General features: G+C 46.4%; 4 long non-coding RNA genes across 4 annotated transcripts in view; 3 read left to right on the forward strand and 1 right to left on the reverse strand.

Annotated features, from left to right (window-relative positions):
* LOC108589423 (uncharacterized) overlaps positions 1–14,788 on the forward strand; it is a 19,635-nt gene extending 4,847 nt beyond the window's left edge. Inside the window, exons 2-3 of the long non-coding RNA XR_001908660.3 lie at positions 8,457–8,547; positions 10,992–14,788. This is a non-coding gene — a long non-coding RNA (uncharacterized LOC108589423). The remainder of the gene's footprint in view (positions 1–8,456; positions 8,548–10,991) is intronic.
* A 10,011-nt stretch (positions 14,789–24,799) lies between these two features.
* Positions 24,800–38,110, forward strand: LOC144581555 (uncharacterized). The gene is made up of 3 exons (XR_013532514.1): positions 24,800–24,971; positions 37,478–37,594; positions 37,923–38,110. It is a non-coding gene; the product is annotated as an uncharacterized LOC144581555 (long non-coding RNA).
* A 2,512-nt stretch (positions 38,111–40,622) lies between these two features.
* Positions 40,623–56,785, forward strand: LOC144581556 (uncharacterized). Its single transcript, XR_013532515.1, has 3 exons — positions 40,623–40,717; positions 52,602–52,759; positions 56,541–56,785. It is a non-coding gene; the product is annotated as an uncharacterized LOC144581556 (long non-coding RNA).
* A 1,767-nt stretch (positions 56,786–58,552) lies between these two features.
* On the reverse strand, positions 58,553–96,537 carry LOC144581500 (uncharacterized). The gene is made up of 3 exons (XR_013532382.1): positions 96,352–96,537; positions 63,079–63,181; positions 58,553–58,841 (listed from the first exon to the last, which is right to left on the reverse strand). It is a non-coding gene; the product is annotated as an uncharacterized LOC144581500 (long non-coding RNA).
* Positions 96,538–101,556: the final 5,019 nt, after the last annotated feature.

Genomic DNA, 101,556 nt, shown 5'->3' on the forward strand with positions numbered 1-101,556 from the left:
ACTTCTTTTTTCTTTCTAAACCTCAATTTCCTCACAGATAGAATAATAAAAATGATAGCAATTCTGTTGTAAGATTGTTGTAAAATTCAAATGAGATTATCCAGGTGAGGTAAATAACAATACGGCGTACAGAGTAATTCTTAATAAAAGGCAGTCTTTTAAATAATACCGATGATAGTACAAACAATCACCATTTCTGTGATCTTTTCTAGCTTGAAGGGTCAGGGCAAGTTATGCAGTGCTCCTGAGCCTGTTCCTCTGCTGTAGAGTTATGCCTGCTCTCAGGGGGTGATTGTAAGAATGTTTATAAACCATGTGGAAGGAAACTAGCAGAGTATCTAGACGTAGGAGGTACACACGCAGCACGCCCCACCCTACTTTCCACTTCTGTATTCATTTAGCTGGAAAAGTCACCTCAGAGTATTTATCCTGTGGGGAGAGTCACATCAAAACATCAGTGGTGTCCACAGCCAGGGAAGACTTTCCAATCTAGATGATGTGGGGAAAAAAACCATTCCCATGGGTGTGGCTCCTGGGTTCAGGAAGGGCCCCTGAGAGACTGTGCTCATGTTCAAAAATTTCCCGTGGTCCTTGTGAGGGAGGATTCTACTCTGTTCCATTAACTTCAGGCTTTGCCATGTGACTTGTTATGGCTAATGAAATGAGAGGAAAGTGAAGAGCGATACTTCTAGGAGAAGCTTTAGGAATCACCTTGTGGCTTCCTATATTCTTTTCCCCTTTGCCACAAAATTAGCACTGTTCCAGATAAAGGTTGCCCCATTCTCCTGGGTCCCCAAGTAAGGCAGATGTGGGGCGGAGCCACAGTCAACTCACAATGGACATGTAGCATGGGTGAGAAATTAACCATCATTTTTGTAAACTGCTGGGAATTTGGAGTTGTTTCTTATTGCAGCCTAGCCTAGCCTAGCCTAACTAACCCAGGCCAGATAGACCAAACAATCTTTTCCCACCCTACCACCTGTGGTCTGATTCTTTGCTTTTAGTCAGGAATCGGAGTGTTTTCTCATTCTGCCTTAGAGAAGGACAAGGTGGCTGTATGCAGTGAGGCCACCATCTCAGTGTGTAGAATTGTGCTCAAAGTTGTGTATGAACGGGGACCTGCTCTCAGCTGGTCACACCAGCAGCAATGTTGAAGTGCACTGTAATGAACTGTAGGTTGCCTACCCAACTTCCTTTCTGCCTTTGTGTCTTGCCAACATATCCCTGATTTTCTAAGGTCTCTACCTCAGCTTCACGTGTGTCAGGGAGCTGACTCCCTCCATCCTTGGTGTAGGAGGAGATTCTGAGTAGTCTAAGCCAGTGTTGCTCAAAGTGTGGTCAAGGCTAAGTGTGGTGGCTCACACTTGTAATTTCAGCACTTTGGGAGGCTGCAGCAGGTGGATCACGAGGTCAGGAACTCGAGACCAACTTGGCCAAGATGGTGAAACCCCATCTCTACTAAAAATAGAAAAATTAGCCGGGCACAGTGGCAGGTGCCTGTAATTCCAGCTACTCGGGAGGCTTAGGCAGGAGAACTTGGAAGGCGGAGGTTGCAGTGAGTTGTGATTATGCCACTGCAATCTGGCGCAACAGAACAAGACTGTCTCAAAAAAAAAAAAAAGGAAACAAAGTGTGGTCCATTCAGCTGTGCTGTTCTGCAGCAAACTATTTGCTACTGATACGTAATAAGTATAGAAATGGAGAGTATTTAGAAGTTTTATAGCTATTGACTTTGCTATGGCATCCAAACATGTGAACAGTGGTCTTCTCTGTTGAACAGAGTATAGGTGCTATCAAATTACCTGGTAAATTCCATGTGATAAAACTGCATGGTAATCATGTGTAGATAGGACCACATATGGATCCGTAGATGGTCTAGGCCAATCATGCTAATCCTATTTCGTGAACTGGTGATTGGTCTCGGTTTTAGCATGTGGCCCAAATCCAGGCAATGAGACATGAGAGGAGTCTGATGGGGCTACTGGAAAGTTTCCAAAGCTGTCTCTTTTTAAAATTAATCAATTTTTTGTAAATGAACAACTTCTTTAGCGGTGACTTCTGAGACTTTGGTGCACCCATCTCCCCAGCAGTATGCACTACCCAGTGTGTAGTCTTTTATCCCTCACCCCCTCCAACTCTTTCCCTTGTGTCCCCAAAGTCCATTGTATCATTCTTTTTTTTTGAGACAGATTCTCACTCAGTTGCCCAGGCTGGAGTGCAGTGGTATGATCTCGGCTCACTGCAACCTCCACCTCCTAGGTTCAAGCAATTCTCCTGCCTCAGCCTCCTGAGTAGCTGGGATTACAGGTGCACACCACCATGCCAGGCTAATTTTTTGGATTTTTATTAAAGATGGGGCTTTGCCATGTTGGCCAGGCTGGTCTCGAACTCCTGACCTCATGATCTGCTCACCTTGGCCTCCCAAAGTGTTGGGATTACAGGCATAAGCCACTGTGTGGGGCTCTGTTGTATCATTCTTAGGCCTTTGTGTCCTCATAGCTTGGCTCACACATACGGTTGAGAACATACGAGATTTAGTTTTCCATTCCTGAGTTACTTCACTTAGAATAACTCTCACTTGGGAGGCTGAGGCAGGAGAATCGCTTTAACCTGGGAGGCAGAGGTTGCAGTGAGCCAAGATCATACCACTGCATTCCACCCTGGGTAACAGAGAGAGACACAATCTCAAAAAACAAAAGAGAAAGAAAGAAAGAAGAAAGAAGGAAAGAAAGAAAGAAAGAAAGAAAGAAAGAAAGAAAGAAAGAAAGAAAGAAGGAAGGAAGGAAGGAAGGAAGGAAGGAAGGAAGGAAGGAAGGAAGGAAGGAAGGGAGGAAGGGAGGAAGGAAGAAAGAAAGATCATCTCCAATTCCATCTGGGTTGCTGTGACTGCCATTATTTCATTCCTTTTTTATGGCTAAGTAGTATTTCATTTTATATATATATCACATTTTCTTTATCCACTTGTTGACTGATGGGCATTTGGGCTTGTTCCATATTCTTACAGTTATGAATTGTGTTTCTATAAACATATGTGTACAAGTATCATTTTCATATAATGACTTCTTTTCCTCCAGGTAGATACCTAGTAGTGGGATTGTCAGATTAAACAGTAGATCTACTTTTAGTTCTTTAAGGGACTCTCCACAGTGTTTTCCTTCGAGGTTGTACTAGTTTACATTCCTACCAACAGTGTAAAAGTGTTCCCTTTTCACTACATCCTAGCCAACACATATTATTTTTTGATTTTTTGATTATGCCATTCTTGCAGGAGTAAGGTAGTGTTGCATTGTGGTTTTGATTTGCATTTCCCTGATAATTAGTGATATTGAGCATTTTTCTATATGCTTCTTAGCCATGTGTAGATCTTCTTTTGAGAATTGTCTATTTATGTCTTTATTCCACTTTTTGACAGGATTGTTTATTTTTTTTTCTTGCTGAATTGTTTGAGTTCTTTATAGGTTCTGGATATTAGTCCTTTGCTGGATGTATAAATGGGATACTGAATTTTGTCACATGCTTTTTCTGCATCTATTGAGATAATCATATGATGTTTTGTTTTTAATTCTGTTTTTGTGGTGTGTCACATTTATTGACTTGTGTATGTTAAACCGTCTCTGCATCCCCGGTATGAAACACATTTGATCATGGTGGATTATCTTTTTGACATGCTGTTGGATTTAGTTAGGTAGTATTTTGTTGAAGACTTTTGTGTCTATGTTCATCAGGAATATTGGTCTGTAGTTTTCTTTTTCTTTTTTTTTTTTTCTTTTTTTTGGTTATGTCCTTTCCTGGTTTTGATATTAGGGTGATACTGGTTTCATAGAATGATTTAGGGCCAGTTTCCTCTTTATCTTTTGAAATAGTGTCAATAGGATGGATACCGATTCTCCTTTGAATGTCTGATAGACTCCACCTGTGAATCTGTCTGGTCCTGAACTTTTTTTTGTTGGTAACTTTTTATAACCATTTTAATCTTGCTGCATGTTATTGGTCTGTTCAGAGTTTCTATATCTTCATGGTTTAATCTAGGAGGGTGGTATGTTTCCAGGAATTTATCTATCTCTTCTAGGTTTTTTAGTTTATACAACCGAAGGTGCTCACAGTAGCCTTGAATGATCTTTTGTATTTCTGTGATATCAGTTATAATATCTCCCATTTCATTTCTAATTGAGCTTATTTGGATCTTCTATCTTCTTTTCTTAGTTAATCTCACTAATAATTTGTCAATTTTATTAATCTTTTCAAAGAACATGCTTTTTGTTTCATTTATTTTTTCATTTTGAATTTATTTAATTCTGCTCTGATCTTGGTTATTTAACTTCTTCTGCTGGGTTTGGGTTTGGTTTATTTTTCTTTCTCTTGCTCCTTGGGGTGTGACCTTAGATTGCCTATTTATGCACTTTCAGACTTTCTGATGTAGGCATTTAATGCTATGAACTTTCTTCTTAGCACTGCTTTTACTGTATTCCAGAAGTTTTGCTAGGTTGTGTTACTATCATTGTTCAGTTCAAAGAATTTTTTAATTTCCATCTTGATTTGATTGTTGACCCAATGATTTGTCAGGAGCAAGTTATTTAATTTCCATGTATTTGCACAGTTTTGAGGGCTCCTTTTGGAGTTGAATTTCAATTTTATTACACTGTGGGCTGAGAGCGCACTTGATATAATTTCAATTTTCTTAGGTTTGTTGAGACTTGTTTTGGGCCTGTCATCTAGTCTACCTTGGAGAATGTTCCATGTGCTGATGAATAGAATGTATATTCTGCAGTTGTTGGGTAGAATGTTCTGTAAATATCTGTTAAGTCCATTTGTTCTAGGGTATAGTTTAAGTCCATTGTTTCTTTGTTGACTTCCTGTCTTGATTAGCTGCCTAGTGCTGTCAGTGGAGTTCTGAAGTCCCCCACTATTACTGTGTTGCATCCATCTCATTTCTTAGGTCTAGTCATTGCTTTACAAATTTGGGAGCTCTACTGTTAGATGCATATATATTTAGGATTGTGGTGTTTTCCTGTTGCACTAGTTCTTTTATCATTATATATGTTCCTCTTTGTCCTTTTTTAACTGTTAAAGTCTGTTTTGTCTAATATAAGAATAGCTCCTGCTGCTCACTTTGGTGTCTATTTGCATGAAATATCTTTTTTCACCCCTTTGCCCTAAGTTTATACAAGTCCTTATGGTAAATTCTTATCCATTCTGCCATTCTGTATCTTTTAAGTGGAGCATCTAAGCCATTTAAGTGGAGCATGTAGGACAACACTACAATCAATGTTAGTACTGAGATGTGAGGTACTATTCTATTCACTGTACCATTTGCTACTTGAATGCCTTGTGTGTTTTTTTTCCATTGTCTTTTTTGTAATAGATCCTGTGAGATTTATGCCTTAAGGGCATTCTATTGTTGTGTACTTTGAGGATTTGTTTCAAGATTTAGAGCTCATTTTAGCATTCCTTGTAGTGCTGGCCTGGTAGTGGCAAATTCTCTCAGCACTTGTTTGTCTGAAAAAGACTGTTGTATCTTTCCTTCATTTATGAAGCCTGGTTTTGCTGGATACAAAATGCTTGGCTGATAATTGTTTGGTTTAAGAAGAGTAAATATAGGACCCTAACCCCTTCCTGCTTATAGGGTTTCTGCTGTGAAATCTGCTGTTAATCTGATGGTTTTTCTTTATAGTTTACCTGATGCTTTTGCCTCATAGCTCTTAAGATTCTTTAGTTTGTCTTTACTTTAGATAATGTGATGACTATGTGCCAAGGTAATGACCTTTTTGCAATGAATTTCCCAGGTGTTATTTGAGCTTCTTTTATTTGGATGTCTACATCTGTAGCAGGGCTGGGAAAATTTTCCTCAATATTCCCTCTAATACATTTTCTAAACTTTTCGATTTGTCTTCTTCCTTGGGAACACCAATTATTCTTAGGTTTTGTCATTTAAACATAATCCCAAACTTTTTGGAGTCTTTTTTGATGTTTTAAATTCTTTTTTCTTTGTTGGATTGGGTTAATTCAAAAGCCTTGTCTTCAAGCTCTGAAGTTCTTTCTTCTACTTGTTCAATTCTATTGCTGAGACATTCCAGTGCATTTTGCATTTCTCTAAGTGTGTCCTTCATTTCCAAAGGTTGTGAATTTTTAAAATTTATGCTACCTATTTCACTGGAGATTTTTCCATTCATATTCTGTATGTTTTGTTTATTATTATTTCTTTAAGTTGGACTTCACCTTTCTCTGGTGCCTCCTTGATTAGCTTAATAGTAGACCTGAATTCTTTTTCTGGCAAATCAGAGATTTTGTCTTGGTTTGGATCCTTTGCTGGTGAGCTAGTATGTTCTTTATATGATCAGCATTGTTTTTTCTGCTTCCTTCTCATATGGGTAGACTATGTCGGAGGACAGATCTGGGACTCAAGGGTTGCTGCTCAGATTTTTTTGTCCCATAAAGTGCTCCCTTTACATGGTGCTCTCCCCTTCCCCCAGGATGGAGCTTCCTGAGAGCTGAAATGCAATGAGTGTTATTTCTCTTCTGGATCTAGCCACCCAGCAGAGCTTACCAGGCTCTGGGCTGGTACTGGGGGTGTTTGCACAAAGTCCTGTGATGTGAATCGTCTTCAGGTCTCTCAGCTGTGGATAGCAGAACTTGCTCCAGTGGAGGTAGTAGGGGAGTGAAGTAAACTCTGTGAGGGTCCTTGGTTGTATTTTTGTTAAGTGCACTGGTTTTGTGTTGATTGGCCTCTAGCCAGGAGGTGGCACTTTCAAGATCACATTAGCTGCAGTAGTATAGGAAGATGCAAGATTGCCCTTGGGTCAGGTAGTGTGCAGGGCCATAGAGCTTCCAAGGGATTACGTCCTTTGTTTTTAGCTACCAGGGCAGGTAGAGAAAGACCACCAAGTGAGGGAAGGGTTAGGCATGTCTGAGCTCAGCCTTTCCTTGGGCCAGGCTTGCTGCAGCTGCTGTGGGGGATGGGGGTGTGGTTCCCAGGAAAATGAATTTATGCTCCCAGGGGATTATGTCTGTCTCTTCTGGGTCACACAGGTTGCCAGGGCAATGGAGGAAAGCCAGCAGCCACAGGCCTCACCCAGCTCCCACGCAACCCACAGCCCGAAAGGCCACTCTCATTCCCACCTTGCCCCCCACCGCCAACAGCACAGAATTTATTTCCAGGCAATTGGTGAGCAGGGCTGAGAACTTGCCCCAGGCTACAAGCCTCCCAGATGAGAAAGCAAGCAGACTCACAGTTCCCTTACTGTCCCATGGAGCCCACAGCACAATCCACTTCCTTCAAACTGTGTGTGGATTCTCATTCTCTCAGCTTTCCTGGTATGTTCCTGCAGTAGTTCTTGGAGCGAAAGTTAACAATGTGAGTTTCCACGTGCTACTCTGTCCATCCGAATCGGAGCTGCAAATTAGTCTTGACTCCTATCTGCCATTTTTCTATGAGTCTCCACCAGGTTTCCATGTTTCTAAGAAAATAACATGGAAAGAAACTGTTTCTCATCTTCTCTGGGGTACTTTGAATCTGGGTGAGTTGCTGGGAACTGCAGCTCCCCTGCCTCTGGACATCAGGCTATGTGAGAAAATGTATTCCCTCACTGCTTAAGAAGCTGGTGAGAGTCTGGCTCTGTTGTCATTTGCTGTGCCCTGACCAATGCACTCATTCCAGGCTCTTTAGGAGATGGAATAGGCTACCTCCTGGAGATCTCTCCCAGTCAACTGCCATCAGAGTGAGGCTTTCTTTCCCCTTTCATCTAAGAAACATTTATTGATCACCTATTATGAACAAGGCACTTTGAAGATACCCAGTTATGTAAGGTACCAATTTGTACCCTTAAATACCTTATAGTCAAATAACAAAATATAAAAACATATACAAATAAAGCCAGTTAGGAAGTGCTGCATATTATAAAAAATACCAACAAATAAATATGCAAATATAGAACCGAGAGAAATTATTTTTAATATGTTGTTGGCATAAAAATCACAAGCTACTATGGCACATATCTGAGAGTGTAATTTTTCCCCCTGCTCTTTATTATAAAAACTACTAAATAAAGAAAATTCAAGCTCAGAACTGTCTACTATCCCATCATCTTTCATTTGTCTGTTTCCCTTCGGTGTTCATATTCAAGTTGTGCTTCTTGATAGTAGTACTTAGTAGTGGTGTATTTATATTTATGGACCATCTATTTGTTTTTATTTAATGCCATGTACATTTTCCATTTTGCTACAGTGCTTTTCCCCCATGTCTCCTTTCCCTCTTTGTTCCCACTGTTAGCCCCTGCGGTAGCCATGACAAGTCTGGCACGTATCCTTCTAGATCATTCTCCGTGTTGTCTTACTAACATGTACAGATATGTTGGTTTTGTTTTTCTACAATTGGGTCATACCATGTGAATTTCTCTGTAGCTACTTTTCTTTCTTAACAGCAGAGTGAAAGCTCTCTTTATTTTTAACCTCTATTATAGAGAGTTGCTGAATTCCCAAGTGCTCTGCATTCCTCTGATGCTCCTGGACAGCCAAGGTGCTGACAAGCTTTGGCCAGTAGGCTGCTTTCTGGTATGTTTACAACCTTCTGCTCCTGCCAGGTGACTTCTGGGCTCATCAGAGTCAGGTTGTATTGGTCCTTAAGCCTGTTTATACCACTGTATTTGTAACTGTAATTCTTTACTTTCATCAAATACTTTGTACATCATTGCAATTAGAGCAGAAAAGGAAGAACATCATGTTTCTATGAAGATCAAGTTAAATGCGCAGGAAAGATTTGCTCAATGTAGCTTTCTAAAAACATTTGCTACTCAGATGACAATAAAGATCTGGGGTATGTCAGTTACCTTTTGCTGTATAACAAACCACCCCAAAACACAGTGGCTTGGAACAGTAATGGTCTATCATTTCTCATGATTTCGTGGACTGCTGCTTTTGCCTGGACTCTCTCACAGGGCTGCATTCAGCTGGAACTGACTGGGCTGGAAAGTCCGAGATGACCTTCTCCATCTGTCTGGCAGTTGGAGCTGGCCGTCCACTGAGCCCTCACATTGCCTTTTATCCTGAACTAAATGGGCTTCCTCACATAGTGGCCTCAGGGCAGCAATCCAATAGAGCCCAAACCAGAAAGGGGCAAGGTCTCTTAAACTTTAACCTAACATCACTTTCTGTTGGCCAGAGCAAGTCCCAAGGTCATCCTCACTTCAAGGGATGGGGAATAGACTTCACCTCTTGATAGGAGGAGCAGCAACACCACATTACAGAAGCTTATGCCTCCTGGCATGGGAGGAAATTGTGGCAATATTTCACAATTTAACACGAGGGGGGATATCATAAAAACCCAGTGGTGTTCTATACTCAGATTGCTTTACCACTGCCTTTAAATTCTTACTCCATTTTAAAGAAAACAGAATTGAAAATTGTAGATTACCTATTACAGAAATGGTTTATGCAAGAAAAGTAGCATGGAATTCCACTTAGCAGACAAGGTCCAGTAAAGAGACTTGGGCCTCAGATCCAAAGAATGGCAAAGAATTCAGAGGTTTTAAGCTTTCAAGCAGTGTATCATTTTTATGACTTTTAATTGACTCTTATTCCCATTATGTTGAAAAAGAGAACTTCCATGGTGTACCAGACTTATTCTTATAGACCAGTGGCTAGAGAGACCTCTCTCTCAGACTATTTAATAGCTCCATGGAATTCCAAGATACGAATATGCCACACTTTATTTAACCAATCCCTTGCCAGCAGCTCTTCAGGTGGTTTCTTTTTTATCCTCCCACAATGAACAATGCTACAGTAAATATCAGCTTAAGTATAATATAAGCTTTTGATACTAGTGCTTTTTGTTTTTGTTTTTAGTATCTATAGGCATGAGCTCCAAAGGTGGAATTTCTGGGCTGCCTTGGGAGCTCAAGCCTACAGGTAGCTTGAGAGCAGTGGCTCATACCTGTAATCCTAACACTTTGGGAGGCCAAGACGGACAGATCACTTGAGGTCAGGAGTTCAAGACCAGTCTGGTCAACATGGTGAAACCCCGTCTCTACTAAAAATACAAAAAAAATAGCTGGGTCTGGTGGCAAGCACCTGTAATCCCAACTACTTGGGAGGCAGAGGCAGGAGGATTGCTTGAACCCAGGAGGCAGAGGTTGCAGTGAGCCGAAATCACACCACTGCACTCCAGCTTGGGCGACAGAGCGAGACTCTGACTGAAAAAAAAACAAAAGTGGAATTTCTGGGTTAAATGTCATGTGTATTTTAAATGTGAATGGATATCGACAAATTGCTTTCCAAAAAGCTCCATAGTAAATTCCCACCTCTGGTAGCAATGTATGAGAGTATATTTTTCCATTCTTTCCAGCGCTTACATTTGTCTTCTGTCACATTTACTCTGCATCTTCCAGTAATAGCATCTCTGCATCTTCCAATAATAGCATCTCGGCATCTCTACACTTTTGTATATCGTATACCCTTTGCCACACCTAGATGTCATATTTCTTCTCTCCTGCCTGGACAGCTTCTACTTGACTTTCAGAACCAAATAAAAATGCCCCCTAATTTGAGAAGCTTCCCTAACACCCCAGAGAATTACCTTGCTTTCATCTCCACTGCCTCTGTTCTCTTCATGGTCCTCTCTGCCAGCCCCGTCATTGGGCACTAATAGGATTTGGGTGTGTAGAAACCTCTCCTGCAAGACTTTAAGCTGGTAGAGGACAAGGGACATACTACAATCTTCTTGGAGTCCCCTGTGCCAGAAAATGCTCATTTATTAAGTAACATTACAATGAAGCTTTTCTACAAATATCTGGTGGATAAGGGAAGGGATTTTTTTTATTTTTAAGAGACTAATGATTGTAACTGTTCGGGCAGGGTGAGGCGAGAGGAATGTATAGTTACAGAATCTGTGGGCAAAGCATCTCGGGGCCAGAAGCGAGCCCTAGGGCACTGTGTAGACCTTGATCAGTTTAGCAATTTCTGCGATTCTGACATCCTCTCTCTGTTCTTTCCGGACTCAGGCATCCAAGGTCACCTCATTATGGCTCTGTGTGAAGACAGCACCCCAAAGGGGCCATTGATTTGGAACATCTGATCGGCTTTCTGAGTCAGAACCACTAGCTCGTAAAATCCAATAAATGTCAAAGATATGTCAGGCCCATTAACCTCTGGAGGTCTATTAAAAGACTCTGCTTCTGCTTAGGAGATTCTGTTACTGTCACATGGACACCAGGACAGCCAATTCTAAACCCCTGAATTTAGAAAGTTAGGAAGGAGATACGATTTCACATGGGATCGCCTGGTCTCTACTGGTTTTGTCATAAGACTCTGCCCTTTCTTCCACTCAGACATACAGAGTATCTGTTGGCGTGACCAGCTCTGTGACAAGTATGCTGGGGAAACATTCTAGAACGTCTTTTCCTGCCTCCAAGAAAATGAACCCAAACCCTCTTCATAATACTGCATGTACATTTCTTCTGTACAGTCTCATACAGCACTGAAGCGTTATTGTTTGCTTGCACCTGAGTCCTCTCTATTAGACTTTGACTTCCTTCAGAACTGAGTGTCATGATTTCCTGGTACGAATCAAGAGAAACCCTAATATAAATTATTACAGGAAAAAATAAACCTGCTTAACACATAAAATCAAAAAGTCTAAAGGTAAAGTTGGACTCAGGGACCCCAAAGGTGTTATCAGGAGTCTCACCTCCATCTTGTGGCTCTGCATTCCTCTGCGTTGGTTTCATCTGCAGGCAAGCCCTCCCCAGCCATGGCAAGATGGGAACTGTAGATCCACATGATGGCAAGCCTACCTTCAGCAGCTCCAGGCATCCTGCTGCCAGCCTAACACCCCTGTGAGAAAGCGTTTTTATTTTCCAATAGGGCCAGTGGATCTCCCAGGCTAATTCTTGCTGGCCCAGCATGGATCCAGTTGCCAGTTCCAGGGCATTCTTTTTGCAAAACAGTTACCATATTGTGTTGTAATTCCTGCTTTACTTGCTAGTTTTCCATTCAGAACTGTAAGTTGAATGATGGTTAAAACCAATTCCATCTTCCTAGAGCCTAGTGTAAGACCTGGCACCCAATAGGTGCAAAAGGCAGCCACTCCCAAGGCCCTGCCGAGGGCTGCCAGGGCTGTAGGTTGACACAAGGCTACCAGATCCTTCAATATTGCAAAAGCACCAAGTATTCTAAGTCCCCAGTTTTGGGAAGAAGGCAGGTGGGGAAGACACTTGCATGCCAAATCTGACCTGTGTGGGGGAGGAATTAATGAAACTAACACTGTCAAAGGTCTCCTGTGCATTATGCACTGTGGAAGTCCATTTGTACAACATCATGTTTCCAAAGTGGTTGCAAAAACATCCCCAGCCTCACATGTTCTTTTGTGAGGAGACTCCTCTGCCATGGCTATATCAGGAGGTAGAGTCCATTATGTCCTCTTCTGGAATCCTTAAGGATTCCAAGGATTGTGAGTGCTCATACAGCACTCACACCTGTTACAAGCAATAGACTATGATAGAGGTGACACTGGGTAACTTCTAAAGGTGAGCCTTTGGAGAGATGCAGCTTCCATCTTTGCCTCTTGGAATACCCCTCAGTGCCATGTCATGAGGAAGCACAAGCAGCCATGTGGAGAGGCAAGGAGGAGAAGTCAGGCTCCTAAGTGACAGCTCCAGCTGAGCTCCCAACTGGCAACCAGAGCCAACCGCCAGCCAAGTGATCAAGGACATTTGGACTTTCCAGCTTTTCCAAGGCCCCCATTGGCACCATGTGATACAAACCCAGGCAACTGACAAAACCACAAAACATCATAATTATTAACTATAATAATAATTTTAAAAATATCATTTTCTTGTCAATTCTATGGAAACAGAGACTGCGAGATGGTAAGTAGCTTTCTTCAACTCACAATTTTGATACAGTAGAGCCCCTCAGACATCCAGCCAGGATGCACTCAGGACACTTGTTTGCCAGCAGTAATGGTAGAATGGAGGAACAGAAAGGCAGACCTATTACTGCTTTAGCAAAGCCACCAAAATGCATTTCAGAGGCAGGCACTGGGTGTGTATTGAATTTTTTTGTGCTAGAACAGTAGCCTGAGCATGAGAGACACAGTCTGCACATGGTGCAATTGGGGAGGGGGTCTCTGGCAAACAGGAGAGATCTACCCCTTCTAGAAAGGCAGCTGCTACCAAGGCCTTACCTAGGGCTGCCGGGGCTGTAGGCTGGCCTAAGGCTTACAGATGCTTCAATATTTCAAAAGCACCCAGTATTATAAGTCCCTAGTTAGTTTGAATTAGGAGAAAGGGGATTGGGGAAGACATCCGGGTGCTAAATCTGACCCAAAGAACCTCACTTCTTCACTTTCAAGAGAATCATCCCAGTTTAGGGCTCTAACAGCGAAACATACCCAATGTCTTTGTTCTAATAGGACAAAAGCAATTTTTGTTTCACTATAAACTGCATAAGTGGTTGCAAAATGTTCCAATTTTTGTCCATAGTTAAGATAATTCACTGGGGACTCCGGGCCCATCTTCCACCTCCCAACAGGCTTTTGCTCCTCTTCCTTTTGCTTTTGTCATCGCTGCTTCCCAGGGAAGGCCAGTCAGGGGAAAGTCTGTCTTGAGAGGCAGGCAGCTCCTCTTTTCCCAGAACTGGCCAGCCATGGGAAGATGCACCCAGTTCCAGTCCCACCTGGAGCTTGGGCCGGCCCTGCCTGCCAGGCCCCTGAGACAATCTGGAGGGAAGTCACATTCTCTCCCCACAAGGAACCTGATGGTGCCATTGCAAGCCATGGTGAGAGAGCTGAAAACATCCCATGGAATGACTTCACTCACCAGGTCCAGGCCCCAAGGCAGAGACCTCCCTAGGGAGACAGAGCCAGGCTTATAGCAGCTACAGAGGCCCCTGGAGAGGCCTCGTCCCTGATGTTTGCTTTATGGCCATCTTCAAGCTGGCCTTTGTTTCTCTGCGTTCTGCCCATTTGCACAATGGGAAAACCCTTGCCATCTTCTCTGCCTCAGGCTGTAACTGGCGTGGCTTTTGAGAATTCTGTCCAGTATCTCACCTCCATTCACTCATTCATTTGTTGGGACCCCCTGAAAGTCATAGCAGCCCCCAGCTGAGGTTGAGAGACTGTGCGCAACTTGCTCAAGATCAAAAGGTTAGAGAACGAGCTAGACCCAGCGATTCCATTTGTTATTTATAGACTTTATGCAGCAGGCTTTTTTTTTAAAGGTAATAATGTCTACGTTCATCGTGGAAAAGTCTTCTTCCTTACCCCAATTCCCACGTGCCCAGTTCTTCTCCCCAGAGGTGGCCACTCCTACTGACCTCTTGTGTGTTATCAAAAGCAATAAAACTGCATGAAGTGGGATGGGACATGATTGGCCAGGCTCCAGGGCCACTTGGCTAATGATCATGGTTCCTTGGCAGGAGCCAGGCACACATGTAGGAGCACTGGTAGTGACCACACAGAACCTTCTCCAGGTGCTGCCATGGTCTCTGCTGGACCTGGGAGTCGGGAGCCTTGCACAGTCCACTCAGCTTTGCAGGACACACACTTCTCTTTCACTAGATGAGCTCAAGACGTTCTGATTCCATTGGCCTAGTGTGACGCCCAGGAATCTGAAATTTGAAAGCCACCTGCACAGTTCAGATGGGCCCCCATGCCTGGGCATCATACCAGGCCAATGGAATCAGAATGTCTTGAGAGAGCACAAGAATTTGTCATCTTTAGCCTCCCTACTCTAATATCCTTTAGCACACATAAAATATCACAAAAGTTTGCACATAAAGGAATGCATGTACTAGGAAACTTACTGCTGTCTTGTTTGACTTAGCATATATATTAGTCCGTTTTCATGGTGCTGATAAAGACATACCTGAATATGGACAAATTATAAAGAAAAAGAGGTTTAATGGACTCACAGTTGCACGTGGCTGGGGAAGCCTCACAATCATGGTGGAAGGTGAAAGGCACATCTTACATGGCAGCAGGAAAGAGAGAGAATGAGAGACAAGTAAAAAGGGTTGCCCCTTGTAAAACCATCAGATCTCATAAGATGTATTCACTACCATGAGAACAGTATGGGGGAACCTGTCCCCATGGTTCAATTATCTCCCAGCAGGTCCCTCCTACAACATGGTGGAACTATGGGAGCTACAATTCAAGAAGAGATTTGGGTGGGGACACAGCCAAACCATATCAGCACAGAATTGGGAAGTCCATTCACGTCCATCAATGAGGGACCAATGGCATGCAAAGGAATACTGCACAGCATTAAAAAGAAACTAGTTGGATCTTCATGTTCTGATATATTGATATATACATCCAAGACACACCAAAAGTAAGAACAGAGAACAGAATGGCATGTGCAGTGGCTGTCCCTGCTTGCATAGAATGCATTCCCCTACACATACATGGATTGCTCTCTGGACAGTAAGAAAAAAATCAGTGGCTGTTTCTGGGGTAGACACTGGGGGACTACTTACTGAATCCTATTTGGTACAGCTGGAAAGTTCTACAGTGTACACGCAAAAGAAAACTGTTCTCACGTTAGTGTCTAAAAAGCTCCCAGGTAAATCTGGTGTGCACCCAGGCTTGGTAACCACTAGCTAAGCTGATTCATTTCCACCCTTCCTCACCCCAGGATCTTTCAGCTCTAAAGCTCATGCCCTAGGATTAGTGAACAAACATATGTGATAGTAGTGGGTAAACTGTAGGGACCACCAGGAATGAGGTGTCACCAATTAGTGGCTCAGTCTGGAAAGGTCACACTGATGGAAATAAGTGCTGGGGTCATTATGTACATTTCATAATTCCTAGCCCCGGCCAGAGGATACCAAGCAAGGGCTATAACTGACTCTATGGAATAGTCAACCCCTGCTTTTTCAGAAGAAGGAAGGGGATGTATAATGGGACACACCAGCAAGCCAGATCAGAGAATACCTGCGGGACGGGTCCTGCCCAGGCGTCTGTGCCCTTTTACACATGCTGCCTTCAAGCTTCCATTTAGTGACTGCTAACTCTCAGCCAGCACTGAACCAGGCATCTTCATGGGCACTGGTCCTCTGAATCTCATACCACCATATCGTTCCCACTGAACAGACAGGAAAACTGAGGCTCAGGGGTCGCATCACTCACCTTTGAACCTAGGTCTTTCTGACTACAGAGCCTGCCTGCATCCCGCTATATGAATGACCTGAGTGAGCTCTGCGGCAATGGGGCCTGTTGCTCTGGGGTCCTGTGTTTCCAGTACTCTTTTCCAAGTTCAGCTCTCTCCGAGTCCTCAGGGATCCAGCACCATGAGGTTTACTTTCCCAGGTTCTTTCTGCCCCAAGTTCACTCACTCCAGCCCAGTGTGGGGGCAGAGATGTGGCAGAATAATGAAGGCACCTCATGGCCCCTTGATTCAAACGGACTCAGTTTGCAACCTTGGCAAGTGCCTGATCCTCCTTGGGCCTCGGTTTTTCCATGAATGCAAAGGGAATGAGAATAGTGTCTGCCGCAGGGGTCTTGTGGAGGATCAGGTGGAGGGTGAACTGCATTTGCCGGCACCAAGGGTGGCGCTGAGTAAAGGCTCATGGGTGTTTGCAGTAAGTCCTGGAATTAGTGTTCAGATTGTAAGTTTGCTGTAACACCAGTTAACCCTTCACTCTTTACCCTACTGGTAGAATAATGCCTGGTACATAGTGGGCACTTAGTAAATATTTTTTCACTGAATGAACAAATGAACCATTGACCTGCTGACTGCAGATACTGCTGACATACTGGGTGACTTTGGGCTGGTCCCGACCTCTCACTGAGCTTCGATTTCCCCATCTCCCAGTGGGTGGGACCCTTCTGCCAGGCCTCAACCCACCTAGCCTAGTTCTCTTCTGTGCCAGCCTTCAGGGATTCATGAGCATCTCACAGAAAGTTGCCCTTCTGTTTCCCTGATTATTAACCTGCAAATTAGACAAATCCATTTTTGAGTGTTCAGCGTTGCCATGGTATCATGAAGGCTTCTGCTCCCTCTACCAGGCAGCAGAGAAGTCTCTTCCTCTTCCCTGCCCCCTCCATCCACCCCTCCAGGAGGCAGCCCATTGGCCTTAAAGGGCCAGTTCTGCAAGCCCCAGAGAAAGATGCTTGCTGAAATCACAGGATGGGTGTTGCCTCCTGAAAATGTATTCATTTGGTTTTACCCTTTGGGGAGGCAAATTGTAGCTAGGAGCTGTGGAGTCAGGGTTCCCCAAGGAAGTGGAGGCTCTTTCCGATTGCAAATAATGACTAGCCCTACACCTGGCAGGCTGAACCTCATGCCACCTATACCATCCTCGTAACAAGATGACCCTAGAAACAGGCCTGGTGGGAAATGGAGTGAGCTCCAAATGGGCCCATTGACCAGAGAAACCTGCTTCTGCAAAAAGCCAGAGCATCACAGCCATTTGGCCCCTCCTGTGGGACGTCACTGAATGTTGTTTAAAATTAAGTCATGGTTGCCCTCAGAGGCCACTGCCGTGAGCTTTAGGGATGGAAATTCTTAAAGGCACTGCCATGGTAAGAGGGAAGGGCCAAAAGTTTGTATAAGTAACAAAGTTTCTGGCAAAGGTTAGTATATAATCATTGAGTGCCAGGTATCAGCTGGGTCCTGCACCAAGCATTCACACCCCCATTACGTGGATGAGGAAACTGAGGCTCAGAAGGGCACCACTTGGCTGTGGTGGTTTGTGCCATGTGGATGTGGACAGGTTAGAGCTGTGTTGAACAGAATCCCATTCCCCATTATAGCTCTGGGTCCGAGCTGGCCAAAAAAGGCATGAGAATCTAGAGGAGGGGGAGCAGCAGCCTCCACTTTGAGGCCAGCCTCACTGGATGTGGTGGCAGCGGGATGCAGAGACGCCAGTGGGTTTCCATGGGCCTTTGCCTCCTTCTGCTCTATGTCCAGCCCAGATGCCTAGTGGCAGAAGCTTCCTGGATTCTCCTCCATCAACTTCCCCACGTGGCTTCCAGATCCACTGGCCCTTGTCCCCTCAGACCATCCACTCCGTAATTCAGACCTTCCTTCTCCCAGACTGTGTAAGGTCAAATTCCAATAACAAGTCCCTTAATCCACTCATTCTTGTGGCCTCTTCCCTCATTCATCCTTCACTGATACCTTGCCTAAGGCACAGCTATTAAGAGACAAAACCTACATTTTTTTTTTTAACCACAATTTCCACTCAGTCTGTCTTACCGGTAAGTCTACACTCTTTCCACGGCATTCTCTAAGAGTAAATGAACCCAGAGCTGTCGGGCAGCCAGGTGCTTAGTGCTGTGGCAGAGTGCAGGTGACACTGAATGAAAAGAAGCCAGCCTTGCCCTCAGGGAGCTTTTGTCTGTTTAGAGACAGAAGATGAACAGACCCCACACTTGGAGAACATACATATGTCAGGGTCTCTCCTAGCAAAGACAATGCCAATTAAGACAGTTTAATTTCGGAAGCTTTTGTGTAAGGCACAATGCTCTTATTTAAATCTGTAGTTTTAAACGACATTAAGTCATGCCATATAGGAGTGGCCTGTTGTCTGCAGTGCTCTGGGGTTGCAGAGCTGAGGTAGGCATGAGCACCTGCAGAGTAAAGGAAGCAATTGTAGACGTGTACTCCTGGGCGGGGTGCGGTGGCTCCCGCCTGTAATCCCAGTACTTTGGAGGCTGAGGCAAGCAGATCACAAGGTCAGGAATTAAAGCCCAGCCTGACCAATATGGTGAAACCCCATCCCTATTAAGAAAAAAAAGACATGTACTCCAAAGGGGCCAATGGACATCAATTGGTTGTGCCTGGCCAGCAGCCAAACACTCGTGTTCTAGAAACTTGTTCCTGTGGGAAGCACTCCTCCTCCAGTTCACTCTACGTGGTCTGCGTGGGGCTGGCTCTTTTCCAGGCCACAGTGGTTCTGGAGTGAACACATGACTCAAATCAGCATTTGAGGCCCAAGGTCAGTTGAAGAACTTCCCTGAAGGAGGGAAAGAAGAAGGGCTTCTCTTCCCTGGGGTTGGCCACACTGGCAGGCTGTGGGCCTGCAGCTTCCGGGGCTGCCACCAGGGGAGAGATGGCCCTGGGATAGACAGGGAGAGAGGCAGCTCCCTGTCCTTACACCAGCATGGGGAGGGAGCTCAACCCTGTTAGGCCAGCAGGTGAGGAGCCCTCACTGTGGTTCCCCAAGCTCTCAGGGCTTTCCCTCCACATCCTCCAGCTCAGATGTGATCGTCCAGTTTGAAAACGGTCTGCCTGTTGCAGATGCTGACCAGGGGTCTTAAGGTGCCAGGGAGACATGGAAATGAGTGTAAGTCAACAGAGTGGTGAATGGTACGCACTGAGCAGGGCTGCGGGCTCACATCCCACCTCACGAGGCAACAGTGCCCACTCTAGGCAACTGATGCCATGTGGGAAGGGATCTACCAGTTTTTATTTTTGTGCCTTTTCTTTTTAAAAATTTGTTATTTCCATGAGTTTTTGGGAAACAGTGGCATTTGGTGGTGGTGATTTGTGAGATTTTGGTGTACCGATAGCCCGAGCAGTATACACTGAACCCAATTTGTAGTCTTTTATCCCTCACCTGCTTCCCACCCTTTCCCACTGAGTCCCCAAAGTCTATTGAGTCATTACACCTTTGCATCCTCATAGCTTAGCTCCCACTTATAAGTGAGACCATATAAGGTTTAATGTTTGGTTTTCCCTCTGGAGTTACTTCACTTGGAATAACAGTCTCCAATCCCATCCAGGTTGCTGTGAATGCCATTATTTCATTCCACCATATATATTTACCACAGTTTCTTTATCCACTTGTTGATGAGCATTTGGGTTAGTTTCACATTTTTACGATTGTGAATTGTGCTGCTATATACATACATGTGCAAGTATCTTTTTGTATAATGACTTCTTTTCCTCTGGGTAGATACCCAGTAGTGGGATTGCTGAATCAAATGGTAATTCTACTTTTAGTTTTTTAAGGAATCTCCACACTGTTTTCTGTAGTGGTTGTACTAGTTTGCATTCCCACCAGCAGTGTAGAAGTGTTCCCTTTCCTCCGCACCCACACTAACATGAATTATGTTTTTGATTATGGCCATTCTTGCAGGAGTAAACTGGTATTGTGGTTTTGATTTGCATTTCCCTCATCATTAGTGATGTTCTACATTTGTTGGCCATTTGTGTATCTTCTATTGAGAATTGTCTATTCATGTCCTTAGCCCACTTCTTGATGGGATTGTTTGTTTTATCCTTGCTAATTTGTTTGAGTTTATTGTAGATTCTAGACAAATCCAGCATCCCTTTATGATTAAAACTTTTACCAAAATCTGCATACAAGGGACATACTATAATGAAATAAAAACCATCTAACCTACAGCCAACATAATTCTGAATGGGGAAAAGCTGAAAGCATTCCATCTGAGAACTGGAACAAGACAAGGATGTCCACTCTCATCACTTCTATTCAACACAGTAGTGGAAGCTCTAGCCAAAGCAGTCAGACAAGAGAAAGAAAGAAAGGGTATCCAAATTACAAACACAAAGTCAAACTGTCGCTGTTGCTGGTGATATGATTGTATACCTAGAAAACTCTAGAGCCTCCTCCAAAAAGCTCCTAGAACAGATAAAGTAATTCAGCAAAGTTTTAGGACACAAATCAGTAGCTCTCCTATAAACCAACTGTTGAGAATCTGGTTTGAGAATAAAATCAAGAACTCAACTCCTTTTACAATAGCTGCAAAATAAAATAAAATACTGAGAAATATACCTAACCAAGGAGGTTGGAAGACCTCTAGAAAAAAAAAACTACAAAACATTGTTGAAAAAACTCATAGATGACACAAACAAATGAAAACATATCCCATGTTCATGTACGGGTAGGATCAATATTGCAAAAATGACTATACTGCCGAAAGCAATCTACAAATTCAATGCAATTCCCATCAAAATACCATCACCATTCTTTACAGAACTAGAAACATTTCTAAAACACTTTTCTTTTCTTGAGACAGAGTCTTGCTCTGTTGCCCAGGATGAGTACAGTGGCACCATCATGGCTCACTGCAGCCATGACCCACCTGCCTCGGCCTCCCAAATAGTTGAAACCACAGGTGTATGCCCCCACGCTTAGCTAATTTTTGTATTTTTTGTAGACATAGGGTTTTACCATGTTTCCCAGGCTGGTGCTGAACTCCTAGGCTTAAGTGATCCGCCCACCTCAGCCACCCAAAGTGCTGGTATTATAGGTGTGAGCCACCACACCTGGCTGGAATCTAGTTTTTCAAAAGAAGCCAGAAATTTAGACTTTTCTGTGATGTTCTGATTTTTGAATGTTAGGTACCAACATTGCACTTCTGTGGTGGCTGCAGAAATGCTGTGGGTGCTGTTCAGTGCTGTTTACCATCTATTCCACGCCTGGAAAGATTGTCCCTCTCTGAGGCATCTTCTCTAGCTGTCTCTCTGGGCCTTCCAGAGACCCTGGAAAGTGCTGGCCCCCTTACCAGTGTCCAGGACTCCTCTGAGCCTTGATCATCCTTGGGCAGCCCAGCACTTGGGCAACACAGAGGTACTGCCTGGTAGCAGATGTCAGCACCTCTGAAATACCATACCTTCTCTTGACTGGCTTATTTCACTGCAACTCAAACCTGCTGGAGAGAGAGGGGACTTGTAGTGAGCCCAAAGCCAGCTGGCTGTGTTCAGGGAAGGGCAGGTCACCTGTCCCAGGTGCCAATGCGATCCTCATGTCCCCCCTTTCTTCCCATGCCTCAGCACAGTGATGGAGACTCCCCAGGAATCTGTCTCTTCCCCCTCCACCTGCTCCAGGCCCCATCTCCACCACACCTCCAAGGGTGTCAGCATCCATTCACACACTCACAAAGACTTTTAGCAAGCCTGATATGTGCAGGGAACTCAGGAAAGGGTGGAGGCAGTGTCTGCCCTCCTGTAGCTCCAAGTCTCAAATCAAATAATCACAGACATAAGTGCTTAGGTGAGAACAGTGCCGAGCATTAGAGAGGAAAAGAACCAGACATGGAGAATAAACCAGGGCATCTGACCTAGTCCAGGGGAAGAGGGGTTGTGAGGGCAGCTGTTGGAACTCAGCCCTGGTAGGAGTTTTAGACAAGGGGCCCTGCAGTTGAATTTGCAGAATGGAAGGCCACCCTGGCTTCTCTATGACAGCATGTTGGAGGGTGATGCGTGTGCCTGGTAGGGGAACTGTTAGGAGGCTGACAGTCACCTAGGGGGAGAGGGTAGGTGCTGGAAGAAGGGGATGGCAGAGACATGGGCAGACTCAGACTGTGTCTAGGAGGAGTTGGTGACAGTCTGGATAGTAAGTGAGCAGCTGCCAGGGGGCTGCCCATGTCTGTGGTTTGTGTGCAGTGGGGTAGCTGGTGGTGCCTCTGCTGAAGTGGGGAACCCGCAGGGAAAGCAGCTATTGAGGGGGTGCTGTGAGGGCAGGGGTGCATCTGAGCCAGGCCAGACGGCATCCGTGCCTCCCAGACTCTTTTCTATGGGCAGCATTCTCTGCCTGGAAAGCCATTCTTCTCAGCTTTCTGGCCAATCTGTTCATGCACCAAGGTCTGGGTCGGTTACCCCTCCTCTGGGTTACTCAGCTGTATTCCTGGTGGGAGCCCACACCTCACTTTGCTTGCAGCCTGAACCACACTAGGCTGGAAGGAGTATTGCCATTGGGAGTGAAGGAGGTGGTGAGCCTTACAGCAGGCTTAGGGCAGTCACCTTGGCTCCTGGGCACAAGAGGGCGGGAAGTGTGTGTGAGAGAGAAAGAGTGTGTGAATTTGAGAGTGTATGAGTGTGACAGTGTAAGTGATTGGGAGTATTGTGAGTGTGAGCGTGAGGGTTTGTGAAAAAGTGTGTATGAGCATATGTAAGTGTGAGTGTGTGCATGTGTGTGTTTGCCTGAGAGATGAGGAGGCAACGGCAGGGGGTTTCGGGAATGGAAGGCTGGCCTTGCTGTGCCCACCCCTCCTGGGAAGGCAGTGTGTACTGTGGTGGTCAGAGCCCTGGGCTCTGAGACAGGACTGCCTGTCTTTGAGTCTGAGTCCTTTCATGTAACCAGTTCTGTGACCTCAGGCAAGCAATATTACCTCTTTGAGCCTAAGGTACTCATGTTTAATGGGGTTATAACCGCATTGGTCCCACTGGGCTAATGTGAGGAGTGAATAAGATGATGATTATAAAATACTTAGCCAGGACCTGGCATAGGAAAACACTCAAATGTAATGAAATGTTTGACTCCAGCCTCCCTGTGCCCCAGAGATGCTATCTTGACCACCACACCTGGTCTTATCTCCTGGTTAGTCCTGTGCACAGAACCACATGGTCATGCACTCTCTGACAGCACTCAGCAAGGTGACCACCTTACAATTATTTGTGTGTCTGCCTAGTGTCTTTGTTTAGTGTTGCTATAACAAAATATCTGAGGCTGGATAATTTATAAAGAAAAGAAGTTTACTTGGCACATGATTCTGGTGGCTGGAGAGTCCAAGAGCATGGTACTGCTATATACTCCACTTCTAGTGAGGGCCTCATGCTGGATCACAAGGTGGTGGAGAAGCAGAAAGGTAAGAAGCCATGTGCAAAAAGACATGCATGGCAGTCTGGGCTCACTTAAAAAAAAACAAAAACTCTCTTTTAGTCTTGGCGCAGTGGCTCATGCTTGTAATCCCAGCACTTTGGGAGGCTGAGGCAGGTGAATCATTTGAGGTCGGGAGTTCGAGACCAGCCTGACCAACATGGAGAAACCCCATCTCTACTAAAAATACAAAATTAGCCAGGTGTGAGTAGCCTGTAATCCCAGCTACTCAGGAGGCCAAGGCAGGAGAATCACTTGAACCCGGGAGGTGGAGGTTGCGGTGAGCTGAGATCACACCATTGCACTCCAACCTGGACAAAAAGAGTGAAACTCCATCTCAGAAAAAAAAAACAAACCCTTCCTTTTGGGAACCAGTTCATTCCTACAAGAGTCAGAATTCCCTCCTGAGAGATGGCATTAATCTATTCACGACGGTGGTGTCCCATGACTGAAATGCCTCCCACTAGGGCTTCTCTCCCAACACTGCCATATTGGGGATCAGATTTCAACATGAGTTTCAGAGGGGACACACTCAAACCATAGCATATGATTAAAGTCATCTTCTCCATGAGCTCCAAAAGGGCTGAGCTAGATAGAGTCTTGCTTTGCTCACCATTGTTTCCTGGCCCCTGGCCTGAGCTGGCACATAGTGGGCATATAATAAGCATTTCTAAAACTGAATCAACCAATGAGTAGAATTGAATCAATCAAAGAGTAGTTTCTTCCTTCCCTTCTCCTTCCCTCCCTCTTTCGTCTTTCTCTGACCCCACCCCCAGCCCCACTCTCAGGGCTGATCCTCATGCTGGGCCTGTGCTGGGCTCACTGCCTTCTCTTGGTGCAATGAAGCTGGAAGCCAGAACCTGCAAGAGAAGTGAAATGGCTAAGACAGGTCTGAGGTACCCCTGAGACTGTGTGCTATGGTTGATGTCTGTCAAATCACTGGTGCTTCTTTATTTAACTGATGGCTGCTGTCACTTTTCACACCTCTGAGCACACTTGAGAAACTACCCTTTTCTTTCTTTTTTGTAATCCCAAAGCACATTATTATTTTCATTACTTTTAAGATCTCATTCTTTGTTTTAAGCATTCTAAATGAACCTGCCAATTTATATTCCACTATAATGGTGATATTTTCTAATTTCTTTGTCATTGTTGAACTTTCACCTGCTAGGAGATTTCATCAGAAGGTAGCAGTTTGCCTGGAGAATCCTTGAAATTGTCAAAGAATTTGTTCCTCCTCGTGAGTCCTGCCAAATAAAACAAATGCAGGAAAACCTGGCTGCCTCTTAGAGAGCCCTAAACATCCCACTGTTCTCTGAAAGATTGATATTCATCCTCTAAAATCAAGTCGTTTCTTTCCCATTATCTTCAGGAGATTCAGCTAAGGATGTGAATATGGAAAACAAGGAGAGGTAAGCGGTTTGATTTTCCCCCCTTTTTCTCTTCAGGAAATTGCTTTCTTATGCAAGAGAAATGCAAGTTCACCCACAGAGGATCAGTCATATGATAAGAACTGTGTTTGCAAGAGAGGGAAGCTCATTTCCCTGTTGAGAAGCTGCATTTGTTTGAAGGAGACAAGGAGAGAGAAAGCATTTTCGTTGGGGCACAGGGAAGGGATTAAGGCATCATGACAAGCCCATTGCTTAGAAATGAGCCCAATTAAAAAAACATGAACCCATCTGACCCTTGTGTGAAAACCCAGGGCTGTCACCGTCCACTCCTTGATTTGTGAGACCAGCACAATTATTCTAGAGATCATTAAGATTCTGGGGGAATGAGTTTTCTGGTTTTGCTTGTGATTTCCATTTTCTCATTACTGACGGAAGCCGCATGTATGGATCTTTCTCTTTTAAACAGGAGATTCTCGGGCGGGTTTTATTTTGAACCGGCCTCCCCAAAAGGCATAATGTCAAAAGCTTAAATGGGCTTATCTGGGCTGATTCTGTGAGAACCCCAACCCTTCCCCCAACTTTTAAAAAATTTGCTTTTTTTGTTCCTCCTGGCCTTTGGAGATGAGATTCACGACTGTGGGCAGGCAATTAGATTTTAAAGCAGGAGAATGCCGTTGCACTTGCCAGGAACCGCTGAAGCAAGCAGGAGAGCCCGTGGGCTTCGAATCCTGGCACGGAGGCAGGCGCTCCCAGCCCAGCTCTCCTAGGATGGACTAGAGAAGTGTGTTTGTCTTTGTTCTGAAGAGAGAAATTTAATTTCATCCCCCGAGCATTATCTGCATGGTAATTCCATAGCTAGGAGATACTGGCTTTCAAAAGGCTGGGCCATTGCCTGGTTTGGGAAATGTCAAGAGTTGGCATGGTCTAGCAGAGGGTCAGCTTCCAGTAGTGGGCCAGTCCACGGGCTTCATGCTCAGCCTTCATCTGTGGCCCTGTTCCCAGGAAGGCTGCTATCTCTCTAAAGACCAGAGGACCTTGTGTCCCCAAGCTAGCCTTCTCACATGCTGCCAGCTGAGTCACGAGGTTGGGAGCTGACATCAGATTTCCAAAGCCACTGAGAAAGAAATGCCAACACTTGTTCAAGAAGCTGGCTGGTGCTGTGCCTAGAACTCTGGACTGGAAGCCACCTGGAGATGAATCTGGGCTTGGAAGATCCTGTCTATGGGACCCCAGACATGGAGCTTATCTTCTCACGGCGGCAGGTGGTAGGGGAAGTACATGGCGAAATGAACAGAAAGATATTGGGTAGTGCTAAGTGTGATGTGATGAAAATGAGACTGAGTGATGAGAGGAGAAGACCAGAGGGCTTCTCGGAAGAGGTGAGACCTGATGAGAAGGAGCCAGCCATGCAGTTGCAGAGATCTGAGGGAAGAGTACCCTAGGCAGAGGAAACAGCAATTGCAACCCCATTGAGCAGAAAGTGAGCTTGGCATGTCTTTGGAACAGTGAGGAAGACACTGTGGTTCAAGCGTGACAAGTGACGGGGAGAAGATGCTGTGAGATGAAGTCAGACTGATAGGCACTGTCGTAGGAAGGAGTTTGGCTGAGACGCTAAATATTTTGCAGCATTTTTGGATTCAGGGGAGAGACAGCTGACCTGATTTGTATTTTAAGAGGATCACTCTGCTTTCTGCATGGAGAATCCATTTAAGGGTGCACAAGGCAGGAAGCAGCGTTGATCATCAGAGAGCTACCTCGGCAAACGGGGAAATGAAGCCATTTTATCTTCTAATGACAAGGCAACTTGTCACAAAAGGCATAGGACATCCTTCTCCAAGACAACGTTTCTTGGGTTTCACTTATTCTGAGTATGTTGGAGGCTATGGCGGTTTACTTGAAGGTATGGTTTACTCACCAGGCCCGAGAAACTTGCCTGTGTATAAGAGTCTGATTTCATGAGCATTCATAGCCCTGCCATAACAAGCCAGTGAGAATGGCCTTGAGCACAGTGTCTAATCAGAGCAGGCCCCCACTGGAGGACCAAAAAGGCTGTGGGGAGCACCTGTGACAGTCTGAGGTGAACAGCAAGACAAAGTAATACAATCCATGTCTGATTTTCAAGATGCGTTCCAGACCAAAGGTCAGATGACTCACTGGCTATAGAAATCAGCATACATCTGATAATGTTACATACTGATGTCCTATGTATTTCATAGCATTCCAAAGTGATCAGCAGTTACATGGTATAAAAGGGAGACAAATTGTGTCCATTTTATTGCACATGGTGCTGTTTTTATACACTCCTCTTAAATTCTTTCTGATTTCCAATATTTCACAAGCTGAAAAAGATTAAAATCTCACCAAGGTTAAATATGAGAAGAGGCAAAAAAAATGCAGAAAATTTATTTGAGAATATTTGGCAGTTGTTCTTCCAATTGTTATGGTGGCAGAGGCAGGGGAGCTGGAGGAAAAGTCTAAAGAAGAATAGAAGAGCTGGGCGCAGTGGCTCATTTCTGTAATCCCAGCACTTTGGGAGGTCAAGGTGGGTGGATCAGCTGAGGTTGGGAGTTCGAGAGCAGCCTGACCAACATGGAGAAATCCTGTTTCTACTAAAAATACAAAATTAGCCAGGAGTGGTGGCAGGAGCCTGTAATCTCAGCTACTCGGGAGGCTGAGGCAGGAGAATCGCTTGAACCTGGGAGGCAGAGGTTGTGGTGAGCCAAGATCATGTCATTGCACTCCAGCCTGGGCAACAAGAGCAAGAATCTGTCTCAAATAATAATAATAATAATAATAATAATAAAAGAATAGAAGAGGGTTGAGTGAGGAGCAGGAGAGTTTGCAGAAAAGTCTAGACAAGAATGAAGACAAAGTGACCTCGAGGGGCTTGGGGAGAGGCTGCTTGAAGATGTCGATGTGGGAGACGCTTCCTGCTGGTGAGAACCAGCAGAGGTTTGAGGCCCTCCCTGTGCCCAGTGCCAACCCCCACATTGGAAAAACAATAGAAGGAAGGGAAAAGGAGCCGCAGACCGGTGTAACAGGCCTGGTTCATCTTGGGCCATGTGACGCGAAGGTTCCTGTTTCAGGTGCTGACTTCCTAATGAGGCCCTGTGTGGAAAGGCCGTCTCGCGGTGCTATCTATCACACAGCGATAAACAAGGCAGCGACTGTTTCCTGTCCTTTTCTGCTACAGAATCCAGCCTCATCCATCCTCCTAAGTGATGACCCATGGTCAACATCCCACTTTTCCCTTTCATGGTTGGAGGATAATGATGCCGGTTTTCACTGTGCTTTCAGACCTTGGGACACTGAGGGATAGGCTTTCTTTCCTGCCAGAGATAGGGAAAGACTGGATGGGAGGGCTTTCCAACAAATGCTTCACCTTCCTCCAGTTGAATAGGAGTGGGGAGAGCCGAGGGAAATGCAGAGAGGCAGCCCTGAAGCTCCTGAAATGAGGCCAAGAGGTTCATTCAATCAGAGAGTGACATTTGTCCATTGACCTCTTATCAGAGTTGCTAAGTCACTGGGGCCTTTGTGCTGTAGAATTGGAAAGGAAGGGTTCACCCAGCCTGGCCAATCCTGTGCGGGCTCTCTGACCAGGAGCCAGCTATTAGCATTTACCTGACATCTGACTGATATCTTCATTTCACTTTGGTAAACAGGCCACCTCAGGGCCAAGGTGACAGTGACCTCTGGCGCCACACCGCACAGGATTCTCCCTGGGGACCCTGGCGAAGCACTTTCGCGTCGGCAAGAGCTCCTATTTCTCCTCCCCACCCTCTGATTAGTGCTGACAATAAATAAATATCCATCCAACAGAGTAGGCAGTGGGTGGGCAAGCTGGACAGAGAAAGAGAAGTGGGGAAGGGCATGAGGGAGGGTTGGGAGAGGCAGAGGGGGAGTCAGACTTAGAAGGTTGCTTCTGCTATTCTGCCATTAAGAACAATGCAGCTGCCCAGGAAACACGCGAGCTATGAATAGGCTTGAGCACACAGGGCTAAGCTGCCGCATTTCTGGCGTTTGAAAGGATCTCTAGTGTGAAGTTGCTTGGAGGCTCTGATTTTGCAAACACAATTAAATATAGATTTCTTTGGGGTGATGGTTGGGAAGGATGTGGGTGGAATGTATGTCTGTGCTGCAATGCAATTTCATCCTGGATGTTTCAGCGAACCTATTCACGTACTCCACAGACATTTCTGAGCACCTACTGTGTGCCAAGTGCAAGGCACATCCAGCTGAAGCACACTTTGCCTCCCCAAAGTCCCATGGTCCAATGGAGTTGCACTGGCTACTACCTACAGGGGCTAGGCAGGCAACATGAATGAATGAATTAGGCAGGGCATGGGACATTAGAGGGTGGTGGGGACTGTGAGAACAGAGAACATATGCCTTCTGTACAGGGATTAGGGAGCTACTCAGTCTCAGCTGACTGTCCAGTATTGTTGTGTCTTATGATTTTTAAGGGGAAGCGATACGTTTGGAATCGCATGCATGTATGTGTGCGTGTGTGTCTGTGTGTGTGTGGTTTTTTTCAATCTGTTTTTTCTTTAAACACTGTGTGGGCCAAACAAACCATGTCGGTAGGCCTATTGGGACCAGGAAGGATCTTATAATGACATATGATAAGAGTGACATAGAAGGCATCCCAGGGGCTAATGGAAGCCTTAAGGCAGACATTTAACCCAGCCAGGGGTGGCGTTGGGAATATCTTCCTAGTGCAGGTGAACTGAATCTTGGATAATGTTAGCCTAAATCATGGCCTGGTAAATCTTGAATGATGGTATAAATGATTGGGGGAGTCAATCCAGGCAGAGTAGTAATTTAACTGGGTACTTTGCACATGCCTGCCCAGCTAAAGGCTACATCTCTCAGCCACCCTGGAAACCAGGTGTGGCCACCTGACTCATGGTATCTGTCTCAGTCCTTAAAGGGAAGGAGGGATCCATTTCTGTGCTCTACCCCTTCCTTTTGGTTAGCTGGCATGGGTGTTGCCAGCTTAGATTGTGGAGCTGGCAACTCTACTTCTTTGGCTTCATTTTCTATAAAAATAGGACATTATCTACTCTGGGAGATTTTGAGGGTTAAAGGCTTGATATTTATAAAGTATTGAGAATGGTGCCTGGCACATACAGAGGCTGCCAGGGCATCATCTCATCAATATTTTTCTGCTGATGGTATTCTTCTGTAGCACTCTGGGGAGGGCAGAGCAACAAGAGGGCAGGAGCCTGGGTCCCAGTCCCAGACCTGCACCTGCACTAATATGCGAGAAGAAAGCAACTGCACTATCACCTAAGGCCCAGTGTTTTGAATCTCTGATGCAGCAGCCAGGCTTACAATGAGTAACTCAGAGGTGGAGTGGAATTCTTCCTGGCCCATGAGAACCAGAGGAAATGGACTCAAATTGCCCCAAACTGCATGGCCTGTGAAGTTCAGAGTAGCACTTATTCCCAGGCATGTGTGGCTCCAAGAGCCTCTGCCTCATGAGCTCAGCTTTCTCCTGTGCCAACCCGGCCATGACATATGAATGGGTCTAGGTCTCAAGTGACCTAGCCCCTTCTCCGGTTTCCATTTGTCAGCAATGATGGCCATTGCCCATGTGAAGAATTGGTGGTCTGAGCTGACTTCGCTGAAAGAGGTTTACTGAGTGAGTGCCTGAAGGGAGCAGAGTGTGACCATCACAGACATGACCCCTTGTGGGGGTGTCTCCCATGCTGTGTCTCCTTCCCTGCTGCCCCAGGACCCTATTGTTTCCAGCTGTGAGGCCACGCCTCCCACAGGGTGCTCCTACCCAAGACTGACTGGCAGGAGTTTAAGGAGGTCTATCACTGGCAGACACAGAACACCTCTATTACTAGACCTTGGCTCAAGGAAGGCTCTGCCAGACCTATCAAGTCAGCACGACTGCTTAGAATGCTTCCACCCCATCTTCCTTCCCTCTCTCCTCCACTTGCATGGACTGACTGCTTTCTCTACCCTCCCTCTCACCCATTTTCTCTCACAGGCATTTGCCTTAATAAAACTCCTGTGCATTACTTCCCATCTCGGCATCTGTTTCTCCTGTAATAACAGACTGCTAAAGTTTCTTGGAAGAAGAAAGAGATACAATTAGTTCTTTCACACTTAGGGGACTTAATCTACTCCAGGACTATTTGCGCATCTATAGGGAACAATACCTCACTAAGAGTGGTATTTCAGGCACCAGGAATACCTGTGAGTCTTGGTGGAACTCCCTCAGCTGCCCTCAGACACAAGGGTCTACTCTTCCCTTACACAACTGGGAGAGTGAGGGTGCAATGCCTCGGAGTTGGGAAAGGCCTGGAGCTTTGACTAGGCCTGTTTCAGTCTCTAGGAAGAAATGGGAGGGATCTCATATACCAGTTGGAATGCTCTGGGTAGCAGGTAGTAGAAACCCTAATGCAAAATAGATTAAACAAGAAGAAAGATCTGTGACCCAAGGCAGGGTGTCTCCTGGTTAACTTCCTGGTTTTCCACATTTCCAAGCACCCAGGTTTCTTCTATTGTCCTTCCTTTCTGGGGTCCTGGGCCTGTCAGTTCTGCCTTAAATTGTTCTCCTCATGGTGCCAACATGGTTGCCATAGCCCAGTCATCACACTCAAATGCAACAATGTCCAGAGGCAAAAAGAGACTGGATTTTTTTGTGTGTGCTTTTCATTTTAAGAGTGAGCAGTTTCCCCCAGAGTCCTGTAGCAGGACTGTGGTCAGAATCAGGTCACACGCAGTTTTGTATTCATCATTGTGAGAGGGAATGAGACTGCATGTTTGGCTTGGACAACTGGGGTTTAGTCTTGAGTTAGGGATCGTTACCTTGCCTGAGGGGTGGAGATCAGAATATGACTGGGTTTCTGTTAGCAGAGATAAAAGTGGAGGGTGGCACTTGGGAGGAAGGCCATAGTGTCTTCTGCAGCCTGCACGGGTTTGAAAAACGTGTTGATCCGCCCTCACTTTTCACCGTTCAAGCTGCTCATTCTCTATTTTTGCTGAACTGTCTTTTACTTTCTTTGATCTCAAAAGGCAGGAATTTCTTCTTGGTCTTTTAACTACAATTGGTTCTATTTAGCATCTTGCTGGCAGCCAGAATTGGTCTGATTCCTGTAGCTCATTTTACTTGTAACTTAACTTTTGGCTGCAAGTGATTAAAATTTTTAGAAGTAATCAGAAGTAATGAAAGCTCATTTAGAAATAATAGCCTTCTATGTGATTTTATATTGAAAATGACCTCTAAGTTCCCTTTCAGCCCAATGCTGGACCATAGCAACAAAAGCCAGGTCAGCTTTGAGTGACCTGGGCCTTGACTCTGGCATGCTGTGCAATTTGGGACAAATGAGTGCTCCTCTCTGGGCCTCAGACTCTCAATCCAAACACTGATTGGGGTGGGCTAGATTTGGAATGACAAATCACTTCATTTGAGCAGCTAAGGCTGCCTGAGGCATTATGCTATAAGAGGACTCAGAAGTTCAATGATGGAAAGTGCTGTAATCCTTTAGTGATGTCTGCCAAAGGTGTGAGATGGAAGAGAGGTAGCCCAATTTTTGTTGACTCTGAACTAGATAATCTCAAATAATCCTCTAGTTCTACTATCCTTTGGTTTGAATTTCTTTCTTCCTCATAATTTATACTGAGATTTTCAAGAGCCAATCTAGTGTGATTAGGAAATTGGCCTCCTAGATGTTTGGCGTGGAGCAGCTGGTGTAAGGTAGAACTGTACGCTAGGAAGGGAAGAACTGGGTAGGGGTAGGAGCAGGGCACAGAAATCAGGGTCCAGCTTGGGGCAGGTTGAGATGTCCTTTGATAGCTATGGGGGTGCCTGGAGTGGGAAACACAGATTAAGTTGTATCCACTGATGTGTATTTCAGGACTACTGTGCCTCAGAGCCAATGCTCTGCATTTTATACGTGGGATCTCCTCTAATTTTCATGACAACGTCTTGAACAGCGGATGCTATTTTTTACTGAATCTAAAACTCTGTTGATTGTGTGACACGCTCTGGTTCCATATCTGCTAAAATGTGAAAAATTATGCATCTTGAAATTGATGAAAGATGGTAATATTATTTCCATTTTTCAGATAAAGAAACTGAGACTTCAGTAGCTTGCCAGTATCTCAAGGCTAGTAATGGCCAGAGTTAGGATTCCTGCTCTTGATTCTTCCTGGTTATACTCACAATACATGTAAAATGCTTAGCAGCATGACTGGCACATAGGCTCATTGTGGTCCTGATGATTAGCTGCTTAATGCATTGCACAGTATACGATATGACATGCATTCTACAATGAACTGTACACACTGGTCAGAAGACAGTTTGCAGGCCTTGTACAAAGTCAGGAGCATATCAATGTCTTGGAGCTAAAAAAATACAAATTTAGGTACGCTATTGTGTAACTGCCCTGTAGACTCAAATTTGCACATATTAAACTGAGAAAAAGTATATTCCTAAGAATAAACAATCCAAATCCTGCACCAATTCAATCTTTCTTGCTTTGGGGTACCAGGAGAGATCAATTTTTCTCCATATGTATCACACAAGCTCCCTTGTTTTCCAAGTAAAAGTGTTCCTTGGAAATACTCAAGTCAAAGGGCAGCTGCTTTTGGGGCATGTGACTTTGGGGGTTTTTCACACATCAGCAGCTGCAGCTTTGGAACTGGGTGAAGGGTATTTCTACCCCCTACAAAGTGAAGGCTAAATGAAGGCTCCCAGATGAGAACTGTTAAGATGAGAGGAATATAAGCCATATGCTTGGGTCTTAGATATTCCCGATTTCTTCTCAGAAGCTGAAAGTTGCTCTGAACAGGGTCTAAGCACAGTAAGTCTGGAATATTTGGAAATACTACTTGTTTTGTGACATGTGGGAGTCTTTGTCATGGATCATTTATTTTGTTAACAGGGGGTGTCTTAGAATCTTGGTAGTCAAAGGCCAGCAAAATTAGGTAGGTCTTACAAGGACTCAGAAATTCAAACTTGTCAACTCAGCAACAACAAAAACTCTCCAACAACCCAATTACAAATGGGCAAAGGCCTCGTATCGACAATTCTCCAGAAAAGATATTCAAATAACTAATAAGCACAGGAAAAGATGCTCAGCATCATTAATCATTAGAGAAGTGCAAATCAAAACTCCATCCATTAGGATGGCCACTATTAAAAAAAAACATTTAAAAAGTATATGGAGAGATTGGAACCCACGTGCATTATTGGTGGGAATGTAAAATGGTACAACCACTGTGGAAAATAGTCTTTCCATTCCTCAACAATCTAAGCACTTCTGATTTATAGACAGAAGAATTGAAAGCAGGGTCTCAAAGAGATGATTTGTATACACCTATGATCATAGTAGCATTGTTCACAATAACCAAAACATAGAAACAACCCAAGTATCCATAGACAGATGAATGGGTAAACGAAATGGATCTGTCATTTCGTTTACCCATTGATATATACAAGGGAATTTTATTCAGCCTTTGAAAGGAAGGAAATTCTGATCATCCATGTTCAGATCCATGTTCATCCAACACGATGGACTTTGAGGACGTTAAGTGAAATCAACCAGACACAAAAGGACAAAGACTGTATGATTCCACTTAAATGAGGTTTCTAGAGCAGTCAAATTCAAGGAGACAGAAAACAGAACGGTGGTTGCAAGGGCGGAGAGCAAGGGGGAGTTATTGTTTAAAGGGTAGAGTTTCTGTTTTGTAAGATGAGAAATTGCTGGAGATTAAAAATGGGGATAGTTGCACAGCAATGTACTTAATGTCACTAAACTGTGTTTTTAAAAATGGTTAAGATGGTAACTTTTAAGTTATATGTATTTTATCACACACAACAAATGTGAACTTGTCTATTTAGAATATATATATGCTCCCTGTTCCTGCATCACTACCTGTATACAGTAGATGCTCAATAAATGAATGAAAAAGAGTCATCACTGATATGAACCAGATGTCCCTCCTCCCTGATACAGCTTCAATCTAGACTCAGAACTCAGCCTTCTCATTGCTACTCCCAAAAAAATAAAAATAAAGCATTCCTGTAGATCCTTAGATTTTTTAGATCTTTTTGATCACAGGGCGGTATCTGATCCCATAGTTCACAGCAAAATCTTCAAGAATCTCATGCACCCACCAAGTAGTGTTCTTCTCTCTGCTCTTCTTCCCTTCTGTCATGCAAAGAGATACTGCTCCCTACAAGGTACTGATATTGATTTGATATTGTACTGATAATAATCTTTAAATTATTGGGGCTTCTCCGAAACTGGGCCCTCTAGAAAACAGGGCTGACCTTGCCAGAAGGCATTGCAGGGGCCACATTTGTTATCAACATATGCCACTGGGGGCTCCCAGTACCCCTGAGTTGAACAACTCCGGGGGCAGTGTATTCTGAAGTTGCGTAGTAGCAGCCCTGGCTATCTGTACCCCTACCCACTTGCTCCCCAAATATTTGTTCTAACTTTTAAAGTGCATTCCCTGAAAGAAATTTTGGTGGATTAAATCATTTTGTTCCAGCCACAGACATGGGCCTTTCTTCTTCGTCATGGATTTTATACTGAATGTCATCTGCTACATTTCTAGCAAGGAGTGAATAGCTAATAGATACTAGCTAAGTAGATGAACTGTGAAAAGCACTTTGTGAGAGAGTCAATTTAAATTCTCACAAAGGGCTAGATAACACTATGGATTTGGCACCATTAGCCAGAGAGCATCCTGTTTCCAGGTGACTGAGCCCGGCAAGCCGGGACACAGCTTCTCTTAACTTTAGCCAGGGTGGACTCAGTAATGCCAACATTTTCCAACTTTTGGAAAAATAAGCCAAAATTTATTCTTGCTCGATTAAACTTCAAGATGACAGCAGATGCTAGAGCCAGGCAGGATTCAGCTTGCCTGCCACAGGGACATACCATGTCTCAACCTGACTCAAACTTGAGGAAACTGGACATTCCCCCATCCTCTTTTCGACAGGACTTTTATTTAATCACTGAATACTTTTTGTTGTTGTTGAGACAGAGTTTCCCTCTGTCACCCAGGCTGGAGTGCGGTGGCGCAACCTCTGCTCACTGCAAACTTTCCTGCTCAAGTTCAAGTGATTCTCCTTCCTCAGCCTCCCAAGTTGCTGGGAATGCAGGCATGCACCACCATGCCCAACTAATTTTTGTATTTTTAGTAGAGATGGGATTTTGCCATGTTAGCCGGGCTGATATCAAACTCCTGACTTCAGGCGATCCACTGCCTCGGTCTCCCTAACTGCTATATTTACAGACATGAGCCACTGCTCCCAGCTAGGTTTTTATTTAAAACCACAATGTACTGATGGTTTTCAAAGTGCATGTGTCCCCTGCTTTTCTAATGGGGACATTTTGGGAATTGGACATAGTGTTTGAAGTGACATCACAAGTGATTCTGGAGAGGCCCATCCCACTCTCATCCAGGGTCCCTTTACTACTTATTATAGAAATACTCAGTGCTCCAGTCATTTGAAACTGTGCCTTTGAAGTCTCAGTAAATTCAGAAAAGTCTTGATGAGGGAAGATGGGCAGCTGCTCTACTTAGGTTGTCAGAAGATTTAATGTGGACCAAATGTTCTGTCATTAAAAGTTTAAAACCCACTGTAATGCACTACACAAATGTTATGAGGTTCTACATAATATGTCCATGTTCTATATTGTGTGTACATTTGTAATGTATACAGCATTATAAATGTAAACTGTACATCAGGATCTCCCCATCCTCCCCTTTGAGCTTTTCTGAATAGTTTGCTCATAGAATGTGGAATTTACTGATGGTCTGATGAGGAAGCAAGAAGAGAAGCTCTTATTGCACAGTGAGTTGCCTGAAGATTGCCATTAGCCATGCCGCTTCTTCTAATTTCTCCTTCTCACTGAGCGGCCCTGGGCATTGCAGCACGTGACCTTGTTATCTCCTCTCTCCTTTTCTCTGTAGAACAATTACACTCTGCCCCAGATTGGCACAGTCCCAGGCTCCTTATTGCTCAGTTCTGTGCTTAACAAAGCACCATCTTCTCAAAAGGACATCCAAATCTCTGCTCTCTGGGAGGCCTCCCCCACCCCAGTCAAGTGGCTCCTGAGGGGATTCCTTCAAACACAGTTTTCTAAAGACAGGTCTTGGCAATGCAATCCCTACCATCATTAGGAACAAACGTTTCCAGATGTCATGGGCTGAAATGTATCTCCCTCTAATTGAGCCCGGGAGTTCAAGACCAGCCTGGGCAACACAGGAGACCTCATCTCTTTTAAAAAAAAAAATTAAAAATTAGCCAAGTATGGTGGCAGGCACCTGTAGTCCCAGCTGCTTCATAAGCTGAAGTGGGAGGATCATTTGAGCCTGGGAGGTGGAGGCTGCAGTGAGTTGTGATTAGTCACTGCACTCCAGCCTGGATGACAGAGTGAGACCTTGTCTCAAAAAAAAAAATCAATTATATTTGTCGTATTAGATTAGGGCTCACCCATATGACCCTATATTCTTAAAAAATAGAGTCTACTTTTTTTTTCTTTTTTCAGCTTCTAAAGGCTGCCTACATTCCTTGGCTTGTGGCTTCTTCCATGTTCAAGACCCAACCCCTCGTGTCTCAGAATGGGACTGTATTTGGAGATAGGGCCTTTATCAAGGTGATTAAGGTAAAATGGGGTCATATGGGTGAGCCCTAATCTAATAGGACCAATATAATTGCTTTTTTTTTTTTTTTGAGACAGAATCTCATTCCATCATTCAGGCTGGAGTGCAGTGATTATAATCACGGCTCACTGCAGCCTCCACCTCCCAGGCTCAAGTGATCTTCCTACTTTAGCCTTTGGAGTAGCTGGGACTACTGGTGCGTGTCACCACACTTGGCTAATTTTTTAATTTTTTATAGAGATGAGGTCTCCTATGCTGCCCAGGCTTGTCTTGAATTCCTGGGCTCAAGAAATTCTCCCACGTTGGCCTCTCAACGTGTTCTGATTATAGGTGTGAGCCACTGCACGCAGCCATGAGTGATGTCTTTATAAGAAGAGACTGGGACACCGACCCACACAGAGGGCGCCCTTCCACACAGAAGAAGACAGCCGGAAGAAGACAGCCATCTATCTATAAGCCAAAGCAAAGCCTGAGGAGAAACAACAGTGCTGACACATTGACAATACATTTCTGTCATTTAAGCCACCCAGTCTATGGTGCTTTGTTACATGCACGCACCCTGCAAAGCACCTGGGCAAAACAATATGCCATGTCTCTGGCACTCTGCTAGGTCTTGGTGACTCTTTCTGACATACAGAATGTATTTGGTGATACACCAAAAGAATAGAAATCACACTTAGAATCCAAGTCCTTCCTGGTCTGACCCATTCCAGGCCTCTCCAACTTCACATGTCACTCCCCACCCACCGGCCACCGTTCCATGGGAAACACACCCAGCTTCTTCCTACTTTGGCCCGCACTTGCTGAACCCTCTGCCTGGGTCTGATTTCTTCCTGCCTTGTTCTTGCTTGTGATTGAGGTTTTGTAGAAACAACAGCTCCTCAGAGAGGACCTCTCAGGCACCCATTTCTCCTTACTCATTTTCTGTCGCATCGCTGCATGTGTTCATGGCATGTAACTCAATCTTTCCTTGCTCATTTGTTCATTTACCCTATTATTGCATCTATCCCCATTAGATGTGTGAGTTTCGTGAGAGCAGAAATCAGAAATCATGTCAGTTGGATGCTTTCTGTTGCTGATGTAATATATTAATGCAAATGAGTGAGGGAATTAAAACAGTACAGATATATTACCTTAGAGTTCTGTAGGTCAAAATCACCACACAGGTCTAAATTGCATTCCTTTCTGGAAGCTGTAGGGAAGAATCTGTTTTTCTTTTTTCAGCTTCTAGAGGCTGCCTATATTCCTTGGCTTGTGGCTTTTTGTTCCATCTTCCAAGCCATTGCATCTCTCTCTGACCACAGCCAGGAGAGTTTCTTTGCCTTCATCTCCACATGATTACATGGGACCCACTTGCATAATCCAGAATAATCTCCCCATTCCAAGGTCCTTAACCTTAATCGCATCTGACAATCCCTTTTGCCATGTAAGGTCACATATTCACCAATTTCAGGGATTAAGACATGGACATCTTTGGGGTGCATTATTCTGACCACCATATTTGGGTTTTTAATCCCTTTATGTGTCTAGTGTGTAGAACAGACGAGGAAATTAGTAGGTGTTCATTGAATTTTCTGGGTAAGTGAAAGCTACCATTTATTGCACAGATACGAGGCGCTGAGCTGATACGAGGTGCTCTATGTGTGTTTTCTCATTTGCTGTTTGCCATAACCCTTGGGGACAGAGTTTACCCCCATTTTAAGGCTCAGAGAGGTGATGTGACTTACCCATCCAGGGCCATCAAGCTAGTAAGTAGCAGAGCAGGGATTTGAACTTTCACCTTCCTGCATCCAAAACCCAAAGTCTATACGCCCCTCTTTTGCAGCTCAGGGAGGACGTCTCAAGCCTGGGTGTGTTGTACCCACATGTATCTTACTTACATCTGCTCACCTTGCCATGTCAGCACTGCCTGTTTTAAAAGCATATTAAAGATTGCTTAAGGCCAGCCAGGCATGGCTAAGGCCTGTAATCCCAGCACTTTGGGACGCCAAGGTGGGTGGATCACTTGAGGTCAGGAGTTTGAGACCAGCCCGGCCAACATGGCAAAACCCTGCCTTTACTAAAAATGTAAAAATTAGTCAGGCATGGTGGTGCATGCCTACAATTCCAGCTACTGGGGAGGCTGAGACAGGAGAATTGCTTGAACCCAGGAGGCAGGGGTTGCAGTGGGCCGAGATTGCACCATTGCACTCCAGCCTGGGTGACAAGAGTGAAATTCTGTCTCAATTGAAAAAAAAAAAGATTCCTTAAGGCCTGTCTGCCTCTCTTTCAAACGGAAAACTCCTCAGCTTCTTTAAATAAATTCAGTCCTGCCAACCAGAGATGAGGGTTGATTAGATGAGATTGGGGAAGAAGGTTGCTCCTCGGTGAGTGGTCCAGAAGCCAGCAGCATGGGCACCCCATGGGAACGGTCAGAAATGCTGACACCCGGGGCCCTGAACTGCTGAGTGAGGCTCTTCTAATGATCCCTGAGTGGTCTACACACACATCATGCCTTGGAGAAGTCCTGGTGTGAGGTACCCACACAGATCCAGACACTCGCTGACCATGACAGGAGGTGGCACCTATTATTTTTATGATGAGAAGGAACCTCAAACTCTACTGTGATGTAAGTGGTCTCAAAGGCCCTGCGAAGTCACCATTTTATCTAAATCAGAAATAGAGAGGAAAAAAATAAGAAATGGCCAGCTTAGAAAGACTCAAATTCTTTTGGGCAAGGATGAAAAAGGAAGAAAGAAAAGAAAAATACATTGTTTCCTTGGCCGTCTGTGTGAAGCAATAACAAAACCTTGAAATATCAGCAGGAAAGAACACTGGAGAGTTTTACTTGATAGAATTATTGGAAACGCCTCTTCCTGGTTCAGAGGGAAAAAAATTCCAAATACATTTGTAATATTTTTTTTTCCCTAGCATGCTTGCAACTCCCAGTAAAGCCAACAACCAGTTTTCAGAACCTTTTGATTCTACTCATCACATAGTTAATAATTTCCAGTTTACCCAGCAGGCTACGTAACATCCCCTGGGAAAGAATTTCTATGCCCTGGCTGGCAGTGCACTGGTCCCTTTAGCAGCTGACCTCCTCCTCCAGCCCTGTGGCTGCCTCCTCTCCAACAGGGATCCTCCTGGTGGGTAACCGTAACAGTGACTTAGTGTTTTGCACAGGGAAGAGGGAAAAAGAGAGGGCTGTCTCCCAGAAGGGTGAGCCTCTTCTTTAATCATCCGGTGCTGAGAAGACTTTTCTCCCTGTTTCCTGGGAAACAGCTGATAAAGGAGATTTTGTCTGCTGCTGTTTATGTATACCTAGGCCAAACAAGTCCCAAAACCCTACCCTCCCCTGCCCCCTCCAGAGCTGGTACTTTGAAAATGGGATAATAATGAAAGCCAAGAGCAGGCAGCCTGATATGGGCCTGGCACCCCATCTCCTATTTCCTCCTGCCTGCTGATGCAGCCAGCGTTATGCCAGTTGCAGCCAGCGTTATGCCAGTTGCAGCCACCAGGGAGAGGTTGGCTTCTCCCCACTTTATGGCCCCAAGAAATGTTTCTATTAGGGGATGGCAGAAGGGGACTTTGGGGAAGGTGGGACCCTCCCTGCAGCCGATAGCACTGGCCCCATCCCTCCCCCATGCAAATCTTTGGCTAGCAGCCTTAGTATCACCAAACCTTGCTGAGGTAGGCTGTGCTGTGAATGGCATGGTGAGTTTCTGACAATCCTCTCCACAGTTTATCTGGATGAGCCTAACGCCTGCAAAACAAACCGGCAAACACCAGGGTGTTCCTAAGAGTATAGCTGCACTTCCTGTTTACAGGCTCAGGGTGAGAAGCCCCTGGGACCCATTCTACGTGCGTCAGTTTCTTTCTGCTTCCTCTGAGATCCCTGATGTGGAAGGGCAAAGGGTTTCCCTCCTGCTGCCTGGAAAAAATAATATGCAGACCGGGAACCTGAGCTTGCCTGTGAAGGCTGCTCAAAACAACATATGGCAATTTGGGGTTTGTGACTAAGGCTGACTTGAACTCAAGTCTTCTGGTCTCTCTGGGAGCATCTTAGACCCTGTGAGACAACCTACTTTGGGACTCAAGGGCAGTAGGGAGTAGGGAATGGGGAAGGCACCTGTAAAGGCATAAACAGCTAGGCTCTGCCACCACATCCATCCTCACACCACCTTCGCCCCACCCCAACCCATCCCACCCCTCTCCTCACCCCACTCCTCTTGCTGTGTGTCCCTTGCCTCCCATGTTTCCCGGTCCTGGATCAAAGTGAAGCAGCTGGGAATTCCAAGCAAAGAGCTTCCTACCTTCAGCACCTGTGGTGACCTCAGAAGTGGGTTCCAAGAATACCTGAATGACCTAGAACACATTCTCTCCAGGCAGGAGGGATGGTGGCACTGCCTCAGGAGATGGCCGAGCTATCTGGGTGTTAGGACCCTCTAGCTTGTTCCAGGGATGTCACAGAGCCTTGCTGTGTGTCCAGGGACTGAAAGTGTGTCCAGGGACCAGCAGTATTTTCCTCACCTTGGAGCTGGTTAGAAAGGTGGTCTCAGACCCTGTCCCAGACCCACTGCATGTGAATCTGCAGTTTAGCAGATGCCCCAGGTGACTCTTCTCACATTAAAGTCAGAGAAGTGCTGCTCTGGAGAACCCATCCCTCTGTCCTCATTACGAGGACGCCTGTGCTGACTTTGGACAGCTTGTGCTTTTTAAAATCCCATGGGCATAATGACTCTTGTGACTGATCTTGTTTCTCTCTTTGCTAAGAAAAGCAGGCTTAATTTGAAGTAAATGTCGGCTTCTTTGGTCTCTGATATGTGGCATATCAGAGGCCGAGCATATATGAAGCACTCAATAGATGAGAGTCTGCTACCATATGGGGCCTTCCAACCATTTATATCTACAACAAATAGGGCACTTAGTGAAGGCAAATTCAGCCACAAGCCATTACAAGACCATTACATTTACCTATGTACTTATTTATTTTTATTTGCTTGTTAAACCCCACTGTGCTGAATTAATAGAAGAAAATGTAAGACTGCCAGGCGAAGGCCTGAACTGGGGAATGCCACATATCAGAGACCAAATAAGTATGTGCTTAAGGGAAGGATTTCACAGATAAATTCAATGTGTCTGACACCTGAAAATTCAAATACCAGAGGGGCCAGGCAGGTGACAAAGATGAGTGAAGTGTGCTGGCTAGGCCAGTGAGGACTGGACAGCCAGTGACCTGGCAGAAGGGGCATCAGCTACTCCACTCCAGCCCATCCTTGTCATTCAGGGACCAGGCCCAGGGTTGCTAGATCCCAATATCTTCAAGAGAAGCCTGAATTTGAATTTTCGTGAAATCATCCAACATTGAAATATTAGCAATTAATTAAAACATTAAAAAAAAAACATAAAGCTGGGTGCTATGGCTCATGCCTATAGTCCCAGTACTTTGGGAGACTGAGGCAGGTGGATCACTTGAGGTCAGGAGTTTGAGACCAGCATGCCAACACGGTGAAATCCCGTCTCTACTAAAAATACAAAAATCAGTGGCTCACACCTGTGGTCCCAACTACTTGGGAGGCTGAGGCAGGAGATCGCTTGAACCCGGGAGGTGGAGGTTGTAATGAGCCAAGATGGCACCCACTGCACTCCAGCTTGGGCAATAGCCTAAGCCTCCATCTCAAAAAAAAAAAAAAAAAAAAAAAAAGAAAAGAAAATCCTCTCCTATGACCGCTTTATGCTGAGACTAGGGATAAAACTGCTAACAAGACAGTCCCTGGCTGTCAAAGAGTATGCAAGCTGGAAAACCGGACAGAGAAACCAGGAAGGTGGGAATTTCTATCAGGGAGACCTGCCTGTGCAAAGACCCTGAAGTGCAAATAGCACATTGTGAGTGGGAGCTACAGCCAGGTCAGCACTGGGGAACTGAGCCATAATTGAAGGAGGGCTGGAAGGTAAGGCTGAAAAGGGAAGAAGTGGCAGGTGATAGTGGCATGTACTGTACATACAATTAAGGGGTTTGAACGAGGACCTGCAGGCCTGGAAGGGTCATGAGTATGGGGATGACATGGCTGGAACTCAGTTTTCCTGAATTCACACCAGCTATTGAGAGGGGGATGGATTTAATGAGTGGGGAGTTGGAAAAATAGCAGAAGTCCAGAGGGCAGTCAGGGGGGACTTGGGCAGTGTCCCAGGAACAAGGTGGTGAAGGCCTGAACTGGGGCATTGTGCGGGAATGGGAGGTGGGTGTACATTTGAGGGCTCTGCAGGAGTTAAAATCAGCAGGATGTTGGGCCGGGTGCGGTGGCTCATGCCTGTAATCCCAGCATTTTGGGACGCCGAGGTGGGTGGATCATGAGGTCAGGAGTTTGAGATCAGCCTGGCCAACATGGTGAAACCCTATCTCTACTAAAAATACAAAAATTAGCTTGGCATGGTGGCAGGCGCCTGTAATCCCAGTTACTTGGGAGGCTGAGGCAGGAGAATAGTTTGAACCCAGGAGGTGGAGGTTGCAGTGAGCTGAGATTGCACCACTGCACTATAGCCTAGCAACAGAGCTAGACTCCGTCTCAAAAAAAAAAAAAAAAAAAACCCAGCAGGATGTTACCTACTTGATGATGACCACTGGGGAGGGAGGCCGAGCCAGAGTTTCTGGCCTGGGTGCCTGATGGACAGAGATTGCTGTAGTTGGGGTGTCTGGGGGAGGGAGATGGCATGCTTGGTTCTGGGCAGACTGGACTTGGGGCTTCTTGAGCCGTCTCTGGAAATGAGATGCAGACGGCAGGGTACTGGGGTCCTACTCTGTGCAGGGGCCAGGGTCAAGCTGAAAACAAGGACCTTCTGAAACACATTTCTTTTTAGTAATTTGCTCTGGCTTTGTAGCTTCTCCACCCTGTTCTCTTCTCCCTGTGAGTTCCTTGTTTTTATGAGTTGTCATATTACAATCCATGGATTTTGGGGCCAGCCTGTAAATGGGGATAATAGTAGTTTCCTCCTCACAGAGTGCTAGTGAGATTAAATGAGATAATACATGAAAAGCACTTAGCGTGGTGTCTGGCTGTAGGAGGCCTCCATGATCACAATGCCATATGTGATGTTAATGTCATCATCATTAGCTGTGATTATTATTGGGCTTATGAACATGAGTTATCATGTTCATATATATGTTGTAACTATGCACTGATGTGACCTACGATGCTTCCTACCACATGTGACCCTTAGTTGTGGCCTCTTTCCCTGCCAACCTCAGGCCTGTTCGTATCTGTGGAAGGCAGCGGTTATGAGCATGGCCTGTGAAGTCACAGCCTGCCTGGATTCAAATGCCAGCTCCAGTTCTTACTATGAAAGTGACCTCAACCAAGTCACTTCATGCTTCTGAGCCTCAGGTAGGTTCCCCATCTGAGGAAGGAGCAGGAGTACTTGACTTAGAGTTGCTGTGAAGACAAAATGAGATAAATTGTCAAAATGCTCAGTGCACTGCCTGGCATGTAGTAGGTGCTCCTTGACCATGTGCTCTTATTCTCCAGGACACCATCACCAACCCATGAGACTGGCGCACACTCTCCAATCTACTGGCCCTAGCAATAGGTTGCAGTTCAAGTTCACTAAAATGACTTACGAGCTGCTTGCAGTGGGCTCAGTGTTGACACTGCCTCCACCAGCACTGGAAAAAAAGATATGCCCACATCTGGCTCTCAGGAATTCATGGATGTGACTTTATTGTCTTTGCAGATGTAATTAAGTTAAGGATCCTGAGATGAGATCATCCTGGATTATCCATGTGGTCCCTAAATCCAATGACAAGTGTCCTTATAAGAGACACAGAGAGGAGAAGCTGGACAGGAGGAGAAGAGATAATGACTGGAGACAGGGATTGGAGAGATGCAGCCACAAGCCAAGGGATGTCAACAAACACCAGAAGCTGGAGGAAGAAGGAAGGATTTTCCCCTGGAGCCTGCAAAGGGAGCACAGCCCCGCCCACACTTTGACTTTGGACTTCTGGTCTCCAGAATGCTTCCATAATCAATGGTTATTTGAAGCTGCCCAGTTTGGGTAGTTTGGCACAGCAGTCACAGCAGCCACTGCAAGCAAATCCAGTGCCCTCCACCCTTTTCACCCTGAAACCACAGGACAGCTGGGTGGAGTAGGCAGTCAGCCCTGGCCGTCCTCATTTTATAGAGTGGGGACACTGAGACTCAGAGAAGCAGAAGGAGCTACTTGAGCCACATAGCCAGGAGCTTCACCAGTGGCAAGCCTGGAACCTGGCTCTCCTGAGTCCTCCTCCATGCACTGTCCTTTCTGGAACATTCTGCCAGCCACCCTGCACTAGGCACTGGTGGCCTGTAAGCTATGGTTGTCTCTGTAACCAGGATAGGTTTGCAGGGTCCCAAAGCAGCTTCTCCCAAGACCAGGCAAATGGCGAGGCTGTTGTGAGAACATGGGAAGGAGCAGCTGTCACAGGGGATCAACCCCGCCTGACTTCATCAGCACCCAGTTACACTACATGGCTCAAAGAGATGTCCCATTCAATAATGGGGAACCAAGCAGGGGCAGTCACGTCTGCTTGCAAAAGGTGATATTTTGAATAACACCTTATATCGGGATAGATAGTTGCAATGCAGATACATCTGGCAGTCTTACATTTTTTTCTATTAATACAACAAAGTGGGGTTTAACAAACATCAGCACAAGCAAATAAAAATAAATAAATATATAGGTAAATGTAATGGTCTTGTAATGGTTTGTGGTTGAATTTGCCTTCACTTAATGTCCCATTTGTTGTAAACATAAATTGGTTGAAAGGCCCCATATGGTAGCAGGCTCTCATTTATTGAGTGCTTAATATATGCCTGGCCTCATGCTTTCACCTGCTGTCTCTCTGAATCTCCATATTATTCCCATTTTTTTTTTTTTTTGTACAAATAAAAACACCAAGACTTGAGTGCATTGAGTGCCTTGTAAGGGTCACATTGATAAGGAATAGAGCCAGGATTCAACCTGGGCTGGGCTGGGCTGATCCCAAGCTTGTTCTTTGGATCTAAGCCATCAGTTCTCAAGCCTGGCTCCACACTGAAAGCCCCTGGGGAGCCTAACATAAGCCGCCACCCCTGCCACCCCAGAGGGTCTGAAGTAGCTGGCCAGGGGTGTGGCCCCCGTATTGGGTTTTCCAAACCTCCCCAGGTGACTCAAATGTGCAGCCAGGGTGAAAAGCCCCTGCTTTAACCCCACTTCACACATTGGTGTAGTGCTTCCTAGCTCAGAAAGCCAGGGAGCTTGTGTTTAGAGACAATGTTTCCTTCCTGATTTCACCTTCACTAATCCCATGTTTCCACCTGTGTGGAGGGAAGGGAAATATACCTGTGATCCCTTAAAAATGATTTCTAAAAGATGGGATTGATGGAGTATGAACTGTGACCTGGACTCAGCTAATTCGGCTCCCTGCATGGTTTTGAACTTCATCCTTGCAACATTTCCTCATTTACAGAGGAGGAAACTGAGGTCCAGAGGGGTGGAGTCATTTGCACCGCTTGCAGAATTGGTGGACAACAAGATTCAGACTCAGGGTCTCATCTTCCCTCTGGCAATGGTAACCTCTCAGCCCGCTGTGTGCTCACCAACACACACATCTGCCTGTGCATATTTCATTTCTGTGTATTGAGGTTGTGACATGGGCCTCAGAGGAGTCAGGGATGTTAGTGTGTGAAAGGTCAGGGCTGGGAGTCTCCACACCAGGGGCCCAGGGCAGAGTGCCCTCAGCTGGTCAGAGAAGGGGCAAGAGCTGGACAGGGCCACTGTCCATCCCTAAGACCGGGCTCCTATCTCAGCAGGGTCACCGCTGCCATCCATCTGGGCTTATGCAGGTTTGGCTGTGTCCAGGTGGCCGGGTGTGTGCAGAGGTTGGGGGGAGGGTGTGGAAGAACAGAGCATCCCCAAACTCCTTTGCCACCACTTAGAGGCCCTTCCAGCCTTTGGTTTTAGACCCTTGCATTCAATGTGAAGGTTGTTGTTTATGACAGGATAACAGTAATCTAAAATGTACAAAGTAAGGATATTATCATTTGTTGAGAGTTCGCTACATGTAGGTAGCAAGAATGAGCAAGCAGTAAGAGTCAACATGTTCTTTCCATTCTCATAACATGCCAGAGAGGATGGTAAGATTATGCCCATTTCACTGATGAGGAAAACTGAGGCTCACAACTCATATTACGTTCTTAAGATAATTGCACACCTGGGTTGTGTTTTTTAACTGTGCTATTAATCATTTGCCAACTCTGCTGCAAAAGAGTAACTGCTTTTTTTTTTTTTTGAAACGGAGTTTCGCTCTCGTTACCCGGGCTGGAGTGCAATAGCGTGATCTCGGCTCACCGCAACCTCCACCTCCTGGGTTCAGGCAATTCTCCTGCCTCAGCCTCCTGAGTAGCTGGGACTACAGGCATGCGCCACCGTGCCCAGCTAATTTTTTGTATTTTTAATAGAGACGGGGTTTCACCATGTTGACCAGGATGGTCTCGATCTCTTGAACTCGTGATCCACCCGCCTCGGCCTCCCAAAGTGCTGGGATTACAGGCGTGAGCCACCGCACCCGGCCTGAGTAACTGCTTTTTAATCTGGCCTTGCCTCTTTAGCCAGTCTCCTTCCTGCCTATGCTTCCCAGCAGTGGAGAGATGATAGGTGTAGCCTGTGCTTTGCGTAAATCAAGGGCTTGCAAAAGTATGCTTGCTGGTCTCACACCCTGAACCATAGTTTAGCATTTAAAGTTGGAAACAATCTCTGTGGTCATCTAAATTTGATCTTTTTGCTGGCAGTTAGGGAAACTAAAGCTCAGGGAGGAAAAGTCCTGGACTGGGACTTGAACCCGGGTCTCTAGACTTTGTATCCAGTTCCTCATCCACTAGAAACCTTCTAGGTTCATTCATTCATTTATTCAGTTATTCACTCATTCATTTGTTCAGTCCCTTGAGCAACATTTCAGTGAGTTTGCCTACATCATTTCACTTGATTCTAAAAAACTAAAAACTGGTGAGATAAGTTACATTGTAGCTGATGGGATAGGGATGCAGATAAGGAGACTGATGTTCAGAGAGGTGAAGTGAGTGGTCCAAGATCCCAGCAGGCAAATAGCAGAGGTAGAATTTGAAGGCACGTCTCTGGGGAGAGGTGAAGTTAGATGGGGAGTCGGAGGAAGGACTCAGTTGGAGCTGGGTGGTCAGGGCAGCCTTGGCCTTTGATGGGCTTTGCCTCCATTCTGGGGGTAAGGGGTTAAGTCACAGGGCTAGAGTTGCAGGTAGGGGTGGAGCTGGGTTGGTGGGTGAAGGGAGACCATGGAAACAGGTATCCCTGATGTGGGACCATGAGAGGGTCACAGGATGTCTTCCAGCCAAGAATCTGAGGAGACCACACTGAGCACTGCCATCTATAGAACCATACCAGGGGCCTTGTGGCAGGGCTCAACCCCTCCCAGGAGTGTCACCTGGTCTGCATTCATTGGGTGGGACTAGGGAGGGGCTTAGAGAGGAGGGCAGGTGCAGTGACCTGGTGGTTCACATCCAGTCACTCCTACCTATTCTAAAGAGTTGATGAATTCACAGCATCGAAGGGTTTATAGCTTATCCCGATTATTGGGGCGAGCAATTTCCCAAAGTGTGTGTAGGAGGTGGGCAGTAGATGGGGTGATTACTTGGGGTCTGCAAGGACGGGGAGGTGGTGCCTATGCCTGGTTCTAAATAACGTGTTGACCAGTGAGGATTGCAGTCCCTCTTCATTTTTCCTTCAAGCCTTGTGATCGCCCAGGGAGAAGGTCTCACCTTGGTGCTGGAGTTTCTTTAACACTTCCCCTAACACTCGCCAGCCTCCTCCCACCCTCCCCTCCAGGTTTGTCCAGGAAGGAACAGCATCTAACTAAAGCATGTAACCTTGCTTGTTCAGTTTTCATTTTATTTCTACTGTTACCTTCTATCAATCGCAAATGGTCCCGGCTCGTTAACGACAGTAACATTGTAAAGACTTCCTTTAAGTTAGTGATTTAAGATTTAGGAAGTTGCTGTTTGAGAGACAAATATTAAGTCATGAATGCTGCGGGTTTCCTAGGCTGTGGCAACCTTGTGGAATAGAAGGAAAGTAGGTGCAGGTGGGAGGCATTGAGCCTGCCAACCCTCCACTCTGCAAATGGAATGTAGAGACAGGGCGGGGTTTGCCCAGAAACATTCAGGAAGCCAGTGCTCCAGGCTGCAAGTGGGCACCTTCCCTGCTACCTTTCTATTCCTGCAGGCCTGCAATGCCTCCGCTGCACCCTATGTTATTTACACACCTGGAAATGCGTCCCTTTTATCCCAGCCTTCTCAGACATTCTGCAAGTTCTGATATTGCCTCAAACTTGAGAAGCCCTCAGTCCTTGGGCAGATGGCCCGCTGGCATGTGAGCAAGAAGGTAAACACCCCTGGTTTCCATTCCTCACAGCAGGAACCCGTCTGCCCTCTCAGAACCTGGCCAGACTGCTATGGAAACTCAACTTAGTGTCCAGAACTCACCTGTAGTATCACTTCCTCTAGCACCATTTCCTGGGGCCCCAAGGTGGAGGCACCCCCGCTTTGCTCTCAGCCCCCATGCGGCTCCCACAGCGCTTCCTACAGGATAGTGTGAGTTGACTATCTGGTTACAGATCCATTGCCCCATTTTATTATGTACTGCTTGAGGCAAGGACAAGGTCTTCCTTAATTTGGCATTCCCAGGGCCTGGGGCCTGGCCCATGGAAGGTCCATGGTGAAGGCTTTTGAACAAGAATAAGAGTTGTAACAACTGCCATTCACTGAACACTCCTTGCCTCACACACTGTGGGATGAACTTTATTTATATGATTGTATTGAATCCTCACAACAGCCTCAATAATTAAGATCAAACACTATACCCATTTTTATGACTGAGGACACTGAGATCAGAGATGTTCAGTATCTTGCTCAAGGACACATAGTAAAAGACAGAACTGAGGCTTGAACCAAAGCAGCTCTGGAACCAGTGTTCTCAGGAAGCCACGGGAGGTGCTACACACACACACACACGCATGCACACACACGCATGCACAAACACACATGCACACAAACGCATGCATACACATGCATAAAAACACACACGTGCACAAACACACACATGCACACACACATGCATAAACACACACTCACACACACATACACACATACTGAGACTGGAGTGATGAATGCACAGGTGTCTTCCCTGCCTCTCCTCCCCTTCTGTTTGCTGTTTGCTCCCACCACCTCCATACCTTCCAGGTCCCTGACTGTGGGTGATGCCACCTCGCCCTGGAGGCTGGCCTGGCTGCCCACTGGGATCCCATTAGTCAAGTCATCCTAGGCAGGATTATGCCTCCACCGCAATGATATCCAGGCCCAGCTGCTGGGCTCGTGTGCAAATTTGTGCTGATTTGATTAGCTTGTTTAGTCATCGCTGCTGATGAGAGCAGGCCATGGCCACCAAATAACATTCTGCTGCCTTCAACTCTGTAATCACTTTTGGAAGGGATATTATGTTAATATCTCACACGAGAGCCCCCGATCATGCAGGACGATGGGCGGCCAGGCCTGGGCCATATGGTGCATCCAAGGTCCTCCTTTGTAATCCTGGGTAATTGAAATCCTCTGCCTTATTCAGACTTGGAAAGCCTTCCATCTGATGGGTAGCAGAGGGCCCTTTGGCAATTTACTTGACAGTCTTTTGGGGACTTTCTTTGGAGTACCATGGCTGTATGAGTGGGGATTTATGCCAGAGAAACTTGACCCTTTTCAGAAACAAAACTCTGGCATCTGATGGTTTAAGAAGAAAACAATAACCACAGCAACAATAATAGTTATTTCTAGTTAGGAAGCAATTCTAATGTTCCAGGCACCGAGATCAGGCTTTATGTAAGCTGAGGTGTTTTAGGGCAGTCTGCCAGTCAAGTATTACTCCCATTTGAAGGATGAGAAAGCTGAGGCCCAGAGACCAACCAGCTTGCCTGAGGCCACTGGTGAAAAGTGGAGATACCAGGACTTCTCCCTTGTTTGTCTGACCACAAGCCTTGCTATAGTCAGACTCAGCTTGCGGTGTTTTTTGAGAATATCAACAACCCCTCAGACAGCTAGTACTTAATGTGGTGCTTGGCAAGCTTGAGCAAGTGTCAGAAATCCCTGGTGGTCTCATTAAAGCATGAATTGCTGGGTCTCACCCCCAGAGTTACTGATTCAGCAGGTCTGAGGTGGGACCCAGAAATTTGCATTTCTAACAAGTTCCCAAGAGATGCTGGTGCTGCTGGTCCCAAGATCACACTTTGAAGACCACCAGCCTAGCCAATCCTTACTGTAAGCCCAGTACTGCCCAAATATGAGGGGTAGGTATTTTCACTTTCATTTTTTCTAGTGAGGAAAGGGAAGCTTGGATAGGTGAATTTGCTTTCCTAGTGCCTTTTAGCTAGGACATAGAACATGAAAGGAGGTCCACAGCAGGAAAGTCGCAAAACCAGACCTCAGCCCAGGTTTCCTGATTTACCATCCAAAGATGTGGCCTTGGGGAGGTGGTGTTATATTTTAATTTTGCCTCCACCAGAAAACTGGAAGGTGTGTTGATGGTTGCTCCTGATGGGTTGCCCCTGGGAGGTCGCTCACATTCTCCTGCAGGACTTGGTGTAGCTGGCACAGCTTGGGCTCTGGTGGGCTCCTGTTGTGTGGATGTGTAGGGCAGGCCAGCCTGCCCTTCCTGAGGGCTGGCTAAGGTCTTGCTGTGAAGCTGCCCTGTGCTTGCAGGGAAGGATACCAAGCTGGGATAGAACCGTGGGCAGCTGAAGAGCTGGGAGGCTCTGGCTGAGTGCATGAGCTTTGCTCAGTCCCACTGTCCAGGATGTGGCATGCTCTGCAGGGAGGTGACTGCTAATTAGAGGTCCCCATTCCTTACCTAATGGTCAAGGCCTGCCCAGGATGGCCAGACAGATAATCATTGTTCTACCTCCCTTTTTCTGTCTCCCCACCTTGCCCTCTACATCCCAATCAGGTGAAAGAAAAAGAAACTCAGTAATTCACTAAGCCTCACCCGAGACTAGGAGCAGACCCATGCCCTGGAGTATGAAAGACGTAGTACTCCCTTCATTCCCATTTCACAGATGCATAGACTTAATATCCAAGAGGCTCCTGCCAAAAGTCGCCCAGCTGGTAAATGGGACAGAACAAGGACTGGAGTGACACAGGCTAAATCCAGGCCTCTGTCCTCTCCTCCAACTGCCTCTCTCCTCCCTGTCCCTTTCTTTAAGATGCTAAGGGGCATTTGTCAGACTCCAGGCGGAAAATATTGTTTTCAGTAATTCCCAAGCCCATTTGTCAGTTGAAACTCTTTTCTGCCTTCCTGTTTTCATTTTGTTAAAATGCAGAGTACCTTTTGAGAATCAAATACTAGGGACTCAAGGATTCCTGGCTTGTCCCCTTGTCTCCAAAGCCCCATCCTCCCAGCTCATGCAGCTGGGTGCCTATGATGTGCTCATGGCTGGAAGCTCCAGAGGGGGCAGGAGGGAGCCTGACTACTCTTTATTAAAAGTCTGGTGGCCCCAGGGCCTGGTGCTTGATACACACACACACACACACACACACACACGCATGCACACACGTGCGTGTACATATGTACGTATATTTGTTTGTTGGTAGCAAATGATTATTTCTTATAGCACACAGTAGTCACAAGGGCCATCCTCAGGCAGCCAGTATTGCTTGCTGACCTGGAGAAATAAATACCTCTTCTGCCATGTAGCTTGGGGCACAAGGGTATAGGTGAAAACACAGTCCTCAGAGGCCTCAGATCCGAGTCCCATTCTGCCCTCTCAGAGCTGCCAGACCTTGGGTGAGTCTCTTTCCTCTCTGGACCATGGGTATTCTCATGGACCTCCCTCCCAGGCTTTCGTGCCAATTGAGGAGGCATGCAAGCCTCTGGGACGGTGGGCCGTCCATCCCATAGAGGTGAGCTGCTGCTATGCTGCATCCTTCAGCGTAAGAATTTGAACTAAATAGGGAGAGAAGTCATATCACCTTAGGGAACCATCTAAGTCTGTGCTGTCTGAAGCAGTAGCCAGTTGCGACATGTGGCTATTTACTTTCAACAGATTAAATTAAGTTAAACTAAGCACAGTTCCTTTTGCATAGTAGCCATATCACAGGTGTTCAATAGCCACATGTGGAGAGTGGCTATTGGGTTGGACAACACAGATGAGGACATGTCCACCACAGCAAAGAGCCCAATGGGACTGCATTGAGTTGGTTGTGCCATGCTTACTGTTTTCATCTCCCGACACTGCTAATGACACGTAGCCTACTGGAAGTTTCCTTGGATTTGTTTTTGGGAGAAACAGGGGAACATGAATTTGAAATCTTCTACATGATTTTATGAGCTCCCACACTGATGATTGATTGATTTTTGAGACGGGCTAGAGTGCCATGGTGTGATCATGCTTACTGAACTCCTGGCCTCAAGCCATCCTCCAAACTCAGCCTCCCAAAGTGCTGGGATTGCAGGCATGAGCCACTGTGTCTGGTCATGCCTAGTTTTTATTAGAAAAATAAATATCCAAAATACTTGGAGAGGTAGTTGAAATAGGTTAGGTGTTCTCTCCGCCATCTTATTCTATGATTTGCTCTATAACCCTTTCTTAGTACCTAGGAGCAGCCTGGACCTCAGCTCAGCCCAGGTCAGGGTAACAGTGTCCCACAGCATCGGTGTTGTCCAGACAAGTGAGGCATTTACTCTACTTCCTGGGCTGGCACTGCTAGCTTCCACAGTACATCACCATCACAGGTTCCTCGCTCTCCTGAAGGACTGTCCTGCCACAGGGGACTCCCTGCCATTGTCTTACACATGCTATCAAAGCAGAGAGTGACCAGCCCATTGACCAGTTGACACTCTGCCCATGGGTCCAAGTCTCCCAGAGAATGTCCCTCGTGTCCACTAGAGCCCTCCGCATGCCCCTGCTAGCAGTGATGGCTATTGCATCTGTGTGTCTAGTTGGAGTTCCAGTTCTGCCCCTCCAATTTATTAGCTGTGTGACATAAACATATTGAGCCTCGGTTACCCTTCTGGAAAGTGGAGATTCTCTTAACTTGTTCACTGTGTGGCAGTGAGTTCACATGAGATGAATGAGATGATACGGTACTGCCAGGCTTTTCTAGCCTGTATCCCTTTTGGTAAACACAAAAATCTCTGCTTTCCTTGTGGAAGATTTTGCCTCTCTTTGCTGCCCCACTGGTGAGTATTCATGCACATCCACCAGCCAAGAACACTTTGTACAGCGTTCCCACAATTTGTGTTATGAAATGAAAGTTTTTTTTCCCCAAAAATATTAAATTATGTTATGATGCTGCTGTTCTGAGCTACACCCTTTTCCCTCCCCTCACCTTCCCTCTCTTAGTTCTGGTACACCCCTCGAAGGTCACTCCCCATGAGCTGCTGGTGACAGGCATTCACTAAATAATGGGTCCCTGCACCCTGCAGACGAAAGGAGATGTGCAGGCAGGCCCTGCAGCCACGGCCAGGCGAAGGTCAATTAGAGTCTAGTTTCAAGTAGCCCCTATGCAGACCCCCTTGTATTGATAAGCTCCTTAATATCGTCTCATAGCTCTCTTCACTTCTTCAAAAAATAGACTTTATCTTTTAGAGCAGTTTTAGGTTTGCAGAAAACACAGAAAGTTTCGGTATATCTCCTCCGCCCACTCTCCCAGTTTCCTGGCCCATTGCCAACCTCTTGCATTGGTGTGATATATTTGTTACAACAGGTGAACCCATATTCATACACTATTATTCGCTGCAGTTCATCATTTACATTAGGGTTCCTCCTCTGTGTTAGACAGTTCTATGGGTTTTGGCAAATGCATTGTCTCCATACCCATCATTACGGTACCATACAGAATAGTTTTACTGCCCTAAAATTGCCCTGTGCTCTGCCTACTCATCACCCTCTTCCTCCTCTTCCTACCCTGGGCCCTGCAGTTGTGAAGATCGAATTGTGGAGTTACTTGATTAACATCAGCCTCCCCCATGGGACTGTAAGCAGCCTCACAAGGGCAACAGCTATACTGGGTTTTGCCACACTGTGTTTCCTGGGCTTTCTTACAGTACGTGGTATATGTTAGTGTAAGCACTTAGTTGAATGAATGAATGAATGAATGAGAAGTGAAGTAGAGGGAATGAAGGAGGCTGAGGGAAGGAGGTGTCAGAGTGAGAAAAGGAAGCCCCGCCAGAAACAACATTGCCCATCCCAGGAGCCTCCTTTTGAGGAAAATGAAATGGCAAAGCAGAACTGTTCTGGAACCAAGTGGCTGATGATCCACGTTGGGGTTATCCTGGCTGTAGGTGTGGCCCCTCCGTGCCCCATTAGAGTGACAAGGACAGGAGCAGGGAATTGATGTCACCAGAGCCAGGCCCTGACGTGGTTCGACAAGGGCTCAATCTGTCACTGTCTTAACCATCGTGACTTTCGGAGTCACCTCCAGATTTTTTGGCCCAGTAAATGATTAAGCAGTTAAATAAAGACAGGCTCATTAAGGAAACATGCTTCCCTGCGTATCTGCCCCAGTTACTCCTAAATTTAATCTGCCCATGAGCCAATTTCCAGGACAAACGCGCACTGGCTTTTTTTTCTTTCTTTTTCTTTAATCTCCGGAGGCTTAACCTTGAAGGTATTCATTGGTCAAGGCTTATCCTGATGCCCCTCTCCCCCATACCGTCTCCTCTGAGACTCAATGGAGGGGTTCCTTCCCCACACCCAGACAATCCCGTGGGGCCGCTGGAGAGGGGGCAGGGCATTCGCGGGGCCCATTTGCTAGCAGGCAGGCCCGGGCCTATGAAAGCGCCCTTTCTTCTCTGTCACACGGCTGCTCCCAGCCACGGGGGGCTCTGGGGCATAATCAGATTGAGTTTCCTTGGCCAACAGGTTGGCTTTGTTCTCTTGTCCAGATTTTCATCCACTTGGCTCCCCAAGTTGCTGCTCGACCGCTCTCTGACCTGGATTCACTGAGGACACATCAAGCCTTTGCCACGGGGTGGCCAGAGCTCAGGACTGGGGGAGTGTGGGTGGGTCTGAGGGGAAGACATGCATCCAGGGGCCAGGCCAGCCCTTGCAGGATTTTCTGATGTCAAATAGCCTGTCCTGTGCCCGACCCCTATTGCCCTTGGAGGATGAGGACATGCACCTCCCCTGGTCTTTCCCAGCATGGCCTGAGTGAGTGTCTCCCTGGCTGCAGTGTTTGCAATCAGCAGGTCAAGAGGGACCCTTGTGCCCTGCTCCCATGATGCTGTTGCTCCTTCTAGCAGTCCTAGCTTAACACTCACACTCCTTATGCTGGTCCCAGGGCCCTCCATGGGTTCGGGTGTAGAAGGAGGTTGTGTTGGTTAAAAACACCAGGTAGAAATCTCTATTCTCTGAATGCTGAAGGAGTGCTATTAAAGAGAAAATTCCTTTTAGTCTAGTTTGATCCTGGGTGAAGACTCAGGCCTTGTTCAAGAAGGAAGAGCTGCCCATATGTACCGTCATGCATTTCCAGGGAGGAAGCTGGAAGTCCAAGATCAAGGTGCTGGCAGGTTTGGCCTCTGGTGAGGGCTCTCTTCACGACCAGGGTTCCTTCAGCTTCTTCCGGTCCTGGGCATAGATGGGCCCCGTGGGACTGTTGCCTTGCTCACAATCACTCATGTCTGGCCCCACCACTGCCTCTGGGATTATGTCTGTAAGGTCACCTTCCTGGGAGTATATGGAGCTTCCATTGCTATAGGCTGGGACTCGTGGCTCTCCCTACACCAGTCACAGAGCCCAGCTTCCCCAGGCCACTAGTATTGTTCCAGGAACGATGTCCAGGTCAGCCTTGACTGCTAATAAAATCCCGTGGACTGAGTGGCTTCAGGAGCAGGGATTTATTTCTCACAGTTCTGGAAGTCCAAGATTAGGGTGCGCAGATGTGACTCCTGGTGAGGGCTCTCTTCATGCTTGCAGACAGCTGCCTTCTTGCTGTAACCTCACATGGAGAGAAAACTCTGGTGTCTCTTCCTTTTCTTATAAGGGCACTAATTCCATTATGGATTCCCCCCACCCTCATGACCTCATTGACACCTAATTACCTTTTAGAGGCCCCACTTCTTAATACTGTCACATTGAGGGTTAGGGCTTCCACATACCAATTTAGAGGCACACAAAAACATTCAGTCCATAAAAAATGGGCACGTGGCCCAAGCTAAGCTAATCAGTGCCCTTTCCTGGGCCTGTCAGGATCCTTCTCTGGCTTTTGGTTGGTTGGTTGGTTTTGTAAAATAGAAATAGGTGTATCTGTGAGAAGTTCAGGTGACAGTTGCAGGCAGCCACCTACCTGCCCAGAGGAGGAGGCCCTTTGCAATAGGAAAGAATGAAGATAGCTCATAGAGAGACACGGAGGAGGAAGATGGAGAGGTTTCTCATAGCTGTCGGCCTCCCTGTACCCAGTGGGCCCTGAGGTCTGCTTCTAACCTGTCTTCTCTCTATTTATTTTTGTCAGCTAATAAGTCCCTCTTTCCACATATATTCATTCAAATTCTATTTCTTTTCCTTGCAAGTAAAAGAATGCTGACAACTTCAGGATTGAGCAAGGAGCTCGTCTTTTCCCCCTCTTGAGAAATGGTGTGGCAGAGTAGTAAGAGCAGAGCAGCCTGGCTGCCCAGATTTGATGTAGCACATGTTGCTCTGGGCAAAATTCTCAACTTCCTGTGCCTCAGTTTCTTATCTGTAAATGAGGTTAATAATAGTGCCTTCCTCATGCAGTTGGATGAGGATGAAGTGCGTTCTACATGTAAGGTGCTTTGCACACTGCCTGGTATGTGGTCAGCTCAGCATCTGTGAGCTGATTGCCAGCTCCCTTGGGTATGTGGCCTGTGAACAGAGCCTTCCTTGGCCCAAGTGCTGAAGGAAATGGGACAAACCCTGAGTGAGAGAGCAATACTCTCGTGTGACCTAGTTAGCAACCAGCTGGCACATTTCTGGGTATTGCTCACTGATGAGGGGTCGCTGGGTGCCTGCTGAGTTCTAGGAAATTCCTGGGGCAGGGTGGCTGGCCTGGGCCTGTCTGCCCTGGACTGCCACTCCCAGATTGCCCAACATGGCGGCACTAAGGCTGTTTTGGGGCCAGCTAGACCCTACTTGGGAGGATAGGGAAGTGGAAAGAACGCTGGGCCTGCAACCCAGCAGTTCTACACCATGGTTTCCTAGAGGATCTCATGCACATGTGTCCTGGAGGCCTGCATGAGAACAGCACCATGGAGACAACAAACAACTGACACCACCAAAGGCCAACAGGAGAATGGATACCCCAGCAGGGGTGCATGCATGCAACAAAGCACACCAGGTACTGGTGAGAGTGAATAGATGACAGCCACGCGCAGCAACACCGATGAGGCTGACTCATAATACCAAATTTAGAATTGCAAGTAGCAGAAGGATCAAAGATATATTTTTAATAAAGCTTAAACACAAGCAAATTAAGCACTGTATTGTTTGGGGCTCATTCACATTTGGTAAAGGTGTAAAGCAAAGCAAGGCAACAAGACAAAAATGAAATTCTAGAGTGATCAGGTGGTCAGGTCTCGGGGAATGGGGCAGAGTCAGGGAAGGGCATCAGAGTGGATCTCACCTCAGTTGCGACTGCTTGGTCAAGTTCTAATTCTGACATGGAGTGCTGGGTTCACAGTTGTTTGATTGCTTATCATGCTTTATCACAATATAAACTGCATATACTTATTGAAATATTTCATAATAAAGGTTTTTAGAAAAAGAACATTGGGCTTATCTTTCCCATCTGATACAGGCATTTTTGTTTCTACTTTCCATTTCTTTTTTTTAATGAGCAAGGATCATTTTGTCTCTGAAAATATAAATTAAAAAAAAAAATAAGACTAGTCATGGTGGCTCACGCCTGTAATCCCAGCACTTTGGGAGGCCGAGGTGGGTGGATCACTTGAGGTCAGGAGTTTGAGACCAGCCTGGCCAACATGGTGAAACCCCGTCTCTACCAAAAATATAAAAAAATAGCTGGGCATGGTGGCGTGCACCTGTAGTCCCAACTATTTGGGAGGCTGAGGCAGAAGAATTGCTTGAACCCGGGAGGCAAAGATTGCAGTGAGCTGAGATTGTGCCACTACACTCTAGCCTGGGTGACAGAGTGAGACTCCATCTCAAAAATAAATAAATAAATTTAAAATAATTTGTTTAAAGCACTGGATTTGCATTTCGAAGCACAGAATTAGGGGTTGTCCCTTCACACAATCACTGTCATTGCCGGGATCCCTGCAGCCATCTCCCTGCCTCCATCCTCACCCACTCCACTTCAGCCTCTGTTTGCCCCTCCCCAGCAGAGTTATCTTTGTGATCATAAATGGCATTAGCTCATTTTACTGCGACTTGAAGAACAAGCCTGTTCTCTTCAACCACGTCTCTTCCTGTTTCTCTTCACACTTTGTAGCCAGACGTAGAGTTCACTGAACCAAAAACCTACCTTCTTCTATGTCTTTGCTCAAGCTATACCTGAGAGAATAAGTCAAGTCTGAGCACCCGTGTCTGGGTCTCAGTGCTCAGTACCCAAAAAAGACTGGATTAGGCTCTATCACCCACCATGAATTCTACATGGAATGAATTTTCTTTCCCTAACTGATTCTTCCGGCCTCATCTCAGGCAACACCTCTTCCAGGAAGCCTTCCACCCTTTATTCTCATAGCCCCTTTGCTAAGCCCTATTAAAGTACCCTAAAATTTCCACAGTGCTTTGAAATTTTCCGTCTATATGCCTCCTCCACTAGACTACCTACTCCCCAAAGGCAAGAAGTGAGTCTTCTTTTATTTGTTCCCGTAGCAACTGTACCAGCCCTGGCATGATGACACTCGAATGGTAATGTCATGCCTGTTTTGCTCATCTATGTATTCTAAGTGCCTAGAACAGTGCCTGGCATGTGGTAGCTGTGCTGTGAATGGTTATTGAATGAATGAATGAATGGATGGGTGTTAACCCGTACTGAGTCAAGTTCTATTACTCAGAAACTGTGTGAGCTTCGGTGAGACACTTAACCTCTCGGAGCCTCCCTTTCTCCCTCTGTCAATGAGGATAGTAATAGTACTATTCTTGGAGAATCACCATGAGATTTGGCAGAAAGACGCATGTGACAGAGCCTAGAAAATGGCAGGCGCACAGCCCACGCTGGTTGCATATGGATTCAAGCCTGACCCCAGTGGCCTCAGGCAAATCCCCAGTGGCTCTGAGGTTGTCCATCTGAACTCACAGTCCCCTCTCAGCCTCCCTGGGTGGTCCATGAGAAAAGGGGATCGCAGGTCTGTGCTCCTCCTCCTTAGCCAAGAGCCACTGACCCCTAGGGTCACCTCTGATCGCTGGGTCAGTGGATCTATTGTGCAGGGCCTGTTGATGTCTGGGCAGCCTCACAGAGTCCCAGAGCCCAGCTGCTCAGTGCAGCCAAGGTCATGGTCCTCATTCCTTGAATGGCTCTTTCTTTAAATAAAGGCTAACTCTTCTTCAGCAGCCTCAGGTAGCTCCTAACTCAGCCAGCTGTCTGAGCACTCTCTCAGGTGCCTTTGGATCCTAAAATGCTAGAGAGGGGGCAGTGTGAATGGAGAGGGGTCACAGAGACCTAGCTCCAGGGCTGCCTTCCCCAAATTCCGGCTGTGTGACCTGGGCAAGTGACTTCACAACTCAGAGCCCCGGTCTCCATATATATATATTTTTTTTTGAGACAAAGTCTTGCTCTGTCACCTAGGCTGAAGTGCAGTGGAGTGATCTCAGCTCACTGCAACCTCCACCTCCAGGGTTCAAGCGATTCTCCTGCCTCAGCCACCCAAGTAGTTGGGATTACAGGTGTGTGCCACCAGACCTGGCTAATTTTGGTATTTTTAGTGGAGACAGAGTTTTGCTATGTTGGCCAGGCTGGTCTCAAACTCCTGACCTCATGTGGTCCACCTGCCTTATTCTCCCAAAGTGCTGGGATTATAGGCGTGAGCCACTGTGCCCGGCCCAGTTCCCACATCTTTGAAATGGGAAAACAAAACCTATCTAGGGAGGATGTTATGAGGAGCAGAGATAATGCATGTAATTCTTTAAATTAATTGGCATTCACTAAAGAGTTATGTGATTATTAAATACATAATAAAATATAAAAATATAAGGTGCTCTGGTTATATAATTCTAAGGTCTGATGATGGTAATGACTGCACTGCAGTGGACTACCTTACGTGGGACCGACTGTCAAGACGTTCTGTGCATGTGTGCTTGTGCATGTGTGTGCATCTGTGTATTATATTTACATATACAGTATATAAATAGACGCTTTGTATTATATAAGAAAATGATATCCCAGGAAAAATGCATAGATATTATTGAGCGTATTTGTATAAATGAATGAACAAAGAGACATTTGAGATGCAAGGCCAGTGGCATTTATTTATATTTTTATAATTTTTTGAGACGGAGTCTTGCTCTGTCACCCAGGCTGGAGTGCAATGGGGTTATCTCATCTCACTGCAGCCTCTGCCTCCCAGGTTCCAGTGATTCTCCTGCCTCAGCCTCCTGGGTAGCTGGGATTACAGGTGCATGTTACCATGCCTGGCTAACTTTTGTATTTTTAGTAGAGATGGGGTTTTGCCATGTTGGCCAGGCTGGTCTCGAACTCCTGACTTCAGGTGATCTTCTCACCTCCGTCTCCCAAAGTGCTGGGATTACAGGTGTGAGCCACTGTGCCCAGTCAACCAATAGTATAATCTGCCGAAACACAGGTCCTGTTTTATTGTTATGGGACAATCCCGTTTTATTGTCTTTGTGCATTTTAATGCACAAAGAATGGGCTGGTGCACATGGCCTGCATGCTCTACACACCTGCTCATCTGTACCACACTCTCCCATGGTCTTGCTGCTGTTACCATGCTGGCTTATCCCACCTCTCACGCCAGGACCACACAGACTTTTACAGTACTGCTGATTTCTCCCTCACCGCACTTGTCACAGTTGACACATTATGCTTATTTGTAATTGTCAGTTTACATGTCTCTTCCACTGGACTGATAGCTAGCTGCACTGAGATCAGAGGTCCCATCTGATTTTACTCCCATTTTCTCTCCAACACCCATTAGGGTGTGTGGTGCAGCGAAGATGCTTGATGAAATAATTGAACAAATCAATGGATGGTTGGATGGTCAGAGGGATGAATAGACGAGTAGTTGGAGGAATAGATGGGTGGTTGGATGGATAAATGGTTGAATGGATGGGTGGACAGACAGATGGAAGATAGATGAATGGATGGAAGAGGGAGGGATGAATAATTGAATGGATGGGTGGATGGGTGGGTGGACAGATGGATGGAAGATGGATAGATGGATAGATGGATGGATGGATGGATGATGGTCAGATGGATGGATGGTTGGGTAGATGAAGGGATGGGTGGATGGTTGATGAATATCACAGAGTTTCCTTTAAGGAGCTTACCATCCATTTGGAGTCACAAGATTAAGACCCAGAAAATAGTCAGTGGTAACTCACAACATTTTGTGGTCAAAGGTCCTGTGCCCAGTGACAGAAGGACCTATTCCTGTGAAAGGAATAGAGAGGGCCTTGTGGCTGGCAAGGGTGGAGAGAGGCCCATGGTCATTGTCTTGAAGAATGGTCCTTGCTTCTAGGAAGCAAGAAACATATTTTTAAAAAACCCAAGGACAGCCTTTTATGAACAACCTCTGTGTGTCTTTGCTGAAATTCAGTACTGCATCATTCAATTCCTCAAGCTTGGATTAGGCTGTCCTCATGCCAGATCCTGGGCCATGTTCTGAGGACACAGAGACAAGCCAGAGGGTCTCTGTCTGGGGCCTCAGAGTCTGGAGGAAACGGATCGGTAAATTGTGCAAGCAGGCAGGCCACAGCAGAGGTAGGAGCAGAGGAGAAACAAAACAATCTAAATGCTTTGGTGGAGACAGGCAGTCAGACAAAGGGTGGGGAGGAATTGGTGTTTAAACTGATTCCTGAAGGATCTGTGCAAGTGTCCCTCCTACCCAACTCCATCCTAATGAGATAAGTTTTTCTGATAGAGGGAAAAAAAATGTGGGCAAGGAAAACCAGGTGAGAGCTTCCTGACTTCCTGACCTGAGTGCCAGGGCTCATGGTGAGAAATGAGCAATGAGGCTGGGAACTTAGGTGAGCCCTGCCTGGTTGGTCAAGGGCCTGGGCTTCACTCTAAGGTGATAGGGAGCTCTCGATCAAATTCACATAGAGGGGAGACCTGATGAAGATTGAGGCAGGGCAGAAGATGGACAGGAGTGGGTGAGCTGGAAGCAGGAAGGCTGGATGGGAGGCCGTGGCAAGTTTGCAAGTGGCACAGGTCTAAACAGAGGCAGTAGAATAGAAAGCCAAAGAGGGGAGGCCTCAAACATCTGAGATAAGACATTCTTGTTTATTCATCTCTGAAAGTGGAAGGCACAGATTTATTATGCCACTGTCCAGAGCGAATTGTTAAGGGTATAGAGTTGGTGATCGACATTCCGGCTCCAAGAAGCTTAAGAAACCTGACCCGTCCCTGTCCTCCGTTCCTTGTAAATGTTTGTCTTTGGTTCCTTTTACCTACCAGATGCAAAAAAAGAACACTAGCCATGGAGAGCTGCAGGGAAGCAGAGCACAGGTCCACGTTTCCACAGCGGGGAGGGAGGGCCAGGTTTCCATAGTGGGCAGGCGAGGGGGTTAGGGCAAGGGAATGAAAGGGTATAGAAAACTGCAGACCATAACCCTTGGCAAGATCCAAAAGAAGAGGAATAGTGGGGGATGCAGAGAAAGGGACCACTACAGCCGTGGGCAGGAGATTCTATTTCCAGGGGATGTGGGGAGGAAGATTTCAGAGGGAACATATTTGCCAGGAGAATTTTGAGAAAAATGACTCAGGGTTCCACAACAATAGCTAATTGGGTAGTAATGGATTAGAGCATGTATATATCTTTATGTCCTAAAACACTTTTTAAAGGAGACATTCTAGAGTCAGAATCACAAGAGTATGTCTCTGTGGACAAGGCAGTTCACACGAATGAGGGAAGTGGGCCACATATTCAAAACACAACAGCTCAAGCATGGTGGCCAACTGCAGGTGACACCAGGCTATTGCATCCCGGAGATAATACAGAGGGGCAGGGACCATGGCGAACTAGAGAGCACAGATCCACAAGGGCACAGCAACAGGTCTGCTCCCACTGCTGCCACCATGTAGGAATACAGGGCTGGGTGGCCATGTTTTCTGATTTTTCAAAAAAATTCAGAAATTTTGATTTTTTTCAGGAAACCTCCTAATACATAAATAGTAGCAACTAGTTAAGATTTTACCCTGGGTGAAAAAACAAAACCATCCAGCCTGTGGGACTCCAGTGGGTCTCTCTGTTTCCCAGCAACTGAAAACACACATCATGCAGGTCTTGCTGTCTTCCCTCATATCTGCAGCTCTTCCCCAAGGGATTGGTCTGGAGAGAGAACAGGGCTGGGGGTCAGGTGTGGCATTGACTTCTGGTAGAGTTCCACCTCTAATGTGGGTCCTTGAGCAAACCCTGCAATGTCTCCAGGCCTCTGTTCCTCCATCTATATAATAGCAAGAAGATCTTGGCTCTTCCAACCAAAATTCTCTTCTTTTGCAATTTTTCCAAATCACTGCCACCTTGCTCATTTCTCACCATGAGCCCTGGCACTCAGGCCCGGAAGCCAGGAAGCTCTCACCTGGTTTTTCTCCGCACTGTCCCGGCCATGCCTGCTCTGCTGGTCTCCTCCTTCACCCTTGCCCCTTTCCAGTCTATTCATGACACAGCAGCTAGAGAAGTTTTTATACAGTGCAGATCTGGCCCTGTCCCTCCTCTGCTTAAAAACACTTTGGTGGCTCCCTAGGGCACCATTAATAAAGTGCAAGCTTCCTTCCATGACCTACAAATCCTTCTGCTATCCCTCATACACTGTGTTCCCACCACCCTGCCCTCTTTTTCAGTTCTCAAATATGTCAAGTTCTTTCTGGCTTTGGAGTCCTACCAACCTGGATTTGAATCCCGGGTTATCTTGCGTAAGTGCCATCACCTCTTTGAGCCCCACTCTGCTAATCTCCAAAATGGGTAACTGTATAGCTTATTTCAAGGCATCAACAGTACTGACTTTTTGCTTTAAATCTACAGTCCCATGGAAAATGGAGGAGAGAGAAGGATTAGTGTCATCCACTGACAATTTCACCTTCATCATCTACTTAACAAAATAAATCAAAAGCACTCATACATTTTGGCTTCTTTTTAAGTGAGTCATACAATCAAATATCAACTATTTTCACTTAAAAATTACTGTCTATAACACCTTTTTAAAAAAATTTTGTGTTAATTACTCCTTTGTTTCTCTGCATACTTTTATGAGCTACTTACAGATTTTTTTTTTTTTAGACCAAGTCTTTCTCTGTCATTAGGCTGGTGTGCAGTGGCACGATCTTGCTTGGCCCACTGCAACCTCTGTCTCCCGGATTCAAGGGATTCCCCTGCTTCAACCTCCTGAGTAGCTGGGACTACAGGGGTGTACCACCATGCCCGGCTAACTTTTTGTATTTTAGTAGAGATGGGCTTTCACCAAGACCAGGATGGTCTTGATCTCCGGATCTCGTGTTCCCAAAGTGCTGGGATTACAGGGGTGAGCCACCACACCTGGCCGACCTATTTATGGATTTCTAAACAAAGTCTAGCTATTTTGCCTGGTTTTGGACTTTGTGCAAATGGAATCATACTCTCTGTGCTCTGTGACTTGCTTTCTGTGTTCACACGAGGCTCTGGGATTCACCCAAACCCAGGCCTGCCGCAGCCGTTTATTCATTGTTACTGCTGTGTTGTAACACACTGAGGAAGGCAACCCAGTTTTCTCACACATTCTACTCTCCGCAGACATTTGGGCTGTTCCCGCTTTTGCTATCATGAATGGTCTTGCTGCGTGCAGGTTTGTGTGTGTTTCCCAGCACTGGCATGCTGCAGTTCCTAGAGGGGACCGCCCTAGGAGTGCAATTGTAGATCTCAGGGTGCATGCGTGTTCAGCTTAACTAGGAAACGCCAACCATTTCCAAAGGGCTTGCTCCACAAGGATTCTCCCACCAGCAGGGGCTGTTCTACCACATCCCACTGGAAGAAATGTGTGTGTGTATAAGCACATAGATCTATGTAATTATCATGTGTTTTATGCGTTGTTGTGAGTGTATGCTACTTTGTTAATTTCTGCAGAGGTTTAAACCATGTTTGCTTAAACCTCTGGGGTACACCATGGTGGCTTTCATTTGCATGAATGATCAGGGTCTTGCTCGACATCTTCGGTTCCTGCCTGGAGCCCACCAGGACCTCTGCTGAACCTTTGCTTAGACCCTCCAGGATATAGCCTGGGCTGACTGCAGTCTTGAACAAGTCCAGGAATGATGAAAGCTGCTTTTTAAAGACAAACCCCCACAGAATGACATTCAAAATACTTCCTGTGCCGAAATTACGCCAACTCCTGCACTGACCTGGTTGCTCTGAGCATTTCCAGTATGTTCCACCTCTGTGTATTTGCCCTCAGAGGCCTTCTGGAGGGTCACACTTCCCTGGATCTTCCTTCCCCAGGCTCTTCTGTCCTTCAATCCATTCAGGTTTCTGCCCAGGATCTTCTCTGACCACTCTATTCAAAAGACAGGCCACCACTTATAACTGTACCTCACCCTGCTCTGTTTTTCTTACAAACATGACCTCTCAATGCCTTATACATGGATGTGTTCCTCTGTTCTCTGTGTTTCCACCAGAATGTGAGTACTTTGGGGTAGGGATATATCTTGTTACCTGTTGTATCAACTATGCCCAGACCTGTGCCCACCACATAACAGATTCTCAAGATAGAATTGCTGAACAGATTTATGAATGAAGGAGTCACCCACCATACTTTAAAACCTCAGCTTGGGAGATTGGTTCAGGAATGAGCTCTTTTCTTTTCTTTTAAAAACACTCCTTGGGCAGGAGTGGTGGCTCATGGCTGTAATCCCAGCAATTTGGAAAACTGGGTGGCTCAGGCTGGATCACCTGAGGTCCAGAGTTTGAGACCAGCCTGGCCAACATGGGTGAAACTCCATTTCTTTGAAAAATCTAAAAATGTAGTCAGGTGTGGTGGCATGTGCCTGTAATCCCAGCTACTCAGGAGGCTGAGGCACTAGAATCTCTTGAACCCGGGAAGTGGAGGTTGCAGTGAGCTGAGATTGCACCACTGCACTCCAGTCTGGGTAACAGCAAGACTCTGTCTCAAAGAAAAAAAAATGTCCTTATTAAATTTATCTGCAGAAATTAATGAAGTAGTGTACACTCATAGCAATGCATAAAAGATATGATAATTACATATGAAAAGTCATCTCTTTGTATTCATCTCATTCCACCTTTCTTCCCACAACTAATATTAGCTGTTTTAATACTCAGATATATACAAAAAATAGGGCTTTTTAGTTGATTTTACCAAAAGAGTGGGATCCTACAGTATTCTGTATCTTGTTTTTCTTATTTAAAAATATTGTGCTAGACATTAATTCAGATAACTGGATATGTAGCAAGCTTTTTTTTTAACAGGTGCAACATATTCCATTACATGGAATTTGTAAAATTCCACAATTTATTCAACTATTCCCCAGCTGACAGACATGCAAAGGTGGCTTTTAGATTGTTGCCACTATGAACAGTGCTGCAATAACACCTTGTACTTACAAATCTTATAAACAATTTCTTGTTCTATGGGACACATTCCCATGTAAGGGATTCCTTTGTCAAAAGATACATGTATTTTGTATTTTAATAGATGAGGCTAGGTTCTTTCAACAAGTCACTTATTCTGCCCTTTTGCTGCCCTGATTTTTCTTTGCTCCTGACTTCCCCAGCCCTCTCCCCTGGCAGCCCCACCCAAGTTTGCCCAAAAGTGGAGTGCATCCTAACTTCCCAGAAGGCCAAGTTTCTAGGTGCAGGATTGCTCCTGACCAGATTACCCATCCCTGAGAATCCATTTCAGCTCTCCTCCCACGGTAACATGTGCAGGTACCTCAACTGTCTTTCCTCCAGCTGTTCACAAGACCAGGACTGCCCCTGCAAGGTGGCTTCAGCAGCAAAGGTGGAGAAAGGGGAGAGGGAGAGAGGAGGGAAATGATTACAGGAGCCACAGTGCATCTTCATTCCAGCCTCAGGTTCCCTTTTTGTTCTGATCATCTCATAGCCTGTATACTACCAGTGAGGAGCCCAACAACAAAAACAGAAGTTAACATGCATAGCAGTGGCTCTCAGTGGGGGCAGCTCCCCCTGCCGCTAACCACCCAGGGGTCACTTGGCAATGTCTAGAGACACTTTTGGTTGTCACAACTTGGAAGGGGGTGCTCAGAGCAGGTGGGGCCATGGAAGCTGCTAATGTCCTACAATGCACAGAGCGCCCCCGCAGCAATGAAAAATTATGCAGCTCAAAATGTCAATAGTGCCAAGTTTTCTCACAAATACCTGGTTTATAGTGTGCCTACTGCATGGCAGGAGCTTTGCTAAGTGGTCAGTACATGCACAACTAATTTAATCTTCACACTCTTCTTTGAGCTGGGTGTTATCATTACACCCACTTTACAGATGAGGCTACTGAGATTGGGAAAGGTGAAGTGACCTGCTCACGGTCCGCAGCTGTGGAGGGCAGAGGCAGCGCTTGACCTTGGGTCTGCTCGACTTCACTACACCGAATGGTCTTTGTGGGCCAGCTGGCACTGTGCTGTAGCAGCAGACAGGGTGACTGATACAAACCTCATGACAAAGACTTGGTGGGCGAGAACAGCCTGGGTGTGATCTTGGTCTCCCTGACTCCTCAGCTTCTGAGTTTCTTGTGAGGTGGAGCAGATGGGAGCTGACAAAGGGGGTGGAGGGGGTGTCTTCTTTGCTGTGCCCAGTTGCCTGGCTTAGGCCAGTGCCCTGGGCATCCTCTATGGCTGGGAAGCTGACAGCCGAGGAAATGCATGTTGCAGCCGGTGCTATTGTGTCTGATGTGATGTTCCCAAGCTAAAGCTGTGCTGTTCTTTACTACACTGGGATTATGTTCTCTACCTGTGCATGCTTGTGGATGTGTGTGCCTATGTGCACTTACCCGTAAGTGCCATGGCGGGTCTATAGATATATGTGCCTGTGTGCTCTGTGTCTTTGGTATAGGTTTGCCTTTGCCAATGTGGTGTCTGGTTCTCTTTTATTTGCTTATGTGTTTGACTATACAGGCAAATATGTCTGCATGCATAGCTCTATCTGATTATATTAGAGCTGGGTGTCCGTGTGTGTGTGTGTGTGTGTGACTGTGAGCTGTGATGGTTGTATCTATGTGTGTATGAAGTGAGTCTGGGTGAGTGTGTGTGTGCACATATGAAGGTATAATGGTGTGCTTTTGTGTACATATATTTTGGAGGGACTATACATATGTGTCTATATATGTATCTATGTGTGAATAATGTATACCTGTGATGTGTAAACTGTGTGGCTTTGTGTACATGTATATAGAGGTAGCTGGGTGCAGTAATTGCTCTGTGTGTGTGTGTGTGTGTGTGTGTGTGTGTGAGAGAGAGAGAGAGAGAGAGAGAGAAAGAGAGAGGGAGACAGGCTCCAGGCTATTACCCACACAGAAGCTGCAAAAACACTCCAAGAGTGTCAGCTCTCCTTAGGTCAGAAAAGATGAGCACAGGGTGAGGAGTTTGACCCAGGTCTTCCCTCCCCATCATCACCCCCCAGCCTGCCCACACAGGGACAGCTGTCAGGGACAGAGAGCCTGAGGCCTCACCCCTTGCCAGCCAGTCACTAAGTCTAAACATTTACCGAGGCCTGAGGCCATGTTTGCTTAAACCTCCGGGGTCACTGCACACATGTGATCTGTTTCGGATGGCTTCTCTTCTGCAGGCTGAGGGGAGCAGGTGCCGGCTTGGCAAGATACCTGGGGTTGTAGCTTCCCTCCATGAGATGCGCTGCTGAAATCAAGGTTTGCTTCATCTCACAAGAAGTTTAACCTTAGCAACGCGTTCACTGACTTACTCTTTTAGAATGATGTGTCCTAAACTCTAGTGTCTTTGCCAAATACTGTATATCTTCTGTAACTATACTTAGAATTTTTCTTTAAATTGATCTGCTTTTAAAAATGTAAATACCCATTTTACCTTTATTCAAAGCAATTTCATCTTGTGTAGTCAAGGGTTAGATATGCTAATTATACGTTTATATATATTTTTGTACCTTTAAGACATACGAATATAAAAAGCATCGAGTCCTCTGTTCTGTCGCATCACCTTACTGGCCCTGTGCCAGGAATGGAAATGCCTCCGAGGCTGCCTTGCCTTTTGCTTTAAAGGTAGCAATCTATTTCAGGAGATCTTATTTCCATACAACTTGCCAGGAAGACACCTTTTGCATAAAAACAGGCAGGTCTGGTATACCTGGGAGAGAGGTTTCCAAATCCCCAGATGGAGAGTGTGTGTTTCCTGGGTCTGGTAGGAGGTTGGGGGACCTTGGGGTGCAGTACTGGAGGCTGCAGAGGAGTTTCTCCAGACCTCTGTGCCTTTCTTCCTCCTTGGTCAGGATCCTCCCCGGGGACCAGGCTCTGTGGTGTCACTGCCTTGGTAGTCCTGAGCAGAGACTCAGGCACAGAGCCTCCTTCCTTTGTGGGGGGAGAGAATAGGAGGGGAGGGGAGAAAAAGGAAGAGGAGAGGAGAATGGAAGGGGAGGGGAAGGGAGGCAGATGCCCAGACAGATGGGCCTGGCCATGGGCTCTGCAGGCCTAATGAATTTCCTTTCTCGGCCCTCAGGCAGGTCAGTAAATGAGACCAGCCACAGCATCTGGGATGACTCCAGGATGAGGCTAATAAATCGGGCCTAGAATGAATCCTGCTTCCCTGGAGATGGAGTAGGTAGGCCAGGCAGCAGGGAAGCTGGAAGGGCTGAGAGAAGCCCCAGCAACAGCCAGCCGTTCAATGGTGCTGGAAGGAGCTCTCTTCCAGCAAGAGTCGGTGGCTTCCAGAGGCATGGGCTGCGCAGGGTAGAGTCCCAGAGCAGAGAGGTGGGTGGGGTGAGTTCTCCCAATGGCCTGGCTTGCTGACCTCTGGGCCTTGGCACAGGGACACCCTCTCCAACTGTGACTTAATTTATTCCTGCCAATCTACTAGTCTCAGTTCAGTCATCACCTCCTCCTTGGGAAAGGAAGCCTTCCCGGACCCTTAGGGGCCACACCCATGCAGCCCTAAGGTTCCGTGAACTTCTGCCATCAGCCCACCATCACATCAGGCTGCGTTTCTGCCTCTCCCGGTATGCAAGCTTATGGAGGCAGAGATGAGCTGCAGCCCCAGTGGCCAGTGATATGCCTGGCATCTAGTAGGTGATATTGATATGCACTGATATTATTGATATTCACCAATATTATTAAGTTGAATGAAAGTAGAGAGAAGAGAAGGTAGCAAGCATTGGTAATTATCTGGGGGAGCAAACCAAACTTGTCCCTGGACAGAAGGGGCTGGAAGAAGTCTATGCCTTTCTGGCAACCCAGGACCCGGGGGACACTCAGTTGCTCAAGGGTGGCCCCACTCCCCTAAAGATGGGACCTTGGGCCAGGTATTCACCTTTCTGAGCCCCCTGAAGTTTCCTTACCAAAAGGAACCTTTGGGAATGTCTGGGCTGTGGGAATCGAATTAGGTAAGCTATTTGGAAATGCTTTGGCAGGCATCAAGTCCTTTACCCCTGTGAAGCATTCACTGTGAAATCACAGCATCCCTCAGCTGGATGAGACATGAAAGAATAAATGTTGAACTGAATTGTGCAGCTAAGCAGCTGAGTTCAGATGAGGGTAGTGAACTTCCTGGTGCTCATACACTGGTGAGGTAGACCATTCACTGATAGCCCAGGTTTTGGAGCTAACCTGCTTGAGTCAGAACCTGATTGTGCCTCGGGAGCTGTGTGCCTGTGGGTATGTCATTTACTCTGTCTGAGCCTCTGCTCTCTATAGAACCAGGCTCTGAATAGCACCTACTTCCGGGTGCTGTGTGCTGTGCAGAGAATGAAACAAATCATTTCTAAAACCACTTGTTTCTTGATTGCCTGCTATGAACCAGGCATTATAGTTTTGGAAATTAAGCAGGAAATGTATGAGAGAAAAATACCCCTGCTTTTAGGAAGCAGTATATTCTAGAGGGAAGGAATAAATGATGGAGATGACTTTTTTAGTGCTGATAAATGCTGGGAGGGAAAGGCAAGCTGAGGGCGAGCAGGTATTCCAGTGCTTTTGTGTGGGTAACGTGTGGGGTTTGCAAGCTCAGGTTGGGAGGCTGGGGAAGTCTTCCCCAGGGAGGTCTTTTGACTAAAGCCCCTGAGCACAGAGCTAGCCAAACGGACCACTCAGCAAAAGATACTCTCACAGTAACTAAGAAACAGAGTCACCTCTGTCTACCACTGAAGCATATTTTAGTTCTCGCCAGGGCATCCTCCCCTACCCAGCCCACTGCCCATTGGCTAACTTCCTCCTGCCCTCCTGACCTTGCACAATCTGGGCTACCAGTCCTTCTCGAGGAAGGTCAGCTTCTGTTCCATATCAGAATCATGTGCCGGTGTGTGTGTGCATGTGTGCTGTGCGTGCGTGCCTTTGCAGCTGTGGCATTTGCATTTCTGGACACTCCAGTACCCATGTGCTCAATGAAGGAGTGTACGGTGCATATGAGTGGAAGTATGAGGTTTGAATTCAAGGGCACGAATGTAATCATTGAATATATTAATTTATGTCTATAAATGAGAGCGTGCCTGTGAGGGGTGGGGTTTGCCTGCATGCATGTGCATATGCACAGGAGACTGTGTGTGCTGGTGCATGTGTGTGCCAGGCGTCTTGGAGAGAGGGGAGCAGCCTGGGTGGGAGGGGCTTCTCTGCAGGTGGATTTCAGATGATAACAGGAGGGTTCTGGGTTCAGCGAGGAATTCTGGGTTTTGGCATGCCAGGCCCAGCTGGGTGAGGTTGGGCTAGGAAGGGGTTGGGGGTAGAGCCTTCAGAGGGCATTGTGGGGCCAAAGTAAGGCTGACTTCTACATGGTCCACATTTCCGTGGAGAAGTCCCCTAGAACAGTAGGCTGTAGTACCAAAGAGTTTGTCCACAAGGACGAAGAGTTTACTATGTTTGCAATTAATAATAGCACCTACTATTACTGGGTGCCTTCTAGCATCTTACCTCTTTTAATGCTCACAACTTTATAGAAAGAAGGCATTATAATCCTTCTTGTTTTCAGATAAAGAAACTGAGGCACAGAGAAGTTAAGTGACTTGTCTAACATCCCACACAGTAGGTAACAGGGCTGGGACTGTTGCCCAAGCAGCCTGATTCTAAAGCTTCCACCTCTGCCATGGCTCCACACTGCCTCTGTGCTCTGGGGGCATGTATAATGAGCTATGTAGATGCCACAGGGACTGAGTGGCCCAAGGATGCTTGGTTTCCCAAGCCAAGGAAGTTAGGAAGATGATGCCTCTTTCAGATGATTTGTAGGTCCTGTGGCAGGCTGTCTCAACTCTCAAATTTCTCTCTGAGAATTAGTTATCTCTTGATTTTTGAGTTGAACATCTTGCACATTCTATTACCAGAGAGAAACATTCCCCTTCCCTCAGTTCCCACTCGAAACTTCCTAGGGAAGGTACAACCTGTTTCTACTTACAGAATACTTCTTACACCAGATGTGTAGGGTTTATCCAGACCAACAACCAGTTCTCCAATATTCTCATGCCGACTGGATGTCCTACAATTAAACTTAATTCTGACAGTATCTACCTGGAGTTAGTATCAGATGCCACAAGTTAAGGACTCAGTCCTACAAGACTGCCCCCACTTCTGATGCCACAAGTCCTGGACCTCCTATACTTCTGACCAACTGGCTGTACATCAGGGGTTCCTTCCCCAGGTTTGATGATTTGCTACAATAGCACACAGAACTCAGGAAGGCGCTTTGCTTATTTTACTGGGTTACTATAAAGGGTACAACTCAGGAACAGCTGGAAAGAAGACATATGTAGGGAAAGGTAGGAGGGAATGGGCACAGAGCTTCATGCCCTCTCCAGGTGCACACCCTCCACCCAATGTCCCCACATGTTCACTGACCTGGAAGCTCTCTGAGCCCCACCATCCAGGGATTTTAGGGAGGTTTCATTACATAAGCATGCTTGGTTAAATTACTGGCCACTGGTGATTAACTCTATCTCCTACCTATCTCCCTTTCCCTGAGATTGGAAGGCGGGGCTGAAAGTCCCAACCCTCCTGACCTGCCTTAGTCTTTCTGGTGACCAGTCCCATCCTGAAGCTGGTTAGAGATCTCAGCTCATTAGCATACAAAAAGACACTCTTACTGCTTTGGAGATTCCAAAGGTCTTAGAAGCTCAAGTGTCAGGAACCAGTGACTAAGGCTAAATATTATAACAAAAGATGCTCCTGTCACCCCATCACTTGGAAAATTACAAGCGTTTTAGGAGCTCTGTGCCAGGAACTGAGGAGGAAGAACAAATGCATATATTTATTATATTCCAGTATCACAGAAAGTCTCTGATTGGTCTGAATTGGACCAGTCAAAACTGTCTTTGAGGTAGAAAGTGCCATGATTGGCTCAGTTTATATTGGGACAGGGTCATATGAGACAAGCCTCTTCAGCCAGAGGTAGTGCTTGGAGTGGAGGCAGAGTAAGTCCCAGGAAAAGGAGGTGATGCTGGGAAGACAGGGTCATGGTTATCAACTGCACCCAATATTTGGGTCCAAATGTTGAAATTTTCTTCAGAGGTCTATTTGATCAGACCTCCCAAAGTGTTTTGGTTTCTAGAGATACTTATTAATATTCAAAGAATGCTGAGAAGATCCACACTGAAGTTGAAATTAGATGCCAGTGAGCAATCAAGCAGGAGAAAGAAATAACAGGAATCCAAATATGAAAAGGGAAAGTCAGGCTATTTCTCCTTGCAGACTGTATGATTCTATACCTAGAAAAGCAAACAACTCCTCCAGAAGGCTCCTGGAACTGATAAATGACTTCAGTAAAGGTTCCGAATGCAAAATCAATGCACAAAATCAGTAACATTTCTATATCCCAATAATGATCAGGCTCAGAGCCAAATCAAGAATGCAATAGCATTTATTACACACACACACACACACACACCTGAGAATACAGCTAACTAAGGAGGTAAAGGATCTCTACAAGGAGAACTACAAAACACTGCTGAAAGAAATTACAGATGACACAGACAAATGGAAAAACATCCCATGCTCATAGATTGGAAGAATCAGTATCATTGAAATGGCCATTCTGCCCAAAGAAATCTACAGATTCAATGTTATTGCTATCATACTACCAACATCATTATTCACAGAATTAGAAAAAAAAACTACTCTAAAATTCATATGAAACCAAAAAGCCCAAATAACCAAAACAATCCTAAGCAAAAGGAACGAAGCTGAGGGCATCACATTATGTGACTTCAAACTATAATCTAAGACTTACAGAAACTAAAACAGCATGATACTGGTACAAAAACAGGCACATAGACCAGAAATAAAGCCTTACACCCACAGCCATCTGATCTTTGACAAAGTTGATAAAATTAAGCAATGGGGAAAGGACTTCCTATTTAGTAAGTGATGCTGGGATAGCTGGCTAGTCATATGAGGAAGAATTAAACTGGACCCCTACCATTCACCATATACAAAAATTAACTCCAAGTGGATTAGAGATTTAAGTATAAGAATGTAAGACCTCAAACTATAAGAAACCCTAGAAACACTGAACATAGCAGCTCACATCTGTAATCCTAGTACTTTGGGAGGCCAAAGCAGGAGGATCACTGGAGCTCAGGAGTTTGAGATCAACCTGGGCAGCATAGGGAGACCCTGTCACTACAAAAAAAAAAAAAAAAAAAATCAGCCAAGTGTGGTGGTATGTCCCTGTGGTGGTCCCAGCTACTTGGGAGGCTGAAGGAGAAGGATCATCTGAGCCTAGGAGGTAGCTGTTGCAGTGAGCTGAGATTGCACCACTGCACTCCAGCCTGGGCAACAGAGTGAGACCCTATCTCCAAAAAAAAGAGAAAAAACCCTAGAAAAAACCTGGAAAACACCATTCTGGACATCAACCTTGGGAAATAATTTATGATAATAAATTAATCATACTATTAATTTATGCAATTGATTATTAATTGTCTGTAGTGATAATTATGCAATAAATTGCAACAAAAACAAAAATTGACAAATGGAATCTAATTAAGCTAAAGACCTTGGGTACAGCAAAAGAAACTATCAACAGAGTGAAGAGACAACCTATAGAATGGGGGAAATATTTGAAAACTATACATTTGACAAAGGGCTTAAACCATTCAACAAGCAAAAAGCAAATATCAAAAAGTGGGCAAAAGACATGAACAGACACTTCTCAAAAGAAGACATACAAGAGGCCAAAAAAAAAAAAAAAGCTATGAAAAATGCTGCACGTCATTAATCATCAGAGAAATGCAAATCAAAATCACAATGAGTTACCATCTCACACCAGACCTAATGGCTATTACTAAATGTCAAAAAAACCACAGATACTGATGAGGCTGTGGACAAAATGGAACATTTATACACTGCTAGTAGGAATGTGAATTGTTTCAGCCACTGTAGAAAACAGTTTGGAGATTTCTTGAAGAACTTGAGACAGAACTACCATTTGACCTACAATCCCATTAGTGGGTAAATATCCAAAAGCAAACAAATAGTTCTACCAAAAAGACACATGCATGCCCCGTTCATCCCAGCACCATTCACAATAGCAAAGACAAGAAACCAATCAAGGGGCCATCAACAGTGGACTGGATAAAGAATATACACCGGGCCGGGCGCGGTGGCTCAAGCCTGTAATCCCAGCACTTTGGGAGGCCGAGGCGGGTGGATCACGAGGTCAACAGATCGAGACCATCCTGGTCAACATGGTGAAACCCCGTCTCTACTAAAAATACAAAAGATTAGCTGGGCACGGTGGCGCGTGCCTGTAATCCCAGCTACTCAGGAGGCTGAGGCAGGAGAATTGCCTGAACCCAGGGGGCGGAGGTTGCGGTGAGCCGAGATCGCGCCATTGCACTCCAGCCTGGGTAACAAGAGCGAAACTCCGTCTCAAAAAAAAAAAAAAAAAAAAAAAAAAGAATATACACCACACATACACCATGGAATACTATGCAGCCATAGAAAAAAAACAAAATTATGTCCTCTGCAACAACGTGGATGAAGCTGGAGGCCATTATTGCAAGCAAATTAACATAGGAGCAGAAAATCAAATACTACATGTTCTCACTTGTAAGCGGGAGCTAAACATTGGCTACTCATGGACATAAAGATGGGAAGAGTATGCACTGGGGACTACTAGAGTGGGGAGGAAGGGAGAGGAGCAAGGGCTGAAAAACTGTTGGGTACACTATACTTAGTACCTGGGCGATAGGATTATTTGTACCCTCAGCCTCAGCTTCACACAATGTTCCCAGATATACCTGCGCATGTACAACCTGCATCTAATAGAAAAAAAGAAAGAAATTTGCTACCAAGGATCCGACAGCAAATTCCTGTGGGAGTGGGATGAGACCGAACGCCGATTAGATGGCTTTGCAATTTGGCCCCAGGACCTATCAATGCCTCCATGAAACGACTTGGGGGAAAACAGGCTTTGGAGGCACACAGATCAGATCTCCACATAGCTGTTCTAGGAGCTAGCTGTGTGGCCTTGGGCTAGTTACCTCGACCTCTCTGAGTCCCTGTAAAATCAAGAGCTAAAAGCATCAGGGTGGTTACCCGGCTTGCTGATGAGGTCAGTCACCTTATACAAAGCTTTGAGTTGCTCATTAAACAGCTGCAGCTGAGCATTTTCTTTACATTAACCTGGTTGGTTCTTATCCTCTGGTGACCAGATCATGAATTTTGTGAACTATCCCTAATCAGAAAATGAGACCACATGTTCCTCTGGGGAAGCTAGCATTCCGCTCTCCTGATCTCGACTTTATCTTCGAGGCAGCAGGGTGAAGTCGAACAGGAATAAGCTATGAATTAAGACAGAACTGGGCTTGAATCCCACTTCTGTCGCCAACTAGACATGTGACCATGGAGAAATCACCCCTCTTCTTTCATCCGATCTGTAAAAGATAGATAATTCTTTGCTTCAAAGTGAGCATGGGAATTAAATGCAGTAACATGTGCAACTGCCTAGCACACAGTGTCTGCTCAACCACTGATTCTGGAAAACCATATTGAGCACCTACTATTCATTCATTTACTCCACAGGTATTTATGGAGCCCCTTCCATGTGCCAGGAATTCTCCTAGGGGTTCACAGCTACACATAAAACAGACAGGCTGTCTCTCAGCCTGCAGCTCCCAATCTTGCATAGGGGATAGACATAGGCAATCAACTAATGGGTAAATAAATACCTGGTGTCAAGTAGGGACATGTAAAACAAAGGGTATGAGGATAGTGAGCGATAAGGTGGGTGTGTGGAGCAGAGTATGTGATGTGAGTTCAAATACTACATGTCAGCATATGAATTGCCAGGGATACAGACAGAGATGGAGCTCCTTCTTCTAGGAACTGGCATGCCAGGCAGAAAACAGATAGTGTGGTTAGAACTGAAATGGAAGAGTGCAGCTGTAATCAGCATGCAGGGTCTCACCACAGGCTCATGGGCTTAGTGTATCCTGGCTCTGTCCAGAGCCCCTGTCCTGGCCTGGGAGGGAGCTAATGCTTATCACAATCCACGTGGGATTCACAAATCCACTTGGCAGCATCCTGGTCCTCTGAATACTCTAGGCACTTCCTTGGATACTTGTGGGATGAAGACAGTAACCTCCCCAGCCCACTCCCCATCCCCCTTCCACTCCTCCTACTCCAGGGTGCCCTGGACAGAGGCAAGACCTCACATTCAGGCAGTTCAGACTCAGATCTGGCTTGAATCTTCACTTGGTACCTGCTGGCTGTGTGACCTTGGGCAGGACCCTCCAAGTGGCCGAACCTCACATTCTTCATCTGTGAAATGAGAATAAGAATGGGATGCACAGAACACTTCTAAAACTCCCCTCCCAGGTCCAACCCTTGAGAATTTCTGCTCCCTGGCCTGCCTCATCCCTCTCCAATCATGAGTTTTCAACCAGGTAGCCTGGCCAACAGGTTTGTGTTCCTCCTCAGCCTTCCAGGAACTGTTGAGGGCAAGAGAGAGTGTGGCATTCAGAGGCAAAAAACAAAATGCATTCGTGGTTTTGTTATTCAGTTCTGCGTTTATTCAGCTGTGTGTCCTCGGACACTCCGTGCCATCTCTGATCCTTAACTTCCCCATCTGCCAGTCACATGGTATAATAGCTCCTGTCTCCCGGCAGCTGGTGGGTGTTATTGGAAAGAATGCAGAGAAATTGCTGGAAATACCTCAGATGTCTGATAAGTGGCAAGTGTTATCTTTCGTCTTGGTCTTCCCTACTTGATTTCCAAATGAGTCACACTTATTCAGTGCTCACTGTGGACCAGGTTTTACTTACATTATCTCATTTAACCTGTACAACAGTCCTGGTTGGTTGGCATTTTCATTATTTCATTTTAGCTCTATATCTCAGCTACCTGGGCACACAGAGGTAAGGTAATTTGCTCCAAGTCTCCTAATTAGGAAGTGATGTGTTCAACTTTCAGACCCCAGCATCTGTCTCCAGAGCCTGCGATCTATCCACCGCAGTGCTCTCTGCCTCTCCTCTATCAAACCATTTTGATCACTGTTTTTCTGTGCATAATGAATGTTTGACCCCCAGAGCCTCTCCCATGAAAAGAAGAGGCACTGAAGGCCAGAGGAGGAGCCTGGTCCTGCTCTGTCTCAATGCACTGTCAGAATTCTCTGCAGAACTTTTGTCTTGACTGCTGTGTCTGGCATAGTGTGAGATTCTGAATGAGGCCATCCCTGTCCTCAAGGAGCTCAGAGTCTGGTGGTAGAACTGCATAAGGTGGCTGAGCAGAGCCACGCAGACTGTCTAGTCCAGCAGCCTGGACTGGAAACTCAGCTGCAGCACTTACCAGCTGTGGACATTTGGGAAAGTCTCTGAGTCTCAGTTTCCTCATCTGTCAAGTAGGGATAATAACACCAGTCCCTCCAGAAAGGGCTTTTAGAGTTAGGGCATGCACTAGGCCCCTAGGGAGTACCTGACAATAGTGTTCTCAGAGCAGGAAAGGCCAGCATGCTCTTCCTTGCACACAGGTCAGGATGGGACACTTGCTACAACCGGACAGCTACCAACAGGCCAAAAGGTTTATTAAGCACCTATTAAGTGCCTCCTCATGGTTAGCAATTATAATCTTATCCGATCTTTGCAGTAACTGTGGGTGGCAATTACTACCTACAAGTTACAGATAAAAAGCTTCAGCTTAGGGAGGTGATCAGCCAAGGTCACATGGTGGGGTGCGAGGGAGCTCAGGCTCAGTTTACTGCACCCCACAGGCTCCTGAGCAGTGGAAGAGTCTCAAGAAAGAGACTTTGCTCCCTGGCGGGGCCTTCAGGGCACTGCCCGTCAAGCCTCTTCTTTTCCCTCATTGGCTTCTAGTCCTTTGCTTCGCAGGGCTGGTGCCCCTGGCATCCATCGCAGTTCTCTGCTCTTCTCCTCGGGGAGCTCATCTACCTCAGAGCTTCCTTTAGGACCCTCCGCCCCCACCACCAGCCCGCTTTATTTCAGGTGCCACGTTCCTCAGCGCACCTGGCCTCTTCTCCCTCAGGTGTTCAGCGACTAAGTACAACCAAGTAGGGGACCATGAAGAATTGCTCATTGTTCGCTAGAACCTTCTCGTCTTTCCTGTCACCTGCTCCTGCTCATATTCCCCAGGGTCCAGCGTAGCTGCTGAGCTGACTGACTCTGCTTCCACCTCCTGCCCTCCCACACATCTGCAGCCAAGCCCAGCTGGTCCTAGCTACCACTGCACTAACAGGCAGACCTTCACCTCCCACAGCCCCCTCACCTCACCCAGCCCAGCTTGGACCTGACCTGGCCCACTCCGTGCCTCAAGCTGGTCTTACTAAAAGCCATTTCCCACCCTGGACAGCATTCCAGTATCTCCGATATCCAATCACAAGGCGATTCCTCATGAAATAGTTTCAGCTTGTGACTTTCCTTCTTTAAACACTGCATTTCTTCCTGACACTTACAGGAAACAAAACTGATTTCTCTCCTACTTTTTCAAGAAGTAGCTAATGAAAATCTGTTTTATTAATTAGGGATGTCCAGAGAAATAGAGCTCATAGGGAGTGTGTGTATTCGAAAGAGATGTGCCTTTAGGAATTGGCTCACGCAATGATGGAGGCTGGTGAGTCCAGAATCTGCAGTGCAGATTGGCAACATCTGGGGAGATTTTTGGTTGTCACAACTCAGGGATTGCTAATGGCCTCTGGTGGACAGGGACTGAGGATGCTGTAAACATTCTACAAAGCACAGGACAGCTGCCCACAAGAAGGAATGACCTGGCCCAAAATGTCCACAGAGGTTGAGCAGAGTTGTTGCAGCAGACCAACCCCTTTCCAGGACCACACCTGCTGCTCAGACCCCTTCCCATGGGCACAGTCCTGGGTTGGATTCTCAGCTCTGAAGTGAACAAGCTTGCCAACCCAAGGCAAAGTACATCACGTAGCCACACCTCCACCTCCAGCATCCAGAACCACAGCATTGAGTACAGTAGCCACTGGCCACGTGTGGCCGTGGAGCACTTGAAATGTGTGAGCCCACATTGAGAGGTGCTGTGAAGATCAAAGACACGGCAGATTTCTGAAACTTAGGAAGGAAAAGGAACACAAAACACAGCAGGGCAGGTGCGGTGGCTCATACCTGTAATCCCAGCACTTTGGGAGCCTGAGGCTGCTGGATCACTTGAGCCCAGGAGTTTGAGACCAGTCTGGGCAACATAACGAAACCCCGTCTCTGTGAAAAATAGAAAAATTAGCTGGGTGTGGTGGCAGGCACCTGTGGTCCTACCTACTCAGGAAGCTGAGGTGGGAGGATCACCTGAGCCCCGGAAGTAGAGGCTATGATAAGCTGAGATTGCGCCACTGCAGTCCAGCCTGGGTGACAGAGTAAGACTCTGTCTCAGAAAAGAAAAAAAATCACAGCAATCATTTTATCATTTTTATAGTGATTCCATGTTGAAATAATATTTTGAATGTATTACATGAAATAAATGTATAATTAAAGTTCATTGTACCTGTTTCTTCCTACTTTTATTAATGTGGATACTAGAGATGTTGAAATAAGTATGTGGCTAACTACAATGGTGAGGGGAGACCAGGGCCATCATGAGATGGGTATGTGATAGATTTGGAAATACCTTCCTGTTGCCAGGCACATAGGGAATGCTCACTGCATCTTCTGGGAATCTGAATTTTCTTTCTTTCTTTTTTTATTTTATTATTTATTTTTTTGAAACAGAGTTTCCCTCTTGTTGCCCAGGTTGGAGTGCAGTGGTGCAATCTTGGTTCAATGCAACCTTCACCTCCCAAGTAGCTGGGATTACAGGCGCACAGCACGATGCCCAGTTTAATTTTGTATTTTTAGTAGAGATGAGGTTTCACCATGTCGGCCAGGATGGTCTCGAACTCTTGACCTCAAGTGATCCCCCCGCCTCAGTCTCCCAAAGTGCTGGGATTATAAGTGTGAGACACTGTATCCAGACTGAATTTTCAAAATCTACGAAGACCTCCCTCCTGTGAAGTCTTCTCCAATCTGGGTTCCAGGGACTTTCATCTCACTGATACCCAGGTCCTGTCTTTCTTTCCATTTCCTTAGCTCCTCATCCCACCATCTGCACCAGAGCCTGATGGCTCACATTTGCTCAGTGCATTTATGTAAGGGAACAGTAGTCCCCGTACACTCTATCTCAACAAGGGGAAGTATAGCTAATGTTTCTTTCAGGCCTGAATTTGGGTTAGTCCGTGCCTTTTCTCTACATTCTTGGTTAACCAAGGAGGTAGGAAATTTGACCACCCTTCCTTATCAGCTCCCCACAGCTCCCTGGCGTAATTTACAGCTCATGGCTCTCACTTTGCAAACATGTTTGTTGTCATAGAAAATTCAGAGGTGATTTGGAAGTTGGTGCTGCCTGGTTACCATGGCAATGCCAGCTGCTTCTGCCTCCACAGCGAGGCAAGAGCAGCCATGGGGCTGACCAGATGGGGTCAGAGCCTCTGAGAACAAAACACCTGGGGCCCATCCCAGTCTTCTCTAATGCCAACCTTGTCCCAGCCCTCAACTCTACCCTGTTTTTCCAGGGGTGCCCATTCTGCAGCCAACTTGCTGGTACAATGCACGGAGCCCCCTCTGTGGAGGTGCAGGACTGCACTGCCCTTGCCAGCCACCCCTGAGGCGGTGGAGACCTGCTAGGTGACACTCAGAAGCATTAGTGAGTCGCTTCCTTACCTGCCTTCCAGATGCTGGCCCAGAGCCCTGCCCGATGGGCCTGTGTTTCCGTAGCGACTGTCACCAGAAATTTCCCATTGGGGAAAGAGCTATTTTGAAGCTAATAACAACGTCTTTTTTTATTTGTGGATGGTGAAGGAAAATAACTCGACGGACCATGTTCCTGAAGAAGAGGAAAAGGTCAACAGCTTCAGTGTCTTCAGGGGCTTTGCCACTCCAGGCCATGTGCAGGTGGCACACGGTGAGGGCTGCTAAATGGCTGGTGCAGCACTTCAGGGCACACCTGGATCACCCCGTTTGATCTTTACCAGCATCCTGTGAAGTAGACAGGACACCAAGCTCATTTCATAAATAAGGAACCTGAGGTTTAGTGAGGGCAAAGGAAGTGACACCAAGGCGGCTCCGCTGGCAGGTACTGGAGCCGGGCTTGGGAGGGAAGAAGCATCACAGCAGGGCCTGAAGTCTTAAACGGCTCTGTAGTACCGCTGTGAACAAGTGTGAGGGTGGAGATCTCCCCCAATTTACATAAAGTGAGGTTCCTGTGTCACAGGATGCAACACCTGTTCCGTTGTGTCCCAGAATTTGCTGAGTTGTATTAGACACAGGGCTAACCTGTTGTGAGTGGGCGTTTTGCAAACAGGAAAACCCCTCCTGAGTTTTAAAGCATGGTCAAAACATGACATGAGGGGTCCCACTGGGTAGGGAGAGCTGGATTGCAGCCAGAGCTTGGGGTGGAGGCCATGATATGAGCGCAGGAGAGGCAGCTGCACCCGCAGTCCCCAGGCAGGCCTTTAGTTGAATCAGAAGCAGGTGGCGCTTAGAGAGGCTGAGAATACTTACCCTGTTATGGTGGCAGCTTTTCTGTGCCACGAGGGCCCCAGCAGTTGCTAAAGGACCTTAGTCATAGCTCCTTGGCCCACAGAGCTGCATCCAAGCCACTGCCCACTGCAATCCCTTCCAAACAAGGAGGCAAAGTCCAGGGGAAAAAGCATGGCTCTTTTCCCAAAGAATTTCTGGGGAGGAAGGTGTGTGGGGAAGTTTTCAGAGGATTGTCAGAGGGAGGTGATCTGTGGCCTAGCCTGGCACAGGAGCCTAGGGGCCGTTCACTTCCCCAGGGACTTATATCCCAAAGAAACACAAAGGTGAGCAAAGAAAGAAAGGCAAAGTTAAGAGCCCAAATTTGCAGCCCTGAGGTTCCCAAGCCACTCAGGTTTCTGATGTCACCCTGTGCTTTGACATTCAAAATAATTTCTCATGTTCCTGTCTCGCCCACATAGTTTGGTGGGGAGGGCCCCAGTTGGGTCACAGCCAAGCCTGTTTGTTTCTTCCTGTTCCTCATGGTCTCTCTCAGCCCCAGAATGGAACTGCCTCTTCCTTTCCCCCTGGGAAGAAAACAGCCTTTCAGTTTCACCCACACCTTAGTCAGAAGCCCATACCTCCATTCCTGGGTATGTGAGCTTTGAGAAATTTGCTTCACTCCTGGAAGCCTCCATCTTCTCCTCTATGAAACAGCAAATGACACCTGTTTCTCTAGGTTGTTGGGGGATTACATGAGAGATGGAAGTAAGAGTCCCAGCTTAGCACCTGCCGCATGACCGGTATTCAGCCTGGTTCTCGTTCATCTCCCCTTCACCCTCTCCAGAGCCAGCACGTGTGTGGTCTGCAGACAGATGAGCTGGTGGTCTCTCCCCAAGGCCCTCCTGCATGCCTGGATGCTGACTGCCCCTCTTTCCTTCAGAGCCACGAGCCCTGAGCCGTGCTGGGTAGCCCCAGCCAGTCCACGCTTCTCATTACAGAGCCGGCCTGTAATTAGACTGTCGCCTGGCTTCAGAGAATGTGCCTGTCAGCACCCCTGGCTCCTCTGCCTCTGCAGAGGCCCCTTTGCCTGCTGGCGAGACTTCATCTCCATGTACAGCACCATCCTTGGAAATGAGGTGATGTCTGTTCTTCCCGTGACCCTCTTTTACTTGGCGTCAGCTGAGACAAGGCCTGCAGGCCACGGATGGATGGAGAGGCGGATGACAGAGCAGACTTCAGTCCCGGCAGGGAGAGCAAGAAAGGGATCCTGGAAGAGAACTCTGCTACGTCCTTTGCTAGGCTGCCAGGCCACTGCACTGCAGATTCTGAAACAAGTTAGGGTTTCTTGGGGTTCCCTGACATAACTGTCCTCACCCTGACATCTCAGCCTGAGAGGGAGGAGTGAAGGATACAAGTGTCAGGCAGACCTGGCCTGAATCCTGTCTTTGCCTCTTACTAGCTGTGTGACCTTTGACAAGTGACTTCCCTGTTCTGGGCTTCAAATTCCCCATCTGTAAAAATGGGGCAAATGACACTTGTTATAAAGATTAAATAGATGCAAAACACTTGGACACACTAATCACCCCAAACAATACATGATAGCTGTCATCTTCATTAGCCAGGTTCCATCCTGTTTCCTTCCTAAATAGGCACAGCATATGGCTGTGCTTTTGCCCATGCAGGTCCCTCTACCCAGAATATCAATATCCTGCATGATTTGCTTAGCAAACTTCTATTGATTCTCCAAGACCCAGCTCAAATGCCCCTTCCTCTGCGAAGCCTTCCCTGACTCCCTGAGCAGTTGGTTCCTTTGTCATTTGTACTCCAACAGTAATTTGCTTTTGCTTTTGATACGATCCAGTCATGTTGCATGGTAGCTATTGTAACTGTTCCCACTGCTGCCCAACCCACCGCCCCCAGTCTCTGTGGACCCCCTGCCGCTGTCCCACCACCCACAATCCTTGCTGTGCCCTGAGCCCTTGGCTAGGCTGTGAGATCATGAAAGATAAGGCCTCTACTTGTTCTTCCTGGTAATTCACACAGTGGATGTTTTGTGATTCTTTAGTTGGATGAATAAATGCCTGCTGGAAACAAATAAATGGACGAATGGATGATTATAGGTAACATTAAACATTGACATAAAAAAAGAACAGGGCCGGGTTTGGTGGCTCATGCCTGTAATCCCAGCACTTTGGGAGGCCAAGCAGGAGGATCACCTGAGGCCAGGAGCTCAAGACCAGCCTGACCAACATGGAGAAACCCCGTATCTACTAAAAACACAAAACTAGCCGGGTGTGGTGGTGCATACCTGTAATCCCAACTATTTGGAAGGCTGAGGCAGGAGAATCACTTGAACCCTGGAGGCAGAGGTTGCAGTGAGCTGAGACCGAGCCATTGTACTCCAGCCTGGGCAACAAGAGAAAAAGTCCATCTCAAAAAAAAAAAAAAAAATCAAAAGAAAAGAAAAAAAAGAAAAGCACAGGTCCAAGGAAACCTTGCCTTTTCCTTACATATTGCTTTATTCAAGCCCAGACTGGGTAAACATTCAGGAATAGAAGGAAAGATATATTCTGCCTAGAGAGAGACCACCTAGGATGGAAAATCATGGATAGAAACTGGAGGCAAAGGAGGAATTCTAGACTCATCTGTCCAGGTACCTGCTGAATGACCTCAGTCTAGTCTCTTAGCCTCTCTCTGCTGCAGCACAGAAGGCTTCATAAAGCCCCAACCCCTGGGGCTGGGGGAAGAAACCCAGAGTCTGACGAATGTAGAGGCCAAGCTAAGGTCAGCCGTTGCTGATGCCCTTTCAGGAAGGCCCCACTCCATGACAGCAGAGACTGGTGACACCTGCCAGCCCCACCCTGGAGAAGGAGGGGCCTCAACCACAGGCTGTCTATGAGCTGGAGTCTATGAGAGAGGCCCCTGCGGAAGGAGTCAGGCACTGGTTGCTGGAGTGAGCATCAGTTGTAGATACAGAGTGTCTGGAGCTGACCACATGCCAGCATCACAGAGGCCACTTACTCCCAGTCCAAAGAGGCCTTCTGTCATCTCCTAGCACACTCCAATTCTCCCAACTCTGCAGGCTTTGCACTCCCCTGGGCTGGCTCTTTCTCCTCATTCTGGCCACATTGTAAAGTCAGCTCCTTAGGGACCTCCTCTAACCACCCCACCTAAAGTGCCTCTCTCATTCCCAGTCTCTCTTCAGTTCTCTGCCTGATTTTATTGTCTTCCCAGCACTCCTCCCACCCTGAACCATCTCATCTATTTCTGTTTACTGTCTGACCCTCCTTTACGCCCTCAGTGGTGAGTCAATGACCTGGTCTCTCCTGGTGAGGTTTATCCCCAAATCTTAGCCCAGAGCCTAGTACAGAGTGGGCCACAGGGGTTCAGTGAATGTTTCAGTGAATGAGTGAGCTATGAATAAGTAAGTGGATGGACGGATGAACTGATGGATCAATGAGTGGGCCAGACTCTCTGAACCTAGGTGGGAACAGGACTCCGTGTGTGGTAGCAGCCAACAGGCTATGGGTTTTCTCAAGTGCATCTTGACACCTGGGTCCTGTGTTGAGCTCTTGGAGCCCTTCCATGGGCTCTGGACAGTCCAATTTGTTGCCGTACCCCCAGTTGCCAGCACGGGACCAGAGTAGATGCCCAGAAACTGGACATTCTTAGGTCCAGTGGATGCACAGGAGCCATTGGGAAGCAGTTAAAAGCATGGCTCAGAAGTCAGGAGTTGATGACCTGGGTTTAAATCTCAGCTGTGACACTTTCTTAATGAGACCCAGAGCATGTTTCTTACCCTCTCTGGGCCCCAATTTCCTTAAGTACCAAAAAGATGATATTGATAGCTATCCCATGGGGATATTGTGAAGACAGGGTAAGACAATGCATAGCAAGTGCTGGCGCTCCATAACAACACAACACATTGACATCAGAGCCCATGGCGCCAGCACCTGCTGAGGGCCTGGCCCACCACTGTGGGCACCTAGTAGATACTTGTTAGGTGAGCAATTAGTCACATAAAAAGCAATGCCACCTTCAGCCTCCCTCCCAGGCCATCCAGTGTCTTCTTCAGTTGAGACCCCTTCAACAGCTCCCTTTGCTGCTGCTGCACTGTCACCCTCCCCTGAACTGTAGCTACATCCTGGATAAAATCAGCAGGCATGGTGTGCTGGAGAGAAGGGTGGGAACACATTGATTTGGTTTTCTTGGTCAGAGAGTCTACTTGGCAAGCACGGTCCTGTTGCCTACTCTGTGAGCAGTGTGAAGCTGAAATAAGGAACAGAATCCCAAAACATTGGGGATCATCACAGACTCTCCCAGCTGGGAGGAACTCGAAATGACATTCAGGCTTTTCTCCTTCAAGAACAGGGAAACTGAGGCCCAGCTTGGGAAGCAGACTTGCAAATTGATGGCAGAACCGGGACTCACTCCTTGACTCCTTGACTCCTTGGCTTCCAGAGCTGCAGCTCTAAAAGGACTGTTGCCCTCAGAAATGAAGCTTTTATGTGTCCTGAGAAAAAGTCAGGTCATACCGGGAGAGTTTTAATTTGTTTGAAAAGGCTACAGCCACCTCCCAGACAATCTTAAAAATGAAAACAAACAGAACACAAAACAAAAGCAAAAAAATCTCTGCCATAAACAACAAAGAGGTGGCTAGCTGGGCACTGGCCGGGTCTGGTGTCCCCTTTCCCTTAGTTCCACCCCACTGGGGTGATGCCAGTGCTGACCCCTACCCGAATCCCTCACCCCACAATGCAGTGATGGTTGTGGCACTGAAGCTACAATCTACATAACATCTCTCCTGGGCTTTCCTAGAAGTCCCCAGTCAGCCTCCCTTGCATCTCAGTTGCCTAAATTGGGTCTCATGCCCATTCCTAAGTCAGCCCCTGTGGTTCCTATTGGCAAAGACTGGCTTAACATAGTTCTCCTTTCAACAGATATTTACTAAGTACCTGCTATACGCAGCATAGCTATGAACAAAATAGAAGAAAGTTCTTAAAATGGATATATTCTAGCAAGAGGGAAATAAGTAAAATATACAGTACTGTTAGATATTATCAGTGCTATGGAAAATGTACAGCAGAGAAGGCAGATGGGGAGTGCAAGTAGGGGAAGCTGCGATGTTACCTAGGGTGGTCTAAGCAGAGACTGAAGGAGGTGAGGGAGTGAGCCACGAGGGCATCAAGGGGAAGGGTGTTCTCAGAAGTGGCAATAGCGATGCGAAGGCCCTGAGGCAGAAGTATACTTGGTAGATTTCACAAACAACAAGGAAGCCAAATGACTAAGGCAGAGTAAGGGAGGGCGATATGGTAGGAGAGGGGTTGGGGTCAGGGAGGTAAGCAGGGGCAGGAGGTATGGCCCTTGAGGCCGGTGGTGAGTATTCTGGCATCGACTTTGTTTTCGGTTTTTGTTGTTGTTGTTTTTGTTTTGTTTTTTTGAGACAGAATTTTGCTCTTGTCGCCCAGGCTGGGGTGCAATGGCATGATCTCAGCTCACTGCAACCTCTGCCTCCCAGGTTCAAGCAATTCTCATGTCTCAGCCTCCCGAGTAGCTGGGATTACAGGTGCCTGCCACCATGCCCGGGTAATTTTTGTATTTTTAGTAGAGTCAGGGTTTCACCATGTTTTGGCCAGGCTGGTCTTGAACTCCTGATCTCAGATGATCCAGCCACCCTGGCCTCCCAAAGTGCCGGGATTACAGGCGTGAGCCATAATGGCCAGCCTCTACTTTGACCTAGATGGGAGGCCCATGGAGGATTTTGAGTCGAGCAATGTCTCAATCTCATTTAGGTTTTAAAACAGAGGTGTTTAATCTTGGCTGCACAGTGGAATCACCTGTTGGGCATTGAGAATTTTACAATTTTGCAATTAGAAAATACAGATGCCTGGGGTCCACCCACAGAGGTTCTGATGTCATCCGTCAGGGACAAGGCCTGCGAATCAGGATTTGAAAAGCCCTTCCCAAGAGAGGCTATGCACAGATGAGTTTGAGAGGCATGGGTATATGTGCTGAGGACTCCCAAATCCTTATCGCTGACTCTGATCTCCAACTTAATTCAACGTCACTGATTTCTGACCCTTCCCCAAACCTGCTCTTCCTATGACGTCCTCTAGTTCCTCTAGTTTGGTCTAGTTCCTCAGGCCAAAACCTTAGTGTTATCCTTGACTCCTCTGTTGCTTTAACACTGGACATCTGATTCTTTAGAAGACCCTGCTCACCCTACTTTGAAACATACCCAGAAAGTACAGCCACTCGCACGTCCACTGCCGCTACCCAAACCGAAGTCCTCATGACCGCCAGGTCTTCTGCCCCTGCCTCCAGCGGCCCTTCCCAAGCCTGGCTTCTGTGGATTCATGCGGGAGCTTTAAAAACTGTGGATGCTTGAGTCCTCAGAGTCTGATAGAACTGGTGGGTTGCGGTCAGGCACTGGGACTTTTACAAGCTCCCCAAATGATTGCATTGTACATACAGCCAGAGTTGATGTACAATGCAATTGATCAGTACAACCTGTGATGAGGATGGTATTAAAATCTACGGATCTGGCTGTGGCCATGTGGGGAGAGAATACAGCTAGAGAAGCAAAAGTCAGAGACTGAGCAGTGGCATGCAGAGGCCGGAAATGAGGAGGAACCAGGAAGAGACAAAAAGGAGACAGACCCAGTCACTGCTGCAGGGGTGGGAAGGCCCTTGACCAATAGAACTAGCTGCTTGAGCTATGGTGGAAAAGTCAGCATCCCCAGGGCCCGGGGAGCATGGAGGAAGGGAGGATGGATATCTGGATCAGATTTTCCTGGGGAAAGGGAAGGAACAGGAGGGATGCAACAAATATATGCTAAAGCAATAAAGGCAATGATGGTAATGAAAATAAAAATAGTGCTGAGAGAGAAAGAGCGTGCTTTCTTCCTTGTCTTATAAAGCCACAGCTCCTACTGCATTACAGCCCCGCCCTTATGACATTATTTAATCTCAGTGACCTCCTGAAAGACCTAGCTTTTGACCACACCTAACTGCAAGGGAGCCTACAAAATGCAATTCAGCTGTGTGCTCAGGAAGACAAGGAGAGCATGGCTTTTGCCGAAAGCAGTGCAGGAAGCAGGTGGGAAGATACCCCAGATGGATGGATCATTGCGTGCCAAAGTCTGGAGAAAGCCAAGCAAGGTGAACCGGACACCACCACATGCTCAGCTGTCTGGCCCTGGGTGCAGGAGTGGGGAATGGTAGGAGGGAAGTAACTATGTTGGGCAACCAGATTCCCTGGCCCTTAATTAGCTGGGTGCGGTGCCCTGTGCCTGCGGTCCCAGCTACTCAGGAGGCTGAGGTAGGAGGATGGCTTGAGCCCAGGAGGTCAAGGATGCAGTGAGCTGTGATTGCACCACTGCATTGCAGCCTGGGCAACAGAGTGAGACTGTGTCGCAAAAAAAAAAAAAAAGAAAAGAAAAGATTCCCTGGCTCTTAAAGGGGGTCATGGGCAGAGTTCACACTCAAGACCATTACTTAGGGGTAGGGTGGCTCAAATGGCTGAAGTTTCTTCCAACTTAGGCCATCGAGTATTTCTGTGAATGTAGGATTTCAAAGAATTCTTTAAAACACTTTAACCATTCATTTATTAATAGGGAACACACCAGGTACAGTGGCTCACAACTGTAATCCCAGCACTATGGGAGGCCGAGGTGGGTGGATCACAAGGTCAGGAGTTCAAGGCCAGCCTGGCCAAGATAGTGAAACCCCATCTCTACTACAAATACAAAAATTAGCCAGGCGTGGTGGCAGGTGCTTGTAATCCCAACTACTTGGGAGGCTGAGGCAGAGAATTGCTTGAACCCAGGAGGCGGAGGTTACAGTGAGCCGAGTTTGCGCCACTGCACTCCAGCCTGGGTAACAGAGCGAGACTCTGTCTCAAAAAAAAAAAAACCAGGGAACACAGTACACAGTATATACACTCATTTTGTTCCACATTTGAAAAGTGAAAAGAGTCAATTATGACAAACCTCCCTCCCACCCTGTCTTTCAGGCAGTCTTTCTCCTCCCTCAAGGCAGCCAATGCTATCAGTTTCATGCATAATTTTGCAGTGATGTTTTATGCAACTATAGATAATATATACCCATTCTTTCTTTTGCCCAGTGTTGTCCTAGCTGTGGCATGCTGAACATAGTATCCTGATCCTTATTTTTGTCTGAGATTTTTTTCGTGATGGTATGCAAAGAGCCTTCTTAATGACAGTGTAGAACTCCACTCTGACTCTACTACCAGGAGAGTCCCCTATTGATGGACAGTTACGTTATTTCTAATTTATAAATAAATTGTAGTAATTACATTTGCACATGTCATTTCATGCAGGAGTGGACCTATTTGCAGTATCAACTCATAGGAACAGAACTTCTGGGTGAAAGGTTTAAACTGTTCTAGCATAATTGGCTGTGAACCGCCCAGCCACTGCACCTATCCTTTTGTCTGGGTCCCTCCCTAGTCCTGCCCAATGATGCAGACCTGGGTGACGGTCCTGAGAGTCTAGGGGGTCCATCTATCTGAGGTACCCTCCTACCAACTTCTTCCACTACTTTCAACAACAGCCATGCTTTCCTTGTCTTCCTGAGCACACAGCTGAATTGTATTTTCTAGGCTTTCTTGCAGTTAGGTGGTCCCTGGCATGCTTCTGTGCCCCTCAGAAGATGGCAGTGCCCAGAGTGGTCTCCTCAGATTCTTGGCTGGAGACGACTCAGGGAGGCCATCCCGTGACCCCCCTGCCCATGATCCCACATTAAGAATAATTGTTTCACTTCCCCTCTTCAACCACCAGCCCCATTCCTGTCCCCTCCTCCAGCCCCATGACTTCACCCCTCACTCCAGAACAGAGACAAAGGCTACCTAAGGCCAAGGCAGCACTGTTATGGCCAGAACAATGTCACCTCCAAAGACATCCATATCCTAATCCACGAAATCTGTGACTATGTTGCCTTACATCGTTAAAGAGACTTTGAGATCTGAAGTAAAGGATCTCGCGCTGTAGAGATTATTCTGCATTATGTGGCTGAGTCCGGGGGAATTGCTAGAATCCTTAAAAAATGGAGAAGGAAAGCCAAAAGTGAGAGTCAGAGAGAGTCTGGAAGATGTTATGCTGCCGGCTTTGGAGTTGGAGGGAAGGGTTGGGGACCAGGGTGTACAGGTGGCTTCCAGAAACTGAAAAAAGCGAAGGTATGGCTTCTCTCACAAAGCCTCGAGGAGGAATACAATACTGCTGACACACTGGTTTTAGCCCAGTGAGACCCATTTTGAACTCCTGACCTTCAGAACTGTAAGGTAATAAATTTGTGTTGTTTTAAGCCACTGAGCTCCTAGTAATCCTTCACAGCAGTAACAGGAGACTAATACAATAGTCCTCAAACTGCCCCCACAGGAGCCCAGTGCTGCCTCTTCCGCCTCCTGAGCTGCCTGCCTTCTCGAAGGAGGCCTGGCTTCAAATCCCTGTTCTCCTTACCCACTGGGTGCTCTGGAGCACATACAACATTTCTTTGAGCCTCAGTTCTCTCATCTGCAAAACGCAGCTCATGACCAAACTGTCACAAGGTGGCTGGGAGGTTAAATGAGATGATGCTTGTGAAGTCTCTTGGCAACTGTGCCTGCCATGAAATCGGTGCTTGATATTTTTGGACGTCAAGCATCATTCTGAAACTTTCAGCTGTGCTCCCAGAACCTACTCCTGCTCTGGCCCTGGCTAGGGCCCAGCTTCCCCTAAGGGGACAGCCCCTTTCTACAGTGCTGAGACCCAGCAGAGACCCTCAGGGAGGCAAGTCTCTCCTTCTAACTGGCCCCAAGGAACCAGGGTCCTGAGCGCTGCCCTCAGCAAACAGGAGACTCAACCTAGGTTCAAATTCCTTTTTTTTTTTTGCCACTTCCCAGCTGTGTGGGATTGGGGGAGTTACTCCACCACTCTGAGCCTCAGTTTCCTCCTTTGTAGAATGTCCACAGTGAGCCCTAGCCCAGGATGCGGGCTGAGGGTTAAGTGTACTCAAGGCTGGGCACATAGCAGGTACTGGAAAACAACTTCAGAGCACTGCCCTCTCAGCCAGGACCAGACCCAGGCTTGGTGGACCCAGGGGCTCATACAGTGTGCAGCTCCTCTTCAAGAAGAACCATCTGAACTTACAAACATACCATAGGGCTTTGGATGGGGCCTATGACAGGGAGGCGTCCTGAGGCCTGAACTCCATTACCTTCTGCTCTCTGCTCTCAACCCCTCCTCCTATTCCGTAATGACCCAGCCAAACATGTTCCAGAAAAGACCCTCTCAACCAGCCTGGATAAGCCCCAGGGGCCTGACATTTTCTGAAACTGTCAGAGGCGGTGACCACCTCAGCTTCCCAGTGGGATCCAAGCCCCCTTGGTAAGGTGAGCAAGACTTTTGATGGAACAAAAGCAAAATCCCTCTCCGATGAGATCAGCTCCTTGGAAAAGAGCACACAGTTCATCTCTACTTCGCTTGGACAGCAGAATTGCCAGATTAAAACGATGACTACATACGAGTGAATTCAATTCAATTTGAATTCCAGATGATGAATAATTTTTTATTCATGGGACATTTAACTGGATGTCCTGAATTTTATCTGGCAGCCCTGTCTTCAGAGACCCAGCAACATTAGGTTCAGTGCCACGGAAACCAAATCAAAACTTCTCCTAGGCAAGAATGTGGCTATTCAAACTCAGGGTGTGCTTTGCAGAAGTGTTCCTGCTTTGAGAAGCAGCTGGGGGCCCTTGAACTTCAGCAGAAGAATAACCAGTGGCAGAGGGAAGGATATGGTAAGCTGCCCCCAAGCAGGTTGGTGCCTTTAACAGATGTGCCCAGAGCCAGATGGTCACAGGAGGTGAATTTTAGCCTTAAATGAGCCCTGTAGCCACCCCCAGAGAGGTGTTAGCACACCCATTTCTGCAGAAGTGAAAGCTAGAGGCCAGGAGGGAAAGAACACCTTGTGGTCACCTACTATATGCTGGCGTTTTACACGTATTAGCTCATAGCTAGGAGTGGGCAGATTTTTATAGTTGTTGCTATTAATGTAATGCAAGCATCAGAGAAGCATAAGAAAAATTATTCTTCCCCACATTTGAGAGCACTCAACCTCTTAAACTCCTCAGTGATTTCTCACTCTCAGCACTATTGACATCTCGTGCCAAACAATGTTTTTGTCGTGGGCTGGTCTGTGCACTGCAGAATATTTAGACGCATTCTTGGCCTCTAGCCACTCAATGACAGTGGCACCCCCCTTCTATCTGTAACAACCAAAAAAATGACTCCGGTCATTGCCAAGTGTCCTGTAGGAGACTCCTCTAGAATAATCACTGTTAATCATTTTGTGAAAGGAAAATAAATCTTGGGACCCCCAAATCACTAGGCCAACAGGAAACGTCAAGCTGGGGACTGTCAGGGAAACCGGCTGCCCGTTTTATTCCTAAATAAGATAACTACAAAGATGATTAAAGGCTTCATGCCTTCCTCACAATTTGCACCCAGGGAAATTCCTTGTGGGCCTCGAGATCTTTACCCTAAAGTTCCCTTGGATTTCACCCTGGCGATGTAAACCAACAGCTGATCTTCACAGATGTGGGAAAGAAAGTCGTCCCTCTGCTCACCTGAAACAAATGTATATCTGATTGCTTCCTCTGCCCTACTGTTTAAGTAAAAATGCTGATTCACTGAGCCAGACTGAGGCATAAGTGACTATTCTTCTACCCTACCCCCACCACATGTAAATTGTGTATTCAGTGAAAGGCTGATTAAAGACTCAAAAGAATGTGACTATTTGTCTCTTCTCTACCTATGCCTTGGAAATCCCCCCACTCCACCTTTCTGGACCTATCCAATGTACATCTTATACATATTGATTGATGTTTCATGTCTCCCTAAAATATATAAAAACAAGCTGTGTCTCGACTACCTTGGGGCCAAACAATTTTTGGCATCAAGACCTCCTGAGGATGTCATGAGTGCTTTCTTAATCTTGGCAAAATAAACTTTTTAAATTGATTAAGACCTGTCTCAGATACTTTGGGTTCACACTTACTTGAGAATATTTTTAGAATATATCTAAGCATATGGGTATGCTTTTAAAAAACAAAACATAGCTGGGCCTGTAATTCCAGCTACTCAGGAGGCTGAGACAGGAGAATCGCTTGAACCCGGGAGGCAGAGGTTGCAGTGAGCGGAGATTGTACCATTGCACTCCAGCCTGGGCAACAAGAGCAAAACTCCATCTCGAACAAAACAAAACAAAACAAAACCAAAGAAAGAAACAAACAAACAAACAAAAAACAAGACAAGGCCAGGTGCAATGGCTCACTCCTGTAATCCCAACAGGTGGGATTACAGGATCTCTTGAGCCCAGGAGTTTCAGATCAGCCTGGGCAACATGGTGAAACCCCATCTCTACTAAAAATATAAAAAACTAGCCAGGTGTGGTGGTAGACGGCTGTGGTCCCAGCTACTTGGGAGGATGGCTTGAGCCCGGGAGGAGGAGGTTGCAGTGAGCTGTGATTGAGCCACTGCACTCTAGCCTGGGTGACAGAGCGAGAGCGTGTCTCAGAAAGTTTTTTAAATACAGGTTAATATATACACCTCTTTTATCACTTGCTTTTTTACTTACCAGTATGTCTTGAACATCTTTCTGTATACCCCGCTCATGAATCTGCATTTCTTCTTTCAACAACTGCATGGTATTTTTTTTGTGGGTATTGCTATCATTGATGTAACCAGTTCCCTCACTGTTGAGGCAGTTGAGTTGTTTCTAGTGTTTTGCTGTTACAAACAATATTCCACTCAGCATTCTCACCCAGGTAACTTGATACATCCATAGGATAAACCCCTAAAGGTGGCATTGCTGGGCCATAGGTATGTACATTTTTAATTTGATGTGCCATATTGTTAAACAAAATAGTGTGCACCAGTTTATTCCATTGCCGCTAATATCTTGATGAGAAGTACCAAACATTTAGTGGGCATTGACTGTAATTCCCACACTATGTTAAGAAATTTGCATGTGCTATCTTATTTAACTTTCATTATAATTCTACTGGTGGGAATTAATATTATTTCCATTTTACAGATGAAAGAACTTTGGCTTATAGAGACTAAGGGTATTTTCTAAGCTTGTCAGTGACAATACTGGGATCCCAACCCAGAGCTCTCTCAGTCTAAAACCTGTTCTCTTCACCAATACATTTACTCTTCATAACAATTGTGTGAGCTGGGCCCTATTATTCCAATTTCTAATGGGATTACTGAGCCTCCAAGCAGTTAAAGTCAGCTACTCAGGGACATAGAACCCAATCACAAATCTGAGCCAGAATCTGTGTTCTTTTCTTGAGACGCCATGCTACTTCCTCCAGGAAGTTCTCTGGGATTACTCCAGCCATCCTTATCATTTAACTCCCAATAGCAGCTCCTTGGGAGCCCTGGGAATCTGCAGCAGGCATTTTAACCCAGAGTGCATAGGTGTGTGGGTGTATGAGTTCCCATGGATGTTAAAGTCAGATAGACCTAGATTAGAAACCCCGTTGCCACCTACTTCTGAAGTGAACTAGGGCAAGAGATCCTCCCTCTTGGGGTCTCAGTTATTTCATCATCATGATGCTTGTTATTACTGTTGCTAACAGTAGCATGACAACAGTGGTTACCACTTACGGAGAGCCTTCTCTGTACCACATTTTATAGTGGGTAGTGTCTTAGTTTAGGTTCTCAGGAGGCAGACACTGAGACAAAGTTGGGGCAAGATTTTATTTGGGAGGTGATCCCAGGCATCTTGGTGAGGGACTGGGGAAGTGACACAGGGAAAGGAGTATAACCATGGGATGATGTGTAATGAACCGGTAATTGCCAAGGCTAGCCGGGCTCTAGCCTGCTGGGGACCTCTGAGAAGGCATGTGGCTCACACCATGGAATACTGTACCAGGCAAACCCCAGTGGTTGGGGGTCGTTCCTTCTTTATTGACTGCAAGGCATTGCTGCCGACTCAGGTGGAGGCTGGGGTACTGTCTGCAGGTGGCCAATAGCAGCCTCCCTGTAGGCAATTTACGGGAGCTTTAGAATGAATTAATTACCATCACATTGTGTTTACCACTGACCTGATGTTTTAATTACCACTGACCTAATTGCCATTGACCTTGTGTTTTTTTCCTGCTAGTTCTGCCACTCTTTGGAGGGTCTATGCCTTATACTCATCTAGGTTTTTCGCATTACCATGCGGGGCATGGCATAAACCTCCATAAGTTGAGGCTGACCATTTGAATCCTTCAGTCACCAGCAAATATTTACTGGATACTTACTATGTGCTATGTGCTGTTTAAGAAATTGTAGACTTCATTTTTTTTAGCAATTTATAGAAAAATGAGTGGAAAATACAGAGTTCTCATCTACTTCTAAAGCCCCCCCATCTCCCTTATCCCCCCATCCGTCTCAAATTCATACGTTGATGTCCTAACTCCTCGTGCCTCAAAATGTGACCCTATTTACAGAAAGCATCTTTTTTTTTTCAGATGAAGTCTTGCTCTGTTACCCAGGCTGGAGTGCAGTGGCACCATCTCAGCTCACTGCAATCTCTGCTTCCCAAGTTCAAATGAGTGATTCTCATGCTCAGCCTCCCAAGTAGCTGGGAGTGCAGGTGTGCACCACTACACCTGGCTATTTTGTTGTTGTTGTATTTTTTAGTAGCGACAGGGTTTCACCATGTTGGCCAGGCTGGTCTCCAACTTCCTGCCTCAAGTGATCCACCCACCTGGGCCTTCCAAAGTGCTGGGATTACAGGTGTGAGCCACTGCACCTGGCCAGAAAGAAAGAGGTTAAGAAGTTAAATACGCCGGCGCAGTGGTTCATGCCTGTAATCCCAGCACTTTGGGAGGCCGAGGCGGGTGGGTCATGAGGTCAGGAGTTTGAGACCAGCCTAGCCAATATGGTGAAACCCCAGCTCTACTAAAAATACAAAAAAATTAGCTGGGCGTGGTGGCACACACCTGTAGTCCCAGCTACTCAGGAGGAATCACTTGAACCTGAGAGGTGGAGGTTGCAGTGAGCCAAGATTGGCCATTGCACTCCAGCCTGGGCAACAGAGCGAGACTCCATCTCGGAAAAAAACTGAAGTTTAATAAAGCCATTAGGGTGTCCCTTCATCTAATATGAATGGTGTCCTTATAGGAAGGAGAAATCAGGACACAGATACACACAGAGGGAAACCATGTGAATAAAGATGGCATCTGCAAACCAAGGAGAGAGGCCTCAAGATAAACCAACCCTGATCTTGGATTTCCAATCTCTGGAACTATGAGGCAATAGATGTCTGTGATTTAAGCATCCCAGTCTGTGGTATTTTGTCATGGCAGCTGGAGCAAGCTAGCACAGGGGGCAAGACACCTGCCCCTCCATTCTCCCAGCCCTCTCATCCCATTCAGAGGCGTTAGGGAGCATGATCGGCTGTCACTGAAACAATTTGGGTCCTAGAAGCTGCTCTGCAGTGGCCTTCCTTTCCATTTATGGGGAGCAGAGCTAGCTGCTCTCTCTGCATTGTTCTATGACTCGCTGCTGGTTTTGGAGGCCACTCACAGAGAACCCACTGGGCATGCCCAGAACAGCATCAGAGATATCTGCAGTCTGACAGGCAGAAGTCAAGGCCCCATTCTTCCATCCACTTAGCAGCTGTGTGACCTTGAGTGGGTTACTTCACCTTCAAAGCCTCAGTTTCCATATCTGTTTGATAAGGGTAAGTGATGGTTCCTGCCTCCTGGGGGTTGTCAGGGGAACCAAATGAGTGAATGTGTGAGAAACACTCCGCACTCAGCCCAGCCCAGTACACAGATGAGATGAGCAACTCTTTCATTCTGCATAGAATTTGTCTTTGCAATGAGTCTGATTCCTATTTTATGCAAGAAACCTGACCTAAGGACACTTTCCACTGACCAGGCAATTGACCCACAGCCTTGAAGACAGGACCAACCACCCCCTGGCTGGTTCTGCCCCCAATCCTCTGGTGGAACAGGTGGTGCAGTTGGCTGTGGCATCAATATCACTGAAGTCCCACCTGTGGGCCCTGGCCTTGTAAATAAGTCTCAAAAATCCAACTCCACTGTCTGTCTTGCCCTAGCCTCTTGAGTCAGCAGGACTGCCCTAAAACAGCTCAAGAAAGGACTTTCTATGACATTTCTAGCTTTTAATTTTCCTAGTTCCATTCTAAATCACCTCTCTGGACCTCAGTTTCCTCTTTTGAAAAATGGGTGGAAGGGTTCAGTGCTTTCTCAGGCTTCCCCTCCAAAGTATAACCATCTAGGAATTCTGCCTGAAATGGCATTGGGGGAAGTCATGCCATGGTGACAGTCACACTGAATGACAGCTCTTACTGACTGTACATTTCCTACGTCAGGTACTTTCTATACATCCTCTTATTTTATGTCTGACAAAGAGCCTATGAGGTGGTTGGTACTGTCCCCATTTCACAGAGACCCAGAGATGCTCAGGGATATTTTCAAGGTCTCATGGCCAGTACATGGCAGAACTGAGACTTGAACTCAAGTCTGTCTGGGATTAAAACCTGTGTCTCCTGCATCCTGACCCTGACCCCACGGAGTGTCTCATGGCTTAGAGTTTTAGGGTTTTGTTGTTTTGTTTTTAGGCAAAACACTGTTTTATCTGAATTACAATTCAGTTCAGGTTTC

The sequence above is a fragment of the Callithrix jacchus genome, chromosome 2 (assembly GCF_049354715.1).
Source record: "Callithrix jacchus isolate 240 chromosome 2, calJac240_pri, whole genome shotgun sequence".
Lineage (NCBI taxonomy): Eukaryota > Metazoa > Chordata > Mammalia > Primates > Cebidae > Callithrix > Callithrix jacchus.